Here is a 144,179-nt window from a genome sequence, read left to right on the forward strand (position 1 = left end):
AATAAAAATGTTCCATGTTCACCCTCACCACTTTTATTCAACATAGTATTGGAAGTCCTAGCCAGAGCAATTTAAGCAAGAAAGAGAAATAAAAGGCATCCAAATCAGAAAGGAAGAAATAAAACTGTCACTACTTGCAGATGACATAATACTATATATAGGAAACCCTAAAAACTTCACCAAAACAAAAACAAAACAAAAAAGCCCCCCAAAAACCCACCACCACCACCAACAAAAACTGTTAGAACTAATAACAAATGCAGTAAAGTTGCAGGATACAAAATCAATACACAAAAATATGTTGCATTTCTATACACTAATAACAAACTATCAGAAAGAGAAATTAAGAAAAATAATCCCATTTATAATTATAGCAAAGAGAATAAAATACCTTAGGAATAAGTTTAATCAAGGAGGTGAAAGACCTGTACACTGAAGACTATAAGATGTTGAGGAAAGAAATTGAAGAAGACACAAATAAATGGAAAGATACTCCATGCTCATGGATTGGAAGAATTAATATTGTTAAAATGTCCATACTACCCAAAGCAGTCTACAGATTCAATGCAACCCCTATAAAAGTTCCAATGGTATTTTTCACAAAAAGAGAGCAAACAATCCTAAAATTTGTATGGAACCACAAAAGATGTTGAATAGCTAAAACAATCTTGAGAAAGAAGAACAAAGCTAGAGGCATCACATGCCTTGATTTCAAACTATATTACAAAGCTATAGTAATAAAGGTAGTATGGTATTGGTCCCGAGATAAACACAGGGAGAAAAATCAGCAAACCTACAGCTCTTGCAAACTGAAGACCAAGTTGGCCTGTTTACTCTGCAGAAGATAGTAACTAATACACAGCATCCAAGCCACATTTCTCAGGTGGATGCATCATGATGGAGCACAAACTCAATTTAATACAGTAATAATAAAATTCTGCATAGCCATTAATTTTTAGGATCTACAGCAGCATTTTCCAAAGTATGTTCTGTGGGATATTCATAAATGTTATGTGAAAAAAAAATTCTGTTGTGAAATACATTTTGGCACATCGGATTAAACAGGTTAAACAGCTTCTTTACTGCAGGATTCTCAGAGCCGTGCTAGTGTGTGACACGGATTCCAAGTGGGGAGGCTTGCAGAATACTCAGGCAAGTGGTTGCCAAATGGATCTGACCACACAACGCTTTTTCAGGATCATGTGAGGGACTGATGTTCCATAAACGCACTTTGGGGAAACTTTCATTTAGAGAAAAGTAATAAAATAGGAGATGGATTCACACCTGACCAGGGTGTCAGCAAACTATAGCCCTTGGGCCTAATCCATCAAACTGCTTGTTTTTTCAGAGAACTGAGAATGGTTTTTACATGTTCAAACGGTTACATTTTAAATAGTTATGTAAGTTCTTGCATAACATTCTGGTTTTGCCTCTTGGCTCCCAGAGCCCCAAATATTTACTATCTGACTCTTTAAGAAAAAGTTTGCCAACTCCTGTACTAGGCCGTGAAAATATTTGAAGACTGTTCCTTCTTCTTGACTCTTCACAGAAGCAATATTAATTATGATGTCCAGTTAGAAGTGCCTACTATGCGCTAGGCATGTATTATTTCCATTAATCGTCACAACAGCTCTGTGAGAAAGGTGTTATGGTCCCCATTTTATTTTATGGATGAGAACACTGAATATCAGAGAAGTAAGGTGCGTATCAGAGTCAGAACTCAAACCCAGGTCTAACCCCAAAGTCGGTCATGGTTCCTTTGTCAGTGGTTTACAAAGTAGGGTCCATGAATCCCAGGGGTGGGCAGATAAGACAAGCCATTGGAGCTCAGTGAAAAATTAGATCTTTTCATTACATGTATTTTTAGCTTATCCTTCACTTTAACTTTTGTATATGTATTTTATTATAATATATAATAATAATAATAAATCAGCTAAAATTAGCCTAAATCAGTAGCCAATAGACAGTTTTTTAGGAGCCTCATAAATTGCTCCCCTTTCACCTCACCTCAATTCCCAAGTAACTGAGAGAGACAGAGGGATCTGGGGACTGGAGAACGAAATGCCACCTTTATTCTTGAGACAGCCGTGGGAGAATCTGTCTTAGGTGAGGTGTGCGGCGGTTATGGGCTTCCTAAGCCTGAATTCCAGAAATAGTCATGTTCTTTGATCCAGTCACAGATGCCCCTGAAAAGCACAGGATGTCTTTTGTGGGGTCCTGTTTACCACTAAGCCTCCCACTGTCAGGGACAGAGGGGAAGGTGTGCTTCCTGAGGACATCTGTCGCCATACAAGAGAGAGGGAGGGGCTGAGCTATGCATGCCTGGCTCCTGCCCCCCTAAATATCAATCATCTAGATAATTCCCCCTTCTCCCCTAGGGAGAGGGAGGAAGGGCTGGAGCATTATGCTAATGGAGCTCTTCCTTCAGGTGGAAGGGAACCCCATGCATTGGGTGTGAGAATTTTCCACCTAACAATATTGTACATGATGTATCTATTTAGTCATATATGTATTTTATATAGTTATTACTGCATATATGCTAAGCATTTTTCTATCAATAAACCATCAGGTACACAATGAAAACCATCTGAAGACCACTATTCTATACTATACTGTACAAGTATGTGGCCAAGTTCCCTGTAGTTGAAAAAGAATAGGAGAACATAGTTTATTGTAGGATCTGGGCCTCCTGGGTCTTAAGAGGAGATGAACCTTGGCTTTACTAACTTGCATCTAAATGTTCTGAACACCACCACTAACTTACAGGCCTCTAAAGGAAAACTTGTTTTTGAGCCAGAAAACAAATTCCATTCCTGGCAGCTATTTTCTGAACAGTTTCCTACTTGAGTGGCGATCTTACTATGGAGAAATCCACTGAGAGAGCTCCAAGTTAGACCAATGGCAAATAGGAAAGCTTGAAGTTCACGTGTCCATTCAAAGAAGTATTTTGTATTCACCATGCTGTGAATGTTAGCATTGAAGCCTGGGCTGCAGTGAGGGGTGGAGTTACAGCTGGAATTAGGAGGAATCGGCTAAGGATTGTGGTTCAGAACTCAAGGTAGGGCTTCCCTGGTGGCGCAGTGGTTAAGAATCCGCCTGCCAATGCAGGGCACACGGGTTCGAGCCCTGGTCCGGCAAGATCCCACATGCCGTGGAGCAACTAAGCCCGTATGCCACAACTACTGAGCCTGGGCGCTAGAGCCCGTAAGCCACAACTACTGAGTCCATGCGCCACATCTACTGAAGCCCCTGCGCTCTAGAGCCCGTGCTCCGCAACAAGAGAAGCCACGACAATGAGAAGCCCACGCACCGCAACAAAGAGTAGCACCCACTCGCCGCAACTAGAGAAAGCCTGCGCGCAGCAACAAAGACCCAACACAGCCAAAAATAATAAATAAAAATAAATAAATTAAAAAAAAAAGAACTCAAGGTAAAGTTGAAATGTAAAATTCGACATTTTCCAGAATTTATGACATGAAATACTGCCCTTGCTAGATGCTCTGTGAATGGCTTCACAGTCAAGTACAGCTGAAGAACCCGATGTTGGTAACGCCCTTCTCAGATAATCACACTGAATGTTTTTATGCAAGGAGCTTCAAGAAGTTCTGCAAAAAACCCCCCAAAAACAAAAAACTGTTTAACTTAATTTTACCAAGCATTGCTCAAACGAATGTGTCCACAGAACACTTTCTTTTTAAAAAAAAAAAAAAATTAATTAATTAATTTTTTTGCTGCACTGGGTCTTCGTTGCTACGTGCAGGCTTTCTCTAGTTGCGGCAAGTGGGTGCTGCTCTTCATTGCGGTGTGCAGGCCTCTCATTGCGGTGGCTTCTCTTGTTGCAGAGCACGGGCTCTAGGCATGCAAACTTTGGTAGTTGTGGCTCACAGGTTCTAGAGCGCAGGCTCAGTAGTTGTGGCGCACGGGCTTAGTTGCTCCACGGCATGTGGGATCTTCCCGGACCAGGGCTCGAACCCGTGTCTTAACCACTTAACCATTGTGCCACCGGGGAAGTCCCCCACAGAACACTTATTTCAGACGTTATGTGTTGACATTTGTTCTGGAAAACACTAAAAAATGCTGAATGGAAAGATTATAGATTTGGGAACTGTGATGGTCTATTAAGGAGTTAGAGGTCCAAGGTCATCTTCATACTAGCTGTGACAACATGTAAACAATCTCTCAGACTATTAATTTCCTCATCCATAAAATGGGTATAACAATTCTTACCTAGAAGAATTGTAGTGAAGATTAAAGAGAGAATATCTATAAGGTAACCAGCCCATAGCATGTACTCAAAAAAATTAGAATTTTCCCCCTTAATTACAGCGTTAGGTTTTGGAAAGAGAAAGTAGCTCTTGAATATGATGAATCCAGGAAAGAATTACATCAGGATGAGATATGTGTCTTGATTAGCATTTGGGAGGAGGCATAGTATGGGTTAAAAAAGCCAGTTTTAGGACCAGACACGTCACACACTGGCCATGCGAGACCTTGGGCCAGTGTCTTCACCTTAGCAACTTCATAGGTAAAATGCAGATATCTACTTCAGGGAGCATTCTGAGGATGAAATAAAATTGTAGGTAAAGTGCCCCATAGGCCTGGAACACAGCAAATGCCCAGAAAAATAATGGTGCCATTGATCATAATAGCATGAAGCACCATTTTTGAACACATACTATGCCAGGTAAGGAAGGGGCTGAGTTTGGCCATCTCTTCAGAGTGGAGCATGCAGACCATTTCCTCACAATGTACTTTTTAAGGATGCAGATTCCTGCTGATTCTGTCTTTTGGGGGATGCAGCCCAGGAATGTGGACTTTGGCGAGCTCCCTGACTGAATCTTCTGGTCACTGAAATTTGAGAACCAATGATTGGGAGGCATGGGTTGCCAGATGGTGAAGAGGCACACCTGGACCAGATAGACATGAACTAGAGAAGGAGTGGACATTAAACGCTCTGGACTGGGAGAAGAGTGGCCCCTCAATATGAGTTTTGGACCCCCAAATTCACCATGACCCCTTAGAGAAGAGCGTTTGCAGGTGTGTGAGCGGGTACGTGCTTGGTGTGTCATTCCTGGAACAGGGTAGCAGTGGTGAGTGTGCCAGTTCCAAGTCAGAACTGAAGGAAGGTAGTGGGTAAGAGACCCCAGAGACACAAAGTCAAGTTGATTGCTGACCGTGGTCCAGTTTCATCCCATCCCATGAGGCTCAGGGGCCCCTGCATGCCTGCCCCGGGAAGCCCGTGCCATGGTCATTACCAGATGTATTCTTGAGACTAAGCACTCCTGGTTTAGGAGATTTGGGACAAAACGCTCCTGGAGTGTGTGGGGTACAGGTGGTGGTGTTAAACCACAGAATGGCTTTCCTTTCTTATGGGAACAGAGCTTAATATATGAAGGAAGATTATTCCTAAGTAAGGTGCACCAGAAGATCATTGCTTTAAACTGTTTCCTCTAAGGTGGGATGAATATTGTATCTAAATCCTCCCCTTTGAACTTCTGTGCTGGGACTCTGCTGGTAGTATTCTTCTCTTCCTAGGAAGGTGGGGTGGTGGTGTCCTTTTGGATTCACCTGGGACCAAGGAGGCTCCGCACCGGTGGTTGGTTTTGCCTTGGCGCTGCCTTTGGGAAAGTAATAAAACATCAGGCAATGCTCTCCACCTCCTGGGAGCAGGCGGCTTGGGCAGTCCCTGTGGCCCAAACGTGGCTGCACCCTCCTACTTCCCTGCCCATCAGGCAATGCCAGCGAGAGGTTCAAACTCCCTGGACATGTAAAGTTTTCCACCTTTCGGCACAGAGCCGAGATGTGGGAGATACCCAGTGAATACAAGGAAGATTTCTCTTGGTTTCTGGACATTGTAGTTAAAAGAATCAAAGTACACTACGGTCCAGAGGAGTCAGCCCTATTTCTGAGCAATGCCCAAACCTAGCTCACACAGGCTTCTGTTTTTTGATCCCCAAATCCAGGCCAAGATGCCAGGGCACAAAGCTACTCACCCTTTCTTCAGCCAAATAAAATCCATAGACACATCTTCACAATGAAGCTTGAAACCAGTCAAGCACTTTTTTTTATTAAAAAAAAAAAAAGTCTAATGGTAAAGTATATAGTCTATACATGCTACAGCTAATTCATTGTTCATCACCCCTCCCCCCTCACATTATATATCCTCATGTATTTTTCGTGTGTGTTAAAAGGAAACAAAGACACCACCAGAATGTGTCAGCTTGCCAAGGGTGTGAGGAGTGCTGAGATGTCCAGAGATCTCCAGCATCATCCTGTGAGCAGAGGCGAGGTGGTGGGGCAATGCTGTCAGAGCCCACTGCTCCTTGAGGGATGCAAGAAATGGCCTAGTTACTTGGTGGCTCCCTGAAGCAGGAAATGTGGGTTGCAGCCAAGGTGACCAGTTTGTTATCACCCCGTGAGTGGAAGGGGTGCTGCTACTAACAATTACATGGGCACAATGTCACAGACGGGCATACACTGGGGTAAAATATGGACACCTTAGTTGTGTTAGGATTGCTTATTGCCATCATAAGCCTGGCGGGTGCGCCTCCTCTTGTACGTTTATAGAAGACCTGAAAGTGAAGGCTACTGGCTGTGGCACTGGGTTTGGCCGCTTCAAGGACAACAGAAGTTGAGTCCCTTGTTCCTGATTGGAGCCAAGAAGGCCTATTTGGGAGCAGACGATAAAAACGGGAAAGGTGGAATGTTGAAACACAATGGGTGGCTTGAAAACTCCACAAGGTAGCACCAGAAAGCAGACGTTACCCCGTGGGGCTGGACGGTCAAGTCTGTGAGAAGGGTCCTCACCAGGTGGTCCGTGAGCAGACAAAGACTCTGGAGCCTCCTGGTTTTAACTCTGCAACTCCACAACTCTGTCTGTGACCTCCACAGTCTAAGGTCCATCTAGACGTTAGAAGCTTAGCCAAGTTAGAAGCAGTTCCTCCAGGCTAAGGGAGGGCTTGCCGCACCCTCAGGTCTCAATGCAAGCCAGTCTCCTACTCATTCAGGCCACACTGTTTGGCAATAGGGAATCTTCGACTATGGTCTGGTATGGTTGTTTGCAGCAGAAGCCCTGAAGGATGGGCCTGACAACCAAGGAGGGGACAAGACTGCCACATGTGACTCAGGCTGTTACATATACGTTGTCACAGCCCAAAGTGAAGGGCAAGACCTGACCCAACACTTAAAAACTCAGAAACAATGAAAGGATGGGAGCCAAGCCGAGGCATGAATGTTCTCGTTCTTGATCATGTTGAGTTGCCAGCTACCTGAGGCCAGGAGCGATTTCTACTTCATCCCACTCAGTGCCGTGTACTCGGTACAAACTAAATAAATACTAGACTGCCCATCCCTCAGCCTAAGAGTAGGGTCTTCCAACCTTGGGGAGATTTGGCATCTGTCCTTTAATGTGGCAAGTTTGTTTTCCTACATTCTACCTGGTAAGGAAATCCCCCATGGGCCCAGAAATGTTTTAAGGCCAAGAACTTTGTCTAAGAAATCAATCACGTGGACAGGCTTTGTGGAGGACGTGTAACATGACTACTGGAAGCCTGGTGAGGCTCTAGCAATTTCCCGGCAGGGCAGGGCATTAAAAATGGTTTGAGCTGCAGCCCAGCTCCCCAAGTCTCATCCTGGGACAAGGACATAAACCCACCAAATGGCAAAGAAATGCTGAGTAAAAAACTTGAGTAAAGGCCTATTTTATCAAGGGGTGGTCCTAAAACGCAGATTTTCCAAAGATTTGGCGTTATGACTACAAGCTGTAGTTTTGCCCTAGGGTGTAAGATAAAATAGCCATCCCAAGAAAGTATGCAGGGGTGAGGAAAGGAATAAAACCCATCCTTGCCTGCCTTTCTGGGCTGGCATTTGGCCTGTGACCTACGGACATGTGTGATCATGGGGTCAGGAGAGGAAAAACCTAAATTGAGAGGGAGGGTCACCTGCTTCCCTGGAAGCACCATGAACATGTCATTGTTGATGGCAGAGGAAACGTCATGGGCACTGGGGAGAAAAAACTGGATTCAAGTCTCAGCTTGGTCAATATTTGGATGACGCTGACTTCAACCTCTGAACCTCAGTGCTCTCATGACATATTGGGGCTGACCCTAGGCACCTCACAGGGTTGAAGTGAGGATGAGATTAAAGGAGGGAGCGTGCATAGGCACCGGTAACCTGCCCGGAGGCTGGCACAAAAGTTATTCCTATGGCCCTGGACATTTGCCACGGTGGTGACTCCAGGGGATTTTGCATCTGCTCTATCAAATGCCCATAGAATGGTGGCTACAGTCCTGGATGGTATCAACCTAAGCCCCCAGGTGAGGACAGCTAGGGAGTGCCATTGGCCATCAAGACCGTCCCTTGCAGCTGCCTGGGGAAGTGCCCTCACCGTGGTAGGAGGAGCTGGAGAGAGGAGTCCTCAGGCCACAGATGTGTCCTGAGGAAGGAACAGTGAACAGAGAGAAATGTGGCTTTAGTACCTTCAGTTCACGCCAGAATAATAACAATAAAAAGGCTGATTACTTTTTCATGTGCAGGGAAAATTTTCTATCCAGAAAAAGGCGGAATTAGTCCACTCCCACCCAGCTGACCCCTGGGAAGAGGAAATGAAGCCAAAGACAAACGCCTTCAGTGGAATCTGCACACAAAAATCAAAGCTCTTCACAGTCAGGCACGGAGCCACTCGCAGCCTGGTCTACACCCAGCGCCTAGCACATAGTAGGCACTCGCAAAATACTAGAAAAGGTCAATGAAAGCTGAGAGATAATCAGAAAAAGAAAATTTAGAGTTTTGTCTTTTGAAATGTAGTCAAATCCTGCATAACAGCTTCACGAATGGTGTTTAAACCAAAATGGGTCAAAAACTCAGGAAAACGTGCTGTGGGGCCTCCTCCCGAGTGAGGGGACCTTGGAGGGTGGATGGCCCTCTCCCATTCTCCCTTCTGCCCCTGGCTGCCATCTTCCCCCCAAGGTTCTGGGAACAGGGCTGGGGGCAAGTGGGCGCGGCAGGGTACCTCAGGGCCCTTTCCCAAGACTCTCGGGGTGTGGGATTTACAGACCTACTGAAGGAAGGAATAAAGATGCGACTGTGGATCAGGGAAGGATCCAGAGCCCACGCGGCAGTGAGGAGGCGTGGGGAGGGGAGGGCAGAGTGGAAGAGAGCTGTCTGCACATAAATTTCGGCACTGCAGGTAGACGGCGAGCATCCCTGGGAAAGCTGCTCTTGTGGTCCCCAAAGCATAGCCGCAGATGACTACGCTGCATCAGAGATCTCTGGGGGCAGGGCCAGAGGGCCACTTCCTCTTGTTCTGCAGAGTAGGGTGGGATGAGGAGGGGTGCTGCATTCTCACCCCCCAAGGCAGCCTGGACCCCAGGCAAGAGCTCTGGGCTGGAAGCCAGAAACCCTGGGTCCTGATTCTCGTTCTGCAGCGTAGCTGTGTCTCTACGTGACTCAGTGAACCACATCAGTCAAAACGGGTGCAAGGGCTGCCCTGGGTTCCTTCCTCTGAGACCACAGAGAGGGAGAGTGCATGGAAAGAGAAAAAGAGAAAACTACCCTTCGAGTGCCAGAGAGGAGCAGGAAGCAGCAGCAGAGACAGGAGGTTCTGCCTGGCCCTCGGGTCCCCGTCTCCTTATGGGACTGCTGCCTGCTCTGCCCAGTTTGCTGGAGACTCCGCTGCTGGCCCTTGAGCCACCAGGGTCCCTCAAGGCTGGCATGTGAGACCACCTTGGCTCCCTTTGCTCCATAAGTTCTATCCCCTGGGGTGGGCACCAGCAAAGGAGCAGGAAACAGGGCCCTGTGGCAGCACCGGGGCCGTGGGCAGCCTCTGTGTGGAGCAACCATATGGGGTCCAGGGCAGCCTTCAGTAGATGCTACAATGGGTTGGAGGGGTGTTGGGTGTGGGAGCAGCCACCCGGCCCCCACATGCACAGCCCAGGGCAGCCAGCTGGCGTCTCCCTCTCCCCGCCTGGTTTGCCTCTTACAGGGGAAGGGCACAGGCATGGAAGTCAGGCCAGCCTGGATGCAAATCCCCTTTGCTCCTCTTCCCAGCTAGTGTGCCCTTGGGCCCATTGAACCCGAGTTTCCTCATCTATAAAACAGGTGTAATAGTATCAGAGAGGGCTGCTGTGAGGGTTCAGCATGAATGTAAAGTGCCAAGTACAGCGTTTGGCACCTACTAGCTACTCAGCAAAGAGGAGCTCCCAAGGGGCGTGGCTTGTGAACGGTCCCCTTATTCAAACAAACCTTGAGATTCTTGCTCTAGGTAGGCAGAAGTGAAAGGCCCCCCCAAAAGCGGGCTGGGGGTTCTTGTTTAAAAGCCCTGGGTTGGACCCCAGCCTGCAGCAGGAAAAGTGGAGCATGCTTGGAGCTGGAAGCACTCCTTTAGAACTGATCAGGGTCCCAGCACAGAAGGGAGGCAGCGTGGCTGGGAGGACCTCCAGGCCCACTCCTGGGGCAGCTGCATCTGCTTGAACCTGAGAGGCCCGTGGACCTGAGGCCTCGGGGAAGACACCACCTCCCTGGAACTGGCAACGGAGCTGACTTCTATGGGATGAAGTTCTTTCTGGGACCAGGCATTTTGGAAACTGAGTGAATCAAGTTGCTTGACATGAATGAACTGGGTGGGGTGCTGGGTCGGCAGAGGGCTACCCATACTCTGCCTGATCCGATCAACAAGAGACCCTTTCTGTAGTTTCTCCAGATGATGGATTCCGGTCCTAGAGACGTCAGAGAGTCATGGTCCAGCTGTTGGGTGGGCAGGGAAGCTGGGTGGCAATGCCACTGGTCTTAAGGCAGGGATGCTGAGTAGAGAGAAAGGGGTGTGGCCTCTGAGCCTCCAGGGGATGCTGTGATGGGAGGGATCCCTCTCCACCCAGAGAAGGGAAGAAACCACAGTATTCCAGTCTTCCTTCCTTTGAAGCTGTGTGGAGGATGATAAATTAAGAGGCATATTAAATATATAGGTAAAGCCGGCAGGGTCGTGCAGGACTTCCAGGCAGGAAGGGAGCAGGCTAGGGCTTCTTTCTGAGATAGTTGGAAGGAATCCACCCCTCCCAGGAGGGGGCCCCGCTTTGCACCTGGCAGAACCACCAGCCGCTGCTGTTCTTTTCCCGGACCTCGAACACCGTCCCCTCCTGGAAGCTGCTGGTACCTTCGTCTCCTTCAAAGTTGGCCACGGCCACATACAAGTCCTTGGGGCCGTCTGCATTGGGGAAGGGGGCTGCAGCCACTTTCTCCTTGTTTTCTCCCATCTTGCCCATCATCCGTGGCCCCAGCCCACCTTTGCCTCGCATGTCATCCTGCCCCCCTGAGGAGTTGGAGAGAAAAGGTTTGGCTTTTGGGGGGACAAGCAGGGCCCGGCCTGGGACAGGAGCTGCCTTGCCTTCGGTGGGCTCCCGCTGCGGCCCTCTGACCTCTGGAAGGGGCCCTCTGACCTCTAGAAGGGGCCTGGACGACGAGGAGGTTTTCTTGGGGGGTGGTGGTCTCCGAGGAGGGACCACAGGTCTCTGCTGGGAAGCCTCTTGGAGAGGGACTGGCACATTCTTAGGCACAGGATCTGCGGTCTTGGCCGGCCTTGGAGGGGCTCTGCAGGACGTCTCCTTTGCGCTGAGCCCATCCTGTTTGCTCGTCCTGTCCTGGGCACGGCCAGGCCCCTCCCCTGGGAGGAAGCCACGGCTGATGGCCACATCCTGGCCTCCCCCAGCCTGGGGGTTGCTCTCTCCGTCCAACGAGGGTTTCTCTTGGGACTTGGCAGGCCTGAGCTTGCTCCTGAGGTTACAGATGTTCACTTGGTCTTCGCCCTGAGGTGGCTCTGTCCTGGGGGAAGGAGCTGGTTTTGGCCTAACCTGAGGTTTGGACTTTAAGAAGGGATTCTGGGGAACAGCTTCCGGCCTCTCCTCTGGTGGGTCAGCTTTGGATTTGGAGACAGGTCGGAGGTTGGGCTTCTTCACTTCCTTGGCCAATACTTTATGGCCACACTCCAGCCCCATCTCATTTTTCAGCTGGAACAACTTGCTTTTGTCAGGTTTGGACTCTGGTCTCCTGCTGTCCCGGGCTGGAGGCATGTGTTTGGTTGGGATCATTGGCAAGATCATGCCAGGAGGCTTGGGTGAAGAACCTCTGAGCTGCTCCATCCTCTGTCGCTCCTGCAGCTCCCCTTCCGACTTGATGATGGATTCTTTCCGGGGAGGGAGGCTGGGCTTCTCCTCCAGGTCGGGGTCCGAGATCTCCTCATAGCCTGCACACGAGGACGTGTCTGAAGATGCCTTCCTTGGGACCTCCTTACCACCCTTCCAGTCTTTGGACCATGGCATGGCGGAGTCCACAGCCCCATGTGGTGCATCGGGTAGGGGCCGGGACGGGCCGATTGCTTCACTGCCCGTGCAGTTCTCCATTGCTGCTGCATCTCCCAACCGGAGCTGCGTCACCTCATTGGGCAAGGGAGCCAGAAAGTTGGGTCTTGAGGCATTGCTGGTTTTCTTATACTTATCGATGAAAGTCGCTGGGGCCCACCCTTCCTTATCTTCAATCTGAATGTACCACCAGCCGCTCAAGTTCTTCTCGATCACCTGGAAGGGAGGCCAGAGGAAAGCACTGAGTAGGTATGGTGTCAGGGTCAGTGGGCCAGGATGGTCTGGGAGAACCCACATGCAGCTGGGGTTCTGGAATCAGGGATTTTACATTCGTCAGATTCCCAGACAACATCTATGGGGGACCATCTATGAGACTGCTGTGTATCAGAAACATCTTACATGGGGGTAGGTGCTCGTGTAATTTTGGATTTCCTCAGAATCAGTCCTTGAGATATGAACTTGGGTGTAGGTAGTTAATCTGAGAGATGATTCCAGGAAGCCCAAGTGAGGAACTGAGGAAAGGGAGAGCCAGTTAGGAGGAGGGCCAGTGGGGCTTAATTTAACAGGGATCCTCTGAGAGACTGTGCTGAATCAGACGTTGGGGGTGGGGACACTTATCTCCTGACCCCTAGTCCCTCCCCCTCCCCAAGACATTAACCCTCCCCCTTTCTGGGTGATGCCCTTAGGCGGGCATAGGAGGTAGGAAGCAGCTGCAGGGTTGGGATACGGGGCAGGCCACCAGCGGTGTCTGCTAAAATTCTGAAGAAGTTCAAGGCAAACCCCCGATACAGCCCAAACTAGCCTTGATCGCTGCTCCTTTGGTTGAGCACCAGACAAAGCAGCTGGCTGGTGTTTATATGCCATGCCGTATGAAAAATGTGCATCCTTAAATGTGAGGATCACACCTAGCCCACGTTTAGGTACAGGGGAACTGATGCTGATGGAGGTACAACAAACTCATCTCATCTCCCTCTCCCTCTGGGATACACACCCATTGACTGGAACGGTGGGTGGAATCACTCATGTTATTTAATATCTTATGTTTCCTGTCTACTTTTTGTTTAGTACCATGTGGCTAAATTCACACGGGTGAAAGGTGCACACGCTGCATGTTATGGGCTGAACTGAGTCCCCCCCAGATTATATGTTGAAGCCCTAACCTCTGTACCTTAGATTGTGACTGTGTTCGAAGACAGAGCCTTTTAAGAGGTAATTAGGTAAAAATGGGGTCATTAGGGTGGGCCCTAGTCCACTATGACTGTTGTCCTTATAAGAGGAGATGAGGACACACAGAACATCCAGAATGAGAGCCGACCATGGGTGAACACAGAGAGAAGGTGGCCAGCTGTGAGGCAAGGAGAGAGGCCTCAGGAAAAGCCAAACCTGCTGACACCTTGATCTTGGACATCCAGCCTACAGAACATGAGAAAATCCATCTCTGTTGTTTAAACCACCCAGTCCTCTGTGATGGCAGCCTGAGCAAACTAATAAACAGTGATACCACAGCAGGCTCTGTGCACAGGAGAGCTGGTTAATGATTACAACCACCTGCTGAGATGGGGATTGTCATCCCATTGTACAGATGCAGAACCAAGCCTCAGGAGAGCTGAGGAGCTTGCAGAGGGTCACGCAGAAAGTCAGTGGTCGAGGCGGGAGTCAAAGGCAGCCTGGTGGGCTCCAGAGCCTGAGGCTTTACTACCCAGCCCTGCCCTGGAAAGTGGACCTTGCTTGGCGGGGGAGCCGTGCCTGAGGTGAGAAAGCGCTAGGGGCCGAGGGCTGTGGGTATGGTTCTGCTGTTGCGCTCTGCCACCCAGATCAGAGAGAAAGGCAGCCACAGACCCAGTGCAGGAGCAGAGGCTGGCCTCTGGGGCTGCAGTCCTGGGTTCTGGTTCCGGCTGCCTCAACAGCCCTGGGTAGGCCACGGGCCTGAGATGCTACATCACAAAACAGAGAGGATGGTTAAGAACAGTAATGCCTACTTGTAGGGTTTCCATGATGACCACATAAGCTAATGCGTGCAATAGCACTTGGTAAAGGCTGAAAGGAAAATGTTACCTATTAGTATTAAATTACAGGGGAGAGCACTGAGAACGCAGCAGGCATGTGGCAGGCATATACTTAACACGTCCCATTGGAGTCTCTCCAGGAAAGGGTACTGATAAACGGAAGCCCTTTACGTGCTGGTGACCAGCATCTTATCAACACTTGGCAGCTCTGGTAATGACTGAAGGTGATTCTGGGCACACAAGTCATCGTCAGCACATCCGTGAATTCAACAACTGTAAGACTAAGTATGCACGTGAGCAAATGAAAATGGAACAATTAATCAAAATGAAATCTACCAATGAGGATTTGCTAAGCTTACACTCTACCATGCACTATGGCAGAAGCTCTCAACATTTGTGTCCTTAATTGCGATGTATGGGAGTTTTCATTTACTAGATAGAAGCTAAGAGCTATTACGAATACAGTCAGTCCTACCTAATTTAAAAAAAAATTGTTTTAAATTAATTAATTAATTAATTAATTTCTGGCTGCGTTGGGTCTTCGTTGCTGCGCGAGGGCTTTCTCTAGTTGCAGTGAGCGGGGGCTACCCTTCGTCACGGTGCACAGGCTTCTCATTGCAGTGGCTTCTCTCGTGGAGCACGGGCTCTAGGCACGTGGGCTTCAGTAGTTGTGGCACGCAGGCTCAGTAGTTGTGGCGCATGGGCTCAGTTGCTCCACGGCTCGTGGGATCTTCCCTGACCAGGGCTCGAACCTGTGTCCCCTGCATTGGCAGGTGGATTCTTAACCACTGCACCACGAGGGAAGTCCCCAGTCAAACCTCATTTTATTGCACTTCACTTCATTGCGCTTTGCAGATACTGCACTGTTTTTTTTTTTTTTGCTGTTGTTACAAATTTCTCATTTTCACAATATTTCAAACTTTTTCATTGTTATTATATGTGTAATGGTGACCTGTGGTCAGTGATCTTTGATGTTAGCACTGCAAAAAGATTATGACTTGCTGAAGGCTCAGATGATGGTTTGCATTTTTTAGCAATTAAGTTTTTTTTTTTTTTTTGCGGTACGCGGGCCTCTCACTGTTGTGGCCTCTCCCGTTGCGGAGCACAGGCTCCGGACGTGCAGGCTCAGTGGCCATGGCTCACGGGCCCAGCCGCTCCACGGCACGTGGGATCTTCCCGGACCGGGGCATGAACCCATGTCCCCTGCATCGGCAGGCGGACTCTCAACCACTGCGTCACCAGGGAAGCCCTGCAATTAAGTATTTTTTAATTAAGGTCTGCACTTTTTTTAAAAAATAAATTTATTTATTTTATTTGTTTATCTTTGGCTATGTTGGGTCTTCGTTGCTGTGCGCGGGCTTTCTCTAGTTGCGGCTTTCTCTAGTTTCTCTACTCTTCAGTGAGGTGCTCAGGCTTCTCATTGTGGTGGCTTCTCCTGTTGCTGAGCACAGGCTCCAGGTGCGCGAACTTCAGTAGTTGTGGCACACGGGCTGTGCCACAGGGAAGGCGGGTCTGCACATTTTTTTAGACATAATGCTATTGCACACTTAATAGATTATAATATAATGTAAACACACTTTTATATGCACTGGGAAACCAAAACATTCATGTGACTTGCTTTATTGTGATACTGGCTTTATAGGGGTGGTTTGGAACCGAACCTACAATATCTCCAAGGTTGGCCTGTAAAAGCAAATGCAAAGTCACAAGAATGGAGATGAAAGAATATAGCCTGGGCTTTAAAACCAGAGAGATCTGGGATCAAATCCCAGCTCTACCACTTACCAGCTATTTAACCTTGGACATTTACCTAACCTCTCTTTGTCTCAGATACATCTGTAAAATGGGCTGGGGACTTCCCTGGTGGTGCAGTGGTTAAGAATCTGCCTGCCAAGGCAGGGGATATGGGTTTGAGCCCTGGTCTGGGAAGATCCCATATGCCGCGGAGCCACAGATCCACTAAGCCCGTGCGCCACAACTACTGAGCCCGCGTGCCTAGAGCCCGTGCTCCACAACAAGAGAAGCCACCGCAATGAGAAGCCTGCGCACCACAAAGAAGAGGAGCCCCCGCTCACCGCAACTAAAGGCAGCCCATGGCAGCAACAAAGACCCTACACAGCCAAAAATAAATAAATTTTAAAAAATAAATAAATAAAAATAAAATGGGCTGAATGTATCGACCTCTTGGGACTTCTGTGAAGATCAGTTATGAAGGATGTAAGGTACTCGGCACAGATAAGTGTCTGTATCATCATTATCATCGTATCATCATTAGTAAAACATGTTTTGAAGATACATAGACCAAGCAAGGAATCTTGGTATTCCTTGTAGCTCCACTGCTAGAATACTGTGGTTCCATTAACGAATTCTGAACACTAAGATGATGTTGAATTGAACCAGGAAGCAAAACTGGAGGAGAAGAAAACAAAGGATACAGTGTTTATCATAAGAACTCTTGGTTAAACCAAAAACTGTAGGGTCAACTATTTCTCACTCAAGCCCTTCAAGTCATCACTAGCAGAACCTACGCTGACATCACAGAACAATAATAAAGCAGAGAAGTTTCAAGGATGGGTTACATTTGTGCTTCCTGGAAAAGAATGCTGGGTATGTGAGCTATTTATTGGCTCAGCTTTAGCAAAAACAGACAGAATAAAAGCCAGAAACGAGACAGGGGAATGGTTCTGGTTGAAGTGCGGGTGCAGCCTTGGAGGGAGACTCCCCAGCATCTCCAGAAGACCCCAGGGATCCATTTACTCCCTACTGCACACAGAGACAGCCCTCAGCTTCAGTGCATCGTCCGGAACACCTTGAGCTGCCCTAGGTGGATTTCGGAATGCTCTGAGCCAGGGAGTGCTGGTGCGTATTGGCAAATGCCCTGTTTGCCAGCATGCTCAAACAATGGTGTGTGTTTGTACAAAGTGCTGGAAACTCATTGTCTTAAAGGAGAAGGTTTTATCATGTTCTTCAGTGCTCTTGGGAAAAAACAAACAAACAAAAAAACTTTTATAATATGCAAGCCAGACTTCTGGTTTCAAGATGGGAGATGGAATGAACAGCAGTTTCCCCTTAATGCAATAAAGCCAGGAAACAAATGAATATCAGTAGAAAGCCAAGCGCAGAAAGAGGAAGGGGAGAAGTTAGTGGACTAGGAATTGTGAGGAATCACTGATGGGCAGAAGCTGCAAAGGGGGGCTGTGGCCCAGGACTGCTGCAGGGGGTTTTGTTGCAAAAGGTAGTAGCAGTGTGAGGCCTGCCAGACTTTGAGGGGGTAGAATCTGAGACTAGGAAGGCCCAGGGGCAAGTGACAGGGGATTAACTGGGATACCACGGCAGAAGCAACAAGGCTGGTTGACCCCTCTGTGCCCTTTGTTCCATTCCTGTAGGGTAGGTGGTATGAAGGAGGTGATTGCTCATGAGTGGAACAGTGAAAGAATGAGCTTGGGTCAGAGACAAGACACTGCTCAGTGGCTGGCTCAGAAGTCCCCGATCTGGCACTGAAGCCAGTGGAAGTCAACCAGCCCCTTGTGTACACTCCCCAACTGGGCTGTTTGACAGCTGCCTCTTCTTGTACTGCCCAAGACAAGTCCTAACACCATGAAAAGAACTGAAATAAATAATACCAACACCACTGCAAAGGATTTACAACCGAGGAGAGAGATCGTGAACAATAACATATTTAATATCCTTATACAGATATAGAAGGGCATCGACATCGTGAAAGAACAGGCTATTATGAAATGAGAACACGTAACTATGAAAAAGAATCAATAAGTGCTCTTGGAAATAAAAATGATAGTTGTTGAAATAAAATAAGAAACAGACTGAATTGTTAAAGAGCAAATTAATGGACTAAAAGATGAAGCAGAATGCTCTAGGAATGCAGTACAAAGGGATGAAGGTGGAAAATATGAAAGAAACGTTAAGAGACATGGAAAATAGGGGCAGAAGCTCCCATACTGTTTCATAACCATTCCAAAAGGAAAGAATAAAAAGAGTGACGAGAGTCATTATTTAAAGAAGTAAAAGTGATGGACTTCCCCAGAGGTCCAGTGGTTAAGACTCTGTGCTTCCACTGCAGGGGGCAAGGGTTTGATCCCTTATCAGGGAACTAAGATCCTGCATGCCATGTGGTGGGGCTCCCCTACCCCAAAAAAAAAAAAAAAAAAAAAAAAAAGAGAAGTAAAAGTGGGAAAATTTCTAGGAAGATCTCCTGAGTCCTTAGATTGAAAAGACCCACCACATGCTGAGCAGGATATAAAAATAAAGAAACATACCTAGACATGCTTTAGTGAAACGTCGGCATTTTAAAGACAGTGAGGAGCTCCTGAGAAAATCAGAGAAATGACAGCTAACGAAAAAGAGAACAAGGACCAGGTGGAGAGTAGCTGCTTCCTAGCAACACTAGATGCAGGAAAAGAATGGGACAATCTATTCAAAGTGCCAAGGGAAGATGACTGGAATTCAAAACTCAGTCACTGAATAATGAGGGGAGAATATTTTTCATAATGTCAAGAAAGCATTATGTACACAAATGAGGGCCTGTCCTTAGTTAAGGATTGAGATGTATGGTCCCATAGAAGCTAACGGAAGGGTAGAAAGGGACACCAGTGTGAACCTGGGGAGGCTTCCCGGAGGAGGCAGGGATTTGAAGAATGAGGTGGATTTTGATATGCCAAGTTCAGTTCTAAGAATGGCCTTGAGAGCCTTCTATAAGAAAACACGTAGTGGGCTAGGAGCTGGGTTAAAGGAAGGTTAAAGGCAGAGAGAGCAAGAGAGGTGGGGAAGGGCCAGCTGAACCAGTGGGGTTCAGAGGAAAGCAGTGAAAATAAGGCTGAATAGCAGTGGGAGGAAGAACAGCCCTTGATGTGGAAAGATGTTAAGAGACAGGCATATGTTTCATGTCAGAATAACATACATGTTTTAGACAGCAAAATGGGGGAACTGGGCACAGAATTATCTTGAAGCACAAGCAAGATGCCTTGTGAGTTCTCTCTGTGGATTTGAAATTAGAAAGAACAGATTGGGAGGAAAAAAAAAGGAACAGATAAAAAGCCTTTTAGAGCCTTGGAGGTATTTCCACCGTCCCCTCAGTTTCTCTGTGAGGATTGGGATTTGCATTTTAAAAAATTAGTTTGACAGGCTTCAACCCAGGTTCTTTAAACACCCCTGCAGACAGCCCTCCTGCTGTCTGCATGGATTAAAGGACACTTGGCTTGAGGAGAACTTTCTAGAGAGGTTTGGGCAGAATCAGTGGTGGTGAGACCCAGGATGCACCTTCGGGAAGTCACCTCCTCCCGGGCTCACTGGGCAGCTGCCCTGGGACTTGAGGGGGAGGGGGGGGTCAGGAGGTGTCAGAGCGGGAGGGAAAATGGTGGGTTCTTTGGAGGCCTAGAGAAGTGACTAAAGACCCTTAGGACACGTGCCACACTTATGCACTGGCTCAGTAATCATTTGTTCACTCTTTATTTCCTTCGTTCATTCAAACATTCATTCATAAAGGAATGGCTCTCTGAGCACCTACTGTGGACCAGCCCCAAGGCCAGGGTTAGGGACGAGAATGAAGAAGGAAACACTCCCTGGTTTTCTGGGTGTTAGCAGGAGGCTAGTGGGGAGATGGATTTTCATTGATTCAACAACATTTATTGCAAATCTATCACGTGCCAGGCACTGTGCTAGGTGTGGGGATACAGAAGTAAAAAACAGATATGGTCTCCATCCTCCTGAGATCCCCCAAATACTGGGCAGATAAACAGCAGGCTGTCAATAGCCCTGGTTCTAATCTGGAGACAGACATGGGTTCAAATCCTGACTCTGCCACCTTTTGGCTATGTGACCTTGGACAGCACCTTTTTTCTGAGCCACAGCTTCCTCCTCTGAAAAATGGGAATTGTAATAGTCCTGCCTCACAAGAGTAAATGACGATATGATTAGGCAAGATATGGCATGTGAGGTGCTTAGTGCAGTGTCCGGCACCTAACTGCTATCCCATTACTTACGGGCTTTCCTGGAAACATGGGAAACACCTTGAAGCTCTAACCCCATGAGAAAGAAAAGAGAAATGGGAGGGGAGAAAGGATTTATGATGGCCTTTACGCAGGGAACGGAGTAGACAAGCAAAGAAGTGGGAAGTAAAGGGGAGAGGAGAGGCAATCAAGGAAGGAGGAGGTGATAAAAAGAGGCAAATCTATAGACACAGGAAATAGATCAGTGGTTGCCTAGGGCTGGGGCAGGGGCACTAAGAGGGATTGAGGGGACGTGGGGAGGGACTGCTAATGTGTACAGGGTTTCTTATTTGGGTGATGAAATGTTCTAACGTTGATGGTGGTGATGGTTGCACAACTCTGTAATTAAACTAAAAACCACTGAATTTTATACCTTAAATCACTGAATCGTATGATATGTGAATTATATCTCAATAAAGCCGCTACTAAAAAAAAAAGAACACAGGAATAGGAGATGGTGCCTAGAATCAAAAATCACAAGTAGTACAAGCTTTTGTACAGCAAAGGAAACCACAAACAAAACAAAAAGACAACCCATGGACTGAAAAAAGTTATTTGCAAATGATACGACCGACATGGGTTTAATTTCCAAAATATACAAACAGCTCATATAACTCAACAACAAAAAACCAAACAACACAATTGAAAAATGGGCAGAAGATGTAAACAGACATTTCTCCAAAGAGGACATACAGATGGCCAACAGGCACAAGAAAAGATGTTCAACATCGCTAATTATTAGAGAAATGCAAGTCAAAATTACAATGAGGTGTCACCTCACATGGGTCAGAATGGTCATCATTAAAAAATCTACAAATAAATGCTGGAGAGGGTGTGGAGAAAAGGGAACCCTCCTACACTGTTGGTAGGAATGTGAGTTGGTGCAGCCACTATGGAGCACAGTGTGGAGGTTCCTCAAAAAACTAAAAATAGATCTGCCATATGAGAATGGCATATATCTGGACAGAACTCTAATTCAAAAAGACGCATGCACCCCAATGTTCACTGCAGCACTATTTACAATAGCCAAGACATGGAAACAACCTAAGTGTCCACTGACAGATGAATGGATAAAAGTGTGGTGTGTGTATACACACACACACACACACACACACACACATACAATGGAATACTAGTCAGCCAGAAAAAAGAATGAAATAATGCCATTTGCATCAACATGAATGGACCCAGAGATTATCATACTAAGTGAAGTAAGTCGGAAGGAGAAAGACAAATACCACATGATATCACTTACACGTGGAATCTAAAATATGACACAAATGAACTTACCTATGAAACAGAAACAGACTCATAGATAGACAGAATAGACTTGTGGTTGCCAAGGGGGAGGTAGGTGGGGAGGGACAGACTGGGAATTTGGGATTAGCAGATGCAAACTATTATATATAAGATGGATAAACAACAACGTCCTACTGTATAGTACAGGCAACGATATTCAATATCCTGGGATAAACCATGATGGAAAAGAATATGAAAAAGCATGCGTACATATGTATAACTGAAGAACTTTGCTGTACAGCGGAAATTAACACAACACTGTAAGTCACCTATACTTCAAAAAAATAAATTAAAAAAAAAAAAAAAAGGAATCACAGGTAGACAAAGTGAGACCACGTCCACTCACCTCGACCTTCAGGCCCGCCTGGAAGCTGATGCCATCAGGGATGGTGGTCTGGAATTCAGCAATGGTGTAATATTCTTCCTCCACTTGGGGTGGGATGGGAGGCTTGGGCAGACCTCGAGGCTGGCACAATTAAACACAGTGTTAAAACCGCTGTAAGTTCACTCCCATGGCGCTGAATGGGAGGCGCTAAGGGATTGGGGCACACAATCGCCCTCAAGGGGGCTCTGGCGGACCCATTTGGATTCTAGGACAAAACAAAGGGGACCACTCAGATCATCGTCTTCTAGATAGGTCACTGGACTTTCAGCTTTAGGGCAATGAGAAAAAACATGGGACATTTGCCTATAATCATGAAAATTTGGGGCAAGACAATATTCTCTGAACTTAAGAGGCAACAAGTGTTGTGAAATGAACACAGGTTTGCAAGGTAGACCCATTGGTGTGACTTTGGGCAAATCCCTTCCCCTCCTGGAGGCCTGAGTTTTATCTCCTGTAGAATGTGGGTAATAACAGGATCTACCTGGTGGGGTCACGGACAGCATTCAATGAGTTCATGTAGTGAAACACCGGCATGCTGCCTGGCACCCAAAAGGTGCTCGATAAATGGCAGACATTAAAAAAAGAAAGCCCATTTTCAAAGTACTGCTTACAGAGTTAAAAATGGAGTATGAAAGTAAAAGATCAGAATGGCACCACAAGCGAAACGTGTGCCTTATCTCATTTTGGTTTCAAGTTACGTTATTCAAGGAGACTTATCTAAGATAAAGCGGAGTCGGCTCAGGAAGCAGAAAGTACATCCTGAGACCTAACTGTCACAAAGCCATGGGCGAACTGTTTGATCTCCCTGGACCTCAGTCTTTCCACCTGTCCGTGGGATTAGCTTCACAAGGCTGCTGTGTGGGCAGGAAAGAGTGCATCCTTGGAGAAGGCGAGGTGAGTGTCGGGGGGCTAATCTCAGGTCAGGGTCTGGCTCTCCAGTTGCAAGGGTCCACTTACTATGGTCATATCCCGGCGAGGAGGGGGTCTCTGTCTCATCTTGGGTGATCCTATAAAGAGACGACAGATAAAATTCCTGAGGTGGACACCACGAGAGAGCTATTCTCTCCTGCAGGAGAGAGCACAGGCATCAGCAAGCGACTGCGACGCTTCCTATGGGAGAGCTCAACTAGAAAGGGGACACTCAGACTGGGTTCAGGACTCTCCATCAACAAGGGGATGGTGCCCAGTCCTGGAGCAATGGAAAGCTTTCCAGCAAAGGCAACAAGTGCAGGCTTCAGAGTAACGCAGAGGTGGGAGGCTACAAGTTATGTGACTTTGAGCTGCATGATCCTCTTCTGGAGAGGGGGTGATAATGCCTGCCTCCTGGAAGCAGTGGTGGAGATGAAAGTCAACAATACAGGTGAGGCTCTTGGCATGTGGCAAGCACGCATTAATGGTACTGCCCCTGGCTTTGTGCTCTGGAACAAACCCAAATTAAACAATGCATAAACAGAGCCAAACAAACTTGGACTGAGGACTTCAGGGGTTTTTATTCTGGAGTTGGGCTGCCCCTGCTCTGGGTCTCAGGATCAAGAAGAGGACGACTCTGCAGTGGTCCAAGGCTCCTGGCTAAGGGCAGAACATTGAGGAAGGCACCCCATATGCTGTCAGAGCTGGTTTAGCATGGGTCTACACAGAGGTGTAGTTTGGTAGTTGGCGTGTAGAGGAGACTGCAAAACTCTTAAATACCCATTTTTCCTGTCTTCTATTAGAAAAAAATCACAACAGAGTTTTAGCCAGACACTTGACTGCCTACGTAAAGACTACATTTCCCAGACTCCCTTGCAGCTAGGTACTGCCATGTGACTAAGTTCTGGCCGATGGGATGTGAAAGAGTAACAAGTCTGTAGTTTCTGAGTCCAGTCTTCCACTTCTCCCTGCCTCATTTTCCTTGGCCGGACTGGTGGTGAGCCCTCCTGGACCAGGAGGATGAGGGCAACACAAGATAGATACAGCATAACAAGACTCGTGACTGGATAGAGTTGCCACAGCAGCTCTGGACATATACCTGACTGCTCGGTGAGAAAGAAATAAACATCTAAATTACTTGAGCCATTGTTATTGGGTGTATGTGTGTGATAGTAGTGGGGAGGCTTTGCTTGAGCATCTGAACCTATATATCTTAACAGAGACACGGGCTTTCAGATTTTCACTCGCTCCTCTAGTGTTAATGGGAACCCTCCTACGCTCTTGGCCATGCAGGACAGGATCCTGCCATGGCATGTCAGTGTTTTCTCAGAGTGGCTGAGAACAACTGAGAGACTCAAGAAGTTCACTGACCATAAGAGCCACTTTAAACAGCTGGAGAAGCCCAGCGAGGGGCAAGTGACTGCATCCTTGTGGCTAGTTTTTAGTCCTTTCCCAACAGACAGACTCCTTCTGCCCTGTACAGGGTCACATGCTTGAGGCTGGCATCCCGGGTATGCAGCTGACAACAATAATGAACCTACTCTCAGGTGTGCTGGGAACATTAAATGGTAAAATAGCTTTGAAAAGCAAGATGAGTAAAGAACTATCTTCGGAATAAACCCAACACAGGGTACACTTTTTCTTCCCCTGGCTCAGAAATGAGGCCCTGCAGACAGACCACTGGCACTTGAGTCAGAGGGACCTGGGTTCAAGTCCTGGCTCCACTGTTCACTAGCTGGGTAGCCTTGGACAAACCCTTTCATCTCTGTTTCCTAACCTGTAAAATAAAAGGAGTAGGTCCTTCAAAGGTTGTTACAAGGAGTCAGTGAGACTGATTATAAGATTCCTGGCACCTAGTAGGGGCTTGAGAAACAGGAGCTCTGGTGATATGAGACGGTGCAAGAAACATGGCTTGAGTAGGAAAGCCACGTCTCTCCACTCAGGTTCTGCAACTTGCTGGCTGAATGAACTGGAACGAGTGACCTGGGGTTTGTGAGCCTGTTTTCTCATCTACAGGATGGTGGGCAGCAGGGCTGCCGTGAGGATGAGGGACAACATGTGAGGACCTCTGGGCACAGAGCCTGGCACGTAGTAGGTGTCCAGCTGCCGGGAGCTCGGGTGGGTGGCACTTACTCTGCTTGACGTCACTGTCGGGCACCGGGCGGCCTTCAAGCCGGCCATCCCTCTGGTTGTTGAGCAGCTCCTTCTCCCGGCCCACCGAGTTCTGCTGCCGGGAGATGCCGTCCAGCTCGAGGACGCCCGCGTGGGCGGGTGAGCCGGGGCCCAACTTTGGGGGTACAGGCTCCCCGCTGCTCTTCTTTAGGTAGGAGGCTGGGGCCCAGCCCTCTTTGCCCTGGTACCTGGGAGGAGGGGGAAGGATGCCCGTCAGGCCGCTCTGCCAGGCCCATGGGAAGAAGTTGCGCTCCTACTGTGAATCCCACTTCGGGTCCCAGATGGCAGGAACGGTGGACCACGACCTGCCCAGGGCCAGGGGCTGGTACACTGCTTGCTGCCTCCTGATGAAGCCTAAGCCCTCAGCTGGGCCTCCCCAATCTGGCCTCTCCTTACCTCCCCAGCCTTGGCTCTCACGGTAACCCTCATGTCCTGCCCACCCCACACAGCTTGCGCTCTCCCAAAAGTTCCACCATCTCTCACCCCCCTGCCCCTGCTCTTAGAGACCCTCTGCCTGGAAAGCCCATTCTCTCTCTCTTTTTTTTTTTTTCTGTCGTGGCCTCTCCCGCTGTGGAGCACAGGCTCCGGACGCGCAGGCTCAGCGGCCATGGCTCACGGGCCCAGCTGCTCCGCGGCATGTGGGTTCTTCCCAGACCGGGGCACGAACCCACGTCCCCTGCATCGGCAGACGGACTCTCAACCACTGCGCCACCAGGGAAGCCCAAGTCCATTCTCTTTTGTGCTCCTCTTTCCCAGCTCTGCTTAATACCGTGCCCCCTCTCAAGCCTTTCCCGAGCCTCCCTCCACGGTGCCCCCCACTGTCTCCTGCACACCCCACAATCCCAGCACCTATAACACACAGTGACACTTGGCTGTGACGGTCCTGTCTCCCCACTTAGAACTCGAGCTCCTGGGGGCGAGGATCATGGATGATTCATCTGTGTGTGTGAGGGCCCTCGCTCCCAGTGAGTTGAGTGAAGAAGAAAGGGGACAAGTGGACAAAGTGCCAGTGGGCCTGGCAAGGGTGAGCAGCCACAAAGCTCTGCTACAGTCACTGTCCCCGTACAGTCGTCACTACTGGGACCATGATGATAACGGTAAGTGACACTTAGTGAGCACCTACTCCATGTCCTTCCTGTTCCAAGCACTTGATAGCTATTGCTATAGTTCATCCATCCAACCTGGGGGTTGGCAGAAATGGATCCAGACCTAGAAAGCCGACACCAGAGTCTGTGCTGCTTTGCTGCCTCTTCCCAGAAGCCCCAGCTCCCGGCACAAAGCCTGGCATAGGCAGGGTGGGCCTCCAGTCATATTGCTTAACAAGGAGATTAAACACGTGTTCAGATGAGAACGAAGCAGGTCGGGGGTTGGTTCCAGGGTTACCACAGGTCACTGAGCTTCGGAGTGACTGAGACCCTGACAGACCAGCTCACTGAATTCCAAAGGGAACTGAACGAATGTAACAATCATTTAATTCTCTGCACTATGGAACTCGGTTGAATAGCATGACCAGAGGGGTTGATTGGGACCAGAGGTGTGCTGGAGTCAGCTCACAGCACTTGTGAGAGCCAGCTGTTCATATCTCTTCCCAACTCGGCATTTAGTGCCATCACACTGGGAGCTTAAAATCTGCCACGGTGGGAGTATTTACACCACGGAAATTGGCAAGCACCGCAACTCAAGAGCATTTTCCCCTGGAGAGCTTGCTGTTAAAATTGCCAGCATCCCACTGGTCTGAACCACAAAACAGGTGCCCACACCTTTGGGGACGACATCTAACAGACTGGAGATAATATATGGCAGGGTCACATCTCTCGTCAAGAATCACCTTAAGAACTAAATAGCACTGCGTTTCAATTTTTAAAAAAAGTCCTTTATAACTAGAAGCAAACTTCAAAGGAGGCAGAAATCTGCAGTTTGGTGTCTATCAATCTTAAAATATCCCCTGAGAAGGACTAAATCTTGTGCTTATTGGAAAACTTCAGACTACACACAATCCGGGCATCACTATGAGACAGTTCATCACTTGGGGGCACAAAGCCATAAACAGAGAGGCAACACATGCAATGCTGAGTGGGCTTTGGGGTCAGAAAGGTATGGGTTCAAAACCTGGCTCGGTCACTTTCTAGCTTCAGTCAAAGCTTCTGATGACCGTGGCAACATCCACTGCAACCTCATGAGGGACCCTGAGCCCAGTCGAGCCACCTGAATTCCAGAGTCACTAAGTTTTGGGATAATTTGTTATACAGCAAGGTAACACATATAATCCAGATATGTGAGTTATTGTTGTCATTACTCCAGCTTCAAACCTCAGTTTTGAGGAAGTCTTCCTGACTCCCGGGCTGAGGAGCCCTCTTCTGTGCTCCAAAGTCCCCTGTGCAGCCCTCCTACACCCCCACTCGCCTCCCTGCCCTGTACTTGTGTTTGAGTCTGCCTTCTATGCCTGTGGGTCTGAACTACAGTCTCTTTCTCACTGTTGACTCACCAGCTTTCAGTAGACAGCTTGGCCCAAAATAGATTTTGGTGTAGGTTTGCTGAATGAATGAAGGGTCACACACTCAGCCCCATGTGAGTGGTCCCAATGTCCTGCCTCATGTCCGGCCTCACATCACGGCACAGACACCAGGTGGCAGGGACCTCAGGCTTCTTCTCTTGCCCTAATTTCCCGAGGCTGCACCCTGCCCGCCCGGGTAACCAAAGAGGGAGTTCCCCGGACTTTCATTACTAAAACTGGGAAAGTCCCAAGTAGAGCAAGATGAGTTGGCCACCTTTACCTATGAGCTTTCAATTCCATCACATGGGTGAAAGAGCTGTGACAAACTGTTTGGAAAGCCGGTCTCCACTGGACTCTGAGAGATGACGGCAAATGATCAGCTTTAGGACGGGCTACTGTCCATGTGGCGTTTAGCATCCTGTTGCTCTCAGAGCGGGGCTGGAGTGGGAAATCACTCACGCAGGGCAGCTTCAGCCTCCACTTACTCATTAGGAGACACATCTGGAGGTGGAGGCCAGTCTTGCTCAATTGGGTTACTGCTATCGGTGGTTCAGTGTGTTTAGACACGGTTTTGCTTATTATGCATTTTTAGAGAAGGATATGGGTAGGGAAGGAAGCCAAACAGCACAGAGGAGAAGCGTCCTTTTATAGCTCAGGCTGAAACCTCACCTCCTCTGCAACTGCTTACAGATAGATATCTGTGCAGCTGGAGCCTACATGACCTGAAACCCACCCAGCTGCAGAGGGTACCTGATCTTCCACCAGCCTTCCAGGTTTTTCTGGATGACCTCCACCACAGCTCCTCTCTCCAGGTTCATTTCATCTTGGTCACGAGCTGTGTATGGGTAGATGACTGTGTACTTCTCCTCTGTGGGGACAAACAGATGTTGGGGTAAGTCAAAGACACTATATAAGCCCTGGGACGTTGATGGCCAAGGCTGTGATCTGAGAGATGCCCTCGTAAGGAGGGATTTCCTCCAAAGACTTCTGTGCACCATCTCTGTTCCCACCCCCCCACCCCCGCCCCTGGCCCCCAATAAGCGACCCTCACTTAGCCCTGGATGACCCTGTGCAAGCAGCAACAGGACACAGGACAAACGGCAGGTCAGTTCCTCTGAAATCCCTCAGCATCATACATTTGCACTCACCTTCCTCAAATCTGTGCCTCAAGGTCACCTTCCTTGACCTTGCCTTATGCAATACCCAGACCCATGGCACCCTCATCCCCCTTACCCGGGTTTATTTTCCCCCCCTTACCAGGAATTACCTTCTAACATACCAGATAATTTACTTATATTATGTTCCATGTCTGTTTCCCCCGCTAGAGTAAGAGCTCCAGGAAGGCAGGGGTTTGAGACTGTCTTGCTCATTCCTCTATCTCTAGCACTGGGCACGGTACTGGGAATACTTAGGATCTATTTAGTAAAATAGTCAATGTTTAGTAAATGAACAAGTCCCGAAGGCCTGGTGGGAGGCACCTCGCTCACGCTGCAGCAGGGGCGGGGTTCATGTTAAACCCTCTGTGGCTCCCCTGCAGTTCTTAGTGGTGGAGGGTCAGGGACAAGCTAGATCTGGCAGCATATATACGGTTTGGGGTGGAATCACTACCAGGGAGGAGACAGCTAGCAATGCTCATTACCTAGCTGGTAGCTGATCTCCATTTTTCATTGTTTTCAAGCCCCTGGATCCAACCACGCCTGAAGCTTCAATTTTATTTTTTTAAATTTATTTTTTTAATTGAGATATAATCGACTTCTGGGGTGTACAACGTAATGATTTGAGATATATATCATGAAATGACTGCCTGCTTCTGTTTTCATTAACACCACTGGGGTGCCTTCCATCCCACTCTCAGTGGTTTCCTGCTCCTACCCCCAAAGCCAAGAGAGCTGCCTCGGGCTGTGTCCCTCCCACAGCAGGACCTCACCCCCGACCCCCTGCAGGGCCCCGCTGGCAGGGTCATTCATTGTCACACTCGGGCAGGGCCCTCCAGAGAGCAAGAGAATAGCTCCCATCCCCAACACTGTCAGCAGTGACTGCTGAGACGGATAACAGATGAGTGTCCCAGGGGAGCCAGTGAGGCTAGGAGCCGGCTTTCCTGTTTTGGTTACATTGCAGCCCGCAGGGAGGGACTGAGCCAGCTGTGGGCTGACGTTGATAGTGTGTCCGGGCTGCCCCTCTCTCTCCCTCGCTGGGAAAACACCACAGGCTGTCTGTGGCCTTCCCAGCTGGTGCAGAGGGAGGCAGAAAACACACAGGGCGTTTATTTATCTATTGATCTAGCCCCCTGACCTGCTCTGTGGGGGCTGAGCTGACTCAAGCTGCACACATTCTGTATACAGCGCAGTCAGCTGTTCCCTCACTCACAGATGCAGGCTGGGCTGTGGGTGCTGTGAAGGGTGCTGGGCGCAACTCAACCCCGTGGATGCACAGAAGTTTTGTCTGGCCAGGTGAGAAGGGGCACTGCCTGGGTCCCGGACTACGTACTGTTGGTACTACAGGCCCTGGACTCCTGGGGATTCTCTAGCAACCAGAGACCCTCTCTGGGCCCCGTAGGATGCTCAGGGTTCCCTAACAAAGGGAAGTGGGAGAACTTGTAGACTGCGTGATGGGTAACACTGCCTGCTTGCCATTCATCTGCCCTTCCTCTGGTGGCACTGCCAGCCTCCAGCCACATGTTTGGGTGAGGGTGACCTCGCCACCACCCAGAGGGATGGGGAGGGTGCATAACACTGGCCTGGCCAAAGTGACTGGCCACCGTGATGAGTTCAGGGATGGCACATGACCCAGTTGGGTCAGTTGGAACCAACTGATCGTGCTGAAGGAGAAGCATTTTCTTTGGTGGGTGCCCCTGAAGGAAGCCTGGAACTACTGTCACCATGAGACAGTGGTTCCAGCAAGGTAGAGAATGGGAGCTGAAGGTGGCGAGAATAAGCCTCAGGTGCCGAGGACAGGTAGAAAGGGAATGTTGCCTGCCATGCCAGTAAACAAAGAATGTTGCCTGCCATCAAGCCATGAGCCACTGCAGTCACTCCCAACAGTGCACCCTGAGGGGCATTTGGGATGGATAAAAACAGGAAGCATTCTGTGCTCTGGATACTGGCCTTAGATAGTTAAGACGCATATCTAAGGAATCATTTCAATGAGACCAGATTCTTGCATCTTTCCATTCATAGAAAAGCACTAAAATCATTAACTTAAGATATCTGGGGCTTCCCTGGTGGCGCAGTGGTTAAGAATCCGCCTGCCAATGCAGGGGACACGGGTTCAAGCCCTGGTCCGGGAAGATCCCACATGCCATGGAGCAACTAAGCCCGTGCGCCACAACTACTGAGCCTGTGCTCTAGAGCCCACGAGCCACAACTACTGAAGCCCGCATGCCTAGAGCCTGTGCTCTGCAACAAAGAGAAGCCACTGCAATGAGAAGCCCACGCACCGCAACGAACAGTAGCCCCCGCTCGCTGCAACTAGAGAAAGCCCGTGAGCAGCAACGAAGGCCCAAAGCAGCCAAAAATAAAAGCAAATAAAATAAATAAATTTATCAGAAAAAAAAAGATATCTGCTTTTTGTGATTAGCAGTAATCTTTTGATGTTAGACTACATGTTTTGTTTTGTTTTGTTTTTCCAGCCAAAAACTCCTATGTATCCTGGTTCCTCCCTTACCTCTTTGGAGCAGTTCCTCAGAGCTATCTGAGAGGCTGCCTCCCAGGCTAGAGTCCTCAGTAAGGTGCCTGTATAAAACTTAACTCACAACTTCTAGGCTGGGCATTTTTCTTCAGTTGGCAGGCATTTTCAAGCTCCTGGATCCAGCCATGCTAGAAGCTGACCCTACCCTAGGGTTTTCAATGACATGAGTCAATACACTTCCCTTTTGCTTAAGCTGGTTTAACGTGGGTTTCTTTTCCCTGGCCACTCAAATGCACCTGATGAAGGGAACAGGTCACTGGTTCAGCATTACAGGGGCCCCCAGGCATCATTTTTTACCCTGGGAAATTTTAGGGCCCCAGGCTGACAAACACCCTAAGCTCCCTCCTCCCAAACCTACATGCCAACACACACGGTACAGACCAGATCACCGTTTCTCACATGCAACAGGCACGGGCAGTCCCAGAGCATGCAGATGCAGGGACCCAGTTCCGAATACCGAGCGGGGAGGAAAACTCTGAGGTAGGCACCTTGACGCCAGCTGATGGCATACAGGTCCCCCAGAGTCCGGCGGCGGCCCATGGGCTGGGGCAGAGACCAGCATCTCCATGAGACTGGATGGGCAGCATGTGGAGGCGAAGGGCAGAAGGCAGAGGTAAGAAGAAAGCAGTTCCAGTGTCTTGAGGCAAAGGCCACACCAAGCCTGTGCTCCCACTTAGGAGCAATTATTTCTGCGTCTATGCCACGCCCCAGGTGTCTCAGAAGGACCACATACCTGAGTACTAACCTTGAACTTGAGTGAAGAGCCACCCAATAGACACAATGCTATTCCTAGCATGATTATAAAGAGGCACTAAGAGAAGCCCTCATGGCAGGGGGAAGAAATGTACAAACCCTTAGGAAAATGTGGTCTCTCTCCCATCTTCTAGCTGTGTGACCCCGGGCAAGTGTCTCTACTTTCTGAGCTTCTTTTCTCATCTGTAAAATGGGGACAGTAATCAGTCCCTTACAGAGACACGCCCCGTGGTAGGAATCATTAACTGTCTAAGGGAGCTATAGTTTCCACACAGCACATGACTACCCCTTAACCTGAGTTGATTTTTGCACTTTCTTCTCATTAGCGCCGCCCCTAGAGCCTGGTGGGCCCCACAAACGCAGAGCAAAACAAAAGGCATTTTACTCTGCGGGTGCTGGCTGCAATAAAACTAAATGCAAACCACATATGCATTTTTTTTTTTTTTTTTTTTGCTAACCTTTGAGCATAGAAATATCCCTTCTCCTTACCCTCTTTTCTGTTAAATACATACTCAAGTGGCTTTGTGTTTTCTAAACAGTCAACTAAAAGCCCCAAATATTCAACCCTAGGTAAGGCATAGCTCTATGATAATAACTGTTCCTAGTTATTCATTGTTTTAGGTTCTTTGCCAAGTGCTTTGCATGTGGGATCTCATTTAATTAAAAAAAAAAAAAATCCCATGACGTAGATACCATCGTTTCCATTTTCAGAGGAAGTGGCTGAAGCATAGAAAGGTTAAGTTGCTGGCCCAAGACCACTCAGCCAGTAAGTGGTACAAATTCAAATTCGGTGGTGAGAGTCAAATTCAGGTCTGATTCCAAAACCCTCCCGTTTATTAGCTAAAGTGAACTCATACTCTAGATTGAGGAATGCTCCTGGGGGGAAAGGGGAGTTGGCTGAGCCTTAAGATTTCTGACACAGCGGGAACCACTCTTTAGGAGGGTCAGCTCTGATCCTGACACCCAGTCAGGGCCGTTAAACCAACACAGAAAGCAGACAAAGCAGAGATCTTCACGGATGGCTTCAGATGTCTTGTAAATGAGCTTGGAGCAGCCCCAGCACCTTGGCCATCAGGATAATTCAAGGGAGGAAGAGTGAGGTGTTGACAGCGATCTGGCTGGGTGCCATTGAGGTCCCATGGAGGTATCAGGGCCCCAGCTCCAGCCAGGCTCACCTGGGTTGGCTCCCCAAGGCCCCTAAGAAAGGGCGGGCTTGCTCTGCCCCAACCCCAGGGCCTGGCTTCATGTCCAGAGGCTCTAGTCTAGGAGGCTGGGAGGCAGAGGCTGAAGGGAAGGGATTGGGTGCCGCCGGCCCTCACGGTCTCCCCAGTGAGCCCGAGGCCCCGGCTGCTTCCTACCTTCTTCAGGCTGTAGGGAAAACTCATCCTGCACACCATCCTGTCCTTCGAGGCAGGTTGCGGGGACCCAGCCTTGCTCTTCAGCGGTGCTGACGAACCACCAACCTGGGAAAATGAGAGTGCAGACTGATATTAGTTGGGTCAGGTGTGAGGGCCGGGCGTCAGAATATAATATTAGATTCAGCCGCTACAGGAGCCAACGCTCAGCGTAGGGCTCAAAAGTCTCCATTTTATTAGTAGAACACAACTACCCATGTGAGCTGACTGCTAACTGCTAGAGACAGGCTAACAGGAAACCTGCTCTTGAGCCTGGGACGGGGCTGTGGAGGGGAGTCGGGGATGGGGGTGGGGAGAAAGGTTGTCCTAAAGGATGAGAGTAAAGAACGTAGCTCCCTTCGCTAAGGTGTGCAAGGCACTAATCATTTTACTTGCATTATCTTATATCATCTTCACATTATCATCCCTACTGCACAGACGACGAAACTGAGGCTCCAAGAGGCAAGGCTCGTGCAAGTTCACACGGCTTACGGCCGAGCTGCGACTTGCACCCAGGGCTCTCTGATACGGAAACCACTGCCCTAATAACTCATCTGAGACACTGATTTTGCGTCTGTTCATGTCAAGGTAAATCTGGCCGCAGATATAACAGTTTGAGAGGCCGTTCACTGAGACTCAGGCCCTCCCATTTTAGAGAAAGGGCTCTCATGGAGCCTGTGGTAGGCAGAATAACAATGCACATGGCAAAGGGCTTGAATTAAGGTCGCAGATGGGGTTAAGCTTGCTAGTCAGCTGAGCTCCCAAATAGGAGGTTATCCTGGCTTATCTGGGTGGGCACAGTTTAATCACAAGGCAGGCAGAAGGAGGGTCGGGGGGAGATGTGGCTGAGGAAGGAAGGTACAGAGAGGGGCAACACTGCTGGTTCTGAAGGTGGAGGAAGGGGTCGCGAGCCACGGGATGTGGCTGGCCTCTAGCGAATGGAAAAGGCGAAGGAGCAGATACTACCCAGGCCTGCAGAAGGGAACACAGCCCCAGCACTGCCTTTTCTTTCGTCCACTGGGGCCCATTTTGGGCTTCTAACCTCTAGAACCATATGATGATAAATTTGTGTTGGCGTGAGTCACTGAATTTGTGGTAATTCGTTATAGCAGCCACAGGAAGTTAATACAGGGCCCAGCTGGCTCTGCACTGCATAAATGGAAAAATAGGATCTGCTCCCCAAGATCACAAACCTCCAGGTCCCAGAGACCCCAAAGGAGAAGAGAAGGAAGGGGCAGACTCTGGACTAGCTTCCCGGTCTTACAGGGAGGCCTTTGCTTTTGAGCTCCCTGAGGTAGAAGCCACCTTCTGCTTTACTTGACTGGGGGCACCTCTTAAAATACACGTTTTGGTGGCTGGGGTGTGCGTGTGTGTGTGCGTGCGTGTGCGTGCGCGCACGCGTGTGTCTGTGTGTGTGCGCGCGTGTGTCTGTGTGAATGAATGGGGTTGATAAACCTGCAGAAAACCAGAAATCAGAAATATGCCATATATGCCTTCCTAAGGACTCCTATTTGTAGGTATCCGTGCGGGATTAAGGAACGTGTCACAACAGCAATGACAGCAAAGATGCGCCAGACTGTCTCAGTGCTTCGCATCTACTACTGACGGGCTGAGTCCTCACAGCAGCCTGTGAGCTGCATTCTGTTACTGCCCCATTTTACAGATGGAGAAGCCAAGCTCAGAGAGGGGCAGTGACTTGACCAAGGTCACAAAGAAAGTGGCAGAGCCGGGATTCGACCCAGGCCATCTGGCTTCACAGCCTCAGCTCTTAACTACTGGCACAAATGCCTCATGCATTGCTGGAAGGAGAGTAAATTGGTATGGCCACAGTTTGGAAGCAGGTCATTTGGCTGTATCTTAACATTTAAAGTATGCGTATCTTATGGTCCAGCAGTCTTCTGCGTATCTAACCTAAAGAAACAGTCACCAATGTGCACACAGATATACTGTTCATACTAAAGGAAGATATGGCTTATTGTATGCCATATTTTCACATAGTATGCAGATGTTAAAAGAATAAGAGCTAAATGTTGACTTAAGAAAAAGCATGTTGCAGGTCAAAATGTATAGAATGATACACCACTGGGCTTAGAAAACCTACAAAATTATATATAGACGCATGAAATACGATGTGTATGTATGTGTGTACATACAGTTATATAAATGTACACATGTGCACATATATGTATACACACATGTGTACAAATGTGTACACTGTGTACATACATATATACCTGTATAGAGTTTTTTAAAAAATAAATAAATTTCTTTATTTCTTTATGGACACGCTGGGTCTTCGTTGCTGCACACGGGCTTTCTCTAGTTGCGACGAGCGGGGTCTACTCTTTGTTGCAGTACGCGGGCTTCTCATTGCGGTGGCTTCTCTTGTTGCAGAGCACGGGCTCTAGGTGTGCAGGCTTCAGTAGTTGCAGCACGCGGGCTCAGTAGTTGTGGTGCAAAGGCTTAGTTGCTCCGTGGCATGTGGGATCTTCCTGGACCAGGGCTCGAACCCGTGTACCCTGCATTGGCAGGCGGATTCTTAACCACTGCTCCACCAGGGAAGTCCTATCCCTGTACACATATTTATACACATGTGTGTATACAGTTATCAAGAAGCATTCACCCCAAACTGATAGAAGGGCAGTCTGGGTTTGGAAAGGGGAATAGGCCTGAAGCTAGCGGAAAAAAATAGATTTTAACTTTTATCATTAATGTTTCAAGAAGAACATATCCATATATTACTTGGGTAAGTAAAAGGTAATTGAAAACAAATGTTGAGTTTGTTGGCCACTTGAAGATCTGGACGTATGCCTTTTCCCTGCTGTCCTCTGGACACACCAGGCTTGGCCCCCACCCCATCCTGCCTCCTCCCCTTCTCCCAGCAACGTGTTCTTCCTGACGTCGCTCAAGCTGGCAAAGCAAAGCGGGGTGGGGGTGGGTGGGTGCTCCCTTCTTCCATCCCCACGGAGCATCCCAGTCATATCCACAGACTGCCTGTACTCATTTCTAGGAATTGGAACGTCACATGGCCTCGGGGCCAGCTGGAATTGGTTAGGAACTCCAGCTCGGCAACCTGTCACAAGATCTGGGCTGAGTGACTGAGTCACTTGGAGTCTTGGTGTCTTCAGCTGTGAAGCAGGGATAACAACTGCTGTACTGTGTAATCAAGAAGTTTTGGTTGGCTAATGCTCATCTCCTGACTAACGGGAACATGCTCCAGAGGCTGCCGGAGACGGTCTTTCCCTGTTTGTTGGACCTTAACTAGCCACTGGGGTATCACAGAGATTGGCCCACTAATATTGCTAGTCAATGTCACATTTTAGCTACAACAAAGCCAGTGGGGGTTTAATGCCACTTTTTCCTGGAGAGGATCCACTCATCCCCTGCTCCTTGCTCTCTGTCTTCAATGGTACCAATGCCCTATTGCGGCTAAAGAAGGCAAAAGGGAAGGAAACACATTTTTGAGTACCTATGTGCCAAACACAGGCTTAGGCACTCTCTATGCACTGCCTCATTTAATCCTTGAAGCAGCCTCCTCAACGAAGTGACCTGGATGGCTGTGAAATGCGGAGTTCAGGTGGAAACCCAGGCTAAGTGTCTCCGTCACATCACATTCTGTCCCGGCCAGTGTACAGGCAGACCTCGTTTTACTGTGCTTTGCTTTATTGCACTTCACGGATAATGTGTTTTTTACAGATTGGAGGTTTGCGGTAACCCTGCATCAAGCAAGTCTATTGGTGTCATTTTTCCTATAGCATTTGCTCACTTCGTGTCTCTGTGTCACATTTCAGTAATTCTCCCGATTTCAAACTTCTTCATTCTCATTCTATTTGTTATGTGATCTGTGATCAGTGATCTTTGATGTTACTATTGCAAAAAGATTACGACTTGCTGGAGGCTCAGATGACGGTTAGCATTTTTTAGCAATAAAGTATTTTTAAATTAAGGTATGTATATTGTTTTTTTGACATAAGACTACTGCACACTGAATAGGCTACAGTATAGTATAAATGTAACTTTTTTTTGCACTGGGAAACCAAAAAATTCACGTGACTCGCTTTATTGCAGCGGTCTGGAACCAAACCCACAATATCTCTGAGGTCTGCCTGTATGTGACCAGCGGTCCCTCTGAGGGCAGGTGGGCTGAGGCAGTGTGTCCATCCCACCAGAGCCCACAGCTGACAGAACCTTCATGAGGACTCCCATGGTAGCCAAAGGCAAATCAACAGAGCAAATCTCCAGTGGAATGCTGGACTCCGTGTCTCCAAGTACTCTGAAACCAGAAGGAATGTTCCTAAAATGTGAGCCTCAGGGCAAGTCGATAACACCTGACCCAACAGGATGCTGGTGAGCTGTGACCAAGTGGAGTACTCAAGCACTGTGATCAAACAAGGCCAGCTTTCTAGGAGGCCATCAACCAGATCCGTGGAAACGGAGCAGCCTGGATTGGCCATTGCAGCTTTTGCACTCCCAAGCGTTTCCTGTCCCAGAGGCTTGGTGAGAGTGTAGGGTGGAAGGGAGGTGGTCTAGGTCTCCTACCTGACTCGTTCTTCTCGATGATGTCTACCACTTGCCCCACGCTGAGGCTGATCTCCGAGCTCTCCTGCTTCTGGTAGTCTGCCACCACTACGTACTGCTCCAGGACCATGGGGTCCACCGAGGTCAGGTCACCCCCTGGGGATAAAAAATGCCATCACACAACCCATGTGTGAAGGAACAGGAGCCAGGGGGTGGGGTGGGTCAGGAGGACATTCCAAACAGAGAAAGAAGCTGTGACAGGACTTGTCTCAGGGTCACCTCATCCATTTATTCTTTCATTCATTTGCTCACTCAACCACCAAAATTTACCAAGTGCCTGTCCTTGTGCAGGCACTGTGCTAGGCACTAAGGATTCAGAGCTGATAAGGATTCAGAGCTGATGTGGTGCTTGCCCTGAAGAAGCTGACAGCGTAGTGGGAAAGTTCATCCGTTCCTATCTATCCATCCATTCATCCATCTGCCATTATTCACCCATCATCGTCCACCCAACTAAACATCCATTCATCATTCATCCAACCAAACATCCATCTGTCTAGCTATCCATTGCCATCCATCCATCCCAAATCACTCATCTATTAATTCACGAAGTCACCAGTGATGTTCCAAACACTCTATTAGATGCTGGGCATACTAAAGTGAATGAAACAGACATGACTCCTAGCCTCAAGTAGCTCAGTCTAGCTGGGGAGAGAGACACGTACACAAGTATATATGATCGCTGAGTATATAGGATAATACTAGTTTTTGATTGACGCATTGCTGGAAACAACCAGGATGCCAGACAAAGAATGAGTGGGAAAAGGATGCTACATTAAATGGAGTGGTCAGCAAGACCCCTCTAGGGAGGTGACATAAAGCAAAGACCTCTGAGGCAAGGAGGCATGAGGAGAATGGGGACAGAGTGGTGCAGGCAGACTGTGGGATGGGAAAGGGCCTGGAGCCTTCTAGGAACTGGCTGAAGTCCAGGAGTGAGCAGAGGGTGGTCCTGTATGAGATCACCCTGGCAGGCATGGGTCAGAGCAGGCAGGACATACTGGGCCAAGGCAAGAAGTTCGGATTTTTTGAAACCCTGAAGTAGAAAGCCACTGAAGGGCTTTAAGAAGGGAATGACAAGATTTACATCTTTAAAAAGACAGTTCTGGCTGCCACATGGAGACTGGATTACAGCCTGGCAAGAAAAAAAGCAGGAGACCAGATGGAGGACATGGTGTTTGCAGACAAGAGATGATGGTAGCTTTGGACCAGGGCAGGGGCAGCTGGGGAGAGGAGCCCCTGGGGAGGCCATTTCCACAGGATGTAGCGCTGTGTGGCCCTGGTTAAATACTAAGACATATCTGATCAGTAAATGAAAAGATATCACAGAATATGGATGATGTAAAGGGACATCTGAGTTCAGACACTCCAGAGAGAGGGGGCAGCACTTTCAGAGCAGCACGCTGAATGTGATGGGAAGGCAGTCTGGCTTTTGCGGCCACTGGGCCCTGGTTTTCTGAAAGTCCTGATTCAAAGGATTCCCTTCTGTTGTTTCCGTAAACCACTGAAATATCCATTTATACATTTCTGTGTCCAAATACACCCATAATGAGCCAATTTTGTGCATCTGTTCCCAACTCTGTTGGGTAGTATCTTATTGAAATTGGCCATGGTGGGAGTATTTACACCATGGAAAATGGCAAATGCCACAAAGCAGGGCTTCCCATCAGAGAGCTGGTCGTGAAGTATTTACCAGCACGCCGTTGCACCCCAGCCTCTGGCATCTAGAAGCGGCACAAAAGCCCTCTGTTAGAACCACGCATTCTCTATTTCTGATGTGGAAAATCAGAGCAGGGCGTTGCAGCCGGGTGAAGAAGGGTCACCGCTTCTTGGCTCTGTGACCATGTTCTAGCCATTCACCCTCCCAGGCTGAGGGTAACGGAGGGAAATGGGAGGGCCCCAGGGCAACTCTGCCCCTTGCACCCTGAGTGGAGAAAGCATGAGAAGAGAGAAAGAGAGGAGAAAAAAGAGACGGAAGATGTGGGATGAAGGTTCAGAAGTAGATTGGGAGGGAAGTAGCCCCACATGAATGCCTATCACAGGCTATACACTGTACATAAACTACCTCGACACAACTGCCCTGGAAGGTGGGTATTACTACCCCCATTTTATAGACAAGAAAACAGAGGCTCAGACATATCAGGTGACTTGCCTTAGATCTCACCGCTACCTGGTGACAAGGCCAGATCTGAACCAGGTCCACCTGGTGGCAGTAGGTGAGGAAAGAAAAGATGATAGGAAGGAAGGCTAGTCTGAGATCTTGCTCTCCTACCCCACAGGTCCCCATGACCGCCCCCCAAGTCTTATGTCTTTGCCGCTCTCAGGGTTATCTTCACTACTGCCAGCCTTCTCCTTCTCTGTCACCTCCCACCCAGGTCAGGCCGCAGAGCTGATCTCCTTCCAGCCTCAAGCATGACAGACCGCCCAAGACAGCCCGGCTACTTCAGCGGTTACATCTTTTAGTGGCCCCAGAGCAGGCTGGTCACTGCCCCCTTTCTGCTGTCCCTCTAGACAATGATCTCTTGACTGTCTCCTTAACCCCCCCGGCACTGTGCTTCTAAGAGGTACTCTTATGTGAATGAGTGCAGGCAGACGCTGGCTTGCTGGAGGCTCCTGGTTACTTGTCCTGGTCATTGTGAGCTTGGGACACATTCCCCAGTGAATGCAATACGTAGAGACTGGGGTCCACAGTTTTTATCCCAGAATATAATCTGCCTCAGGGCTCAGAACCCCAGGAATGCATCTGCCCTTCTGTTTTAACCTCACGTGGGCTGCATCCAGGTAGCCATGCTTCCCTGTGCCTCAACTGGAGACAAAGAACTGGAGAGTGGAGAGAAGCACCCACTTCACAGTCAGGCTGGAAGCTGAGCCTGCTGCCCGGGTTAGTGGCCAGAGACAGCCCAGGTCTCCCAGGCAGGCGGGCAGTGGGCTCGAGGGGCCAGGAGGTGTCTGCGTTCACGTGTGGGGAATCTCTGCTGCCCCTTGTGGCAGCCGTCAGGATTCCCTCCCGCAGAGCCATGGGTCTGATGTGGGAGGACCTTCTTGCTAGCACTCCATCGCCTCGCTTCACCCACATCCTCACTACGCCACATCCTTTTCACCAGGGTCTGAGAAAGGCTTCTTGTGGCCAGGGGTGTGCAGGCGGGACACCCCGTGATTGGTCTCCATCCTGCCCCTCCAGTCCGTCCATCATACTGCAGCCAGAGAGCTTGCTCAGAAGTCACAAAAATGCTCCATTTTTGTGCAAGGGGAGCTAAGAATGTGTTTTTATACTTTTAAAGATTTGTGAAGAATAAGAAGGAGAATGAAAGGAAGAGGAAACAAAAAATTATTATTAGTGACGGAGTCTGCATGGGGCTTGCAAAGCCTAAAATATTTACTATCTGGACCTTTAGAGAAAAAACATTTGCCAACCCCTGGACTAGAACTTGAATGGCATCTACAAAGCCTCAATAAATATCTGAATGAAAGAATGAACATTTTAAAACAGCTTTAAATGACTTCCAACCTCAGGGAGACATTCAAATGCCTTCTCTCACAGCACTTACAACATTTAATTTTGTTTACGTATCTGTCTTTTCTACCAGACTGTGAGGTTACTTCCCACGTGGTGTTCCCGTGGTGGGAACACCTTTTGCATTTCCCGGGGACCTAGAACACTGTCAGGCACACAGTAGGTGCTTAATAAGCATTGAATGAATAACTGTGTCTGTCTTGTTCACTCAGCACAGAGGCTCAATGAACATTTGTGGCGTGAATGAACAAAGGATGAATGGAGGCATCTAGAAACCCTTCCTGCCCTACACTGCTCAGGCCTCCTCCTGAGAACACACAGTGCTGAGTTACTGGCAGGCACCTGTCTATCTTACAAGCAACCAAAGACTACTTCTTGCCTGTAAGAAGGGACAGAGACTTTGGATAAGTCAAGGTCCACTTAAGCCAGGTTACTCTGTCCAAAAAGTTCAATTGTTGCTACCCGGTTTTAACAACTGATGGTGGCCCAGTTGTACCACATACAATTCCCAGGATTCTGATCAATGGGCTGATCTATTCATTTCTGCACCAGCTCTCCTAACCAAGCTGCCAACTGACTTGGGTTAACTATGAGCAGGGAAAGGAACTGGGGGACTCACCGCGAACAAGGCATGAAGCCAGGAAATGAGGAGGGCAGGGAACAGGGTTGAGGACTCTAGGCTGGCACGAGCACATAAGGTGCTGGCACAGGGCTCAGGGCTGGCACTTCTTCCAAGACTTGCTCAGGGGCCAGGTCTGAGCCTTACATATCCTTCCTGTTCTTCTATGACAGTAGCTTTTATTTCTATTTATTTACTTTTTATAAGAATGTGTTAGCACTGTTTATTTTTTAAAAAATATATTTATTTATTTTGTTGAGCCAGGTCTTAGTTGTGGCAGGCGGCCTCCTTAGTTGTGGCTCGCGGGCTCCTTAGTTGCAGCTTGCTGGCTCCGTAGTTGTGGCATGCAAACTCTTAGTTGCGGCATGCATGTGGGATCTAGTTCCCTGACCAGGGATGGAACCCAGGCCACCTGCATTGGGAGGGCGGACTCTTAACCACTGAGCCACCAGGGAAGTCCAACAGTAGCTTTTAGACTAGTTTCCTGCCATTAAGTGGCTCAGAAAAGAGTGCACGGAGTTGCCTTTTCAGGACCAGTTCTTCCAGGGCAGGTTGCCTTCATTTTATCCAGAGCACTCAACTTATCAAAACACCATTCATTTGATCTACTAGGAGTCTCAAACTAGGCTACATAGACCATTTAGGTGTTAGGTGGAGACATCTACTGGTGGAGTGTGATACTGCAACCAGGCTCTATAATGCATAGTAATTGCAGTAGCTAAAAGTTGATGCAGATAGAACTAAGTTCTAGGAGCTACAAGTGTGAAATCAAAGTATTCCTAGATGAGAAATGTCATTCTTGTGGTCCAGCAGGGAATAAGAGGGAAGGAAAAGTCCAGGAGAAAGGAGGAGCTTTGACAGTGTAAGGGTGATTTTATCATTAAGGAAGTGCTATGAAATATTCATGGGACTTCCCTGGTGGTCCAGTGGTTAAAACTCCGCACTTCCACTGCCGGGGTCTCAGGTTCGATCACTGGTCGGGGAAGTAAGATCCCGCATTCCAGGCAGTGTGGCCAAAAAACAAAAAAACCCCAAACAAACATAAAATATTCCCCGAAGGTAAAGTTCCTCATCTACCACAGAATTTTTAAAATGATGAGTAATGATAAAATAGGCCTTTCTTCCTAGAAATTCACTATACTGCCAGTCTTGCTGAAAGAGCCAGTAAACAAGAGAATATTTCAATAAGCAAAGGGTAGAAAAATCAGGAAGAAAAGGTGCTCCTTAAATAATCACACGATCTGTGAAATTTTGGTGGGAAGATTTTTTTCCTGCAGAATGAGCAGGATTTGAGACCACATTAGCCAAAGTCTGCAGGAACCAGCCAGGCAGTCAGCCACAACAGGGAAATTCTGGAGCGAGATAAGCCTTCGTCAACTCAGAATTCTCACACAGAAATTTCAGGGCTTGGGCTGTCAACCTTAAATCCTTTTTCAATTTAATCAAGGAGGCTTGTTCTAACATAAAGGAAGTGTTCAAAGGTCAGATAAAAAAAATAAGGCAAGTCCCAGCATGGGTTCTTAGTCTGAATGAAGAAAGATGCTATTTTCCACCCAGTCGAACTATAAATAAATCCATCCCCCATCATTGCAGGTGAATGATGTAACAGTGGTCACCACAAATTAGAGCTGCTTCTCTCTTTTCCAGACCAGTCCCCTCATCAAGCCTGTCCTGACTGAATACTTTTGTTTTCACAAACCAGAGCTGTCTGTTTCCTCTCTCCCTCCCACCCGTCCCCTCCGGGAAAGTCTCCGCACACTCAAAGCCAGAAACTCTGTGACCAGACGAAGACTGTCTGCTTCTCTTCTCCTCTCTGCTCTTTTCTAAGAAACATATCATTATCCCCAGGGCTCAAGGGCTATTTGTAGCTTTAGCAGGATGCCACGGCTCCAGCCAGTGCCTATTAAGCTAGAAAGCAGAGCTGTAAACAGACTGGTTGGGAAAAGACCAGAGTTCACTCCAGATGCCATACCTTGAGGCGAAGAAATCCAATTCCTCTCCACTCTTCCTTGCAGGAGTGGCCTTGGGGCCCATAAAGCTGACCACAGGCCTTGTACCCAGGGAGCAGTAGAGGGACCAGAGTTGTTGAATTTGGAATTGTTGCTGATGCTGGACAAGAACACCTGTGTGTTCTGAATTAATAGCAGTAGCATAAAAACAGCACAAACACGTGTCTCTTACAACATGCCAGGCACTGTTCTAAGTGCTTTATACATATTATTATGAATCCTATAATACTCCTACAAGGTAGATTACTATCCTTATGCCCACTTTACAGACGATGAAACTGAGGCCCACGAGAGAAGGCATCCTTTTCCACTTTTGGAATCTCTGCTTGGCCTCCTCTCCACCCATCCTTATCAACCTCCTCAAACTTCCTGGAGTTCTAGATAAAGAATTTAGAATTCCAGAAAGCTCTGAAGACCACATTGGCTCCAGATGTGGTATGGGCTAGGGCCTTTGCAGATGTGCAGGATGTTCTTGGGTTGCAGGAGGACAAAGCTGGGCGATTGTGAATCTAAGCTTATCAACCCCAGGCCTGTGAGAACTCAAATCTTTCCTCTGTGCATATTCAAATTCTCACCTTCTCTTTTTTGACATAAGGGTCCTGCTGTCCAGGGAATGGAAGGAAGAGAATTGACTGTGGGGAGAGTGAAGTGAGTATGGGAGCTGCCTGCAAGAGCAGTTGTCACCGCCCAGATCAGCGGCTGATGGAAGGAAGCACAGAGCCAGGCCTGGTGCCGAGGCTGGCAAATGGATCAGGCCCAAATCGACTGTACGCTTGCACCTCCCAGCCTGCACGCCGTCCCCTCAGCCCCGAATGTCTTTCAGAATCCATCCATCCATCCATCCATCCATCCATATCACTGTATCCCCCACGTAGTGCCCAGGGCCTGGACATCGCTCAGTAGGGGTATGCTAAACATCAAATGAGTAGGAGAAAATGGAAAATATTCTTACCAGATTTCTTTTTCCCAACATGTTCCCTGTACAGGAAAGAAAAGGGGTGGGAAAGAGTAATGAGTCAATATCTTTTCTGTATTGCTATGAGTTATTCCGTTAGAAAACTGAGATTTTCCATCCCACAACATCTCCAGTGAATGAGTGTAAAATCCAAGCCAGTCCCAGGGACCTAGACTCTTTAAAATAAAAAAAAAGAATTCCTTTTAATTTTCTCCCTTTGCCTGATAAGTGCTCTGGTGCCCTGGGGACCAGCATCTCCACTCTATTTGTAGAGTAGGGGGCTCTGGGGAGGAGCTGATAGGCAGGGGGTAGAGGTGGGTATGCAGTCTGAAAACAGAGGTTAGGACCTCACACTGCACTGAGCCTGACGCCCACCTCATCAGGCACGGTGGAGGCCTTGCTGCACTTACGAGCAGTGCCCTGAGCTGTACAATTGGAGCAGGAAGCGCTCGGTGGTGAGTGGAATACACTAAAACCAGGGAGACATCTGGCTAGCAGTGAACCCTGCACATCTCCCTCACGGTGACACAGAGGACACTATTATGGGCTAGAATCCATACAGAATGAGTAATCGCTCCCATACACTTGTCAACCACGTCAGAGTTTATACACACAATTGCATTATGAACAAAATGTTACAAATCAGGTTTTACAACATACTTTTAAGTAAATTATCCCGTTAATAAAAAGCTTTCCGATGTTATAAAAAGTAAAGGGAGGTGATAGGGAGGTGATAGGATGGTTGGGTTGAGATAGATATTGTGGCAGCAGTAACATTAGCTAATACTACAAAATTCCTAATAAATGTTATTACCCTGTGCTAGGACCCTGCTAGGCACTTTTAGTTCACTCATTTAATACTCATAATAACCACAGGAAATAAGTACTCTCTTGGTGCCCATTTTACAGATGAGGAAAATGAGGCACAGAGAAGTTAAGTAACTTGCCGGAGGTCACACAGCTTGCAAGAAGCACAGCCAGGGTCTGAACCCAGGCCTACCTCCATTTCAAAAAATTGAAATATAATTCACATACCATAAATTTCATCCTTTTAAAGTGTAGAATTAACTGTTTTTTAGTATATTCAAAAAGTTGTGCAACTACCGCCATCAGCAAATTCCAGAAAATTTTCATCACTCTCAAAAGAAACCCTGTACCCCTTAGCAGTTCCTCTCCATTTCCATTCCTTCCAGCCCTGGACAACTATTAATATGCTTGCTATCTCTAAGGATTTGTCTATTCTGGACATTTAATATGAATGGAGCCATATAATAGGTGGCTTCTTGTGACTGGTTTCTTTCATGTGACATGTTTTCAAGGGTCGTCCAGGTTGTAGCACATATCAGTGTTCATTCCATTTTATGGCTGAATAATATCCCACTGTGTGGATAAACCACGCTTTATCTGTTCATCAACCAATGGGCATTTGGGTTGTTTCCACTTTTTGGCTATTATGAATAATGCTTTTATGAACTTTGTACACACGTTTTTGTATGGACATATATTTTTATTTCTCTTGATTACAGATGTAGGAATGGAATTGTTAGGTAATATGGTAACTCTAGGCTTAACTTTTTTTTTTAAGATTTTTTTTTTTTTGGATGTGGACCATTTTAAAAGTCTTTATTGAATTTGTTACAATATTGCTTCTGCTTTAATGTTTTGGCTTCTTGGCCCCGAGGCACGTGGGATCTTAGCTCCCCGACCGGGGATCGAACCTGCATCCCCTGCATTGGAAGGTCAAGTCCTAACCACTGGACTGCCAGGGGAGTCCCTAGGCTTAACTTCTTGAGGAATTGCCAGGCTGTCTTCCACAGTGGCTGCACCATTGTAGACTCCCACCAGCAACACAGGAAGGTTCCAGTTCCTGCACATCCTCAACGCGTGTTGCTATCTGTCTTTTTGATTCTACCATGCTAGTGGGTATGAAGTGGTATCTCACTGTGGTTGGAACTTGCATTTCCTGATGGCTAAGGACGCTACACTGAGCATCTTTTCATATGCTTCTTGGCCATTTTTGTATTTTCTTTGAAGAAATGTCTATTCAGTGTCTGATTTTAGAGTCTGGGTTTTTAACCACCATGTAATAATGCTTTCAGTGTAACCTCGAAAGTGGGGGAGCAGGGAGCTAAGCCAAGCCCTGGAGCTTGGGGCTGCCCTCCTGTGTGTCTGGAAGGAGGGGCTGGGCTGGGCCAGCCATTACCCAGTGACACTCAGTGTCATTCTCCTGTGCAGGGGAGGGGGAGGGTGACAGTGGAATATCCCAGCTCACATTTCCTGCCACTCATTGTGGACAGCGTCCTGGTCAGAATGCTACCTGGACTGGCCCGCAGAACCCTCACATCAACCCTTAAGGGTCACTCCATTTCGCACGTGGAGACACTGAGGGCCAGAGAGGTGAGGCATCTCTCCCAGGATTGGAACCTGGGAAGCCTGGCTGGAGCCCACTCTCCTGACCACACCCTGGACTGTCCTGTGGGGCAAGTTGCCTCTTAGCTGCTGGCTCCAGGACACACCAGCAAAGGTCTCTTAAGTCTACTTGCATGTAAAGCCCTCTTCCCTCGTTGCCATCCAGGCTGCGGCCTGAGCCATGGTCTGGGATGCCTGAAATCCCAGCTCCCACACTACCGCGTAGCCCTGCTAGTTGTCTCGCTGTCCTAGCTGGAGCAGGGGGTGAGGGGCGGCAGGCGGCTCTCGGTTCCAAGCAGCAGCTTGTGTGAGCTCAAACAGGCACGTTATTTTCTGTGCGACATGCTTAGGGTGATCTCAAGTCTACCCAGGAATGGGAGCGAAATGGTGCTCCTCTAAGAGCACCATTCATTTCTTCCCTTAGAAACTGCTGGGAAAGATTCCCAGTCTCCATCACAAGCCCTAACTCAGGTCTGAGCATCAGAATCCTGACCAAGGGACCAACCTCACTGAGCACCTGCCCTCACCATTCATTACTGCCTAAACAACCGAGGCCCAGCTGAAGCTGCCTGCTGTGGCCCCAAAGCCACCCTTGGGGTTCTCAGCACCCTCCTTCCCTCCTTCCTCCCTCCCTCCCCTCCCCCTTCCTTCCTTCCTCCCTCCCTCCTTCCCTCCCTCCCTCTCTCCTTCCTTCCCTCCTCCCTCCCTCCCCGCTTCCTTCCTTCCCTCCTTCCCTCCCTCCCTTTTCCTTCAAAGGCCGGCTTAAGGACAGGAAGGCATCACTAGGTAAGCACCTGCCATGTGCCTGACACTGTCACTACCCTTTATGAGCAGGATATTGCCTAACCAAGATGAGAGCAAGGTTAGCCATGCCCACTTTACTGATGAGGAAAGAGAAGCTCAGAGAAGTCAAGTCATTTGTCCAAGGTCACACAGAGGGGAACACACGAAGAGATTGAAAACTTCCCTTTCCTTCCAGGAAGCCTCTTGGAACTAAATACATCTATTTCAGCAGGATGCTGGTTAGCTTATCTCAGCTGTTACTTTGTGCTTTCTTGGGGTACAGCCTAGGCTGTGTTTTGTATTTTTAGTGGATGTTCTATTTGTGCATGTGTTTGTGTGCGCACAGGCCACACGTATCCACATGCTCACATGGCCTTTCCCACCAGTATAGAAGCCCCTCTGAGGGCAGGTGCTGTTTTTCTCTTGTATTATTCCTGAAGGAAGAAAGGGAAGCGATCATTAAACACTACAGATTGTGGTCTTTTTTTGTTTTTAAATAAATGGAGCAATAAGATTTCTTCTAGCCGGTCAAAAGGTTCTAACCAGAGGAAAAAACTTTAGATTTTCACCACATGCCAAATGTTGAAATGAATTCTAATTGATTTAATGAGTAAATATTAAAAGAAAACCCAAAGCATAAATCAACTAGAAAAAAATTAAGGGAACTATCTTCTGTCTGAATGGTGACTGTCCTTCTTAGACTGAAAGCAAATGAAAGAAATCACAACTAAAAAATTGGTCACTGGATTTGACTTCACAAAAATATAAAACTTATGTACATCATAAAATCCAGGAACAAGATATAAATGCACAATAAAAGGGACAAATATTTACCACAAATACGGAAAAGGCTAATTCCTTACTATATAAACAGCCTGTACAAATCAATAATAAAAATAGCTCAGGGCTTCCCTGGTGGCGCAGTGGTTGAGAGTCCGCCTGCCGATGCAGGGGACGCGGGTTCATGCCCCGGTCCGGGAGGATCCCACATGCCGCGGGGTGGCTGGGCCCGTGAGCCATGGCCGCTGAGCCTGCACGTCCGGAGCCTGTGCTCCGCAACGGGAGAGGCCACAACAGTGAGAGGCCCACGTACTGGAAAAAAAAAAAAAAAAAAAAAAAAAAAAAAGCTCAAAAAATGTCCACTGGCCCCTAAGGCCCCAAAGGCAGGAACTAGGCTTGTTTTTCTGGACTTTCAGTGTGGGTGGCAATTGTGGGAAATGTTTGGCGAGTTAACACACTTGAATGGTTGACCCTGTCTTTGCTGGTTTTCGCCCAGAGATGTGGGGGAAGGGAGAGCCATCTGGAAGGCCTGAGATGAAAGATTCTGGTCCTCCCATATGAGGACAAGCATCTCCACATGGTACCCACTTCTTCCAGTGATGTACAACAATCAAACGGACCAATTAGCTTCTCTCTTACCATCTCATAAAAGATCGCAGAACCCAAGCATCTTGGCCCTGGCAGCCAAGGAGATGTGAAAACTGTGTACCTACTATGTGCCAGGCACTGTGCGCAGCACTTCACACACACAGGTTCAAGCCTCACAGTGACTGTGGGTCCCACGTCCATGGATTCAACCAACCTCGGATTGAAGATGTTCAGGAAAAAAATTCCAGAAAGTTCCAAAAAACACAACTTAAATTTGCTGTGTGCCTGGCAACTATAGAGCATTTATATTGTATCAGGTATTATAAGTAACGTAGAGATGATTTTAAGTATATGGGAGGATGTGCGTAGGTTATGTGCAAACACTATGCCATTTTATGTAAGGGACTTGAGCATCCGTGGCTTTTGGTATCCATGGGGGGTCCTGGAACCAACCCCCCTGCCGGTAATGAGGGATGGCTGTACTATTATTCCCATTGAAGAAGTGAGGAAACGGATTTACCTTAAAAGTAGAAGAACAAAACTCTAACTCCAGGAAACTGGGGAACAGGTCTATCTTTTGAATTATCAAGCGTAATACCCAGGGGGGCTCACCACGATTTCAGCCCCCAAACTCCAGAAAACTAGCTGCTGAGCATGTCCTAATTTTCCCACCATTATTTCATTTCAGTCTCCCAATAACCCCATAATGTGGGTGGGGCAGGTGACGTGGTCTCATTTCACAGATGAAGTAAGCGAGGCAGGAGGGGAGGGGAAGGGATTGTTCTGCCCGGGTGGAACAGCTGGCTGTCTGGCCAGCAGACTGGAAGCTCCCTGTGGGCACAGACTGCATCTGCCATGTCATCTCTTTGTCCCCCCGTGCCCAGCCCGTGGGCTTGGCATTCAGCAGGTCCTCGATACCTATTTCCTGAATGGATGAACAATGCTGGTGCTCCGGACCGGGAACAGCGCCAGGTCTAGAATTCCCAGTCCTATGTTCCTTCTAGAAGCCCAAGCCAGCCAGCAAGTAGGGAACGTGGGGCTGTGGCCACCAGAGAGCATGACAAAGCCCCCAAACAGCCTCCCTGACATGCCGGCTCCTCTAGAGGGCTGGCTCCCACCCTATGTTCCCCAGTGTCCTTCCTTCCTGCACGAAGGTGCCTGGACTCTTCTCAAGCACAGCGGGCTGCCCCTGGCCTGGCTCTCTCCCATCTCTGTCGATAAGTTGGGCTGATGCCTGCTCGGAGCTGGGGACCCACTCACCACCCTCGCCAGGCAGGAGGCCAAAGACATCTGAGCATTAACATTCAGAAGGGCGCCTGGGCGGCGATTCTTAACCTCAAGTCCCTGAATGGGATTTGGCACAATTGAGGACCTCCTGAAACAGGGGGCATTTTTCTCGGGAGAAGAAAGAAAGCTTTTATTGGATTCTCCAAATGGTCCACGATCCTCCCCAAAGTTAAGATCTCTGGGAGGCTGAGACGAGGTAGAAGAAAATCTAGATGTCACCACGAGACAGGAGACAGGCGCAGGGGTGGGGAACAGGCTGCCCAGAACCACTCGGCTTAAAAGTGGCCAAGCAACCTTCCTTGTGAAAGTCCATCAACTGGACGTCTTGAACAACTCTGGGAGTAAAAACACCTACAGTTGGGTATCCAGAGAGGGAAAAATACCATGGGCCACCACTTTTTGAGCGCTTGGCAGGTGCCTGGAATTTTTACTTGTGGCAGCCATTCCATCATCACTGTAATCGTGAGGCTCACTGCTGTTCCCATTTCACAAGGGGTGAAATCGAGGCCCAAGACTACATAGCCCATGAGTGGTAGAGGCGAGATTTGAACCTGGATGTACCCAAATGCAAAACCAAACTCACCCAGACTCTTAAGCCCAGTTGTCCCTTCTGTGGGAGGCACACACACAGAGCTTACGTGAAGACTCAGGCAGACCTGGGGAAGGTCCACCTCGCCTCTTCCAACCCGTGTGACCCTGGGCAAGTCTCTTTCCTTATTCTGAACCTCAACTTCCTCATCTGTAAAATGGGAACGACAGCTCCTACCTGGCAGTTTTGTGATAGAATGAAGTAGAAACTGAATATGTTAAGCTCCATATTCTTTGATTCACTTCACCTAGAAATTAGAATCAAAGCCAGGGGCTACCAGCCTGAGTTAGCAGTTTAACCCTGACTGCCTGGGAGCACTGTAGACAAAGGTCCCTTGAGAATATATCGCCATGTCTTATTATGTCCATAAAAGCTGGGGACTGTTTACCAGGCACAAATGCTAAAGACACCAAGAACAGAAATATTAGCCAGGATGGGCTGCAGGCCCATTAGCAGATTTACACTTATTCTGTATCTTTTCAAAAAAAATTCATGTGTTGGCAAGACGTTCCCTTGCGATGTTTTGATTCAAAAGATTTACTGTGGTCCCTTACGGAATGTCATTCCCATGCTTCTGTGTGCTGGCTCTGAGAAGCTGTATTCACTTACTCCGTGCTTGTCACAGGAAATGGTATTTATTGCAATATGTTGACTGTAGAAAGTTTCATCTGTGCGGTAGTTAAGCCATTAGTCCTGAGCGATCAGCTCACCCTCTGTGATCTCCGAACTTGATTCTGCATGTAGCCGAGTGTATATATATAAATGGCCTGATTTCATGTGTTAAAGCTCTTTGCTGCTTTCCTTACAGGTCTATTTAAAAAGTAAGCTTTGTGAGTTCACCAGATTCACTTCTAGAAAGCAACATGAGTTTTTCTAGCTCAACCTACATAAAGTGCTTAGCACGTGAATGCTGAACCGACGTAAGCCTGGGTCATTACAGCTGTCCTGGGCAGCGAGTTACACTCAGAACTAAGAGGACCAGTTCACACTTCTCCCATACGGGGCCCCAGTGGACCCCTAACCCTGCCAGCTCTTGCTCCTGTGACTCAGGACAGCCCAGCACCTGTGGTCTGTGTCCTCCTCCCCCACTGCGATTTCTCCATTAGACAGATCCTTTCTTTCTGCAGACGTATATGATGCCTTTCCCCGAAAAGGGCTTTTAAAAAAGCATCATGCATCAGTCAGTGTTTCATGCTGGCACAGCTGTTGGTGCCATCAACTCTTGGTGTGTAAAGGCCAGCAGGCGGGTGGTATTGAGATTCTGTGCGATGTGCACTGCGGGGCTGGGGAGATGCACTGCCTGGCATCTGGGAGCGCAGCCTGTCCACTGCGGCGAGAAGTGAGATCAAACCCTGGCCCCGTCATTCACTAGCGATGGGACCTTGAGCAGGTCTCAGTCAGTCACTCACTCAAATCCCTGATGGTCCTGGGCACATCTACCTTTGAGGACAAGGCACCCAGTCTCTGCCTCAAGGGCTCACCGTCTCCCCTGTTCAGGTACGGTGGGTAAACACAGGGCATTAGGGAATTCAGTACTGCACTCAGCCAGCTTCCTTCACCTGTAAACTCAGCTATGGCTACCTGCAGCCACTACGAAGGCTACATGAAGTGAGGCCCGGCAGGGGCTCCACTGATGTAATCTAGTTTAATTTTTACTTAGCTTTCCTCCCATTCCTCCTGGGGCTGGCCGGCCCGGCAGGAAGGAGGGCTGTGAGAGTATGCTCTAAGGAGATCCACAAACCAACTTACTCTTTGGGGGGATTCAGGTCCTCAGGTCTCGTTTCAAAGAACTGCAGCACCTCATCACACTGAGAAATGTAGGGGGGCAGCTGGATCAGGGCCTGGAGAAGAGACACACAGGTGAGCCCAAAGGAAGGGAAGGGGTGTCAGGAATGCCATTAAGTCAGGAGTCCTCAGACTTGGGCAGGCATCAGGATCACCTGGGGGGCTGGGCCCTACTCCCAGAGTTTCAGATTCAGTAGGTCTGGCGTGGGGCCTAAGAATGTGCATTTCTAGCAAGTTCCCTGGTGATGTTGCCACTGCTGGTTTGGGGATCACACACACACACACACACACACACACACACACACACACAGTATATATACACACATATATATTACAGGCATATTTGGACAAATAATATGCACATATTTAGACAAAGCAATAAATTGTGAACAAGGTTCTACTGTACAGCACAGGGAACGATATTCAATATCTTGTAATAAACCATAATGGAAAAGAATATGAAAAAGAATAGATATGTGTATAACTGAATCACTTTGCTGTACACCAGAAACTAATATAACATTGTAAATCAACTACACTTCAATAAAAATAAAAATTGTGAACTTCATGCCATGTCATTATTCTTCTACATCACCATTTCTACTGGATACTGGTGTCTATCAGATAGATATCTCATGTTTTATTCAACTAGCTGCTTACCGGTGAACATTTAGGTTATTTCCAACATGTCTGCATGTCCCAACTCATGGATCTGAAGTGTTAAAGTGAAGGGACTATTTTATGATTTGGGTAGAAGTTACAAGTTTCCAGATTAACAAAAGGTTGAAACACCCGGGACGTCCCAATGCCCAAGTCCATGTTAATCTGCCCCCTCGGCTCATCAGTTACAGGAGCCTCATCTGTCCCTGCCAATGGGCTGGAGGAGGTGGTGAGGGGCACGAAGTGGGCCCAGGCATTTATTATGCTGGTTTCTCTACTAACAGGTATTCATTCAGTGATTCAATAGACATTTTCTTTATGCCCAGCACTGCACCGATTTCTGTGGACACAGGAAGGGTTGTTTCTGGGCGCAGTAGGGTTGTTTCGTGCACACTATTATAAACTGTGCAGGGAGAGGGCTGGTGCAGAGGCATGAACTTAAACAACACAGGCGTGCTGTGGAGTGAGGCGGGACCCTGCTCTCTCCGCAGATAGGGCTCAGTTCCCTGGTGCCCCTCGTATGCCTTCTTGCCATGCTGAGTGTTGAGTCTGGAGTGGAAGAGACATGTCTTGTATCTTCTGTAGAAGAAGCCTCTAAAAGCTACCCCCCTCACAAAGTGATTTTCCAACCCTAGCATTGGGTTACGATGGACTAATGGAAAGATAGATGGGGGTCTCCAATGTGGTACCTTCTACAACACTTTCAGAGGTATTTTGACCTGTATGATCTATTTTTCCAAGTTTTAAAAAGTTTTAATTTTTAAATTAAATTTTACCATAAATTTTATTGTGGTAAAATACACATAGATCATTACTGTCTTCACCTTTTCAAAAAAATATTTATTTATTTATTTTTGGCTGCGTTGGGTCTTCATTGCTGCGCACGGGCTTTCTCTAGTTGCGGTGAGTGGGGGCTACTCTTTGTTGCAGTGCACAGGCTTCTCGCTGTGGTGGCTTCTCTTGTTGTGAAGCATGCGCTCTAGGCACACGGGCTTCAGTAGTTGTGGTTCACGGGCTCTAGAGTGTAGGCTCAGTAGTTGTGGTGCACGGGCTTAGCTGCTCCGCGGCATGTGGGATCTTCCCGGACCAGGGCTTGAACCCGTGTTCCCTGCATTGGCAGGTGGATTCTTAACCACTGCGCCACCAGGGAAGCCCCCGGTCTTCACCATTTTTAAGTGTACAATTCAGTGGCATTAAGTATGTTCACACTGTTGTGGAACCATCACCACTACCCATCCATCCAAGAACTCTTCTCACCTTGTAAGACTAAAACCCTGTACCCATCAAACAACAACTTTGCACTAGCCCTCCCCAGCCCCTGGCAACCACCATTCCACTTTCTGTGTGTATGAATTTGCCTACTCCAGGTACCTCATGTAAGTGCAATCATACAGTATTTACCCTCTAAGTGACTGGTTGATTCACTTAGCATTATGTCCTCAAGGTTCATCCACATTGTAGCATGTGTCAGAAGGTCTTTCCTTTTCAAGGCTGAATAGCATTCCATCCCATGAATACAACACATTTTGTTTATTCATTCACCCCTTGGTAGTCACTTGGGTTGCTGACCTGACATGACCTTAGAGTCAGGCTCTGACTTTAAGCCACTTCCCCTCTCCTGATGTATGACCTGGCCCAGAACTAAAGTGGGGAAATCTGTAAGGTAAGTGGACATGTTTTAGTAGGGTGCCTTCCCTGGTCACTGTCTACTTTCTATGCTGGATAAAGATAGGATGAAGGATGCTGACCTAAGGGCCTGGTATTTGTGGCTCACTGATTTTTTTTTATTAGCCTTGAAGTATCTCCTGCTCTGTAGCAAATCCCCAGGGACCAGCCTTTTCCAGGCCAGAGGCAGAGAGCCCAAGAGGGAGAGAGTGGATACATCCCACTTCCCATTTCTGACCCCCTTCTCTTTCTGGTTTGGAGCAGCGAGTATTCATTTTCCTGCTGTCTTGGGGTTCCCTGTGGGTCGCTCTTTCCTCTGAAATCCTGCAGCTCTTGCAGTTGGAACCACATAATGAAGGGGCTGATTATGTGCTGGACCGTGGTGTGTCCTGGCTGCTTCGTGGGCAGAAATCTTGCGGTTCCCCCCAGACTGCAAACACGACATTCCCTTATGTTGGCTCAGCACTTGATGGCTCCCAAAATGTGTTCGTCTGCATCATGTCATGTCACCCTGAAAGGGCTGGCCCACTTTAGAGACGGTGAAACAGAGGTTCTGGGGAAGTGACTAGGACTTGAGCCCCCCAGCGACTCCAGCTCCTCTACCCCAAATCCAGAGGATTTCCTCCTGCACCTTCCCACATGCCTTGACAGTGCTGGGAGGACCCTGATGCCTGGTTGAAAGTATCTGCTGGATAAATGATGTGAGGAAGAGGCCTGGCCGTGGCCACGTGGCCCTGGGTAAGCCCTGAGGTGGCCATGGTTTCTGCCTACAGGGGGCCTCTCTGCTGAAATGGGCAGAAACCCCGAATGGACCAGTGCGGAAGGGACAATGAGGCCCATGGAAACCTCCCGACAGTGCCAAGTTCTCTTTAGGTTTTGAGCAAATCCTAGGAGGTAAAAGCCAAACCAAACACCCAAAGCATAATACAAAGCCAAGCTACTCATAAAAGGCAGCACCAAATGCTTTGATATTTGCCCCTTTCATTTTGGAACGACAGGCTAACAGCAAAAACATGACCTGGGGCACAGCAATAGTTCTGCTTCTGAAATACCCCAGAATTGTCTCATGTTTGGTCAGTATGACAAAGAACCGCAGTTCCAAGAAAACTCTGGTTCTGTTCCACATGGAATCCTGGCCCTTTGAACAGATTTGGCTGCTCGATGCAGAGGTAAGAGGAGAGGTGAGGAGGGCAAGTCCTGCTTGCCTGTGTAATAATGAAAGGTCAGACAGATCCAGCTCCTGGTTCTGGCTCTAGCCATGTCCTATCACCTCTGAGCCTCAGTCTGCTCATCTGTAAAATGGAAATAACTAACACCCATCCTGGAGGGTTGTGCTACAGAACAAGTGAGCAAGTGGCTGTAAGGTTTCCATCATATACTAGCTGCTTGATAAACATTCAGTTAACCCCCTGGCTCTCTGAACTGTACCAAGTACAATAGTGTGCTGTGGGACTTCCCTGGTGGCACAGTGGTTAAGAATCCACCTGCCAATGCAGGGGACACAGGTTCGAGCCCTGGTCTGGGAAGATCCCAAATGCCACGGAGCAACTAAGCCCGTGTGCCACAACTACTGAGCCTGCGCTCTACAGCCCGCGAGCCACAACTGCTGAGCCCGCGCGCCTAGAGCCTGTGCTCTGCAACAAAAGAAGACACCGCAGTGAGAAGCCCGCGCGCTGCAAGAAAGTAGCCCCCACTCACCGCAACTAGAGAAAGCCCACGCGCAACAACAAAGACTCAGCACAGCAGAGAGTTTGTGTCTTCAACAGAATTTTAAGTGCATAGCGCAGTACTGTTGGCCATTGTACAGCAGACCTCTAGAGCTGATTCCTTCTTGCTTGACTGAAACTTCATGCCTGTTGATTAGAAACTCCTCATTTTCCCCTCCCCCCAGCCCCTGGCAACCACCATTTCACTCTCTGATTCTATGAATTTGACGATTTTAGGTAACTCGTGTCAGTGGAAGCATACAGTATTTGATCTTTCTGTGACTAGCATAACGTCCTTAAGGTTTATCCACGTTGTTGCGTATTGCCGAACTTCTTCTTTTTAAAGGCTGAATAGTATGCTATTGTATGTACAGGCCACATTTAGGTTGATTCTACATCTTGGCTATTGTAAATAGTGCTGCAATGAACATGGGAGTGCTAATATCTCTTCCAAATCCTGATTGCAATTCCTTTGGACAAATATCCAGAAATAGGATTGCTTGACTATATGGTAGTTCTATTTTTAATTTTTTGAGGAACCTGCATACTGTTTTTCATAGTGGCTGCATTTTGCATTCCCATAGTGTGGAAGACTTCCAGTTTCTCTATATCCTCACCAACACTTGTTGTCTTTTGGTTTTTTTTTTTACATCTTTATTGGAGTATAATTGCTTTACAACATTGTATTAGTTTCTGCTGTATAACAAAGTGAATCAGTTATATGTATACATATATCCCCATATCCCCTCCCTCTTGCGTCTCCCTCCCACCTTCCCTATCCCACCCCTCTAGGTGGTCACAAAGCACCGAGCTGATCTCCCTGTGCTATGCGGCTGCTTCCCACTAGCTATCTATTTTACATCTGGTAGTGTGTATATGTCCATGCCACTCTCTCACTTCGTCCCAGCTTACCCTTCCCCCTCCCCGTGTCCTCAAGTCCATTCTCTACGTCTGAGTCTTTATGCCTGTCCTGCCCCTAGGTCCATCAGAACCACTTTTTTTTAGATTCCATATATATGTGTTAGCATACAGTATTTGTTTCTCTCTTTCTGACTTACTTCATGTTATTGTTTTTGATACTAGCCATGCTGACAGATGTGAGGTGATATCATATTGTGGTTTTGGTTTGCGTTTCCTTGATGATTCGCGACACTGAGCAACTTTTCATATACCTGTTGGTTATTTGTGTATCTTCTCTGGAGAAATGTCTATTCAAGCCTTTGGCCCATTTAAAAATTGGGGTATTAGCTCTTTTTGCTATTGAGATGCATAAGTTCCTTACATATTGATATTTTGGGGATTAACCCCTTATCAGATATGTGATTTGCAAATATTTGCTCCCATTTTGTAGTTTGCCTTTTCACTCTATAGATTATTTATTTTGCTGTGCAGAAGCTTTTTAGTTTGATGTATTCCCACTTCTTTATTTTTGTTTTTGTTGCCTGTGATTTTCGTGTCATATCCATGAGATCATTGCCAAGAGCCCTGAAATAAATCCACGCATATGGTTAACTGATCCTCAACAAAGGTGCCAAGAATACACGGCGGGGAGAGGACAGCTTCTTCAACAAATGGTGCTGGGAAAACTGGATATCCATATGCAAAAGAATGAAATTGGGCCCTTATCTTATACCATACACAAAAATCAACTCAAAATGGATTAAAGCCTTAAACATAAGACCTGAAACTATAAAATTCCTAGAAGAAAGAGCTTCCCCAACTTGCTTCCCGCGAGCGTGACCAGGCTCTGCAGAGTTTCCTCTGGTAGTAAGCAACAGAAGCTGGCTAGATTTAAAAACAGTTTTTGTTGCTGTTGCATCACCGTTTTTATTTTTACTTTTAGGGTATGTGATACCAGTTTCACATTATGGTTGTGATATAAAATTTTCTCTAAAATATATATTTTTAAAGAGGTTAAAAAAGTGAATTAATATAAAGAAAAATATTAATAATAATATAGGTAGTAGAATATGGTAAAAATCTTCAGGGGAGGTCTCAAGGGACTGGAGTATGGTAAACACTACTGTTATACTGCCTATAGAGTTTACTTTAAAACATTAGGGTTGGCCAAAATGTTTGTTTGGTAAGATGTTACGGAAAAACCCAAATGAACTTTTTGGTCAACCCAATACTACAGCACAGCAGAGGGGGTGGGGGAGGAAAGTATTGGGAGTTTGGGATTAGCAGATGCAAGCTATTATATACAGGATGGATAAACAACAAGGTCCTACTGTATAGCACAGGGAACTATATGCAATACCCTATGATAAACCATAATGGAAAAGAATATGAAAAAAAAATATATATATATATAACTGAGTCACTTTGCTGTACAGCAGAAATTAACACAACATTGTAAATCAACTATACTTCAATAAAATAAAAAAATAAAATACTACAGCATGGGCATACACACTCACATGTTCATAGGTGTGTGTGTGTGTGTGTGTGTGTGTGTGTGTGTATGTGTGTGTGTGTGTTAGATTTAACCTGCACTCTAATAATGGTGAGTTAATATCTGAAGTACCCTCATCGGGAATGAACACTTCAGCAAGTAGGAGACTCTAATCACAAGTTCTCATTTGAGAAAAGGCTACTTTGGGGCTTCAGCTATCTTCACCTCTGACCAACGCTATAGCCTCTATTTACTAGCATAACAGTTGTTAGAAACAATTTTCTTCACTGGTGAAATGAGGGGTGGCCCTTGCATGAACAGAACACGGCGAGCCCAGCATTATACATCCTTCTTCATGGTACCCTGGTTCTAGGATTCTGAACCCTCTGTGTTCTACCTCTTCTTGAAGATTTTACTGTCAGACCATGGTTAGGATTAGCTGATCCTGCCACTAGGATACCATTGCATCTGTCTTAAGGAAACTTTCATGCAAAGTGGTGTCAGACAAGACAGCTGGTATTTCACTGAGTTTATAGAACAACTTGAGAGTCTGTTTAGGGAGCTGCTTGATAACAAATGCTTGTATGTGTGGCAGGATTTGGCTGAGTCTCGTTTTCTTTTTTTCTTTTTTTTTTTTTTTTGCGGTACGCGGGCCTCTCACTGTTGTGGCCTCTCCCGTTGTGGAGCACAGGCTCCGGACGCGCAGGCTCAGTGGCCGTGGCTCACGGGCCCAGCCGCATGTGGGATCCTCCCGGACCGGGGCACGAACCCGCGTCCCCTGCATCGGCAGGCGGACTCTCAACCACTTTGCCACCAGGGAAGCCCGAGTCTCGTTTTCATTGTGTCTTTTGATGAACAGAAGTCCTTAAATTTACTGTAGTCAAATAAATCAATCTTTTTATGCTTGGTACTTTTTGTGTCTTTAGAAGTCCCTCTATACCTAGAGATTATGAAGATATTTTCCTATTTTTATCTTCTAAAACCTTTTATAATTACCTCTTACATTTAGGTCTTCAATGTACTTGGAAAGGATTCCATGTGTGTGCAAGGCAGGGGTTAGTTATCTTTTTTGTTTTTTCCAATACGGATACCCATTTACCGAGGAATCCTACCTTTCCTCAATGATCTACAAAGCTGCTTTTGTTAGTATCAAAGTGTCCAAATACACACAGGTCTGTTTCTCTATTTTGTTCCAATAGTTGCCTGTCGTTGTGCCAACACCATACTATGTTAAATACTGTAACTTTATGACAGGTCTGGTAGAGCAGAGAGTTTCTTCCTAGCTGGTAGCTAGGTTTGGGGACATCTACAGCCTTCCTCTATCTTTACCTATTGGAAACTACCAATTTCTACCAAGATAAGGCTGACAGCGATAGATCAAATCGGCTTAAGTCAGCTCACAACAATGTCAATAACAGAGACCAAATGTTGCATAAAGGTCTATGCAGTCTCTAAAAGACTTCACAGGCCTTGTAACAAAAGGGATGGTTTCATCTCCTTCCAGGAGGGCAGCACCCTTGAAGCTAAGCCCAGGGAATTTGGCCAACTAAAACCCCCAAATAACTGCTCTGCTTCTTATGATGCATTAACAGCAGGGGTGGTAACTTCCATGCGGCTCATGTAACATAAGGTAACATAAGCAGTTTCCTCCCTGTGGTTAATCCAGGTCAGTTCACGATCTCTGGACCATTCCAGGCATAGCCAGATACAGGCAGCTGCTGCTGTCCCTTATCCCTCCAAGACTCTAGATCTCCTTTTCCAAATCAAATGTCCAGGGGTTCGGGAAGCCCTGGGTGAGAGGAAGGTGTGACTGGAGAGAAGTTGGGTGGGCTGGGGAAGAAGCAGGAGAGCACACTCGGGCTGAGGTTTCTGGGAAGGTACCAGGTGGAACTTGCCAGCCGGCTAAGGTGACCGCAAGGGTTCAAAGTTCTTGCCAGCAGGGCCTGGACAAAGGAATTTTAGGCTCCAGAGGTTTGGAAAAGGACAAAGATCTGAACTTTCCTCTGAGATCTGGGAGGCAGCAGTGGTGTCTTTGTGCCTGAGTGACGAGCCCCGCCCCTCATCGCCATCCTTTTTTTTTTTTTTTTTTTTGCGGTATGCGGGCCTCTCACTGTTGTGGCCTCTCCTGTTGCGGAGCACAGGCTCCGGACGCGCAGGCTCAGCGGCCGTGGCTCACGGGCCTAGCCGCTCCGCAGCATGTGGGATCCTCCCGGACCGGGGCACGAACCCGTGTCCCCAGCATCGGCAGGCAGACTCTCAACCACTGCGCCACCAGGGAAGCCCGCCATCCCTTTTTTAAGGGTATCCTTAGGAGAGAGAAGAGCCTGAGTCTAACTGCTTCTAGGAAACACATGCTTAACTATTTTGGCCTCTTGAATTTGTACTTTCTTAGAGAGGCCATAAGTGGTATGCGAGTGCCAAGTCCTAAAAGGGCTGGGTTCATCTCTCAAAGTCTCGAATACTGTTATTGTGAGTAACTTTGTTGGGCCTCCATTTCCTCATCAACACAAAGGGAAAAAGAACACGTACTCCATGTTATCGGAGGGATGAAATGTGGTCATGTCTGGTAAAGAGAAGATGCTCAATCAGGAGTGATTTTCTGCCCTTCCATGACATTTCCTGCCAAGAGAGGGGCGTCTATCCCCACACTTTCCCCCTTCAAACTTTTTCTACAGACTTACTGAAGTATAATTTATGCACCATAAAATCCACCCATTAGAAGTACACAATTCAATGATTCAAATTCAAATTATAGAGTTGGGCAACCATCACCACATTCTAGTTTTAGAACTTTTCCATCACCTCAAAAATGTCCCTAACCTCATTTGCAGTCCATCTCCATTTCCACTGCCCCAAGGCCCAGGAAACCACTGACCTGCTTTCTCTAGATTTGCCTTTTCTGCACATTTCATGTAAATGGAATCATACAACATATAGTCTTTTGCATCTGGCTTCTTTTGCGTAGCATCATGTTTCTGAGATTCATTCATCTTGCAGCCTTAATCAGTATTTCACTGTCGAACAATATTCTATTGTATGCCTATTCCACATTTTCTTTATCTATTCTCCAGATGATAGACATATGGATTGCTTCCAATTTGGGGCTATTACGAATTAATGCTGCTATGAACAATTGCATCCAATTCTTTGTGTGGACAGTTTTCACTTCTTGTGAGTATGTACCTGAGAGTAATCGTATGATACATTTCACTTTTGAAGAAACTACCAAACTGTTTTCCCAAAGTGGTTTCCATCATATGTCTCCAGCAGAATGAAGAGCTCCGCTTTCTCTCACATCCTCACCCCTTGTGTGTCTTGTTGATTACAGCCATTCTGGAGGCTGTGTAGGCATCTCATCATGGTTTTATCTTTCATTGCCCTGATGATTAATGATGTTGAACAACTTTTTGTGTGCTTATTAAGCATTGTATGTCTTCATAGGTGAAGTTTCTATTCAATCTTTTGTCTATTTTTATTTTTTTAATTATTATTATTTTTTGCGGTACGTGGGTCTCTCACCGCTGTGGCCTCTCCCGTTGCGGAGCACAGGCTCCGGACGCGCAGGCTCAGCGGCCACGGCTCACGTGCCCAGCCGCTCCGCAGCACATGGGATCTTCCCGGACCGGGGCATGAACCCGTGTCCCCTGCATCGGCAGGCGGACTCTCAACCACTGCGCCACCAGGGAAGCCCTCTTTTGTCTATTTTTAAACTGGGGTTGTCTTTCTATTCTTGAGTTGTAAGAGTTGTTTATATAGTCTCAACACAAGTCCTTTCTCAGGTATATGACTTACAAATATTTTCTCCTAATCTGTGGCATGTCTTCATTTTCTTCATGACATCTTTTGAAGCACAGAAATGTGTAAGCTTAATGAAGTCGAACATATCGATTTTTCTCTTTTGGTGTTATATCTAAGACTCTTTGCCTAAACCAAGGTCATGAAGATTCTCTTCTATGTTTTCTTCTAGAAGTTTTATAGTTTTAGCTTTTCTATTTAGGTCTATGATCCATTTTGAGTTGAGCTGATTTTTTATGCATGGTGTGAGGTCACAGTCCAATTTTAAAAATTTATTTTTTATTTTTTTGCATATGGATACCCCATAATCCCATCATTTTTTAAAAAGACTACCCTTTCCCACTGAATTTCTTGGTACCTTTGTTGAAAATCAGTTGAGCATAAATCTGAAGAGTTTACTTCTAGACTCCCAGTTCTCTTCCAGTGGTCCATCTGCCTATCCTTACACCAGTAACGCAGTCTTTCCTTTCTCCCCCCAATAAATAAATAAATAATTTACTTATTTATTTTTGGCTGTGTTGGGTCTTCATTGCTGTGTACAGGCTTTCTCTAGTGGCAGTGAGGGGGGCTACTCTTTGTTGCGGTGCCCAGGCTTCTCATTGCAGTGGCTTCTCTTGTGCGGAGCATGGGCTCTAGGTGCGCAGGCTTCAGTAGTTGTGGCACGTGGGCTCAGTAGTTGTGGCTCGCAGGCTCAGTAGTTGTGGCATATGCATTTAGTTGCTCCGCGGCATGTGGGATCTCCCCGACCAGGGATCTAACCCATGTCCCCTGCATTGGCAGGTGGATTCTTTTTTTTTTTTTTAAAGAAGATGTTGGGGGTAGGAGTTTATTAATTAATTAATTTATTTTTGCTGTGTTGGGTCTTCGTTTCTGTGCAAGGGCTTTCTCTAGTTGTGGCAAGCGGGGGCCACTCTTCATCGCGGTGCACGGGCCTCTCACTATCGCGGCCTCCCTTGTTGTGGAGCACAGGCTCCAGACTCTCAGGCTCAGTAGTTGTGGCTCATGGGCCTAGTTGCTCTGCGACATGTGGGATCTTCCCAGACCAGGGCTCAAACCCGTGTCCCCTGCATTAGCAGGCAGATTCTCAACCACTGCGCCACCAGGGAAGCCCCTGGCAGGTGGATTTTTTTTTGTTTTTGCGGTACGCGGACCTCTCACTCTTGTGGCCTCTCCCGTTGCGGAGCACAGGCTCCGGATGCGCAGGCTCAGCGGCGATGGCTCACGGGCTCAGCCGCTCCGCGGCATGTGGGATCTTCCCGGACCGGGGCACGAACCCGTGTCCCCTGCGTCGGCAGGTGGACTCTCAACCACTGCGCCACCAGGGAAGCCCTACAATTGATTTTTTAATATTTGTCTTGAATCCTGTAATCTCACTAAGCTCATTTATAAGTCTTTTTGTGGACTCCTTATGGTTTTCTACAGTAGAATCATGTCATCTGTGAATCAAGGCAGTCCCTTCTAATCTTATGCCTTTTATTCCTTTTTCTTCCCTGCTTACACCAGCTAGAATCTCCAGTAAAATGTAGATTAGATCAGAGGTGGAGAGAGCAAATATACTTTGCTTTTGCTCCTGATCTTAGGGGGAGAAAGCATTCACTGCTCCATTTTTAAGGCATTTTTTCTTTTCCTACCCTTCTCCGATCAAACTGCTAGTGATTTTAAGTTAGAGGAATAAATACTAAAGATTAGGGAAGCTAAACAAAAGAAAAATATGCTTCTTTCTTGACCTCAGCCTCAAATCAAACAAAACATAACCAAAAGGCAGGGAGGCCCCTTGTGGTTGAGAACGTTTAAGGGACTGGAAGCCAGCTGCACTGTCCGACAGGGGTTGGCTGAATAACTTCTAGAACATTCATGCACAATGGAATACTATGCAACCATTAAAAGCAGGTTCAAGAAGATTTTTTTTTAATAGCATGGGGAAATTCTTTTAATATGAGAGAAAAGAGAAAGAGCAACAAAAATAACACATATGGGATGATCTCAATACCATAAAGAAATGCATGCAGAGAGAAAGGAGAGAAAGGAAATACGTAAAAACCTTCATGATTGTTGCCTCTGAGTTGAAGGATCATGGGTGATTGGTTTTTCTAATTTCTTTATAGTTTTTTCACCCGTACAGATCTTTCACAATGGGCGTCCTGTAGTCAGAAAAGGAAAAGAAAAAACAAACAAAAAAACCCCAAAACTACCCACAGGGAAGACACGAGACACAGGAAGTGCTGGCATTTCTCAGACTTACCTTACAGTATTCATCGATTGGTATCAGGCGCTTGACGGCCACGTCCCGAATGTGGCTCCGTCGGAAGAGAATTTTGCCTGCGGGAGACGAGAGTGCATACAGCGTTGTAAGGGAGCAGTGCCAAGCTCTCAGCAACCTGGGAGGATGAGGATGTGGTCGCCTCTGGTAGGTAGGCCTGAGTGGTACCTAAATTCCTGGCTGCCGGACATCCACAGGGCCTGGATGACCCCGTGCCTGGTCCCCCAAAGCCCTGTTCACAGCTCTAGCGCAAGGGCTTGAGGGAGTGGGGCTCAGTGGATAAGTTTTGGTGAGATAAGGGAGGCTGAAATCAAACTAAGGAAGGAAGACCTGATGATCGGAGGTCCCCTGTCCAACTATAAGATTCTCAGATGCGGTGAGCAGTTCAGCGAACACTCAGATATGCCCTCACCCAACAGCTCAGTCCCCCTCCCTCCTCTTTCTTTGTATACCTTCTGCTCTAGTCTGATGTTTTCCCAATACTCCACGCTTTCTCATAATTCTGTGCCTTTCCCTCTGCCTGGAATACCTTCCCCACCCACCACCCCTGCTGGGAAACTCTTACACACTTCAAATGGGTTAAGAGTTCCTATCTCTTTCAGAACAGACTTGCGGTTGCCAAGGGTGGGGGGGGACGGTAAATATTGGGAGTTTAGGATTAGCAGAGGCAAACTAGTATATATAGGATGGATAAACAATAGGGTCCTATTATATAGCACAGGGAACTACATTCGATATCCTGTGATAAACCATAATGGAAAAGAATATGAAAAAGAATATATATGTGTATAACTGAATCACTTTGCTGTACAGCAGAAATTAACACAACATTGTAAATCAACTACACTTCAATAAAATTAAAAAAAAAAAAAAAGAGTTCCTGTCTCTGATTGTACACATCACATTGTCGATTTACATGTCTTCTTCCTTCCTACTAGTCACGGGGCTCCGCCCAAATAGGGATTGACTCGGCTTTAGTCAACTTTTTGCCCCTGCCACATGGCACTCACGTCTGATCAATGCATGAAGGTGGATTCCACCTGCCAGGATGACAAATCCCTTCAATTCCTTCGCCAGTAAGTGTTTGTAACAGAGGGCTCCAAGCCCTCCTACCACACCGAATCCTAACAGTCCATTCACTACTTGCTGGGTGACATCTGAGCCCTGGGGTGTGGTACCAGAATCTCCAGTGTGACGTATGGGCAGAGGACATGGGTCACAGGCAAAGACAAGTATATAAATGATGCCACTGAGGGTCTCAGGAAATATCCAAGATGCTGAAACATTATGGGTGAGGTTTGTTTCAAGCAAATCAGCGGGTTCCCGAGAGTCTTAAAGGAGGTCCTCTCATGGGGAGATGGTGGCCAAGCTCATGCACTGAGGATCCAGACAGCATGGCCACACCATTCTGGATTTGTCACAGAGGCAGGGGCTGGAAAATCAGAAATAAGACATCAAGGAGCGACAAAGAGGTGGGGGATGGAGACAAGCCCCCCTGCCACGCTCATGCGGGGCGACCAGGAGGTCTCTAGGGGTCAAAAAGGAATGCACAGGGAGACCACAGCTCTCCAGACTGCAGAGCATGGAGACCTACTAAGAACTTCACCTACTTCTGGTCCAAGGAGGTAGGTCCTGGAGAAGAATTTGGGTTACGAGGCTGGCAGGGTGAGGAGGGGTTAACCACTCATCTGAGATGGTGCTGGTGAGACTGCTGTCTCCATGGGTCAACCTTGGGTGAGCAGGGACAAGACGCTAGGAAAGGCCCATAAAGAGTTTTCATCATAGGACAGAATCGAAAGGGATGATGGGAAACAGCCTATTGACTTTTAAAGATTTGCAATGCAAGGTGGTCAGGGAGATTTGTACCCAAAAAGACCATATGGTTAAGATCACATTTAAAATAATCTGACAACGTGCTCTTGGGCAAAAAGGCACAATCAGGAAATGAAGTAGATACGGTCAACCTAATAGAAATCCTTTTTTTGTTCATTTCCATTTATTAAAAAAGAACCCACAATGAGATGAAATACATACTCCTTATATTCCTTAATAACAAGGATCTCCTTTCTTTATAATGGTGATGGGTTTAATTCTGATGAGTGAGTCAAATTTCTGATACACCACACTTGTTAGAAGAGAAAAGAAATCTAGAAGAAAATGCTTCCCAGGGTTCATAGTGCTTGTCTCCGAGGGTAGAAGACAAAGCCTTTTTGTGTTCTTCTTTATACTTTCTGCAAAGCGCCTACTATAAATATTGATTGCTTTGGGAATCAGAAAATGTTCATGTCATTTAAAACGAAAAAAGCAAACTGTGCAGCAAAGTGGGAAGGAGTTTACAACCTGGCCTCCCTAGAGCCGATGATATTCCCTCATTCACTCCCTAGGTGCAGGCTCTGTGTGAGCCCTCTGTGCACGGGCACCGGGGGCCTGCCTTCCTGGCACTAGTGCTTTCCAACAGGGAGGGCCCCTGCTGACATTCTGGGTGGGGCAGTCCTTCCCTGGGTGGGAGTAATAATCACCACCCTCATGGGTGGGACCACTTGAAGATCAGAATTCCTAGGAGAATCCTGAACCTTCAGGGAAAATAAGAAGTGTGTGCCTGTGAAGAGAAATCCTACATAGCAAACGCTTCCTGTCCTCTAATCTATTTCTCAAAATGGGAGAAGGGGTGCCTACCAACAACATTTTGGTCCCAGTTTGGTATAATTTCCCCTTCTATAAAATCAGAGGAAGGGTGGAGAGAGGGGTGTACAGGTCTCTTACTGAGAAGGCTGTGACCTGACTCGAAAAATTTACAAAGGGCGTGGTGTTAGCACCGCCCGGGCACAGGGCCACCTCAGAGCCACCACCCAAGAGAATTTGCCCGAGGCCCGGCCTGCAGGGGCTGGGGGAGGACCAAGAACTCAGGCATGGGAATAAAGACACAGACCTACTAGAGAACGGACTTGAGGATATGGGGAGGGGGAAGGGTAAGCTGGGACAAAGCGAGAGAGTGGCATGGACATATATACACTACCAAACGTAAAACAGATAGCTAGTGGGAAGCAGCCACATAGCACAGGGAGATCAGCTCGGCGGTTTGTGACCACCTAGAGGGGTGGGATAGGGAGGGTGGGAGGGAGGGAGACGCAAGAGGGAAGAGATATGGGGACATATGTATATGTATAACTGATTCACTTTGTTATAAAGCAGAAACTAACACACCACTGTAAAGCAATTATACTCCAATAAACATGTTAAAAAAACAAAAAAAAGAACTCAGGCGCCTTCAACGTCTCCTGGGGGTGTGGCACAATAATGTCACTCCTCTTCCTGTGTGGCCTCAGTGAGTCTCTGGGCACATGTCAGGTGCCCTGCCAGCAGTGGGGACAGGAAGTCCCCTCGGCAGGAGTAGCATGTGCCGGGGAGGCCACAGGCTCCACAGGGTCAGTGAGGCCCCAAGCCAATCCCAAGGGCGTCTATTCCTTCCTGTGCTGCCTTGGGAAATGCATTTACCTGGCAGAGCCTCAGTCTCCTCATCTGTAAAATGGGAGAGCAGCCCCTATCTCTTAGTAGTCATCTCCGTGATACACCAGTACAGGGCTTGGCCCTCCCTAGGTGCTTAAAAAAGGGTAATTACTTTGTTTAAAAAATAGGTTACATGATACTGCCTTATATTCTACAAGGAAGAGCACCTCTCCTGTCCTCAACCCCTAACTTGGTTTCTTAAGACCTGCCTCTGACAGGCTAATTCATCATTTATCCACAGCGGAGTGGAGTTACCGCTCAGGCCCTGGGCTGTGGGGCAGAACAGAGTGGCCAGCGTCCCCCTGGCCGGTGCCTCCAGGTGAAATGTGGATCTGCTGCTTCCTGTGAAGCTTCTGTGTGAGTCACGGAGAAGGAGGGCTAGCGAGCCCGCACCCAGCCCTCCCCTCAGGCCAGCCTTCCTGGAATGGGAAGGGTGATCAGAGGAGAGAACAGCCTTTGGTGGGAACGAGCAGGCTTTTGTTTTCCATAGTGGAGGAAGGCCAAACTGTAATTCTTATTTTTCAAGCCGCATCCTCTGCCAAGTTGGCTTCCCCAGCTCTTGCTGGGATGGAAAATTGCACAGGGCTGCTCTCCCCGCACCCGCCCCCCTCCCGGCCTTTGTGCTAACATGAAACTCGCTTTTGTTCTGCTGACGTGGCAGTCTTGGCAGAAAACTGACCCCTAGGAGAGGGGACGTTTCTCCCACCCATCCCTGCCCTTGGTCTCGGCCTCAAGGAAAAGTTAAGAGGTGGGCTGGGAAGGGATGCTCCAGGGGTCTTAGGGCCCAACGGGGCCTCTCCAAGCTACAAGTGGGTGTCCTGAGCAGGGACAACGGAGCCAAGTCCCTGAGAACAGCATTTTCATGAATTCGTGGGTGGAAAAGGATTACGTAACCACGAAAGCTTTCAGGGGCTGGGGAGAGGGTCGGCTCAAGTTCTTCCCTGTCCTGGGAAGTTTTTTCCACAGCTGGTTTTGCCTTTCACCAGCAAAGAGTTATAACTCACTGCTTTCCTTTTTTTCCTTGAAGAAAAATATACATTTAGAGCCCATTTCAACTTAAATCTCCAGATTGATCATTTAAGTAGGACTCCAAGACATGAAAGGCCCCAAAATTCCAAAGGAATGTCCCAGGACCCTGTTTCTGCCTTTACTGAGAACCTTCCATGTGCCAGGGAGAGAAGCTTGTGAAGCAGAGGTCACTGTCCCATTTTACACATGAGAAACTGAGGCTCAAAGGTGGGGGGGGAGATGTCGTATGCTTGAGGTCACAGGACTGGGCCTGTTGAACTCCAAAGCACATGCTTCGGGTGCTGAGATGTGGCTACTGCAGCTGGCATACCGGCTTTCCTCCAATAAGGAAAAAAATTCCAGTGTTCTCTCCCCGTGGAAGAACTAAAAACATTAGGTTTTTTTAGGCCAATGATCTCCCAGTAAATGGGGGCCTGGCAAATACATCTACCCTGTCTCTAAACTCACTCAACGATGACACTATCCAGAAGAACGCACGGATGTGCTGACTGCAGAATCCTGCAGTGGGGGAGGGGAGAATGGGCCCCTGGGTGATCCATCTCAGTGCCTGCCCCCTTGTCTGCATTATGAAAAAGATTTAAAGGGCTGGCCAGCTCTAAATATTTGTGATTTAGGGTGATTGTCAATTTGCGAATTACCTGTACATAAAGATACTAGTAAGTGCTTAATTGCTGCTAATTACATACCAGGCACTTACCTAATCCTCCTAACAACTCTATCATTTAAGTACCACTATGATCTCCAATGTGCAAACGTAGAAATGAAACTCCATGTGCTTAAGTAATTTACCCAAGGGAACAGAGTAGATGATTAGGGGCACTGGGATTTGAACCTGGGCTGTCTGACTCTGGGCATGAATTCTGAGCCTGCCATACCTGTGACTGAATCCCAGCTCTGCCATTTATGCAAGCGATTATCATTTCTTGGAGCCTCAATTTCCTCATCTGTGAAATGGGCATAGTAATGGCTGCCCTGCAGGATTGTTCTAAGGATTCAACAAGCTAATGAATGTAAAGCACTTAGCCCAGTGACTGGCCCACAACAGAGATCTAATAAATGGTAGCTATTATTAGTTGAAGCTATAACATTGGTTTGGGTAACCCAGTTTTTTGAGTTGAAGCCTTGATGTTATTCCTTTGGTAAGAATTTTTCTGGGGGGTAAGGGGACACTGAATGTCTTGAGAGCAGGGACCAGCCATGGTTGCATTAACTCCTCCACAGCGCCTGACACTCAGAAGGTGCTTGGTGGCAGCACCACAGTGCCTGACACTCAGAAGGTGCTTGGCCCACTCAGGCGGGTATGCAGGCAGGCAGAATTTCTTAAATGGCCCCCCAAAGATGTCCCACCTTAATCTCAGAGCCTGTGAATACAATGGAATCTCACTCCATGTTATATGATATGCCTCAGTTCATTTCAAGAGGGGGAGATTATCCTGGATTAGCCAAGTGGGTACAAGGTAATCACATGAGCCTTTAAAAGCAGACAGCTTTCTCCAGCTGGTGGCAGGAGGGGAAGTCAGAGATTCCAAGAACGGGAGAGAGATTCAGTGCCCTGTTGCCAGATTGAAGATGGATGAGGAATACAGGTAGCCTCTGGAAGCTGAGGGGGTCCCCAACAGACAGCCAGGAAGGAAACAGGTATCTGGGTTCTAGAGCTGCAAGGAGCTGAATTCTCTCAACAGCCTGAATGAGGTTGGAAGTAGACTCTTCCCCAGAACCTCCAGGTAAGTGCCCAGTCCAGCCAAGATCTTGACTTTGGTCTTTTAAGACCCTAAACAGAGAACCCAGCTGAGCCTGCCTGGACTTCCGACCAACAGAGCTGTGAGATAATAAATGGGTATCGTTTTAAGCTGCTAACTGGGTGGTAATTTGTTACGCACAACAGAAAACAAATACAGGGGGTGGGGGGTGGCTGGGATGAATTGGGAGATTGGGATTGACCTATATACACTAATATGTATAAAATAGATAACTAATAACCTGCTGTATAGCACAGGGAACTCCACTTTGTTGTACGGTAGAAACTAACACAACATTGTAAAACAACTATACCCCAATTTAAAAAAAAGAAAGAAAGAAAACAAATACAGTAGCCATTATAATAGATGCCACTCACCACACAAACTGTATGACCTTGAATTATTCTCATTTTAGAGATGGGAGAAACCGAGGATCCCAGAAGTGAAGTGTCTTGCCTAAGGTCAAGCAGCTGGTAAATAGCAAAGCATCTAACTCCAAAGCCCATATCCTTAGGCACTGATTTCAACAAATGACTAAGGTCTGGTCACTGGGACAATGCCTCAAGGAGGACGAGGGGAGAGATCTGAGAGCTGTGTTGGGAGCCCAGAGGCCCCATCTGAGAGCCTGTGTCTCACTTACCTGGAAGAAAGGGAATGATCCGCTGTTTGGGGTCCTTCTGTCCTCCTTCCATGGGAAATTTGTCCAACATCTGCATCTAAATGGGGAGAATAACAAAAAAACCTGATAAATGCATCTCTGACGTTTTAAAGGAATTATGTGAACTGTGTGATTTGATATATAAAAGTTCACTTTGTTCAGCTTTCCAAACTAATGGGGAAGGCACTGTCAACTGGACCTAGGATATCCATGCAAACAATCCTCTAGGTCCCAGCTGCCAGACTAGTGAAGGCTCAGAGCTGGGAGAGACCATTCTCAGTTCCCCCGGGCGCTCCAGCCACGCTTCCAGGACCTGAAGCGTGAACAACGCCCCCAGAATTCCACAGACGGCAGGTCATCCTGTTTCCTAAGAACTGCCAGGCTGTGTTCAGGAACAAACTATGGAGACTCAATTAATCATTACCTGCGAGATCATGACACGCCCCTGCCCCACTAAGAATTCCCCAGGCTGGCTCAGCTCCATGCCTGGCTCTGTGTCAGGCACATGGGGTGCAGCGATGAAAAGATTCAGTGTCTAGAGAGAGACTGAAAAGTAGAATGGTCATTGCAGAGTGGTATAGGAGGCATCTAGAGAGGTTGGTGCAGGCTTGCTGTGGGGCTAGAGGAAGCACAGGGATGGGGCACCCAAAACGAAAACCTTTCATGTTTTCTGATAACATTAAATGCCTCTCTGACATTTTAAGGAATAAATGTGAAGTATCTGACTGGATATACGAAGTCACCAGGACCTGCTACTTGCGGTCGGGGGAAGTGACATACCTCGGGCCTCATCCTTAGTTGGTCATAATGATACCAACTGCCAACATGGCTTTACAGATTAAAGCTGGGCTGTGTGGTCATAAATGCTGTCACCAGATTTCTGGTTCTTCTCCTGAGCGCTTGGTAGATTTGTACGTCCCCACCCCCTTGAAGTGGGATGTGGCCAATTAACTGTGAGCAGGAGAGACATGGCTCACTTTGGGGTGGAAGACTTAGGACTGGTGCTTGATTCACCACTCTTCATTTCCATCTGCCACGTGATGGCCATGCTCCAGAGTGTGGCTTCTCTGCCAGCAAGGGTCCAGAGCCCCCAACAACCTCTGATGGACATGTAGCCCTAGTGAGAAATAAACCCTGTGTACAGTGAGGCTAGTTGTCATAGCAGCATATCGTAACCCATCCTGATTAGTATATGGGCCCAGGATTCAAGCAGAAGAAAAGGGAGTCCTGCGCCTCCTGAAGTGATGGCTGAATGTGAGAGGCCTGCCCATCATTTTACCTCAAGGAGAAAGTCACTCTGGCACTCAAGATGTGTCCCTCTGGATGTGGAGAAAAGGGAACCCTTGTGCACTGTTGGTGGGAACGTAAATTGATGCAGCCACCATGGAAAACAGTATGGAGGTTCCTCAAGAATCTAAAAATAGAACTACCATGTGATCCAGCAATCCCACTCCTGGGAATATATTGAAAAAGATACATGCACCCCAACGTTCATAGCAGCACTATTTACAATAGTGAAGACATGGAAGCAATCCAAATGCCCATCAATACACAACAGGATTAAGAAGCAATAAAAATAAAAACGAATTCACGAGAGGAAAAAAAAAAAGATGTGGTGTGTGTGTGTGTGTGTGTATACACATATACGTATACACACACACACACACACATACATACATACAATGGAATATTAGCCATAAAGAATGAAATTCTGCCATCTGCAGCAACACGGATGCACCTAGAGAATATTATGCTTAGTGAAATAAGTCATAGAAAGACAAATACTATACGATATCGCTTATATGTGGAATCTAAAAAATAATACAAATGAATGTTTATGCAAAACAGAAACAGACTCACAGATATAGAAAACAAACTTGTAGCTACCAAAGGCGAAAGGGAAGGCAGGAGGGATGAATTAGGGGTATAGGATTAACAGATAGTAACTACTATGTATAAAATAGATAAGTAACAAGGATATATTGTACAGCACAGGGAATTATAGCCATTACCTTGTAATAAACTATAGTGGAGTACAATCTACAAAAATACTGAATCACTATGTTATACACCTAAAACTAACATAACATTGTAAATCAGCTATACTTCAATTAAAAAAAGAAAAACATGTATCCCTCTGATAGCATAAAAGCAGCTTCGAATAGCCTGGAGAAGTAAGCACAGCTATAGTGTAGGGGGAGGGAGGAGAGACCTGAAGTGGGAGAGAAGAGAAACAAGTTTACATGCCAAGCACAGGTTAGATTCTTTAGACATATCCTCTCACGAAATCTGCAGAATACCCCATTCAAGGTGGACATTATTATCCAGGGAACTGAAGTCCAGAGGAGTGAAGAAATCTGCCATGGGCCTGCAGCCAGCAAGGGGCAGGGCCAGAGACAGAAGCCCACAGCTTCTCTGCCATTGCATCACCCACCTCTGAGATGCTACTAAGGCAATTAAAAAGGATTGCTCCCCAGCGCTCAGGAAACAGGGCCATTTATCCAGGCTGGAGCTCCCTGCCTCCTTAGCACTGTTTTATGTGACACCCCTGCGTAGGAGGGTCAGACTCAGCTTGGCTGGCAACCCTAAAGGGCTGCCCATGAGGCTGTGGTTTTATTTGTGATTTCCAACTGGCCCCTATTCTGTGCTGTGCGGTGATGGGGAAATGCTTGGTTCACCATCATTCAGCAGCTGGTGAGGCCACAGTGGGCCTTGCTGGAAAGGGAGGCTTCCCTTTTTGAATCCAGGAGCTTTTCAATGCTGGCACATAGAAGGCACTCAGTAAAAATTGGCTAGACCAATGAATGCATCTGAGTGAAATGTGGGAGTGGGGGCAGCTTCAGATGTTTGCTGAGTACCTCCGATTAATAATATTCACATTACTAATATTAAATAATAATTAGTAACCACTACTAACTGGTTTGACTGTTTACAGTTCATCCTTTTCAGACATATGATTTTATCTGTCCTTCATAATAATCCTGTGAAAGCAATGAACAACCCCCATGTCACAGATGGAGAAGCTGGGGAGCAGGACACAATGAACTGTTTGAGGTCACACAGCTAAGTGGTGGTCCAGCCAGTTCAAGTATCTTAATCTAAATCCCATTCTTTTCCCCCAAGACCACTCTCTTAGGCAGCTTCGGAGTGTCACATGAACATGAAAAGTCAGCCTGAGACCAGGTACGTTTCGTATTCCATGCACAGGCAAACAGCATGCTTCTTTTTTAAAGGCAAGGTGATTAACCAATCTTAGCGGCAGCATCTTTTGAGAGATTTATAGGTTTGACCTAACACTATCTTTTTTTTTTCCTTCTCAATTTTATTTGTGAAGACAATGTTGGAACACCATTCAGGGGAACAATTTTTTTTAAAGGTACACCCCAGTAATCTGTCCACTGTACCCCACTTATATGCGCTCTCCCGAGTTCCTGCTGAGCCCCTATGTGAATGTGCACGCACCGGCTAAAGAAGCCCTGCCCAGCACTGTATTTCCCTGTGGTCTTCACAGCTCTGTCTTAGAGAGTTACTCTCTCACCCTGTGTCCTCAGTTGCTTCTACCCAAATAAGTGGAGCTCAAAGAGCTGAAGTGTCTCCCCAAGTGTTATTGATTTGAGGCAGCGGACCTGGGTTTAATGTTGCAAACTCTAACCACAGACATTATCCCTGGGGACCAGAGAGCCCTGGGGTTTAATCCTAATGATTCCTCGTGCCAGCTGTGTGTACTTGCAGGGGGGTTGTGTAAATGAATGTTGTATGTGAACTGTTAAGTGGGGATGCACTGGGTGCTCAACAAGAAATGCCCCCTCCTTGCACTCTGCCCACAATGAATGTTATTCTGAGAATTATTTGGGAAAAATTTTCATTATTTACTGAGACTGTGTGTGTGTGTTTGTGTTGAGTATACATAACATAAACCATTTTAAGTGTATAATTTAGCGGCATTAAGTACACTGTTGTGCGACCGTCACCAGCCTCCATCTCCAGAACCTCTACATCATCCCACACGGAAACTCTATATCCATTAAACACTAACTCCCCATTCCTCTCCTCCAGCCCTTGGCAACCACCATCCTACTTTCTATCTCTATAAATCTGACTATGCTTGGCACTGCATATAAGCATTTGTCCTTCGTGTATGGCTTCTTTCACTTAGAAGAATGTCTTCAAGGTTCATCCGTTTCATAAGATGTGCTGGAATTTCCTTCCTTTTTAAGGCTGAATAATATTCCACAACGAGGCTGCGTTTTAAGGTTGGTAAAATTCCTCCGACTACCCAGGTCTCCTCAGTGGCCAGAGCTGGGCTTTCCAACAGAACTTTCTACGATGATGGAGATGTTCTACATCTCTGCTGTCCCTTATGGCAGCCACCAGCCCTTGGATGGCTAGCTACCGAGCACTTGAAATGTGGCTCCTGCGACTGAGAAGCTGAAGTTTTAATTTTATTTAATTTTAATTAACTTAAATTTACATTGAAATAGCCTCACGTGACTAGTGGCACAGGGTTGGACTCATTCTCCTCTTTTAGCCATATCTTGCTTTATTTCATTTTATCCTCCCGTCAGTGGTAACTGCAATCTGTTTGACTGCTATTCGCGAGGACAGGTGATCAGAGGCCTGCGAGCTGTTTTGTTTTTGGTCTTAGTGTGTCTGGGTTCACAGGCCACAGGCTGCTTCTATCCAGGGAACTGTCACACTTGGCGCTCACAGGCTTTGAAACAGACATGGGTGGCATTCCAGACCCTCTGTAGGGACCCCCAGACCTGGGATGTCTGCAGCGGCAGGACCAGAGGCATGCCGGGCAAAGTCCAACTGCAGACGGTATCCTTGGAAACTGGAAAGTCCACACCCCTCCCCCCAGAGAATAAAAGGAAGTCGGCCTGAGGGTGCAGGGGACTGAAAATTGAGGAGGAAAGTGAGTCAGTCTTGGGGGGTAGGAAGGGAGGGGGAGCCACGTCAAGCTGCCACATCACAAGGGGAACGAGAGAACACTCCATCAGCAGTTTTTAAGACACAGCTTGTGGTGGAGGGAGAGGAGACAGGCTGTCCAAGGAAAATACCGTGGAGGCTGGCGTGGAGGTCCACACGTGGTTTGTGTTAGCGGCAGACTGGACTTGGGAGGGGTTTACTCCCTCACTATGACAAAGGCCTCGCGTCCCAGAAGAGCAAGAGCAGGCAGTGCAGAAGGGCCGGGGTGACCATCGTGGGCAGCTGCAGGCTGGCGGGGAGTCGCGTGGTTCTCAGAGCAGGACACGACAACATAGCTGGGCCTGCTCTACAGCACGTGGTTGGCTGTCTTTGGGGACTCTGTCCCCTCGACGAGCTGCTTTGTCTAAATGTCGCCATGCCCCCCCTGGACATACCCCTTGGAGCCTGCCGCCCCTCCCTGTCTGTCCACTTCTTTCCTCCTTGCTGTCCCTCCCAGTCAGGGCAGCATGTTCTCAGCCCGACCCCCTTACTGGGTTGCCCTGTGGCCTGCCCCGCCCCCCTCACTGGCACGTGGTAGGCACTTGGGATATATTCACGCAAAGAGTGAATGAATCAGTGGATGAACAAATGAATGAAAAAGTGGTTAACTGGTTTGGTCAGCCATTGTCTAGGAGAGGAGAAATTATGTTCCAGGTGGCGGCAACAGGACCTGCGTTGGGCCTTAGACGCAACTGACCAACACACCTGGCCTCTTTCTGTTTTCCAAATTAAGAATTGCAGTTGGCCCCTCCATATCCTTGGGTTCCATATCTGCAGATTCAACCAATGGCAGATCGAAAATATTCGGGGGGGGGGGAAACTTCCAGAAAGTTCCAAAAAAGCAAAACTTGATTCTGCCATGGCTGGCAACAATTTACATAGCATTTACCTTGTATTTACATAGCATTTACATCGTATTAGGTATTATAAGTAATCTAGAGAGGATTTAAAGTATACAGGAGGATGACATAAGCAAATGCTACGCCATTTAACATGAGGGACTTGAGCATCATCAGATTTTGGTATCTGTTGGGCGGGGGGCATGAAGGGAGTGGTGCTGGAACCAATTCCCCCAGGGATACCAAGGGATGACTGTGCTGTGTGAAAAAAAGGCAGCTACCGTATTTTCTCAGCTCTATACCATCAATATGGCAACGGCTTTTCAGATGGAAGGGAACAAATATTCCGTTAAGCATATAAAACATGTGGGAGGCACACCCCAATTTCAGAAGACAATGTCTGGGGAAAGAGTGTGTCTCAGGGTTCAGCAAAGGCAGTATTTGGGTATAGATGGTTGGTGGAATCCTAGGCCAGGTGTTGACTAGGAGCTCGCTGGGATGTCTTCCCAGCCGGGCAAGGCCCGCCTAGGGAGCGAGAACCTCAGCCCTGCCCCTCCTACACCTGCTCCCAGAAAAGATGGGAGAAGAACACTCCCTTCCCCTTGGCTTCTGCGGTGGAGCCTGGGGGCTTCTGGACAGTCAGTCCCCAAAGCTCATTAAGTGCATCTGGGGCTACAAAACTCTCAGAAGGGGGACAGGCCAGTTCTATCTCAACAGAAACTGGAAACAAACGATGTTTGCTGTGTGACCTGGGACAGCCTCTCCTGTCTCCGGTTCCCTTCTCTGGGGAAAAACAAAGTCACAGATCAAGATGCCGCCTCCGGCTTGCCTTCAGCTCTGTGATGTGCTGCATTTGGGAAACGGATCCCCCGGAAAGCCCCCGTGCCTGGAAGCAGTCCCCTAAGCATGGAGTGTTCCTGCTTACAGGACACATGTCATTGGTGCTTCTCTCGAGAACTCCCTGCCGGGCAGGGTGAGCCAGCTGGCTCTGTGCATCCCCCTGGCGCCACCCCCGCTGTCGGAATTCTGCAAGATGCCCAGCTCACAGTCCTGCTCTCTCACACTTCTGCACCTTTGCACACATGGTTTCCTCTGTGTGGGACGCCCTCCCCCATCCTGTCAGTGGGGCAACTCCTTACTCATTATCAAGACCCTGCTCAGATGTCACCTCCTCCAGGAAGCAGGCCCTGCCTGAGTTCCCTGGCTGGCACAGAGGACACTCTTTGAACACTTGCAAACATTTCACTGTGCCCTCTGTGAGGGAAGCCCTGGCTCCAGGGATGACCATGACCCTCGGCCTGGGGGATGCAATGAACTAGTGGGAAAACTCAGAGGGCAAAGGTCACATGGCACAGGGTAAAGTGTACCCGTCACACATCCGAGGCGTGTCTGTGCAGGGCTCGTGCTCTGCTCAGAGCAGTCCTCTGCAGGATAGACTATGCCTGCATCTCACAGGGAGGTACCGAATGGGCCTTCAGAGGTCAGCTGTCTTCAGAGGACAGAACTCTAAGAGCAGACAGATTCGAAGGCAATCCTGGACCTTCGGGAGGCAGGAGCACAGGCTTCAGACTCAACCACACCTGGGCCTGAGTCCAGCCATGCTCCTTTTTAGGCACGTGACTCTGCCTCTCTGAGCTTCCCTTCCCCCATCTGTGACGTGGACACAACACTGACTTCATGCCTCTAAGTGAGGACTAAATGAGATGGCGTATATATGGACACTTAGTGCACTTTAGTAAACAGTCGCCAATATATTGTTATGATGTCACTCAACCAACCGCATTTCCGCTAGGCGCTGCCCTCAGCTCTCCAGGCATTCCTGTCCCCACCCAGTGCCCTGTTCGGAGGCCAGCTCCCTCTGTTACACTCTGATAGACTCTCCAGAGTGTGCCCAGATGAGGGCAGAAAGAGAGGTTCAGAGAGGCTGAGGGCCCTGCCCAAGGCCACACAGCCAGTCAGACAGAGGGCTGGGACCTGACACCAGGTCTTCCCACTCCAAGCCCAGGGCTCTACCGCCTGCGCCCTCACGTGAGTGAGACACGTTGCCAGATGTTAACCAGTAGTGGTAGGCATGACTATCAGAGTCCAGCTTTCCTAAGACAAGGAAGTTGGGAAATCATATCAGAAGGTGATCTCTCAGAAAGGGGACTTTCTTGCTGGTGACTGTGAGTTTCTTTTCCCATGAAGGAGCCTGAGTCATGCTCCTTCCTTCTACCCCAGCGGCCTCTCTGCAGACTGTTTCCTCTGCCTGAGTGTCCTGCCCCCACCAGAGAGGACATTTACTTCTTTGTCATCTACAGGTTATCTTCCCTTCTTTGGCAGCACGCCTCTGATTTCCCCTGGGGAATCTTCTACTCCTCTATCAGTCAGCATGGATGTGATGCTGATTCTACTCCAGTTCCTGGGCTGGCCCTGACTGGCCTGGCCATTACCCAAGATGAACCAATGAGACTTGTGCTGAAACCGTTGGGGTGTTCTCTTTTTCCCTGAAGTCACTGAGCTGACCGCTGGATACAGCTGGGAGCTGTGGCTGCCACCATACCAGACAACACCCTGCCTGGACACAGAGGAGACCAAGAAGTGGAGAAAGGCAGGTCCTGGTTCACCCCGTGGCACCTAGATCCAGCCATACCTGAAGCCAAGTACCCTTAGTCCTCTCAGTTCCATTTAGCTAATCAATGTAATTTTTGAATAATCCATATGGACTGGGTTTCTGTCATCTGCAACTAAAACACTTCTGACTAAAACAAGGTCTCATGGCCAGGAAGTGGCAGCATTTGGATAAAAGCCCAGGGTCTTAACCACTCTATTAAACTGGCATCACCGCCTGCTCTAATCTTCATGCCAATTCCTAGCAGCAACCCACGCCTATCAATAATCCCAACAGCTGACATTAGCTCAGGGCTCGACAGCCCAGAAACTACTCTCACACACATCATCACTTTTTTACAAAAAGAAATTGAGATATACTTCACATACCATAAAATGCACCCTTCTAAAGTGTTCAATGCAGTGGGTTTTAGAATATTCCCAAGGTTGTGCAACCATGACCACTATCTAATTCCAGAACATTTTCATCACCCTAAAAAGACACCCAGTTCCCATTAACAGTCTCTCCTCCTTTCTCCCTCCCCCCAGCTCCCGGCAACCACTAATCTGCTTTCTGTCTCTATGGATTTGCCTCTTCCGGACACACATCATCACTTTTAACTCCAAAGGAGCCTTGTGAAGTAGCCACTGGTAAGAGCAGAGTGACCAAGACCGTGGACCCTGGTATTGCCTGCCCAGCTTCAAAGCCGAGTTCCAATGCTCATCGGCTGTGTGACCTTGGGCAAATGACTTAACCTTTCTGAGCCTGGGTTTCTTCATCTGTATCATTTGATAAGCTTGACATGAGGATTAAATGAGTCACTACATCCTGATGCTGAGCAGGCAGTACCTCAGGAATGCCAGCTGTTTCCCTATCATCAGCCCCATGCTACCGATGAAGAAATCACTATCAGGCACAGAGGGGTTAAGGGGTGTGCCCATGGCCACACAGAACAGGTGGCTGGGCCCCAAGTCTCCTGACTGAGTCGCCTGCTGTTTCCATTACGCCACACTGGCCGAGCTGTTCCTCCACGAAAGCTTGACCCTCCCCATACTCTCAGCCAAGTTACTGCTGCAAAAGCCAAGGCTACTCGCCAGACAGGGAGGGAGGGGAGGGGGGAATCATGAAATCATCCAACTTCAGGGTGTCGAAGCCCCGCGCGGGCCGGCCTCCTTGCCTGGTCCTTGGGATCAGCCCCTTCTTCCAGCTTCCCTCTCCCAGGTGTGGGGCTGGGGGGCAGGGCAGGCCATTTCCAGGACAGCAGGACCCTCTGGAATTCCAGGACTCTCCCACTCCAGTTGCCCATCTGGGACTCTTTAAAGCTGGCTTAAGCCCTGTCTTTAGAAGACTTTGTTACAGGAGGGGAGTCTATGTTGCAGCAAACCTCCAATTCTTACTAATTATGCTGGGGTTGGAGGGAAGGAAACCTCACTTTTAAGTTCTGGTAGAAATAAGAAAGTTGAGTTAGAACAGGAGAGTGGAGGGAATGCAGGCTTCAGACCAGGTTGCCTTGTGATCCAACCCTGGCTCGAAAACGTTCCCAAACAATGTCACCTTGGGCAAATCCCATGTGAGCAGAGCGACAGCAGATGACAGATAACGCTTAACCGAGCAAAGCACAACTGACTGAACTGTCACGACAAATGTGAGCAAAGTGCTTTCATTCTTAATACAGTATGTGGATGGGGAAACTGAGGCTCAGAAACATACAGCGGTGACACTGAGCTGAGACCTGAAAAGGCAAAGCTGAGATGTGAATGAACCCAGGTTTGCCTAACCCCAGAAGTCAAGGTCTGAAGCCCTGGGCGAGGCTGGAATAGGGAACCCGGTAACACAGTCAAGTTCCCCACACACTGCCTGGCCCATAGGCTGCCAAAGGGCAGCAGTGAGCATTTCTGTCCGCGCCACCAGGGCCTCTTCCCCACCCTCTTCTCACTGAATCTCCTCCTCTAGATGATGCTGTCCCACCCGCCCCACCCCTCTGGCCACAGCTAGCAGGCTCGGGGGGTGGACTCTGACCCAGGAGGCTGACAATCAGATGCTCTCTCCCAGAGACTGGAGCCGAACCCACCAACTCCAGTGCCTTGACACAGGGAAGGGCACGTCAACTTGGGGACTGAAGGTGCTTGTTTGGCGGAAGAAGCTGGTCCAGAGGGGCTGGCGGGAAAGGGAGCAGGTTCGATGGGAGAGCTTGTGGCCACGTGACACACGGCCCGGGAGCTGCCAGGCTTCCAGTGGGTCATTCTGTTGCTGGTTCCGGGCCCCTGTGAGGCCGGCTGTACTCCCGGCTCTGGTTTCCATGGGGGCACACTGGCCTCCTCTCATCAGTCCACCCCCACTTCTCTCTGCCTAAGCTAGCTGAGTGGGTGTCTGCTCTGTGGATGCCAATAATCCCTAGGCTAGCAATCACCCATGTCACTCATCTCTGCCCCCTCTGTTCCTTCTTGGAAGCATCAGGCAGGCAAGAGGCCTCTGAAAGCAAAAATATAGGTAGCACCGCTGCCCCTGTAACATGGACCCTCGGTGCACGAAAAATCAGTCTAGCAACCTGCAAAATATTTACCCGACACCCATGCTCTAAAGACCTGCCGAAATGGATCTACATAGATCACTCTTGCGTCTGAGCAGGGGGTATGGATCTCTGTCTTTCTCACGCAGGACCACGCTCGGAGGTGTTGGGCATTACTGCTATCATCTTTCCTGCCTTTCCTCCAGGGTCAGCCCTTCCCCCGCCCATGCCCTTGTCTGCTCCTGCCAAGTCCCTTTTAGATGGTATCTTAACATCTTTAACATAGAGCCTCTTTGGGTATTGACATTTGGTACATGTTTGCTGCGGACCAGAAGAAAAATATCATTTGTATATGATACTGTTTGGTTTGTTGCATAGTGAACACAAAACATCACTTATGAGTTCATTACATATTAAGTAATTAGGTAACTGGTGTCAATTGCTGTCCAGTATGCAATGACTTGGCAATTTATAATGTAGATTGTTTGGTGATACTGGGGAAACAGGTTAGGGGCATATTATTATCTCCCCTCCCCCTTTTAAAATATTGGAGCACAGGCTCTGAAAATTCTCTATTTGACATTTTTAGGAACAGATTAGGTCTGTTCAACCAAGGATGACGGTGGTTAATATCACCTCCAGAGAGAACATGGAAGGCAGAAAGACAGGCTGGTGTGTGGAGGACCCAGGCTGTCTCCTGATGTCCCCACAATACCTTCTCTACATCGGATCACAGCTGTTCTCTCCAGGTCTCAGTCCCCACCTCCCTGACTGAGAGGCAGAGCAGGGACCGGATAAGCCCACTGGCCATCACATTCCTCAACCATACCGACTGGCTTCGAGATGAGCCTATGAAACACAACACTGTGTTTGCTGGGACTTCTGCAAAGTGACCTTTCACTCTTTCCTGCTAAGTGTGAGCCCAGAGCATTGTGCAACCATGTGGGATCTGAGGATAAAGCAACATCAGGAAACTGGGAATTCAGAACAAGAGGAAGAAGCTGGGTGAGAGGACACAGAGGAGAACCCTGTATCAAGCTTCACCTGAAGCCTGCCAGTTTCCTTCTCCCAGGACATTCTGTCACACCAGCCCCCTAAATCCCCCCATCTACTTAGGCCAGTTTGAGTTGGGTTTCTGTCCCTTGCAACCAAAGGATCCTAACTGGTACACAGAGGGAAAGAAGACAGTCATCTCGATGAGGCCTTACGTTGGCCTGTGAGCTATGTGAGCCCCTCACCAAGTGGCAGGGAACACTCGTGGATTCAGGAAGCCGGGCAAGTTCCCATCTCCTCCTGAGGTCTGTGTTTTCTAAAGAACTTTGTTACATCATATCAGGCACTGTGACTTTTCATGACACACTTGCTTTGAGTTGCTGGCCTTTGGTGACGTCAGGATAATGCTGCTGACCCATGGATTAGAGATCTTTTACCCTCCTGGGGAGGGGCTTACACAGAGCTGTCCACATAGGCTTCCTGTGAGACTGGTGGTGCTCATGGGGGTTATAGTTCATTCCTTCGTTTGTTCGTTTGTTCATTCATTCATTCACCAAACATTCACTGGATACATACAGTGTCCTTGAATAAAACATGAAGGAAAGAGAGGATAATGAAGATGTGGTTCCTGCCCATGAGAGTCCTAGTTTAGAGGGCGACAGGCAGACAACTTCAATACAGAGTCAGGACAGAGGGATGCAGAGCTGTGGGGTGCAGAGGAGGTGGCCTTCGCTGGCCAGGGAATGAAGTCAGACCAGGCTTCCCAGAGGATGAGACAACGAGGGGGCTGGAGGGTGCAGGAGGTGTTCCAGGTGAGGAAGAGCTAATGCAAAGGCCTCAGAGGAGTGGAGAAGGCGAGCACGGTGCCCTGAGAACACGGCAGGCATTTTAGGAGCCGAGCAAGGAGGCTGATGGGGAGAGGAGGCCAAGGTGAGGCAACAGACGTGGGTCTGTCTTGAGAGCAGAACAGGTCCACGAGGTCTGAACGCACTCAACACGACTACACCAGTTCAAGATGTGCACTTCAAGGCCAACAGAAACGATCTCCAGATCAGCCTCCGTTCTAGAGCAGTCAACAGGAGCCTTTCTTTTACTTGGAAAATATTGAATATCAAAGCATAAGGCAATACAGCCCATTGCTTATGTCCCCAGAGTGATGGACCCTTTTTTGAAAAATATAGAACGCTCCTCAAATCTGCGTGTCGCCCCTGCACAGGGGCCAGGCTAATCTTCTCTACATCATTCCAATCTTAGTATATGTGCCGCTGAGGTGAGCGCATAGACATCATTTTAAACAAGAACACTGTGGCTCTGAGGTCAAAGTGGAAAGTAAGTCCAAATAAACTCTTTTCCACCTTGTAGCTCACCGGAGACCCCAAATCCTTACCTGGAGATCAAAGAATTTGCTGTAGCGCCGGTAAATGGCCTCCGTGGAGCCGCTGGACCACGTGACACGGATGATGTAGACCTGCAGAGAGGGATGGAGACAGGTGTGAACACCAAGGGGGTCTTTCCATCTCCAGGACTCAAGACCAAAGCAGTTCAGAGTCAGAAAGACCTGGGTTTGAATCTCAGCTCTGCCCCTGACCAGCGGTATGACTTGGACGGGTTACTTGCTCTCTCTGAGCCCCAGCTTCCTCTTCAATAAAATAGGTCTAAATACCCCCACCTCTGAGAGTTGTAAAAAGGATTACATGAAATCAGGTGTAGGAAAGCATAAGCGCCCTGCTCATCTCAGGAGATGCTGTTACTGTCATGATTTCTTACTCCCCGCTCAATTCAGAGAGCCACAGGGCTGGCTGCTTTGTCAGTATCATTCTTAACACTTTGACTTGTCGGAAGGCACAGCCACCTGCGGCTCTTAGCTCTCTTGTATTTCTCATAAGCTAAGCCATCGCGCCACTTTCTCCAGTTGGGGCCTGGGCTGACTCATCCTTTCCCTCTGCATGACAGTTTCTCCCTCTGTAAACTGGGTTAACAGCACCTGTTTCCGCTGCCTCCCGGGATAGTGTGAGGACTCGATTAAGACGGAGGACGGAGAGAGCCACTTTATAAACCACAGGGCCATGTTTTCAACCTCTGTCACAAGTCACAGCACACACAGAAAATAATGCATTGACAACAAATGCGGGCAAACCAAGGTGGCCGCAGGAGGTCACAGCATCTGGCTGGGGGCTCTGGTGGCCCTGGACACCACCTGGATACTCAAGGGATAAGGGATCAGCACATCCATTCCTGGCTTGCACAAATTATCTGTGGTTACAGGGTAATTTTGACACTTAAAACATACATATGTGAAAGCTATCTGGAAACAGAGAAATGCTGTATAAACACGAGAGGCTAGGTGTTGTTAAAGAGGCCATGGGGGTACACAGGCAGGGCCCCTGCCTCCGTGAGTGGAGGGTGAGCTGCGGAGACAGCACGTGCATAAGCGAAGATAAGTAACATGCGCGCAGGGGACGTCTGTTATTTTTTGCCCGGTACTGATTAACCTTTCCTTCAACCAGAGTGCCTTGACTTTCCTCCTGGGAGCCTCCTTCCCTACCTCAACACAGTCCCTTAGACACCAAGGTGGGTACCACTGTCCACAGTGATTGGTTGAGGAGTGAGCACATGACCCACGCCGGGCCAATCACAGCCAGTAAGGATCAGCCCTGGGACTTCTGCTCTGACCCCTGAGAAAGATAAGCTCTCTTCCTTTGAGGTTGCTAGGCTGTTAGGATGCAACGTGGAGATGCCAGGGGGCCATCTCATCATCGCTTGGGAGGAGCCTGCCTGCGAATGAGGCCAGTATCAGTGGAATCCTGATGACACAGTCTGACCCTTAGGTCCAGCTTTGCCTGTAGCTCTATCTACTCCTTGTCTGTTCAGTTTCCTGAGCCAGTAAATCCTGGGCAACACCCACACTCTGGGATTATTTCTGAAGCCAGTTTAAGCTGGGTTTCTGACACATGTAATTTAGTCCTGACGGATGCAGGAAGGGGAGCGGGAGAGATCTCTGAAGCTTGAAGTCATCATGGTGCACCTTGAAGGACATGTAGATCTAGATAGCAGGAGAGGAAAGAAGAGACCGTCGGTGGTAAGGGATGATGGTGGAGCAAAGACGAGCTCAGGGAGTACGGGGGACCACGCCTAGCAGTGGTTTCCAAAGCGGTTTTAGACAAAGTCTCTTCCCAAATGAGTTCTTGCTAGGATACCTTCATTCGAAACAGGAAAAGGAGGAGCTATGGGGGGCCAGAGCCAGAGCCCATTGTGAACACCAGGGACTTATGGGAGAAGATTTTCCAGGTGAGAAGAGATGAAAAATGTAAAGACAAATCAAGACAAGATGGGAGGTGCCCTTGAATGCCCAGCTAAGGGGTTCACCAGGAACAACCACTCTAAATCCAACATCTATTTCATTTCAGCGAAGCAAGGCAGGAAGGAAGGCATTTGGACTCTAGACTCACGCAATTTCCTAACCCCCAGGGCCTCAGTTTCCATCTGTAAAACGGGGTCATCGAGCCCATCTTACATAGAATTGTGATGATTATCAGAGGTAAAGCTCTGAGCTCCTTGCAGAGAGGAAAAGTTCAAGAAATCTTAGTACCCTTCACTCTGAGTCCCCAGTGTCTACCGGCCCCAGTTCAGAAAGACAGACTATTTCAACACCAGGGATTCAGGTATCCCACCTCCCTCCGCCTTGTTTGTGTCCACTAGTCCTGGGTACCGCATAGAGCCAAAAGACAGGGCAGGGCATCCTTTGGGAGGCAGAGACACCCTGGAAAAGTGATTTTACGACAAAAAGAGCTGTCTCCAAAGCCACCTGAATAGTCATTAGTCTTATTAAAAAGAAAGCAGGGGAATCCCTGGTGGTGCAGTGGTTAAAAATCCACCTGCCAATGCAGGGGACATGGGTTCAAGCCCTCGTCCAAGAAGATCCCACATGCCGTGGAGCAACTAAGCCCGTGCACCACAACTACTGAGCCCCCGTGCGACAACTACTGAAGCCCACGCGCCTAGATCCCGTGCTCTGCAACAAGAGAAGCCACCGCAACGAGAAGCCCGCGCACTGCAACGAAGAGCAGCCTCCACTAGCCGCAACTAGAGAAAAGCCCATGCGCAGCAACGATGGCTCCCATTCACTCATTCACTCTACAACATTTATTAAACACCTCTTGTGTACCAGGCCCTCTGCCAGGTGCTGGGTTACAATGAGCAGCAGGACCGCCTCAGACCCTGCCCTTGGACAGTGGGAAGATGGGCAATAAACCATCAGATGAGGAAATCCGTATGTAATTTAAGTTACAGTAAGTGCTAGGAAGGACCCCAAAGCCTGCTGTGGTAGCACAGGATGGGGATGGTGGCGGTGGGTGTTCTTGGAAGGGAAGGTCCCTCTGAGGGAGCAGCCTTTGAACTGAGACCTGAAGGTTGAGGAACTGGCTTGGGGAAGAGCTGAGGAAAGTGTACTCCAGACAGAATGCAAAGTACAAACGAAGACACGCAGGCTGGAAAACGCTTGGAACGTTTGAGGAACCAGAAGACCATTATGGCAGGACAGAGCTGTCAGGGAAGGGGACGTGGCCAGGAGGGGCAGCAGCTGTATCACAAGGGTCTTATAGGGCTTATAGGCCACGGTGAGGGATTTTTATTCTATTGAAGTTTTGAGGGGTGCAGGGGGCTGGGGAGGAAGCGTTTGACATAATTTAATGTATGTTTTAAAAAAAATATCCATCTATATATGCCTCTGGCTGCTGTGCAGAAAATGGTTTTGAAAAGGGGCAGGGAAACTAGCAAGGGGGCTTTACCATACCTGAAAGGGACCATGGAACTCAGCCAACCCAATGGCCCCACCTTCCAGATGGGTAAATGGAGTCCCAGAAAATACCCTACCAAAGGTCCCCATCCTGGGGGATGTATAAACAAAGTCTGTATGACTATCTGTGAAGGATAATGCCAATGTGGATTAAAAACAAGAAAAAAAAAATAAAAGATCATCAAAGATTTTAAAACCAACTCAAAGCATACACCCATAAACAGGAAAAAAAAATTCTGCTTACGTAATTCATTCTTCATCTCTTGTTTACAATTTTTTAAAAATTTATTTATTTAGTTAGTTAGTTATGTTTATTTATTTATTTATTTAGTTGTGTCACTCTATTTAGGTGTTTTTTCATTTCTGTCAGTAATATTTTCTAGTTTTCTTTTAATTTTTATAAAATTTTATTTATACAGCATTTTAGAATTTTATTTATTTTTTTATACAGCAGGTTCTTATTAGCTATCCATTTTATACATATTAGTATATACATGTCAATCCCAATCTCCCAATATTTATTTATTTATTTATTTTGGGCTGAGTTGGGTCTTTGTTGCTGCATGTGGGCTTTCTCTAGTTGCAGCAAGCGGGGGTTACTCTTTGTTGTGGTGCGTGGGCTTCTTGTTGCAGTGGCTTCTCTTGTTGTGGAGCACGGGCTCTAGGCGTGCTTCAGTAGTTGTGGCACACGTGCTCAGTAGCTGTGGCTCGCGGGCTCTAGAGCACAGGCTCAGTAGTTGTGGTGCATGGGCTTAGTTGCTCTGTGGCATGTGGGATCTTCCTGGACCAGGGCTCGACCCCATGTCCCCTGCATTGGCAGGCGGATTCTTAACCACTGTGCCACCAAGGAAGCCCTTGTTTACTTTTTTTTTTTTTTTTTTGCAGTACGCGGGCCTCTCACTGTTGTGGCCTCTCCCGTTGTGGAACACAGGCTCCGGACGCGCAGGCTCAGCGGCCACGGCTCACGGGCCTAGCCGCTCTGCAGCATGCGGGATCTTCCCGGACCGGGGCACGAACCCGTGTCCCGTGCATCGGCAGGTGGACTCTCAACCACTGCGCCACCAGGGAAGCCCTGTTTACAATTTTTAAAGTTCTGTCCCTATGGTACAAGAACTCTGTAGCAGATCTAACTGGTTTATTGGAATCAACCTCTGAGCACAATGTCTGCATTTTTAGGCACAGATCTAACTTTTTGATAAGAATTGTCCCAATGTAGGGCTTTGGCCTTGCCCACGGTTTGGGGGCTGGTGAAAGAGCCCATGCACTGGGTTCTAATACCAGCCCTGCTGTTGGGTGAAACTCACAAGGTACCAATCTCTCTGGCCACAGTGTCCTTCTCTCTAAAATGAGGACAGCAATCTCCCCTGAGGACTCACTGCAATAACTAAGGTACATATAGGGCTTTGCCAATGCCCGGTACACATGAGCTGTGCAGTTCGCTTTTCCCTCATGGCAGGTATCCGGTATTCCTCCTTATCTGGTACCTCCTCTCTCCTTTTGGTAATAGACCCTGATTTCCCTTGGAGGGTCACCTTTCTCCCTCCCCTAGTCTTTGTGATAGGGAGTATCGTGTGTCCCAAGCCTGGCCAACCAGAATCTACCAGTCCCTGATCCCAACAATGGTTCAGGGATGGGCACGTCACCCAAGCCAGGCTGATGAGACTCAATTCTGGGACTTCTGATGGCATGATCAGGAAAGAGACCCTTTTCCCCACTGCAGTGGCGAGCTGGGAGAACTCTACACCGTGATTTAAGATGTAGAAAGCACAGAAGCAAGCAGAGCTCAGAGGGAGAGAAAAGTGGCATATGTCCCGTGACACTGCTTGAACCCCTGGACCCGGCATCCCGGACATTCCACACACACAAGCCCAAACCTTTTTTCTTATTTAAAGTCAGTATGAGTTAGTTTTTGTTACTTGCAACCAAAGTATTCCTAACACATCTGACCTTGGCTTTTGGATTATATCCCAAACCCAGTTAATACTCAGTGGCCTGGTGTTAAGGAATTAAAAGCAGACTTTTTCGTAGCAGCATTAGTCACAATAACAGCCAAAAGGTAGAAACAACCCAAGCGTCCACTGAGAGATGAATGGATAAGCAAAATGTGTAATATTATTCAGCCTTAAAAAAGGAAATTCTGACATATGCTATAACATGGATGAACCTTGAGGACATTATGCTAAATGAAAAAGACCAGTCACAAAAAGACATATACTGTGTGATTCCACTTATACTAGGTAGTTAGAGTAGTCAAATTCATAGAGACAGAAAGTAGAATGGTGGTTGCCAGAGGCTGGGGAAAGGGGAATGGGGAGTTAGTGCTTAATGGGTTGGGGAAGATGAAGAGTCGTGGAGGTGGATGGTGGTGATGGCTGCCACAACAATGTGAATGTACTTAACGCTACTGAACTGTACACTTAAAAATGGTTGAGATGGTAACATTTATGTTATGTATATTTTATCACAATTTAAATAAATAAGTAAATAAGTAAATAAGCAGATTTCCTTCAGAGATTTACATAGTACATGTCATGCTCCCTGGAAGTGACACTTATAACTTTCTCCTTGGTGTAGCCCTCAAAACACGTGCTGCCTATCTGAAGAAGAACTTATATCCAGAATATATTTTAAAAAAACAAACAAAAAAACACAACTCAACAGTAAGAAAACAACCAACCCAAGTACATGATAAACAAAAGATCGGAATAGACACTTCATCAAAGAGGATACATGAGGACCTCCCCGGTGGTGCAGTGGTTAAGGATCCGCCTGCCAATGCAGGGGACACGGGTTCAAGCCCTGGTCCGGGAAGATCCCACGTGCCGCGGAGCAACTAAGCCTGTGTGCCACAACTACTGAGCCTGCGAGCCACAACTACTGAAGCCTGAGAACCTAGAGCCCGTACACTGCAACAAAGAGTAGCCCCCACTTGCCACAACTAGAGAAACGCCACGTGCAGCAATGAAGACCCAACGCAGTCAAAAATAAAATAAATAAATTTATTAAAAAAAAAAAAAAAAGAGAGGGCTTCCCTGGTGGCGCAGTGCTTGGGAGTCCGCCTGCCAAGGCAGGGGACGCGGGTTCGTGCCTTGGTCCGGGAGGATCCCACATGCCACGGAGCGGCTGGGCCCGTGAGCCATGGCCACTGGGCCTGCACGTCCGGAGCCTGTGCTCCGCAACGGGAGAGGCCACGGCAGTGAGAGGCCCGCTTACCGCAAAAAAAAAAAAAAAAAAGAGGATATATGGATGGCAAGTAAGTGCATGAGAAGATATTCAACATCATTAGCCATTAGAGAAAGGCAAATTAAAACCATGATGAAGGATCACCATGCATCCATTAGAATGGCTAAGATTAAAAAAAATACTGACAAAAACAAGTGCTGACAAAAATGTGGGACCACCTGAACTCTCAGACATTGCTGGGGGGAAAACAAGATGGCACAGCCACTCTGGAAAGATCCTTGATGGATGCTGAACCATGGGATGAAAGGTTGTTGGAGAAAAGGAGAGTCATACAGGGTGAAGATATCACCCCAGGGATTAGTCTCGCAGCAAAGGGAAAAATGTCCCTTTTCAATGGAGCGATCTGGCGACCACAACTGTAATAGGTGATCAAACCTAGCGTGACCAATAAGAGGGATAATTAGACCCTGAGGTGATGCAATAGGAAGTATACAAAACCTTCTGTCAAGTACTGTCACCAAAATATTTAACCTGAATCTCAAGTCTCTTGACCTAAGTTCCACTTCATAGGAAGTACAGGAGGGACAGGAGCAAGCTAAATGACATGAAAGGAAACAATCAGATAATCCAGAATGTGGGATGGTCTACAAGTCTACTCTTAGGGCACAGCTCAAGTGCTACCTCCTCCAGAAAGCCCTCCCTGACTGCTCCCGCCCCACCAATATTAGGTTGGGCCTCCCTGGTGCATGTCCCCTTGGCACCTACTGTCCCATCACAAAGTCGACTACACTTTACAGCAACTGCTGGCAGCAGGAACCATGCTTGTCTTGTACATACACTGAATGCTGTATGCCCAGCTCTGAGCACAATGCAAAGTCTGTACTTTGTGGGAAAAAAATGAAGAAGACACGAAGATGCCAGGAAGTCAAGCCCTCTCTGGCCCCTGTCCTGCTTCACCACAACCCCTCCCTCTGGGAATGAGCAAGCACAGAGACCACACTGGTGTCCGAGGGCCACGGAGGAGGCCTTAAACCGGAATTAGCCACCAGCAAAATCCCTTGTTACACAACCTCAGCATCAGGGCCTGCGTGATTTGCAAATTCTAGACTCCCCAGGTCCGGGTTTCTCACAGGGCCTCTGTGTCACCAGGGCCAGAAGTCCTGGGTTTCTAAACTTCCTCTAACTCAGCCACGCCAGGGTGCTTGGGGTCTAGGTGGGCAGATGACTGGGTCTTGGTCTCCCCCAAATCCTCGCGAGCTTGCAGGCCAGGCCAATACCTCCCACGTTGTCCTAGAGAGGGATGGAGGCTCAGAAGTGCAGTGACTTGCCTGAGGTCACAGGCTACCCAGTGCAGAGCAAGGTCTCTGACCCAGGTTACCTCTAACCCTGACGGCCTTGCTGCACCAGGGAATCACGCCCCCACCCAGTAGCTGGGCCACAGTTGGACCAAGGAGATGGCTGCTCATTTTTCTACCTCTCCCTCAGAACCTGCTGGGAGGCTTTTGAGTTCAGGGCTTAGGAGGGCCTGGATTCAGCCTCTGCCTCCATCTCAACTAGCTGCATCGTCTTGGGAAAGCAGCTTTACCTCTCTGCGACACAGCTTCCTGCTCCGTGAAGAACGGGGATCGTAACAGCGTGATGATTAAATGAGAAAATGCATGGCGAGTGCTGGGCTTGGGGCCTGGCACACGGTAAATGTTCCATAAAGAGAAGAAGCTATCATCCTCCTCCTCACTGTGAGCTAAACACAGGGACATAAAGCGGAGGGGACCTCGCCCCTGCTCGTGGTCTCTACAGGTGAGCCCCTCCTGCAGCCCACCCTCCAGTCCCCATCTGTCCCCATCTCCCCCGGGGCGCTGCCTCTTCCACTGTCTTCTCCAGGCCCCAGGGGGGTGCAGAGGGACTGCCCCTCCAGGGCCTGGGAACATAGGTCCAGCTCACCTGAGCCTGGGGCACGGGTCTCCCAGCTGCTGGGTGAGTCAGGGCCCTGATCCCTCCCCGTTGGTGTCTCGGGGGGAAGACCCTGCCACCTCCCACCCCAACCCTTGGACCTCAGCCTGAGTGCAGGGGAGCAAATGTTGGGCCACCACACATGTGAGCCTGCTTGGTGCCGGGGCTTTAGCAGCCCTGGCCTTCCCTCCTCTACCTGGGGGTGAGGACCATCCCAGGGAGTCCCAGGTCAGTCTGACTTGCCAGGAGCTGCCATAAAGAGGGTGAGAAATCCCACCTGTTCATAGATGGAATTAGGTGTCATGTAGCCTGGGCCACAGTGACCCCTGTCCTCTGAGGACCACCCTGTCCCAGGGCCTCCAGAGGCCACTTTTCTTCAACTTAGACTGCTTTTGGAAGACAGAAAAGAAAAAAGCCCCCTGGCAGGTGCCAAGAGTTCATCTGTGGACCCCCACCTCCATGAGAAGTACCACTTGTTCCATCTCACAGCCACAGCTGACTGGTCCAGGCATGGTCAGTTTCTCAGGAACCTGAAATCAGACCTGAATATATCAGCTCCATCCGAGAGGATGCTCCTGCAGCCTGAGCCACCTCCAGTTTGTGACAGACATTTGGTCTGCAGAGAGGGACGAACGAAGGAGAGGCAGAGAAAGGAGAGGCAGGGAGAGCCCTGCTTGGCTCCCGTCCGCACTCTAGCTCCTGCTTCTAGGGCCCACCTGCCCACCCAGGGCCGCTATGACGCAGGGGACTGGCCTTCTAGTTAATTTCCCTCTTAGCATGAAGAAGGTTTGTGTGCCACTAAAAGAATTCTGTGATACAGGGGAAAGTTCAGGCATTATCTTAGGTAAAAGAACAGTCTGAAACAACAATCTAATCTCAAAAAAATTATGTATACAGTATATAAGTGTATGTGTGTGCTTGTGTATATTTCATTTGTGTATTATGGTGAAGGCCGGCTTAGTGAACACAGAACCAGGGGAAACGAGGGTTGGGGTCCTGTGAGCCTCTGATCACAACATTTTCATCCAATGATCAATACACAGCCTTGCCATACGTTTCTGTTTAATGACACCTTATTTAATGTATATTGTTGATTCATTAAGCTTGAACTCATGGCCAGTGGCACTGTAACTCATGCCTGAACGAAGCTTACCTAACACCTCCAAAAGACACATCACACTTAGGAACACTGGACAGCCCTCTAGCACTAGGTTTGAGGCCATGTTAAACAGCGAAATGACCAAAAAAAGCACGAGATGCATACAATGTGGCAATAAAGAGACCATGAAAGACACTTGTTCAGAGTATAAGAGCTGGAACAAGAAGGCAGAGGTTGCCTCGTTCAACCCCAGCTGGGAACATGCACCTCAGGCCACACAGTTTTTGCTGCCACACACATGCCCACATCTGCAAGTGACCGGGAAAACACTACAAGTACTGATGCTGGATTAGAAATAAATTTTAGCAAGTAGGCAAATTCCCAAATATGGAACCGGCAAATAATGTGGATGGACTATATTGTATATACAGTGTGTGTGTATGTCTATAAACACTGATATATACATATATATATATATATATATATATATAAAAACATGTATATATATGGCTTGCTCTGGGTTGGTAGGAATATGTTAAGACTTTAAAAATTCTCTTCTTGAAGCTTTCTTGTATTCTCCAGATTTTCTACTGTGTATTTTCTTTTATAATCAGAACGAAAATGTCACTTTCCTAGGAGAACAGGAAGAAATGTGTCTGTGACACACTCCCTCGTCTGGAACACCAAGGTTGAACCCCATCTTCCCTCACTATCTCGGCTCAGTCCTAGGGCCGTTCCTCTGGAACATCCTTCCAGATCGCGGACCACCTCCTGGGTGCAGGTACAGCCGATGACAGAGGTGGGAGTGTGGGATGGGAGGAAGCTGGAAGTCGGCAGAGGGTGTCTTAGCCCTGACCTCACTAAGTTCGGGAAAGTCTTTTGCCCCTTTGAGCCTTTGTGTTCTCTGAAAAATGGGGATAAGGACACTCATCCTTCCTACCTCACCGGCAAAGATCGAATGAGATATTTTTTTACAGCTCCAGAAATGGAATCTGTGTTGGTTAGAATCTCCGCTTGTGGCTGGGATTTGAGGGAGAATGTTCCATAAATGCTTCCTAACTCCTCCACAGTCACCTCCTTTGGCAGGTCCAACCCAGCCCAATGGAGTGTGGGCTCCCAGTGCCTGGAGGGATCCCACTAGACACACAGAAATTTATGTTCCATTTCTAAGGTCAGGTCATCCATGAATAAAGATTTAAAACAGAACAAAGCTTAGAGGCCCTTGGACAACAGCTGGAGCCAGGACTGGGCATGGCTACGTAACAGAAACAGGCGAGCTCCAGGCAGCTCTGCTTAACTGACATGCCTTATCCCTGCAGACCCACTGGCCCACACCTCTGCCCATGGCCGCAACTCTTGGAAAGGTCCCAGAACTCCATCGATATGCCATCCCCAGGGCAGGATGATATGAAACAGCTGTTGCCCCACCTCGGGAGCACTGTGATCTCATATGCTTTCATCACGTGAACTAGAGAACATGAGAAGGTGTTTTTGCCCAGTGAATAAGATCCCTGAGGCACGGGGGAATGTCCTCCAATCTCATTTTGCTTTGCAAATCTCTATGGTGGGGTTTCTAGGGCTGGCAAAGAATCTGGTTGTAATTGCCCGCTGATATTAATTAGAAGGGGTGTGGCTTCTGCACTAGTCACATGACAAAGTGATTACATTTTGATCTGGGTTGCAGTGGCCAGAGGTTTAAATCTGGGGGAGGGTCTGGTCCAAGCGCTTTTCAAAGTGACGGTCCTTAGATCACTGTCTCAACGTATGCAGGAGCTCGGGCACACCAGCCGGTTTTAGGTGATTCAGGGCTCGGCACTAAACTGCAGGGAATCCCATAGTGAGAAAGTCAGTCTCTGCCATTCCCTTCCGGCCCTGACTGGCTCAGAAAGTTGGCAATAGCGGCTTTTCAACACCCCTTCCAACACTTGCTGGTCTCATTTCCTGAAGAAGGGACAGAAGACCTCACGGCAGGCAACACTTGCCAGGAAGAACTTTAACACACTGATTTTCTTCTTCCTTTCTATTTAGTTTCCTTCTATTTCTAGCGAGGGCTGCTGGTTTTCCATTTATGGTGGACAGCTAAAGTTTCCCTTTAAAAATAATTGAAGTAAAAAAGTGAGTCACTTTGAAGAATACTGAATTAAGAATATGTAGTACAGGGGGTTTGTGGCTATACCAAATGTGATGGTGCCGGTAGGATGATCAACAATGAGGGCGGTGCTGTTTTAGTGAACTCCTTGCCATTCTCACTCTGTCTGGGGCTCTGTTGTTTACAGGCCAACAAGCCCACATTTCTCAAGTTGGAAGCCCTCTCCTGGCTCTACAGTGCTGGTGGGGAACCTGGAATGACCTGGGAGACCAAAGAAAACATCTAAAGAGAGGTCACCAGTGGGACAGAGAGTTGGGGCTGTTTTCCTGCAAGGGCTGTGAGAAAGGAACATCAGCAAGACAGAGATCCGTGCTCCATTAGCAATGTCTGCCCTGGGCACCTGGGACTGGGAGGATGTGTACGGCACACATCCCTGATTCTAGAGCAACCCCTCCATTTAACAAAGGGACCGAGGGGGGCTTCCCTGGTGGCGCAGTGGTTGAGAATCTGCCTGCTAATGCAGGGGACACGGGTTCGAGCCCTGGTCTGGGAGGATCCCACGTGCCACGGAGCAACTAGGCCCGTGAGCCACAACTACTGAGCCTGCGCGTCCGGAGCCTGTGCTCCGCAACAAGAGAGGCCGCGATAGTGAGAGGCCCGCGCACCGCGATGAAGAGTGGCCCCTGCTTGCTGCAACTAGAGAAAGCCCTCGCACAGAAACGAAGACCCAACACAGCAAAAATAAATTAATTAATTAATAAACTCCTACCCCCAACATCTTCTTAAAATAAAAAAAAGCATCTCCCCTGTGAAGCCCTTCCTGACTCCTGATGCTTACTACACCTTGTCTCGTCCTGTTTAAAACAAACAAACAAACAAACAAAGGGGCTGAGGGGTGTAGCGACTTACTAAGGGTTCCACTCTTAGCTATGGACTCTTTCCGCTTCCACGGCAGTATCCAAATTTCCTTGCAAGCTCCTCATGCCCCTCTGGGCCTCCTGCACAACGACTCCCCCAGAGGACTTTAAATCTGGAGAGTTCTTAGGTGATTAGGCCAGCGGTCAAATTGTCCTGCAAGAAGCCCCAGGCTCCTGGTGAGGTGGGTCGGGCTCTGGGTTCTCCATCCTGGTTTCCACGAGGCACTCCCACTTTTAGCTCTTCTATATATGGAAGAGGGTGTAACCTGGCAGCCTGCAGGCCCAATCGCCGGACCTTGTGGGTCCGCGCTGCCACAAGGCAACCATCAGTGGAGACTTTAGACAGGGCCTGGGCTCCTCCATTGCCCACAGTCCTCCTTTGCCTGCTTCAAGCCGACAGCAGGGGGTTCCAAGACTTTAAGATATACAAAAACCCTGCTCTAGACCGTCCCTCATTTTATAGTTGGGGTTACGAGGTCAGAGAGGGGAAGGGACTTGCCAAGGCCACACAGCGTGCAAGGAGGAGAGTTGGAACCAGACCTAGGGCTCCTCTTGGGAGGTGCTGAGCATGTCGGAGTTCCACTCCAGAATGCTGTTTCTCAGACCTGAGAAACAGCAGAGCCCTTTTTAGCCAGAGGGAGGAAACACTGTGTCTCTCACGCAGCATACTGAGGGGCTATGGCTTCTGCTCACAGATCACACAGTTTCTGCAGCAAGTCCTTAGCCCAGGATAACTAAAGCTGTCCTGCACTGCAGCCAGAGCAACCTTCATTAAATACAAAAACACGTGCAGCCCTGAAATCAAGCAGCAGCGTTAGTTTCGAGATCTAGATGAACCCACTCCTTGCAGAGAGGGCTCCTGGGAATATGTCCGAGGGAGTCCAAGAGTCTATAAACCCTGGTTTAAGAATCCAGCTTTAAAAGGTAAGTGTGATCTCCCCGGCCACCCCAGTAAAGCTCCCACACTGGCTGGGTTTCTGGGAGCAGCTTGGTAATGACTGGCTGGGCTCCAGATCCACCTCCTTGGCTATCTGCTGCCCAGGCTTAAGGTGGAGGACACAGTCTGGGGCGGGGGTGGGTGGGGGTAGGAGGGAGGGAGGGAGAGAAAGAGAGAAGGGTGGAGGAGAGTGGGAGAGAGCAAGGAGAGGGGGGAGAGTGAGGAGAGGGCAGAGGCAGTTGGATGGGCTCCACCGGCTTAACTAATGGGAAACATGATTCTGCTGTCCCCGTGGAGACCACACGTTCCCTTTGGTTCCGATCTGTCAGCTCTCTCCAGCTGTCTGCCCAGCATCTGGCCTATGTAGGTCAGCACTCCCAACCTCTTTTTGGAATTCCAACACCCACAGTGTATTTGATTTCCTAACACCCAGAGCAGCATCGCCACCGGAAGTGCTGAGGAACGCATATTTATCTTTTTAAAGAAGGTACATTAAGTTTAATCCTGAGAAATGCCGCCTGGGTGTCATGTCAGAGTGAGGCAGGACCAAGATGAGTGGCGGGAGGGGGGGCGAGATAAAATCAGCAACCACGCTGAGGAACCTGCTGCTATGCGCTGGCCCTGTGCAAGGTGCTTTACCAACATCCTGTCAATCATCATGAAACACCTGGCAGGAAGGGGGGTCCGCCCTCAGGTTGGGGAGGTGGAAACCCAGGATGCCACCACGCCTGAGGTCACGCAGTTGGGAAGTAAGCGACTTCAGTTCCAAGCCCAGCTCCTTCAGCCTCTGAAGTCCCTTCTCCTCCTTCCAGACGCCCAAGGCCAGGCCTCGGCTCTCCTGGTCCCAGGCCAGAGCTTTCCTGTCCCAAGTCAGCATCAGGAATCACCAAGCTCAGGCGCCACAGCAAGTGACACTCTGGGGGTGGCTGACTGCCAATTTTTCTCTTTCCAATTAAGTGATTGCTTGGAATAGGGCCCAAAGACAAGTGCTTGTGGTGTGAGTGGCAGAGAAGATGCTTTTTGTCCCCAGCCCACTCAGGTGGGTGGTGGAGCTGAGGTCTCAGACTGTACCTGGGGGCAGAGGGGTGCCAGGCCAGGAGGTGGGAGACAGGGTCGGTCTCTCTAAAGCACAAATTGAATCGTGTCTCTCCTCTGCTTCAAACACCTCAGTTCGTTCATTCGTTCATTCAGCAAATACAGACAAGGGCACCTACTGTGTACCAGGCTCCCTTCCGAGGGCTGGGGATATGGCCGTGAACGAGGAAGACAGAAGTCCCTGTCCACCTGGAGCTTTCAGCCTAGTGCAGGAAGACAACAAAGGCATGTCGGGGCACCTGGCCAGGTGCTCCCTTGCCTCTGGTCCTTGCACCTGCCACTGCCTCTGGAGGGAGGATCTTCTCTCCCTTCACCTTTGTAGCAACTCTTCACTTCCTAGGTGTCAGCTTAGAGGCTGCCTCCTCTTGGAAGCCTTACTGGAGAACCCCAGTCTGGGTCTGGCCTCCTTTCTCTGGGTTCCCACAGCCACTAGGGCTGCCGTCGCTCAGCACACATTCCTCTGGGTGTGCTGTTCTGTTCACGTGACTGTCACCCCACTCCCCTGGGAGCCCTCAAGGGGCAGGGGCCAGGTCTGTCTCATTCAGCACAATCTTTCCAGTGCCTGGTGACACTGGGCTCTCAGGAACTGCCTGGTGGGAGACCAACAGGCGGACAGACAGACAAAAAGCCAAGACAGGGCCACACGGTCATAAATCAAGGTGACCTCACTCCAGGCTCTCTGAGTCTGGGGTGACAATGCTCTTGGAATGGCTGAGTGAACAGCTCAACTGCCAAGGGTGCTGGAAACAGAACCAGCTTTGTTACAGAGAAGAATGCAGGCACAGGGCCCAGCCCTGGGAGAGAAGTCCACGTTTCACCCCAAGACCTCTCTGGACAGGCGATGGAGAAAAAGAGAACAGCGCAGGAGCAATTCCAACTGCAGGTGGAGGCAGCATCCCATACCATTTGAGAGTCAGGGCAGCCCGAGGGAATTCTTAGGAGGTGATGGAATTATGCTGCATCCTGTTTCGGGTGGTGGTTACGAGAACCTACGCATGTGTAAAAGCTCATGGAATGCTATACCAAAAAAGGGAATTTTCCTGCACACATGTAAGTCAAAAATTAAAAATAAAAATCACTCCTTAGTGTCATTAAAAAAAAAAAAAAAAGATAGGTACTGGCTTTAGGGTACCCAGGTATGATTCTCGGCTCTACAGCTTAAAGCTGCTGTGGGACTTTACAAGTCATCTCATGGCTCCGAGCCTCTATTTTCTCATCTGTAAAATGGAGAGAATCATCGTACCTACTTTATAGGGTTGGCTAAGGATTCAACAGGCTAATGCAGGACAGGAGCTTGGCACATGGCCTGACTTACAGGAAGCTTTGAGTGCAATCACTGATAACCCCATTACAGAGGTGAGGCACTGGTGGCTCAGGCCGGCCAACTCAAATCTTTTGAGGTGAACTAAGTGAAAGGGAAAAGTCACGAATGTCACTCTGTGAAATCCAGTCAACAGCCTCTCCCTGAAGCCCATCCTTCCATGACTGCCAGAGTCTCATCCAGATGGCAAGCAGCATGACCCACTTGCAGGGCCGACTGGGTGCAGCACCTCCATTCTTCTAGATGGAGACACAGAGCTGGTGGAAACACTTGCTGGACTGGGTGTGCAGCGCCAGCCCAGGCCTCTGGCTGCCAACTCACAGCCTTGCACACATCTGGCCCGAAGCGGCACGGGGAGCTTTCCAATGGCAAGCAGAGGTGCTGGCAGCTGGAGCCAGGCTCGGCCGAAACCAACCTGAAGGCTAGCTTTCTAGGAAAGCCTCCAAGGCAGGCACTGAGGCCTCGTGGAGATCTCCGAGGCTGCCAGGCCTCAGAGGAGCCCGGGGCGATGCAGGAAATGGAGCCGAGAGAGGGCCTCTCCTGTGTTAGCAGGGTTGCCTAGGGGGAGAACTGGGCAGCCAACGGGAGCACCCACTAGGTGCAGGGCACACAGGCAGTAGGGGTAAAGCTGTCTGAGTAATGAAAAAGAATCAAAATGAGCCACGTTTATTGGGCTGATTGGGCACTACGCTAAGTCCTTCATTTATGTTACGTCACGGGATGTGGTGACACTGGCTCAGACGAGGTCACACAGCCAGCACGTGACAGAGCTAAGATCTAAACCAGGGCCATGGGGGACTTCCCTGGTGGTCCAGTGGTTAAGACTCTGCGCTTCCACCGCAGGGGGGACGGTTTGATCCCTGGTCGGGGAACCAAGATACCGCATGCCACGTGGCGTGGCCAAAAAATAAAATAAAATAAGCCAGGGCTGTGGGACGTGGTGAAAAAAGCCTGACATATGTGGTCAGATGGGTCTTGGTTCACACCTAAAGGGCCCAGCACAGTGCCTGGCACACAGTAGGTACTCAACAGAAAAGACGGTAGTAGAGTCTTCTCATAGGCCACAGGCCCTCGAAGAAGCGCTTTACAGCTGCTGTTGGAGCACAGAGGGGATGAGGGCTAATTCTGTTGGTGGCACCTGGAGAGGCTTTCCAGATGAAAAAACAACTGCTCTGGATCTTGAGGGATGCATAGGAGTTCTCCAGCTGAGGACCAACACTAATGAGCACTTGTGAAATCCCCAGCACTCTGCTCTCAGGAACCCTATGGAGTGGAGCTTACTATCCATCCCATTTCACACCATAGTAAACTGATGTTCAAAGGGGTCAGAGGGCTGGTCCAAAGCCACACAGCTGTTTATAGAGGATGCCAGAATTTGAACCCAGGTTTGTTTGACTCCAGAATGCCCCTTCCAGTCCCCCAACCAAAGCCAAAGACACAGCAGAAGAAAACTGCAGAAGCTGACTGTCTAAACCAGAACAAGAAATGTGGGGTCCCACAGGCAGAGTCTCGGGGAGTTTCAGGCTACAGCTGCCAGCTCCTGGGCGAGGAGGCCCAAGAGAATGCTGTGAACTCTATAGCCACACCATGTGGAACAGGCAGCCCAGTCTCAAGACAGCAGCAATGCAAATAGCACAGACTTTCAGTTGGATTGACCTGGGTTCCAATCCTGGCTACACCACTTCCTTGAGCAAGCTACTTAGGAGCCTCAGTTTCCCCATTTGGTAAATGGGGATGCTAATACAGTCAGCCCTTGGCACCCAAGGATTCAACCAAGCTCAGATTAAAAAAAAAAAAAAATTCCAGAAAGTTCTAAAAAGCAAAACTTGAATTTGCTGTGACCCAGCAACTACTTACATAGCATTTATATTGTATTAGGCATTATAAGTAACCTAGAGATGATTTAAAGTATCGGAGAGGATGTGCAAAGGTTATATGCAAATACTACGCCATTATATACTAGGGACTTGAGCATCTGTGGATTTTGGTATCCATAAGAGGCCTTGGAACGAATCCCCCGTGGATACCAGGGGATGACTGGAATAGTATTACCTGTCTCTCAGGGCTGTCGTAAAGTGTAAATGGGATAATGTCTGTAAGACACCTGGTGCAGTGGTGGCCCTTTACCCCCTTCCATGCAAAAGTAAGTTCCTCAGGCCCAAATCAAACCCAGATCATTAGGCTGAACTAAGTGAAACTGCCACTTGTTAAGTCAAAAATTGACAATTTCATATGGTTCAACCTAGTAGCATCCCAAGGGGTTATAATATTATATCTGTACCCACTGGACTAGACTGAGAATTAGTTACTTTTCTCTTGAGTGTTTACTATGTGTTGGGAACTGGGATGACTCCTCCATTTACAGATGAAGATACTGAGGTTCTGAGAGCTTAAGTGACGCACCCTAAATAGCACTGGTAGAAAGTGACGAAGCCAGGATTTACACCCAGGTCTGGCTGCCTCCAAAGCCTGTGCCTTAACTACTGTGATACAATGCTCAGTCTGGTGTCAGCGGGGGGTCATCACAAGGAATCCAATTCTGAGTCAGCTGAAGGATATCATCAATGGCCATCATCCTAGAATCATGGGACCCAGGGACTGAGAGAGCCCAAGAAGTTATGGTTTCATTCAAGGAACACACTTGGCACCTGTCCTTAGACTATGAGGGATTCAGGGTCTGGTGGGAGAGGAGGAGACGAGTCAACAGAGTCATATCCAATGGATGAGCACCACGATGGGCTTGGTCCACTAGGAACCTCAGCATCAAAGCTGAGTGCCCTGGTTGGGTGACAGGCAGAAAGGGGTCAATTAGGATTTCTAGGATACTCCCTAAACAACTGCCCCCTCCATATAAATGCAGCTTCATCTTCCTGTCCCACTGGGCTTGGGGACATGAAGAAAGAGGAGAAAAGAACTAGATGAGAATGAAGAGGGACTGAGCTCTCAAACCCTGGGGACAGCCGTCTATTGGGGGTATCAGAAGGGGAGTAGGGATTCCTCCACCAGATAAAGTAGGGGGGCTGCAGAAGTGGGTTCCAAACTTTGTACAGCCAAGTAGCCCCTTCTCCCACACGAAATCGTACGTGGTCCTGATGGTCAGGTTCTGTGGGTTCCTTGGCCACCCCTGTACCCATGCCCTGCTGGGCTCCTCATCTGGCAGAGACTATTCCTCCCGGCCTTGATGTGAACCCCTACGTGGACTTTTCTGCCAGCTTCCTGCGCTTCATACACAAGTCTATGAGACAGGAAAAAAGGGAAAAGGGAAGCAGGGTGCCCTCTTTCTCCCTCTCTCCAGGAAGCTTTCCTGACTCTGCTGTCCTACACCGTCCTCTCCTCTCTAGAGAAACCTGGGATAATACATAAACATATAATACAATGTAAAACAATGTAACGGCTCACAACCACCAATGGTCTTGATGTGTTTCCTGTAAAGCTACACTGTATTACTGTCTCCACCCAGCAGTGGTGGAAAGTAAGACCCAGCATGTGAAGTAACCTGTTCCACAGAGTTGGTAATAAAGTCTGATGGCAGAGGCTGAGGTCTTAACAAGCATCCACATTTCTACCACCAGAGACGAAGCTTTGGTTATACTTCTTCCCAGACCCTTTTTCTATATGCTGAAGTAGTTTATGAAATTAAGATCACATTGTATATACATGATCTTTCTCACCTGTGTTATATGGTGAGCATTTCCCCATTTCATTAAAAATTCTTTCAGCAAAAATTTTAAAGTATCCTTAGTAGTCCATTTATTTAATCATGCCTCCAATGATAAACATTTTCAGTATTATTTTAATTACCACACTGCTAAATATCCAAATATACAAATCTTTGCGGAAGACTGCTTTTAAATCTTAGGGGGGTGCATCCTGGACTAGTCCATTTAGAGTATGTTTCTCAAGGTGTGGTCATTTCAGATGACCTGTGTCACATCATTCGAGGCTGCTTATTTAAAAAGTGCATCACTAGTCAGGGAATGGTAAAGTTGATGATGGTAAAGATAATATAACACTAACAGGTAACTATTCATTCAGCACTTTTATGTGTCAGGCACTGCTTTAAACCCTTTACATAAAATAACCCACAGTAGGTACTATTCTTACCCTCAATTTACAGATGAAGAAACTGAGGCACAGAGAAGTTAAGTCACTTACTAAGGTCACACAGTCTGCTGGTCGCCGGCAGAGGCAGGTCAAATCCATGCTTAACTTCCAAGTCCAAACTCTTAAACTTCTACCCAGAAGTTTTTCACCTTTTTTTGTGTGCCACGGAACCCTTTGGCAATCTGATGAAATCTACGGTCCGCTTCTCAAAATGATTTAAAAATGACTAAATTAAAGCACATAGCATTCCAAATGAAATACTGAATTGTAATAAAAATGTTTCAAAAAATAAAATTATGAACATATGTACACTTTTATTAATGCAATAAATAACAAAATCCAGCAGTGGGTCGAATAACATCACAGTTCTGAAGCAGTGATGAGGATAAATGCAACAACTGTAAAGTGACGTGAAAATATCTGTGAATTTCTACTGGTGACAAAGTCACAGGTAGTAGTAATATCACTGAGGGTCGCTGCCTTCATTCATAATGGAAGACAATGCTAAATTGCTATTGGAGGTTAGTGAGAATAAAGATGCACTCTTCCCCCTTCCAAGTTCAAGGACCCTCCGAATTCCACCCATATTAAAAACTCTGCCAGTTGGCTTTCCCTGTTCCAGAGCACCCACCTCCTCTTGACCCCAGCTCAGAGCGCCACCTCTCTGGTCCAGCAGGGAATGGGGAATGGGCAGTCCAGGCCTCAGACCCCTGCCCTGTCCCCAGAGCCCTACTGCAGGCCCCACCACAGCCCTTATGCCGTGGTGACGTGTTCCAAACAGATGGTGACCCCTATAAGGACAAAGGCTGCCTGGTCATCTCAGCCTCTCTTCGGCTTGGGGCCAGGCCTGGCCCAGGGCAGACAACAAACCCACATCTGTGCAATTGACTGGCAGCCAATGGTGGCCCGAAGCCACAGGCTGCTGATTCACACCTTGGCTGGGGAGGAGGAAATGCTGACGCCACTGAGTGGGTTTCTGGCTTTCTTTGCCAGTGCAGTAGACAGGGGGTCCATGCAATTCCGCTTAATTAAGCAGAGTAGAAAATACTATTGTTATGTGTTTTAAGGCAACGTTTCCCTTCAAATCTAGGGGGTGAGTTGACTATACCCTTCTTTATATTCAATGATAGGCAGCAGAGCTGAGTGTCATCCTGGGCAAAGTACTTTATCTTTCTAAGTCTCAGTTTCCACATTTGTGAAATGGGCTAATAACAGTACCTATGTAGCAGACATCTGTTGTTTCCACCTGTCCAGGCTCCATGCCCCCTTCTTCCAGCAACAGTGCTCTGAATCTCCTACAACTATTGGCAATTTCAGTGGGACTGTGGATCACAGTAACCTGCCCTTGCCTGACCAAAGGATGGTCAGGTGATTTGGCTGGGCCAATCAGATTCTCTCCTCCTAGAACTGGACTCTTGAGTGGCCAAAGGGACTGAGGGATGGAGCAGGTGCCTGCTTCTGGTGATGCTCTGATGCCCACAAGCAGTTTCAACTCCTTGTCCTTTCTGTGACCGGGGGCTGAGCCAAGTTCTGCCAGAGCCATCTTTCCAATACATTTCCTATGGCTTAAGTTCGTTAGGTTCATTTCTGTCACTTGCAGCCCAAGAATCCTAATACTCCTTACCTCACAGAACTGCTGCTCAGATCCAGCGACATAAAGCATGAAAAGCCTGGAGCGTACAGTAAGCACTCAAATAAACGATAGCTATTCAATAATAATAACAACAATAAATGATTGTTAAGTCTTGAGAACAAAACGAATTTGGAGTTATTTAATCCTTCCCAAATTTCAGAATTCCTACTGGCTATCATAGACCTCTTTAATATTTCCCTTCCCTCCCTCCCTCTCTAACTTTATCTTCACTGTCTGCACAGTCCTCCTGTTGACAGGTGCTCTCTCCCTCCCGGGTCTGTCTGTGTCTGCCCCCTCCACTCTCCTGTGAAAGGTGCTCCCCCAGCCCATCAAGCCGGGGGAGTGCCCCTGAGTCCCAGCTCCTCCCAACCACTTCCACCTTGGATACCTCTGATCCTGAGCCCTGGCCACCCAGCCACGTGTGTGTGCGTGTGTGGGGGGAAGGCGTGGCCTTCTTGAGAATACAGTCTATGCTTTCTTATGTATGTATGTATGTATGTATATGTATTTATTTATGCCACGCCACGCGGCTTGTGGGATTGTAGGTCCCCCACCAGGCTTGGCCCAGTCAGAAGCCCCCAGATCCTTGGGGCCCCCAGCCACCTGTCAAGCTCCATCTCTATTACTCAAATCTCTCCTGCTTTTTTCAAACACGCCACATGCCAGGGTTTCAGCTTCCTTTCCCTCCCGTTCTGTCTGCCTAAAATTCCTTTACCCTTCTCTACTTGACAGCATCCCTCCCATGCTTTGTGATCAGCCCTGGGTCACCTGCACTGCGTTGCCTTCTCCAAGTCCAATTTCCCCAAAACCCTAAGACACAGGCCCCTGCTCATTCCCAAGTTCCAGGCTAGCCCTGAAAGGCCATCTACCTGTCTCTCAGGACACTGACCTCCTTGAGGTCTGAATCCCCACTTTGCATATCTGTGTATCATCCCTGTGCTCAAAAGTGCCTGGCCCCTAAAGGGACTTACCTTCGTTCAGTGGATTCTCAAGAAACATTATCAGTATTACAAAGTACGAAGGTTTCTTGGTTGTTGTTTTATTGAAAGTGGGAGTCTCGGCAGCATTGCCAGATAAAGCGCAGGATGCCCCAGGAAATTTGAATTTCAAATAAACAATGAGTCATTTTTTAGTATAAGTAGGTCCCAAATATTACATGTTTATCTGAAATTCGGACATCACTGGACATCCTGTATTTTCATTTGGTAAATCTAGCAGCCCTAAGTTTTGGGATGGCTGGGGAGACGCCTGCAAAAGCAGGTGGGAGAGCTCTGCGTGCGCGCGTCGCACACACACACACACACACACACACACACACACGCATGCACGACAGATGCACCTCTGGTCCCTTCTCCCTTCACCGTTTAAAGAAGGCCCCGGGTTTGGGCTCATCGCCCGCCTGCAGGCCTGCACCTGGGCCAGCACGTATGAGGAGAGAATGCCCTGTAGTTTGGATAATGGGGCAGAAGAAGGATGGCTTGCGGCAAGGCTCGGGCTTGCGGGCTCCTGGCAGAGTCCCTGAGGAGTGAGCCACACCAGCCCCTGCCCACTGGCCCCCAGGCAGGAGACACCAGGCCTCCCAAGTCTATCACGTCAGCTTGCCCCCATGTCCCGGCAGGGGGCGGGGATGCCAGCTCTGGCACCCAGGATCTGGATGACCCCACTGGCAAGGGCTCTGTGAAAGGGACCACAGGGCCCCAGTTTCTGGGCAGTATCCCGGGCCAGGAAGCTGCAAGGACGGCTGCCCCAGCGGCATCCTCTCAGGCATTCCGCACAAAAGGTCATTTAATTTCCCCACCAAAGCTGCCCACTTCCCAGAGGAGAAGGCTCAGGGCCAACAGCGAGTGGATGACAGTAGGTCCCAAATATTACATGTTTCTCTGAAATTCAAACTTCAGACCAGAGCCCAGCTGCTGGGCGCAGAAGCCATGCTCACAACCCTCTGGCCACGCGGCCTACTGAAGAAGCCTCATCTTCTCTCCTTGGGCCAAGGGTGTTCACGCCTCATCACTTGCGCCCACAGGATGCTCATCTAGTGGCTCCCTTTCCTGCAGCTGCAGTGACCTGCAGCTGGTCTTGGCCTCCCAGGGGAAGGAGAAAACTGAGTCACACCAACCAAGACCGTTCACCCCATCAGAGCTCTTTATCCAAGGAAAAAAGCACGCATGATTTGCAACAGGATATGAGTGTCCTAGATGAGAAGTAGTACCATGCATGGAGTGGTCCCCTAGGCCTTTTTTGGCAATGTGGTAACTCTGCTGCTTGCTGACGCCCGTGCGCCTCCGGGTGGGTGACAAGCGGTTGGATGATCTGCCCAGGGGAGTGGGGCACAACTCTAACCTGAATGACCTCAGGGTGCAGACTGCTGAACTCCGGCCTGCAAGTCTTTCCAACCTATTCAGATATAAGCACTACAGGAGGGAGGGCCAGGCCACTGAACAAGGAGCATTTCAACCAGAAAAGCATCTGCTCAGGCCTTCCTCCCCTTGTGGTATTTTAAACTCATCTCTTGCCACTTCTTGGGCTGGAGGACTGGAAAGCCACATCCAGAGCCCTGGTTCCGTGGCAGGAGTTGGGGGAGAGTCTCGGAGGCCAGCATCTATCTGGGGAGGACAGGCTCTTGGAGGAGCTGGAGAATTCTGCTGCTTCAGGACAGGATGAGGTGGTGGGGATGTGGGAACCTGGCTGGAGCCGCCACGGTGTGGCACTGCTTCTCTTTCAAAATGAGCATTCACTGTTTTTTTAGTTTTACTAAAAACAGGAATACGTGTTCCCCACAGAACATTTGGAAAATAGAGAAATGCAATGCACAGATGAGCAAAAAAAAAAAAAAAAAAAGTGACATATATTTTATCAGCTATGTTTCTGTGCTTTCACAGATGCCTTCACTTGTAACCAGGTGCGAGTCAGCCTGAGCACATTGTTTTGCCAACAGCTTTTACTATTTCATATTCCCATGACAGAAGATGGAATTTTTGCCAGCTCGATGGTATTCTAGCTCGTGGATATAGTACGTTCCATTTATCTTGTTCTCTACAGATGGGTGTTTAAGTGGCCCCCAACTTCTACTATCATAAATGATACTATGTTTGTACACTCCTAATATGGCTCATAGTTACTGAGCCCTTACTCTATGCCAGGCCCATTTAATCCTCACATCAGCCCTATGAGATTGGAACTATCATTATTCCCATTTTACAGGTGAGGTACAGAAAGGGTAAGTAATTTGTCTGAGGTCACACTGTTGGTAGGTGGCAGGGCAGGGATCTGAACGCATGCTGTTTGGTGTACTTTCCTTGCTTACCAGAAGCAAGGAATGGCACAGATTCCAAGTCTGAACTAAAGGGACATTTAAGTAACTCTTAAGATATGACAGCCCCACCCACTTTGAGCTTGAGACAACTGCAAGAGCCTAGAGTGTAAGAGCCCAGGCTGACGCAAGGCACAGGGATATTAGCTCGGTGCTTTGTGACAGCCTGGAGGGGTGGGATAGGGAGAGTGGGAGGGAGGGAGACGCAAGAGGGAAGACATATGGAACCATATGTATATGTATAACTGATTCACTTTGTTATAAAGCAGAAACTAACACACCATTGTAAAGCAATTATACCCCAATAAAGATGTTTAAAAAAAAAAAAAAAAGAGCCCAGGCTGAGGATGACCCGGCAGGTGAGGTGAGAGGCCTGGCTTCTTGCAACCATGGACCAGAGGGAACAGGATGGCACAGCGCAGGTGACAAGGTCCATCATTTTACAGTCCGAAGAAAGCAAGAGCCATTAAAAAAAAACCTACCCGAGGGGGCTCAACGCCTACTGAAGGTACTACCTCTGTGTGACGCAGACAGGGTGCAGGACAAGAACCACCTGTAGAGGAGGTAGGCGGGCTCTGCGTTGCTCACGGGCCTGTCCCAGGGCAGCAGGGTGTCCCGCCTGGGGGCCCGGCACCCCAGAAATGCCTCATGAGTGAAAAAGCATGGAAAACAAATAGCAGGCCCCTAGGGCAGGAGGCAGGAGACAGGCAGAGATGTGGAGCATGGCTATCACTATCGTTAATGCTAGTTTTCATGACTACCACTGATTGAGTGCCCTTTATACAGAAGGCATCAGCAGTGTGTGAGAAGTGCCCTATACCTGTAGGTAAGCGCTATCACTGGCCCCATTTTACAGACCCTTGGGGAGCTTGTCTGCAAGGTCACCCAGCCCAGGAGCTCAGGAAGAGAACTCAAATCCAGGTCCTTTCTTCATGCAGTAATGGTGCGTCCATAAGGAATGTGCTAGGAGCTGGCATTTATCCCTCGGCAGGAGGGATGGAGAATAGGTTGAATGCATACATTATCTAAACAAGCACACAATCATCTTAGAAGGGTGACACTGTCCTCATTTTCCAGATACAGAAACTAAGGCTGGGGGTTGAGTCAGTCACCCAAGACCATGCAGAACTTGAATGTTTGTCTCTGAAACCCAAGTTCTTTCCACTCAAGTTTGTTGGCCTGCCATGCCATGTTTCTGCAAAACAGGCTGCCAGGATGGCTGGGATGCTGGGGGCAGCAGGGGATGGGGCAGGCTGGGAAACAGAATGCAGCTAATTTGGGCAGCACGTTCAGTTTGTTCCAGACCACTGAGCCTGCCAGCCAGAGGTCTCCCACAGACTGAAACAAGAATGTTGATAATAATGCCTAATAAGGGCGTGACCCATCCTGCAAAAGTCAGCTGCTCAGAGAGACCCGTTGCTCTCAGAGTCTGGCAGGTGGAGAGGGAGGTTTCAAGGCCAGCAGCACAGGGCCTGCCAACCCATCACTCCAGGGGCACCATCAACCCAGAGCTTCCCTGGGGTGAGAATGACTAAGGGTTGGTGGCAGCTTGTGCTTCATAAGTCCAGGCTGAGCGAATGAACAGTGAGACGAGGGAAGGGCCAGGATGGAGAAACTGGGGCCTGGAGGCTTAAATGATCCACCCAAGGTCACTTGGCTCAGGGGTGGGATCACAGGGCTGCCGCATACACGTACGCCAATCCCCACGCTGCCACTCTTTGCTGTGTGACCTCAGGCATGTGCCTGTACTTCTCTGAGCCTCCGGTCTCAAGGGGAAAACGACAACACTAGCATAACTATCTGAAGTACCAGGATCTTGAATGTATAAATAAATCCTACAAACGAACAGAAAACCAATAACTCAATATACCAAAAAAGGGGGCAAAAGACAAAATGGACAATCAATTCACAGAAGAGGAAACTCAAAAGGCTGACAAAGGTGTGAAAAGATACGTAACTTCACTAGCAAGCAGAAATGCAAACAAGCATTGCCATGAGATACTATTCCGTACCCACTAAAAAGTCTGACAACTCGGAGTGTTAGCGAGGAGCCAGAGCAAAGAGACCCACAGACACTGCTCCCAGGGACGTTAAATGCACAGGTGAAAATGCACAAACCCCAAGAGCCAGCAATCCCGCCTCAGCTGTACGTGCAAGGAAGCAGCTACAAGAAAGTATCCTAAAAATCTCCTACAGGAGCTCGCATAAACAGGGGTATATTCATAAATGGAATATGAAACAGCAGTTAAAATGAACTGAAGCTACACGTACCAACATAGATCTCAAAAGTGGAATGTTCTGTAGTTTTAAAACTTTCCGTACAAGATCTTGGGGACTGCTGAAAAGGTACAAACATTAAAAGAAAGGTACACGAGGCCTAGCTGGGAAGGGGCCTGATTGCCACAGGGTACAAGGGATCTTTTTGGGGGTGATGGAAATGTTATAAAACTGGATTGTGATGATGGCTGCACAGCTCCACACATTTATCTAAAGAAATCAGCCAATTGTACACTTACAATGGGTGAATTTATGGTATGTAAATCATACGTCAGTAAAGCTACTGAATAAAAAAATCATATCTATTGGTCTATTTTTAAAATGTGCATGGGAATGACAAGCACCAAATGTAGGATACTGTTTTTATTTCGGGGGGGGTGATGGAGTGGGTGCACAGGGGGTTTTGCATGTGCAATATTTCATTTCTTAAAAAATAAAAATAAAAATGATTTGAAGTGAATAGGGCAAAAGGTAAAGATCTGACAGCTGGATGGTAGACTGACAGACATTTAACTTATTCTATGTATCTGTATATTTGAAATCGTGTATCGGAAAAGTACCTATTTTAAAGGGCTGTTGTGATGACTAAATACACATAGAGAGCTTAATCCAGTGCCTAGCCCACAACAATGGATTAAATTTCAGCTGTTAAGGTTACTGCTTCTATAACTACTTCTAGCATCTTGCTCTTCTTAACATCTAAAGATCTTAAGACAGAGCAAGCCAGTATTTCCTGGCCCCTGCTAAGGGAGACTTTTTTCTAACCCCAAGGCTTCTCTCTACCTCCCTCTCCAGTGCTGGAAATGGGGCGATCCAAAAAAACCCTGCAAAACCTACAGGGAGCACTTCCTCCTCCCCTCAAGCTGGAAGATAACCTAGCTGGGGAGGGTGTCCCAGGGTGTCCCACTTGAAAGCCCCCTTTCCATTCATTTAGAAAGCCCTAGGCTCCACGGCAGGAAGATGCAGGCAGAGAAAGGCCAACAGACAGAGTGCAGTGGCTCCAGGGGAGCTTTCTCCAGATGATAATACTGTTGATATTACTGTCAACAATGATCCCTACCCACCCATGGGGATCTCGGAGGCCCTGGGAGCTTCTGCCCCTGCATTCTCCAGATGTGGCCTATGGCTCTGCCCTTGGGCCCACTGATGATGTCTCTGCCCACAGGTGGAGGAGGCTGGGGCCAGGCGTGATGAAGATGCCGCCCTGATCATGGAGAAGACGCCACTTAAGGTGGAACAAGTGGCCCAGCCTTGATGGGCAGCCCTGAGCTCCTGGTGAAGCTCTCCAACGAGAACTACAGCACCTGTGACCTGTTCGCTCCCAGGCAACTGAGTGATGAGACAGGTGGAGGCTGAAGTAGCTGTAAATAGGGAGCAGATGGTGGGAAGCCTCAGTAACTAAATTGTATGTTCTCATGCAGTGGTTGGGGCAGGGCGGTTAGAAGTCAGGGTGTGTGTGATTTCGCCCTCCTGGGGGACATGTGTGGAGACATTTTTGATTGTCACAGTTAGGGAGGGGGATGCTACTGGCACCTAGGGGGTAGAAACCAGAGATGCTGCTGAACATTCTACCACGCACAGGACAGCCCCTCACACCAAAGAACGATCTGGCCCAAAATATCAACACTGTTGAGGCTGAGAAATTCTGCCCTAGAGGGACGCAGCACTATTTACAATTTGCAGATTATAGAAGCAGTTTAGAGAGGTAAATTGACCAGCTCAAGGTCACACAGCAGGAAGTGGCGGAGCCCAGGGCTGTCCAACTCCTCTGCTCATGCCATCTCTCCAGAGTGGCTGGGCCAACTTCAGAGAGGAGGATATACCAAATGGGAAAAAAGTCCAGACCCATGCCAATAGCTACCTCCATGCCCATGCTTTCTAGAGTGGCAGGGGCAGGTACGGTTTGGGAACAGGAGCAGGCGTCACTGGCAGCTGCTCATGGGTTTCCTGCCATCACAGCACTTAACTTTCTCTGTTCCTGTGGATGACTCAGGCTTCAGTTCAACCCATTGCCCCTATTCATCCGATGAACCCAAAAGGCTGGCTAGAAGGGAGAGGGCTCCCTTGAATCACAGGAGTGTCTAAACCCACATGCAGAAAAATAAATTCTTGGTGAAATCCCTCCTCATGTGACTTTGGCATGTTCCCAGTCAGAGTAACATGGATACCACAGGGCAGGGAGGCAGGCATCTAACGGTTATGGAATGTCAACCCTGTCAGTCACAAGATCCCTTCTCCTAGGAAGTGGGCACCACTACCCCCATTTTACAGATGAGGAAACTGAGGGTCAGAGAGGCTACACAGCAAGCTGGACGCCAAGATTTAAACCCAAATCCATGTTAATATTTAGAGACCTGTCTGAAGGAGCCCCTAAAAAGTGGTTGAAGGCTTACAGAGATGCCCCTCAAAGCTGCCGCACCTCCAAAAAACTGGCAGGGAGGGATCTAAACAGAATGAAAAGCCTCAGAGTGATCCCAAATGATGGCAAAATTCCCAGTTTTTAAGAGGACTTTGCGTAGGGAAACTACGGGGTATGAAACCTGCAAAGTGGTGTGGCCTGGTGGAATAACACTTTTTGGGGTCGAACATACTTGGATTTACATTCCTGTTCTGGCCCTGACTGTGACCTCGGGCGTAGGACTCATCTTTCTGAGCCTTAGTTTCCTCATCTGTCAAATGGGCCTAAGAACCTGTGCCTGAGAGTCGTGTGATGAGAGAGGACAGGAGAGAGTGGATGATGATGCCCATTTCTTGGAGACTGTATGTATTCTGGTGTTCCCAGCTCACAGATCTGGTGGGAGGCAGCATGGGGAATTTCAGACTTCCTCCTGTCTGCCATGTTGGTAAAAACTGTCTTCATAGCAAAGAGGCAACTCAGTTATACACTCAACAGGCTCAAACAAGGAACCAAGATTTGGCAGCATTTGAAACAGTTAAAAAGAAAGGGGGTGCGGGGGAGACAACTTAGCCCAGCTCTGGAATCAAGGGAAACTTCACTCTATTTAAAGATGCCACAGGTCCAGGAAATAGCTTCCCACCGCCTGGCTAAGGCTTGAATAACTGGCTGCCCAGCCAATAACAATACAGGCTCACACAGCACACCCTTTCTCGTAGGGAGTGCAGAGTGGATTCCCCGCTATCTCCTTTCAGAATTGTATACACTATTCGTGTAAGGCATGTAGATCTGCTTTATAAGAACGAGCCTCATTAAGAAAAGAGATCCAAAGACGACTTGCAGGGAGGTCAAGGAGCTGAATTTAGCCAGCCAACGCCCCTTGCTCTTTATTGTTCTATACTTCTTTGTTAGGACTTTTTTTCCCTCCCTCTTGCTCTTTTTTCCTTCCTGGTTAACTTCTCTGCAGCTAGGCGCTGCCACTGCTCCCTTCTCACCACCAGAGACACCATAGCCCCCTTCCCTCCTGCAGAGAGGCCTCCCCAAGGCCTCACCTGGGCCCAACACCCCACAGCCCCATTATCCCTCTACCCAGAACCTCTGAGGTAGTCCAAGGGCCCCTTGAACCCACAGATTCAGCTCCTAGGCTGGTGTGGAACCCACTTCCCATCTGGCGGGTCACCATCTACCCCAGGTACACCTTCCAGAGGCAGGGAAAACCGAATGCAGCTCCTCCTTGTTCCAGAACCTGAAGCCTCCCTGCGCCTCAGCCCATCTGAGGGTCCCGTCTGCAAAATGAGGCTACTGGCCCATTTTTTCAAGTCCCCGCCAGCTCTAAACAAGATTCCCATTTTGCCAGGGAGATAACCAGGAGAAAACTTTCATACATTTTTAAACAGAAGTTATTGGAGAGAAGGGGCAGGGGTCTTTTTCTTTTTTAAAAAAACTTTTTAATGGTGCAGGCACTCAAAGGATCCATTCTCAGAGGTCTCTATCGCTCCGGCTGGCTCCCCCAAAAGGACGGAGCCAACTTGGCGATCCCTGCTGGGGCTACCTGTGGCTGGGCACTGCGGGTCTGAGCGCCTCCAGACAAGGAGGGACAGGACGGGCGGCCTGAGAACAGGCGCCTCTCTCTGTCTCTCTGTCCCCTACACCGGCCAGACTTTTCCACGGATGGGCAGGACGGGAGTTGCGGGGACAAGGAGCAGACGGAGAGGGGGAGAGGGGCGGCAAAGAGACGAGGGGGGGACGAGGCGGGAGGACACGGTGGAGGAGCGGAACAGGGCAAAAGAGAGGAGGGGGAGGGGGAGAGAGGGAGGAGCCGGGAGAGACCCGGGCCGCGCAGCAGCAGTGCCGAGAGGGGAGAGGAGGGGAGGTGGGGGAGAAAAAGCAGGAGGCAGAAGTTTTCAGAGCCGTGGGGGCTCTAGGTCGCCCCCGATGGGGCACGGGCTCAAGGGGGCGTGGGGGTCGCGCGGCACTCACATAATGCTTGTTGGGCACCCGCCGCTTCTGCACGTCCAGCACCTTCACCTCCACGATGCTGCGCCGCGGCGGCATGGCCTCTCCTCCGCGGGGCCGAGTGCGGGTGCGGGGAACGCGGTGTGTTGGGGCGCGCCACAGCGGGCCGGGAACAGCCGGCCGAGCGGGATCCGGGGGCCGAGCGGGATCCAGAGCCCGGTCCGAGCACGAGCCGCCGCCGCCGCCGCCCTTCGCTCCGCGCGCCCTCCGGCCCCGCCGCCGCCCGCCCCCGGCCCGCCCCCGGCCCGCCCCCTCGGCCCGCCCTCCGCGTCGTTGGCCCGCCCCACCCTTAAAGGGCCCGGCCCCCACGCCCGCCCCCGGAGCGCGGACCCGGCTGGCCCACGTCCGGCCTCGGCAGGGCCTTTGTCCCGGCGGCGAGCCCCCGCGGCTGGGGGAGGGACGGGCGCGCGTCCGCCGTGCGATCACTGATTGACCGGTGGATTCATTCCCGCATTCACTCCTTCTGATACCCGCAGTCTGGCGCCGGATGTGAGGGCCAGACTCCAGGGTTCAAACTCCGGCTCTGCTGCTAATCGATTCTGTGACCTTGGGCAAGTGGCTTAACCTCTCTGGGCTCTCTGAGTTTCTTCATCTGTAAAATGGCCCTAGTGCTACAGCCTACCAACCGGGGCTGTCCTCAAGATTAAGTGCATGTGACGTCGGTGGCACTATAAATGTTGGCAGTCGTAAACAGCCCCAAGCCATGGGGATTCAGGGAGGAGCAAGAAAAGCCGCCCCCTCTCCACCCCCCAACAAATGCAAGTATGATATAATGACAACAGTAGCAGCAAAACAGGGCAAGAGGGTGGTGACTGCGTGAGGGGCAGTGGATGCTTGTTAACAAGGCCACTGATTCCCAAATGTGGAGCCCTCACTCTGTACCAGCTGCAGCGCCTCCTGCTTTTCTTTGAAAATTTCTCTTTGAATTCTCAGGACAACTGTGGCGGTGGGGGGTCGGGGGAAGGTGGTTGACCCGTATTACAGAGGAGGTGACTGAGAGCAGCCTCCGGAGTCACAGAGCTGGTGGAGGGACCCCATCACTGGCTGGCTTGAGGCATATTTCACAAGTTAAAGTTAAGGGTGGCCGGAGCTGCTCCACATTTCTTTATCCAGTGCCTCCTATAGCCCTGGCTGGGCACTGAGTCATTTTCAGGTGGTGCTGGCTGAGCAAACATCTGAATGAGTGTACCCATAATGCATGGTTAGGAGGTTTAGGCCCCTGGCCAATGTTCTCACACTAGTAAGCAGTAAGCAGGGCTCTTTCCAACAAACCACACAGCTCCCCTCCAGGCCTGAAAGAGCCCAGTGCCCCTTACCACCCTGGGTCCAAGGTCAGTCTTTGAAAGAGGGTGGGAGTCATCCAGAGAGGATGCTTTTCAGCAGCCCTGGCCAGGCCACTGGAGAGTTTGGTGCTGATTCACTTTGGATCTGCCCCACCACTTGCCCCTCTGACTTTCTTGCCAGGTTTTACCTTGCTCTGGTTCTGGAGGCTGGCCGGTATGGATTTCACTGATGGGTTTCCTGTCCTCTGGCTTCCTGCTGGGCTTGGTTAGTGGGGGTCCTTGGCAGGAGACTGAGGGCAGGAGAAGAGAGAGGTCTGGGTATTCACTTCCCAAGCTTCCTTCCTGCTGGGTTGTCCCTGCCAAAGGTACCTTCCCCATACCGGCTCTCTCAGGGCTCCCTCTAAGGGTGGTAACTGTCCTGCCAATACTGCACCCTCCTTCTTTGGTTCCCCAAGCCCTGCCCACACCTTTATAAATGGACTCTTCAATAAACTTTCCTTTGTGACCCAGTTTGTGGGTGGCATTTCTTTCATGCTGGGACCCTCATTGATATAACTCCTGTAAGTCACCTTCTTCTGAATCATAATTGCAAGTCAAAGAGTGTGGAAAGGTCCAGTATGTTGAAGGCCTGGCTTTTCTGTGCCTATTGCCTCAATCCTCTGCATGAGCCAAGCCCTCCTAATAAGGCAGAACCACAGAGGGCAGATGCTAGAGGAAGTCTGTGAATCAGCCGGCTTCCTTGGTTTTCCCAGAAAGGCAAAGAGACCTGTCCCCAGTCGCACCCTGAGCAGCAGAGCCAGTCCCCAGCCCTCCCGAGTGTGTTCACCTCTTGCGCTGTGGCAGACCTGGCCAGGGGAGACAAACCTTCCCCCCACCTGCCCGTAGCAGAGATACAATACCTGCATCTTTCCACACCCTTCCTTTTTCTTTTCTTTTTTTCTATTGTAGTGAAATATACATGACATGAAATTTACCACTTTAACCATTTGTAAGTGTACAGTTCCCCGGCATTAAGTGCATTCACACCGTTGTGCAACCATTACCACCATCCATCTCCAGGACTTTTTTGATCTTCCCAGACTAAAATTCTGTACCCCTTAAACACTAACTCTCCATTCGCCCTCCCTAAGCCCCTGGCAACCACCACTTACCAAGTGTGAGACCTTGGACAAGTCGACCTGCCTGTACCTCCATCTCCGCATCTGTAAGATGGGATAAGAATAGCCACGGACCGCATAGGCTTGTTCTGAGCTCTAAATGAGATGACACAGGTAAAGCACGTGTATTTTTGTTACTTTGCTACCAGCCAATCTGTTACCCCTAAATATCTCCTTTTAACCTGCATCCAAATCCCAAAGCTAATTTTAATTCTGACTCTGCCTTGACCTACGTTCACTCTTCCCAGTCCGGACCCTCTTTATAGCCCCTGATTGCGTGTCCCACCTCACCTGCCACCAGTTGTCTCCATTTTCTCCCAACAATAGAAATGACTTGTCATCTCCAGAAGAAAACATATTCTGTTTTTTCCTACCAACATGCCTTGGCATAAGCTATTTATTTCCCCACCTTCTCTGCTGGTGACCTCTTATTCAGCCTTCAAAGCCCGGCCTGAATGTCACTTCTTCCAGGAACCTCTGCCTCCCAGATATCACTTCCTTTCCTCACTAACACTGTGTCTTGTTGCAGCCATCACACTGGGCTGTAACTGATGACTTTGCCAGACTCTGAGTTCCCAAGGAGCTGGAATGGGTCTTATTTGTCTCAAATCCCCCCAGCGTCGGCACAGACTAGCACAGAGAGGCCCTGAGGAAAATACTTGTAGGATGAATGAACCCATCTCCATCTCCTTAACTCGAAACTCAGTCCTCACCCGCCTGGTTAATCAGAACTCCAGGCTGGGCTTGTTTTGTCCCTACCCATGCCCCAGAGACGTCTTCACGCCAAGCTCCATTCTACCCACACTGCTTCTGGGAACACTGGCATTCTCCCTGATTGTAGTGTGGAGCAGACAGGGTAGAGAAGATGGTAAATCCGCTGCTTTAGCTGACTTTATCCTTCTAAATTCCTGTTTCAGAAGTGCACTTTGCAAGTCTGAGAGCTACAGACCATAGGAAATCAATGCTAGAGCCAGTGGACCACAGAATTCCACATGGCAGGTTTATTTGGGAGGAGGGCTGCACATTCGAGGAGCATTGAGTCCATCAGCATAAATTAAGTTCTGGTCTTTTTGTGATTTTTAGCGTCTGCCGGGCTGGCAGGCTGCACCTTTCCCAAATCCCAAGTTTCCAGGATGGGCAGCCAGGACCAGGAAGCTGAGGCCTGCTCCTTTTCTGCTTCTCTCCGTCAACCGCCTCTGAGAAGGCACCAGGATTCTTTGCAGGACAAAGCAGGAGCCTTGGAAAGAGACTCCTCCCCACCCCACCCCCAACTGCTGTCTGATTGGCTGGCACGGCAAGAGGCTCGTAATTAACACGGCCAGGCCTGCGAATACCCAGTGGCCAGGCACATGTGGTCCTGTGGAATAGGTCATAGGTTGTAAGGAAGCAGGCCTTAAAGCAAAATTCCAGGTGCCCAGGCGGCAGGGCAGAGCCTCCAGGAGTGGGGAAGAGGTTGAGTGAAGTTTCCTCAGCGGCAAGAAGGCAATCATGAGTTCCTTCCTCCCATCTCCCACCTTCTTCCTCTTTCTTGGAAGCCAAAATGATCTTGCTCTGAAAAGGAAGCTCTGTTCATGATGCTCCCCTGCTCAGAACCCCCCACTGCTCACAGATGTTCCTGTGCTTTAGGTTGGCATTCAAGGCCACCATGACCTGATCCTTTCAGTACTGCTTTCATCTAACCCTATCCCGTTGCGGAGCACAGGCTCCGGACGCGCAGGCTCAGCGGCCATGGCTCACGGGCCCAGCCGCTCCGCGGCATGTGGGATCTTCCCGGACCGGGGCACGAACCCGTGTCCCCCGCATCGGCATGCGGACTCTCAACCACTGCGCCACCAGGGAAGCCCTTTTTCCCTACTTTTTAAAGAGTTGTGTGTGTGGTAATGTAACTTTTATCCAGCACGTACGAAGTGCTATGTATAGCACCAAGCATTCCATATCCATTTCCCTAATTTGCCCCAAAAATCTGCAGTGTGAGAATTATTTTCCCCATTTTCATGTGAGAAAACCAAGCTTAGAGAAGGTGCCAAGAGTCATAGCATGGAAAGGTGGTGAAGCTGGGATGTGAACTCAGAATAACTGGGCTGCTTGACCTATGTTCTTTCCATTGAAGCCAGAGCCCCCTTGAGAAAGGGCTGGTGTCTTCTAAATGTTTGTATCCGCTCCCCTCCATTAATAGGTGTCTCTCTGCTATATACTGAATGTTTGTGTCCTCCCAAAATTCATGTTGAAATCAAATCCCTAATTTGATGGTATTTGGAGGTGGGAGGTCTCTTGGAGGTGATTAGGTCATGACAGTAGAGACCTCATGAATGGGATTAGTGCCCTTTAAAAGAGACCCTGGAATTAACATACACACACCTAGATATAAAACAGGTAAACAACAAAGACCTACTGTATAGCACAGGGAACTATACTCAATATCTCGTAATAACCTATAATGGAAAAGGAGCTGAAAAAGAATATATATATGTATAACTGAACCATTTTGCTGTACACTTGAAGCTAACACATTATAAATTAACTACACTTCAATTAAAAAAACGAAATTGTGTAAAATCAAAAAGTCATGAGATATATGCAAAAGGAAGCTTATGAATGAACATTTTTAGAAATGTAAATGTAAAGAAAACATCAGTTTGCATTTATTCATGAGCTCATTATTTACAGTAAATATACAATAGCAAAAACTTCAGAGACTGAAAATGAGGCCCAGTGAAAACAAAAATTTCAAGTCTGCAAAAATTAACAGTGAAACATTATGTTACTACATTGTATCTAGATGTATATGAGCTGTAAAGGGCTCCTAATTCTTTTATTATTAAATGTAATATTTCATAAATAAATAAATAAACAAGATTCCAGAGAGCTCCCTTGTCCCTTCTGCTATGTGAGGACACAGTGAAAAGACAGGCATTTATGAACAGGAAGTAGGCCCTGACCAGACTCTAAATTAGCACCTTGATCTTAGAATTCCCAGCCTCCTGAACTGTGAGAAGTAAATTTCTGTTTTTTTTTTTAAAAAATAAGCCAGCCAGTGTATAACGTTCTGCTACAGCTGCCCAAAAGGACAAAGACACCCTGTAAAGCCATCCTCTATCCCCAGCTAGATGGGTCTTTAGAAAAGGCCAGTTAGATAATATCTATAAAAGCCAAGTCCTCACCCCAGACCTCAAGGACCAGCAGGATCTGGCCTCTGCTGACCTCTTGCCCTCATCTCATGCCCCTCCCCTGGCACACTCCCTCCACCCAGTCTGGCCTTCTCTCCATTCCTAGAACACTCACCACTTTGCACATGCTGTTCCCTCCTCCTGGAATGCTTTTCCTTCAACTGGCCCATTCCTGTCTTTCAGGCTTTAGTTTAAATGTCATCTCTTTGGTGGCTCTTCCTTAAGTAGCCCCCCTCATATCTCTCCCACGTGTATTTCCTTCACAGCACTTATCACCATTGTCATCTGTATTAAGAAAAACTGCAGTTCTTCCCTCCTACAACTGTTTCTCTCCTGTGTGTCTCCTTTACTACTCACACAGAACACTTTACTTCTGGTCACCAAATATCTGGAGGTTTCCCCCCAAGCAATTCTCTGTGACACCAGCTGGGTGTCCTATAATTTAACTCAACTCTGACACTATCTACCTGGAGATAGTATCAGATCCCACAGGTTAAGGGCTCAGTCCCACAAGGTTGCTCCCATCCCACTTCAGACACCAATTGTAAGTAGTAGGTCCCCAGGCTACCCATGACCCGCTCCTCAGGTTCAATTAGTTTGCTAGAGTGGCTCACAGAACTCACAGAAATGCTTATTTATGTCTACCGGTTTATTAAAGGATATGATAAAGAGTACAGAGGAAGGGAGAGGAGAGAAATAGGGGAGGGAGATTAAGAAGCACAAACTTCCAGTTGCAAAATAAATGAGTCATGGGGGTGAAATGTGGGGGGAACATAGTTAATAATTATACAATACCCTTGTACGGTGACAGATCATAAGTAGACTTATCACGATGATCACTTTGAAGTGTACAGAAATATTGAATCACTATGCTGTGTAACAGGAACTAACACAGTGCTGTAATTTTTGTACTTCAAAAACAAACAAACTCATAGAAAAAGAGATCAGATTTGTGGTTATCAGGGTTGGGGGTGGGTAAAGAGAATTGGAGGAAGGTAGACAAGGTTGTAACCTTCCAGTTATGAGATAAGTAAACACTAAGGATGTAATAATGTGCAACATGATAAATACAATGAACAATGCTGTATGTTATGTATGAAAATTAAGAGAGTAAATCCTGAGTTCTCATCACAAGGAAAAATATTTTTTTCTATTTCTTAAATTCTGTATCTATATGAAATGATGGAGGCTCACTAAACTTATTGTCGTAGTCATTTCATGATGTATGTAAGTCAAATCATCGTGCTGTACACCTTAAACTTAGACGGTGCTGTATGTCAATTTTATCTCAATAAGACCAGGAAAAAAAAAATAATACAGATGAACAGCTAGATGAAGAGATACATAGGACAAAGTCTGGGAGGGTCCTGTGCAGAGGAGCTTCTGTCCCCATGCAGCTGGGCTGGATTGCCCCCCTGCTGTGGATGTGTTCACCAACTTGGAAGCTCAAAGAACCCCCTACAATCGTAATTTTATGGAGGCTTCCTCACGTACGCATGATAAGTTATTAACTCCATTTCCAGCCCCTCTCTCCTCTCTGGAAGATTGGAGTGGGGCTGAAAATTCTAAGCTTCTAATCATGATGGCTTGGTCTTTCTGGTGACCAGCCCCCAACCAGGAGCCATTCAGGAGACCATCCAGAGTAGCCTCATTAGAACAAAAGATGCTCGTAGTGTTCTTATCACTTAGGAATTTACAAGGGTTTTAGGAGCTCTGTGCCAGAAACTGTGGACAAAGACCTATATATATATATATATTTTATGATCTCACATCATCCTTTTATTTATCATCAACTAGAAGGTGGGCTCTACGAGGGCAGTTCAGTCTGTCTCATCAGTTATTATCCACCAACGCCAACATGGTGCCAGTTCTGAGTAAATAGTTGCTAATGAATGGCTGTCTTCTCCACAGGAAGGGCAGGACCTCTTCTTTCCCACAGTGTCTGACCCCTCCTAACCGTTCAGCAAATCTTTGTTGAATAAATGAATGAATGATGAATGGGTGGATGACTGGATGGATGAATGCATGAGTGTGTGAAAGATCATGTTGATCACAAAAAAGATTTGGGCTTAACGTTTCAGATCAGTGAGCACATACTCAAGAGGCCTCTGAGGGGACCAGGCCTGGTGACTCTCATCTTGTTCACAGAGCCTGGAGAAACTTGCAAAGACTAAGCGTGTTAAAAAAGGAGAGATCACCTGCAATTGGGCTGTTTCCCGAAGTCAGATTGGGTGCATTTCCTCATTTAGCCACAAGGTGGCAGCCTGTCATGGCCGCCAAGGCACCACTGCAGTCACACACCCCCCAACCCCGCCCTCCCCCCCCACCAAGCCCCCACCAACCCATAGCAGCAACAATGACTGTTTAATCATCCCCAGTGCTTCTCACACCCAACATTCCAAGGTGAATCTACATGCTTAGTTACCCTATAAGTTTGTTCCAATGGATATGAAGGTTATGATTCAGCCTTGACTACTCAGATGAAGTGTATCAGACCATGACCCCAAAGGGCAGGTAGCTCAGAGAGCCCAGTTATGTATTCACTAGTATTTATCTATCACTTGTATGCAAGTATTTATCACTTATACAAACAGATGTTTATTGAGTCCCTAATATGTGCTAGGCACGGTACGAGGTGCTTGGAAGATCCTTTTTCCTGTGGCGTTCATGTTCTAGCAAGGAAGGCAAACAAAAAGCAATAAACAGGGCTTCCCTGGTGGCGCAGTGGTTAAGAATCCACCTGCCAATGCAAGGGACACGGATTTGAGCCCTGGTCCGGGAAGATCCCACGTGCCGTGGAGCAACCAAGCCTGTGCGCCACAACTACTGAGCCTGCGCTCTAGAGCCCGTGCTCCTCAACAAGAGAAGCCACCGCAATGAGAAGCCTGTGCACCACAGCGAAGAGTAGCCCCCGCTGGCCACAGCTAGAGAAAGCCTGCGTGCAGCAACCAAGACCCAATGCAACCAAAAATAAATAAATAATTTAAAATTTTTAAAAAGCAATAAGCATAAGGAATAAGGCAATTGTACAGCACGTCAGAAGGTAAAGTGTGTTATGAACAACCGATCCCAGCGGCAGGGCTCAGGAGGCAATGGCCTCCACTTCCAGAACCCAGCAGGACACACACTGGGAGGGGAACTGAGCTAGAGCTACCTGAAAGCCCCCTGCCCCAGGACAAGGGACCTCTGAGGGCTCTGTGCCTGGTTACTCCCACCAGAAAGAGACTGAGGGGTGGGCCTTCAGAGCAGGGGTTCTGAAGGAGAGTCACAAAGAGACCAATGCCAGGGACTGGGCAGAAAAGGGTCTCAGTAGTAGTGGGAGCCTCGAAAGACCCTACAAAGCTTACCCTGAGAGACAGAGCTATAGGCGTTCCCGAGATACAGCCAGGACGATAGGGAGGGAGGCTGCAGTGGCTTTGAAGACAGCTGGGGGGATACAATCAGGTTGCTTCCTGCTTGTCTCCTAGGGTCCCTGAATCCCCATCTCCAGCAAAGTGCTTGCCTTGGCCTCAGGCTCTGTTTTCCCAGGATCCCAGGCTGGGAGAGAGGGGTCTGTTTGGAAGCTGCGAAGTGGCACCTCTTGCCACAGGGACCGAATTGTGGATCATGTGAAATGGCAGAGAGAAAAGAATCAGACAGACCTGTGGAGAGAAGCAGAAATGCGAGTTGAACACAGAGTCTGGGCTTCCTTTCAGGCCAGGGTCGGGCCCTTCCAGAAGCCCCACTGCATCTCTGTCCTGTATTTACTTAATACACACCAGTGTCCCTTTAATCCCTCTTTTTACTTGTAGTAGGTATGAAACTCAGGTCACAGATATAGGTGTCCGTGAACGACATCATTTCTTAATTTTCTTAAATCAGCTTAATTTTTGATCCTGCCTCCAAACTGCTCAGCCGCTCTTGGGGTAACCCCTCCCAAGGTTCTAACAGGATTTCACACTAAGTGGAGCCCCAGTAGCTTTCTTTCCATTCATCATGTCCAGCCATTCGTGCCGAGTCACCCTTGGCTCTGGCCCATATGGTCCCTTCATGTCCCCTGCATGGCAGGTCCACACCCTGCTATGGGCACGGGATCCCTGGGGAAGCTTGGGGTCCAGCGTCCCTGGTAATTCCAGCGTCCTCGTCAAGGTGCAGTCTGGGAGCAGGCACAGCTCCCTTCTGCTCTCAGATCTACAGACCCTCCTGCACCTCCCAAGCCTGGGGACGGCTCCTTTTGTCCTAGGGGAAATTCCTTGTTGATGCCCACTAGCCAAGCACCCCAGAACACACCTGTAGGGAGACACACCTGTGGGTGTGTTACCTGCCTCTTTAAGAGGGACACACACCATGGGGAGCTGGGGCATCTGTGGGAGAGAGCACGAAGAGGGGCTTGTCAGGGGGTTGGGGTCTGTGTTGGAGGGTGTAAGGGAGGGCTCGAAGAACCAGGGTTTGTTCTAGGTTGGGTGCTGTCAGGAAGCAGGGGTATTTGGATGATCGGGCAGTACTTTTCACCTAGGAGGCAGGAGAAATGGAGCAGCAGTCACTTGGGTCAGGCAGGAGGGGGATGTTTGCTCATGTGGAGGTGGCCTGAGGGTGGCTGTTTTCACCTCTGCTTGGGTGTGATGAAGGAGTGTTCACTTTTTGTTCTGCTCCATCACCGTCACAAGGCGTCCTCATCTGACACTGACGTTCTGGGAAATTGTGTATGTTCAGGACAGACTGGCACAGCCTGGCCGGGAGCAAGAGGCCAGCTGTTAGCTGTCGTCCAGCAGGCCTGCTTCTTCCTTTTTCACCCTCTTCTTCAAGCCCTGTTCTCCTCAGGGGGCTCAGGTTTGGAAGGGAAAAGCCCTGTTTTAAATCTCCCAGGAGGCAAGGAAGCCCGGAGCCTGCTACCTGCTTATGTCAGGGAAGAAGGGATGTCCACAGGGAGGAAACAGGAAGTCATTTGTAGGCACGTGTTTCTGGCCTTATGGGCTTGAAGGGGGGGGGGGTCTCTGCTGAGTCTAACCAGGGTCCCCATGGCAGGCATGGGGGTCCCCACTTTATAGAACCAAAGCTCAGAGAAGGGAAATGTATGCTCTAAGGTCACATAGCTGGCAAGCAGTAAACTTGGATTCCAGAGCTCGTTATTTAGTTGTTGAGAGTCATTTTATGTTGAGAAAGAGGTACAATTTGGATTAATGATATGAATCGTCAGCCTGGATGTGCTGGAAAACATTGCAGCAAAAAATAGATAAAGCAGAATAGAAAGAAAAAAAGAAAAAAGAAACCTAAGAGGAGATGGGCAGGTTTAAGCACCCATCTCTTTCTTTGGTAGGTCAAATAGGTAAAAACCACATACAGACACGGAGAATTGGTTCTTGACTTTTTGGAGAATCTAATGAGCTCGATGAACTCTTGCTCCAGAAAAATGCACATCTGGAGGTAGGTTAGTATTTTACATGTATCTGAGGGACTCATTCCACCAGCCAGGAGCTCCTTGAATCCCTGATACTGAAGACTTTAATCATAATTGAACCCAAATGTAGGAATCAGACTTAAATTTGAACCCCAGCTCCACGTCTCTGGTGATGTGACTTTACACAAGGTATCGAACCTCTCTAAGCCTTAGTTTCCTCATCGGTGAAATGAGGATCACAGAGACATTTCTCAGACAAATATTATATCATTTATATGTGGAATCGAAAAGATTGTACAAATGAACTTATTCAAAAAACAGAAACAGACATAGAAAACAAACTTATGGTCATCAAAGGGGAAAGGGGAGAGGGATAAATTGGGAGTTTGGGATTAACAGATACAGACTACTATGTATAAAATAGATAAAAAATACAAGGACCGGGGCTTCCCTGGTGGCGCAGCGGTTGGGAGTCTGCCTGCCGATGCAGGGGACACGGGTTCGTGCCCTGGCCCAGGAGGATCCCACATGCCGCGGAGCGGCTGGGCCCGTGAGCCATGGCCGCTGAGCCTGCGCATCCGGAGCCTGTGCTCCGCAACGGGGGAGGCCACGACAGTGAGAGGCCCGCGTACCGCAAAAAAAAAAAAAAAAAAAAAAATACAAGGACCTACTGTATAGCACAGGGAATTATATTCAATATCTTGTAATAAACTATAATGGAAAAGAATTGTAAAAAAATATATATATATATGTATAACCGAATCACTTTGCTGTACACTTGAAACTAACACATTATAAATCGACTATACTTCAATAAAAAAATTAAAAAGCAAAATAAATTATTTTTAAAAAACACACAAAAAGACCCCAAAACAAACAAAATAATAACAACAACAAAAAAAGAGACATTTCTTGCAGGATCCTGGGGGGATTAAATGAGAAAATTCTTGGAAAGGGCTCAGCACAGAGCCTGGCACACAGCAAGCTCTGAGTGGATGGTGGCTCATACTACTGTTACCATTATAATGATAGTGGAGTTCATGGACACACCAAATCTTGTCCTTTGCAAAAAATATACATTTTTTACTGTGCCCATGGACCAAGCACAGTAAGAACAGTTATTTTAAACACAAAAGGCAGAAAAGTGTATTGTCCATACCCTTTGCTCACAAAGCAATAAAATGAGATGTGAATAACACGTTTAAACTAAAGGAAAAAACCCAAACTACTTAGAAATGGAAAAAATAAAACAAAAAACCGTTCTCCTGAATAGATCTTGGACCCAGGGGGAAATCAATAAATGTGCTTTTACTGTGATGAAGAATCAGTTGGCATTTCTGCCTGTGTCCCAGGGGTTAGGGGTGCCCCGGTTTCCCTGCGTCTGACCGCCTCCAGGGCCATTTTCTTTTTTCAGCAGAGTTAAGGACAGGCAGTGGAGTTTTCTGTAGGCACGGAGAGGTGTGGGAGGACCTGGGGACAAAGGCCAGGGTAGAAGAGCCTCCTGGGAGTGGAGCCAGGACCACAGTGGCTTTGACTGTGGCCCTTATTGTGAACTTAATTAGTAAAAGGGAAATGGATTCCGGAAGATAGAGGCTTTCCAAATGGATGCATTCAGTGGCACTGGGGACAATCAGGAAGTACTAAACAGAAATGGAGATCAATATTGCTTGCTTTGAATCTGAACAGGCTGGGGAACCAGAGAATAGAATTGGGCCTAGAACATCACGATTCTGAATGGAAAGCAAGTAGAGATAATATGGAAAGTGGGGGAAAAGAATGACTATGTATGGAGTGAGAAAGGCAAAAGGAACAATTCAATTAGAGAAAGATTAATAATTGAGTTGTATTTAAAAGCCAGCTAGTGCAGGAAGGGGCTGGCGTAAACATAAGGGAGAGTTGAAAGATGGATGGCTGTGAGTTGAAAGATCATAAGTAATGAGAGCGGCAGGGCTTCCCTGGGCACTCCTTGGGTTTTTGCTCTGACAGAAGACAGACAATGGAAGAACATTTTTGTAAATGTCCTTCATGAATTAGTATCTTGAATGCAAATGGGAAGCAAGGTCATGAAGGCAATGATGACAGACAATTGAGATGCATTAGTGACTCAGGTCCGGGGAGGGGTCCTGGAGCCGGGGAGGGCTTGCTGCAGGAAAACTAAGAGATGATCATGGACAAAGATGAATGGAGTTTTTCAAGAATGCTGAGATGGTTGGAGGGAAGACCTTTTTACCCTTTAGAAAAGAACTGTAATATCACATTTGAAACAAATCTTTGCAGGGCGAGAGAAGCGCTGAACACATTACATATTGCAGAGAACTGTGGAAAACCCCCGTTTGATAATGAAGATTGTAAGAGGTGCTGAATTAAATATCGAGCATGCGGTAGCTATTGTATTCATTTATTAGCCAACACTAACCGTGTGTTCCCATGTGCCTGGCACTATGGTCACATGACAGTTAATATTTACCTAACACTTGCTGAGCTCTGGCGTAAGTTCTGTGCATATATTAGCTTATTTAATCCTCACAGCAACACTGAGAGGGAAGTGCTATTGTTATTCCCATTTTCCAGATGAAGAAACTAAGGCACAAAGGAATTAAATCTTTTCACAAGGCAGAGCTGGGACTAGGGTGAGCTGAGTGAGGCACTTGCCTCAGATGCATAGTTTAAAGGGGTGGGGGGCAAAAGACCCTCAGTAATCAAGATAAGTAATAAGTACTATGTAAATGCAATATCTAAAGAAACCAAAATTAATGCGGAAAAAAATCTATGATGAATAAAATACCAGAATTTTAAATAAAAATGGAATCAGCTAGGTCACACAGCTTGTAAGCGGCTGAGGCAGGATCCAAACTCAGGCAGCTGGCTGCAGAATCCATGCTATTAACCACTACCTCATACTGCACTCGAAATTGGCCAACGGGCTGCATCTGCCCTTTTTTCCTCTCTCTGCCCAGTGCCCATTCCAGGGCCTGGCACATAGTAGGTCCACAGTTCATGTTTGTTGAAAGAATACTGAACGAAGACATGGGCCTTGTCCTCAGGAGCTCTCATACCACCTACTATGTGCCTACAATTGTGCTATGGGCTTGCTGTGTGTCACAGATTGTACGTGTTTTATAGTTATCAAGATAAAGTCAAGCTAAGCCATGGGCAGTGGGAGTCCAGGGGTAGGAAGGACGCCTTCAGTCTTGCCATGCTGTGGCAGGCTTTTAGAGGGGGTGACATTTGAGCTGGGCCTTCAAGGGCTGATGAATTTCTTTGGGTAGGAAAGGGGGAATGCTCCGTAGTGACATGGCTGAATCCCCATGCATTGCTGAGTCAAGAAAACTTGTCTGCAGAGTGATGTTTGTTATGTGGTACCATCTACATAAAGAAACCTTCTCCAAGTATGCATATGGCTGCACACATGTGTGGGGAAAGATCTGGGAGGATGAACACCAAACTCTGGGGAGGGCTGCACGGGGGTGCGGGGACTGGAGGGGTCTTGAGAGAGCCTTCAGCTTTACATACAAGGTCCAGCTTTTAAAAAACCAGAAGACAGCCATTATTGCTTGTGTAATTAAACATTACTTTTTCAAATAGATTGAGGAGGATCTCTAGGAACTGATACAGAGTAGTTTCCAAGATACATTTTTTAATTGAGATATAATTGACATATAACATCATACTGGTTTCAGGTGCACAACAAAATGATTTGATATTTGTATGTATTGCGAAATGATCACCACAATAAGTCTAGTTAACATCCATCACCACACATAGTTACAATTTTTTTCTGGTGGTAAGAACTTTTAAGATCTACTCTCTTAGCAACTTTCAAGTATACAATACAGTATTATTAACTATAGTCACCATGCTCTGCATTATATCCCCATGATTTATTTATCTTATAACTTGAAATTATAAGATAATTTTGACCCCCTTCACCCATTTTTGCTCCCCCGCCAGAACCCTGCCTCTGGAAACCACCAATCTCTTCTCTGTATTTATGTTTTGTTCTTTGTTGTTTTTTGATTCCACATATAAGTGCGATCATACAGCATTTGTCTTTCTCTGACTTATTTCACATAGCATAATGCCCTCAAGGTCCATTCATGTTATGGCAAACAGCAAGATTTCTTTGTTTTCATGGCTGAATAATATTCCAGTGTATATCTATATACATGCATACACATACGTATACTACATTTTCTTTATCCATTTAACCATCAATGGACCCTTATGTTATTTTGTGTCTTGGCTATTGTAAATAATGATGCAATGAACATGCTGGTGCATTTATCTTTTTTAGTTAGTGTTTTCATTTCCTTCCAATAAATACCCAGAAGTAGAATTGCTGGATCGTATGGTAGTTCTATTTTTAATTTTTCTTTTAACTTTTTGTCTGGACCACAAGGCATGGAGGATCCTAGTTCCCCCGACCAGGGACTGAACCCTCACCCTGTGCCGTGGAAGCACAGAGTCCCAACCACTGGTTTGCTAGGGAAGTCCCTATTTTTAATTTTTTGAGGAAACTTCATTTTGTTTTCCAGGGGGGCTGCACCAAATTACATTCCTACCAACAGTGCACAAGGGTTCCCCTTTTTCCACATCCTCACCAGCACTTGGTATTTCTTGTCTTTTTTTTTTTTTTGCGGTACTCAGGGCTTTCACTGTTGTGGCCTCTCCCGCTGCGGAGCACAGGCTCCGGACGCGCAGGCTCAGCAGCCATGGCTCACGGCATGTGGGATCTTTCCGGACCGGGGCACGAACCCATGTCCCCTGCATCAGCAGGTGGACTCTCAACCACTGCACCACCAGGGAAGCCCGGTATTTCTTGTCTTTTTGATAACAGCCATTCTGGCAGGTGTGAGGTGGTATCTCATTGTGGTTTTGATTTGCGTTGCCCTGATGATTAGTGATGTTGAGCACCTTTTCATGTACCTGTTAGCCACCTGTATGTCTTCTTTGGAAAGACGTCTATTCAGAACTTCTCATTTTTTAACTGGGTTGTTTGTTTTTTTGATGTTGAGTTGTATGAGCTGTTTATAAATGTTGGATATTAATCCCTTGTGGTATACTGTTTTTATTACCATAGCTTTGTAATAGTAATAGTAATATATTTGAAATCCAGAAATGTGATGTCTCCAGCTTTGATCTTCTTTATCAAGATTGCTTTGTCTATTTGGGCAAGATTCATTTTTATGTGCAAAAAAGCAAAGGGCAAAAAAGTACTTATAGCATGTGATCTTTTTTGTGAGAAAGAGAAATAAGACTCTATGTATATATGTACATGTATCTATCTTTTTGTTTTGTAAAAATGGAACATGGGAAGAATAATGAAATCATGAGAATGATTACCAATGGGAGTAGGTATGAATGGAGCAGAAAAGATAGGAATGGAAGAAAGAGTCACTATCCTTTTATAGTTTTTAACTTTTGAGCCATGTAAATAGTTTACCTAATCAAAAAATAAGACGAAACAGAAATGATGGAAAAAGCAACCCTAAATTTGAATACAAATAGAAACATACGAAGCTGTCTGTCAAATTGATACCAATCACCCAGACAGTGGAAGTCGTTCCATGACTGTGACTACGTATTCTTCATCAGATATATATATATTTTTTTTAATTAATTTATTTTATTTACTTATTTTTGGCTGCGTTGGGTCTTCATTGCTGTGTGCGGGCTTTCTCTAGTTGCAGCGAGTGGGGGCTTCTCTTTGTTGTGGTGTGCAGGCTTCTCATTGCGGTGGCCTCTCTTGTTGCAGAGCACAGGCTCTAGGTGTGCGGGCTTCAGTAGTTGTGGCACGTGGGCGCAGTAGTTGTAGCTCGTGGGCTCTAGAGCGCAGGCTCAGTAGTTGTGGCGCACGGGCTTAGTTGCTCCACGGCATGTGGGATCTTCTGGAGCAGGGCTCGAACCCGTGTCCCCTGCATTTGCAGGCAGATTCTTAACCACTGCGTCACCAGGGAAGCCCCATTGGATACATTATAAGGATGAAAAGAACTTCAAATAAATCATGAACTTTACTTAGTAGAGTTTTTGTTGTTGCTAGTGATACTGGTGTAGTAGTTTGTGTGTACTGTGAAACAGAGTTATATACTGATGTTATTGTGAGCGAGTTCGCACTCTGGAAGAAGGAAGATGCAAATAAGAAAGGGGGAAAGTGCCAAAGAAACCTGTGGCGTTGGACTTGAATAGGGACAATCATCATAAACTAATAACTAAAACTAAAATAAAGCAGCAGTGAGCACATCTATCCCCTAGGTGTTGGTTTCTAAATACCATTTCTCACCAAAAGGAACTCTTTGACCAAATGGCAGATTCCTGGGTTGGGGCAAGGAGAGTACAAGGTAAGTCTGGAGCATAAAGACCAATGAGGACAAGATGAAAGGACAAAAAGGACACAGGAGTCTGCTTAAAGGGGCTCCCACTGGTCAATTCGGGCATGATTTAAATATCAAAAAGAAAAGCAATGGGAATAGATTATAATATATTGAATTTTTAAAATCCATGAATTTATAATGACATTGAAGAAGAGGAAAGAGAGTTCTCTTTTAGAGTATCAACTAATACATTTAGAAGGAATAAAAGAAGTATAAAATCACCATTTTGCAACCAATAATTGATTTCAGGCAAAGATCATGAGTGAAAGTTAAAACTCATGCATGAAATGTTGCTGAACAGAGCTGTCACATGATCTTGCAGAGCTGTCCTACACTTATCAATTACAAGAGGACTAGGGTACAATGAAGCAATCTGGCCGATATTATCTTCACCAAGGGTGACAGCCATCGAGTTTTCCCTGCTCAGACGGATGCGGTGAGCGCTCATCCGAAAGGCTGCACAGTAGAGCTGTTATATACACAGGCTGTGCCTCCAGACTGCCTGGGTTCAGAGCCCAGCTTAACCTCTGTGCAACCCTGGGTACGTATCCCCCCCGGGGCCTCATTTATAAACTGGAAATACGAATAGAACTTACTTCCCAGGGTTATTGTGAAGGTGAAATGACCTGGCTTGGGGAATGCCCCTAGAAAAGAACACACACTGGACACGTAGTAAGCACTTAGTTTAAGTGTTGGTGGCTCTTATCACCAGGGAGCCACACTGCCTAGGACACAGATGACGCTCAATAAATGTTATTTTCGGGGCTTCCCTGGTGGCGCAGTGGTTGAGAATCTGCCTGCCGATGCAGGGGACGCGGGTTCGTGCCCCAGTCCGGGAGGATCCCACATGCCGCGGAGCGGCTGGGCCCGTGAGCCATGGCTGCTGAGCCTGCGCATCCGGAGCCTGCGCTCCGCAACGGGAGAGGCCACAACAGTGAGAGGCCCGTGTACCGCCAAAAAAAAAATGTTATTTTCATCCATTTCCTCTCTCCTCCCCATCTGGCAAATAGCACCTGGGCTTTGGGGCTCTTTGGCCTGGGTTTGACCCTGGTTCTCCTACTGAGTAACTGAGTGACCCTGGCCAGAGCAGCAAACCTCTTTAAAAGCCTCAGTGTTCTGAATGGGCCCTTGAAGGATTATGGTGAGGATTAAATGAGAAGGCTCATGAAAAGAACCCAGCACATAGCAGGTGCTCATTAAAAGGTAGCTTTTACTGGCTGTCATGTCAGCTGGGGGCTGTTGGGGTTTTGGGCTCTTTAATCAAGAGTCCTGTCTTCCTGACTCCTGCCACACGGGGGCAGCCACTGCCTTCTTATTTCCTAAGTGCTCTGGCAGGACTTCTTCCAGCAGGTGGCTCACTCGCCACCAGAGGGCTTTGTCACCTCTCTTAAAAGCATCCTTGAGTGGACAGACAAGAGTCCTGGGTGACAGACAAACCCATCAGATTCTAATTTGTTTCTCAGTCGCTTGCTTCTTCATCTGAAATGGGTGGTCAGACAGCCCATCACTCCAAGCTCTCTCTGGCTGGGACTGCCACGCCCATTCCAGGCACCCTGCTGGGGACCCAATCTTCTAGAGAGACCATGCCCAGGTACACAGGTGAGCCCCCGCCTTATCCTCCGTGTGAAAGGGGAGTCGTCTGGTGGCAGTGCCGTGCTTGGAGATGCTAGAATTGCGCAGTCCAAGATGCGTACTCAGCCCATTCACCTGCCTTCTGCTCTGTGAGCCCTCACGGATGCGGAAGGTGCAGGGCATGATTCAACTCCAGGCTTAGTAAGTCGGTTTTCACTCATCCACAGTTTATGATGGTTTCACTCAGGGGGCTGGATTAATGCTTAATGTTCCTGGGCAAGGCTTGCTTGGGGATGGAGAGGAAACACTTCTCCAGTGAGTCCTACCTGCCCAACAATGTACTAAGGGCCCTGTCAGGGTCAGAGGGAGAGAGTGACTTGCCCAAGGTTACACAGCTAGGAGGGGGCAAGCTGGATCTGAACCCCAGCTGTTGGACATTAAGGAACCACGATGTGTCCCCCCATTCTCCATCCAGTACCAAACTGGCAGCCTTTGTGGAGGGTCAGCGCTGTGCCCAGGCCTGTCTGGGGGTCTCTGGGAGACTCGGGGAGAAGGGTCAGCTTTGTTGGCAAGATAGGACCCATTTATTGCTATTATTGTTTATTACTACCCTCTGAAACCCTGGAGGAAGAGCAAGAGAACGAGGCTTGAGGATAAAGGAGCAGGGTTTCTCCCCCTCCACCAGACTGATGATTGAAAGGAATGTTTTCCTTCTACTTATATTTCACCTTGGGCCTCTTAAAACTGTTCTTTTTCAGTTGTTTGACTAAACATATATTTCTGTGAACATCTGCACAGATTTTTTATTGTCTTGTCATTTTTTTCCTAGTGACTGGTGTTGTAGACAGAGTCTGGGTTCTGGAGTCACGCTGACCTGGTTTTGAATACTAGCTCTGTTGCCAAATGAGCTGTGTGACTTTGGACAAGTAAGTGAACTTCTCTGTGTTTCATCTTCATCTGTGAAATGGACATTAGAACATCTTTCTCATGAGGTTCTTTAGAGAGCTTTAAAACATACTTTCTATCAGGAAACATTTCAAGCACAAATAAAAACCATGGAAAATACAGTTTAAAGTCCCATGTGCTCACGTGCTCACCTGGTAGCTACAACAGTCTTCAAGTTCTAGACAGTCTTGTTTCATTAGTTCTTTCACCCATGTCATCCCCTTCCCACTGGATTATTTTGAAGCAAATCCCTATCATTATGGCATTTTATTTGTAAATATTGCAATATGTGTCTCTAAAAGATAAACACTCTCTTTTAAAACATAACTTTGGAGAGGCTTCACGGAGCTTATTCTCTGTGGCCAGGATTTTTTTTGTTGTTGTTGTTTTGTTTTGTTTTGCGGCACGCGGGCCTCTCACCGCCGTGTCCTCTCCCGCCGCGGAGCACAGGCTCCAGACGCGCAGGCCCAGCGGCCATGGCCCACGGGCCCAGCCGCTCCGCGGCATGTGGGATCCCCCCGGACCGGGGCACGAACCCGCGTCCCCTGCACCGGCAGGCGGACCCTCAACCACTGAGCCACCAGGGAAGCCCGTGGCCAGGAGTTTTAATAAAATTTACTGGATCTGATGAGAGCTCCCATTAGAACTTTTCAAGAATAGTTATAATAGAGCTTCCCTGGTGGCACCGTGGCTGAGAGTCCACCTGCCGATGCAGGGGACGCGGGTTCGTGCCCCGGTCCGGGAAGATCCCACAAGCCGTGGAATGGCTGGGCCCGTGAGCCATGGCCGTTGAGCCTGCGCGTCCGGAGCCTGTGCTCCGCAACGGGAGAGGCCACAACAGTGAGAGGCCCGCGTATGGCAAAAAAAAAAAAAAAAAAAAAAAAAGAATAGTTATAATAAACATTCCAAATGCTCTTATTGGTTGTTGGAACATCTGAATGCAAACACAAGCAGTAGTTGACCATAAGACTACTGTGTTGTAATCTGGTTACAGTTATATTCCTGACGATCATTTGTTGGGGGAGTGCTACCTACTGAACTATGTTTTTACAACTCTTTGAGGTGAGAATGACTATCTTCATCTGTAGTCAAGGAAGAAGAGACATGGAGAGGTTAAGGCTTTTCCCGGGTCAACAGCAGTAAGTGGTGGGGGTGGAATTTGAAACTAAGGCGTATTAGACTCCAGAGCCCATGCCCTTTCCTCTGTCTTGTGCTGTAATCTTTAGAATTTCGATCGGCTTCTCTGTTGAGATTGTAAATTCTTCAAGGTAAGGGCTCTACCTTATATGACTATTTCCACAGTTCCCAGAAGTTTGATGATTGGCTAACAGAAAGTCCAGAGTAATCTCTGCAAATTGGTACTTAAAAGCAAAGCTTGTCATCATCATCACCATCAGTTTGAACGAACAAGTGCTTGTTAAATATCTCTACATGGGACTGTACTCAGACCCTGTGGGGAGTAAAAGACACAGTCTCCATCCTCAAAGTTACTTATAGAATCTGCCAGATACTGATTCAGACATAACAGCAACAAGATGGGAAAATGGGTTGGGTATCTTACTGCCTATGAGGGTGATTTCTTATCTGCCTCAATGGCCTCATGTTCCCTATGAAGGCAAAGATGTGAGTATGAGCTGAAAAATATTTATCTGGGCCCACTTTGTGCCGCAAACAGTACTGGGATCTACCACTACTAGGGAGAGATAGTAGGAAACAGGATAATGGGGCAGACAGACAATAATACAGGCGGACAATATACAGCAAATGAAAAAACACACAAGATATTTCAAGTAGGGATAAGTGCTAGAGGGAGACAAGCAGGGTGATGTAATAGAGGGTAACAGGGAATGAGAAGACCTACTTTGGATGGGGTGGTCAGGAGGACACCTCTGAGAAGGTGACATCTGAGCCATGACCTGAAGGTTGAGCCATAGGCAGCCAAGTGAGAAGCCACAGAAGACTCATTCCAGGCCGGGAACTGCACATGCAAAGGCCCTGAGGCGGGAACAGGGTTGGCATGTTTGTGGGACAGTAGAGGGCCAGCGTAACTAGAGCATGCTGGGCAAGGAGGAGAGTGTGGTAAGGTGGGATCAGACACTGGTTGGCCAGGGCCAGAGCCCATGGGGGCTGTGAGGCCAGGGGAGGAATTTGGAGTTCACTCTCCATGTGATGAGAAAGCACAGGGTGATTTTAGAGCAGGCAGTAGTGTGATGTGATCTGACCTTGTCACTTTCTAGATCTAAGTCCCTCCTCCGAGCTCCGGGTGGTGAGGGCTCCTGCATCCAGCCAGCGGCCTTGGTGCAGCCCTGGCGCTCACCTCTCTGCAGGGAGCCACGCTTCTGGTCTGGACAGGTCCAAACACGAGGTAGAGCCAGCTCATCTGCTTTCCTCCTGCCTCACCACCTCTGGAGGGGTCTTTCTGAAAAGCGACATCACATCCCTCCCTGTGGCTCCCATCACCCTCTGGATAGAGTTCAGCCACTTTAGCTTAACTGGAAGGTGACCCCCTGACCCCATGACCTCGGGGCGTTTGTCATGCTCTTCCCACTGTCTAGAATGCTTTCTCCCACTGGTTAATCTAGTGACTTCCTAACCATTCATCGAGGCACTTCCTCTCAGAAGCCTGCCTGAGTTCCCAATGTTTGGCAAGGTGCCTGTTTCTATCGGTGTACTTTTTCAGTGGAACAAAACAGAATACTCAAAGAAAAGATGCTGAGGCAATGAGAAACATCATTTCATTTAACGAATAGTCTAGAGATAAGACGGTTCCAGAGTTGGTTAATTTAGGCACAACTAGGTTTTCCCTCTCTACCATCTCATTGATGGTGATGACTCTCCTCAGGGTTGCAAAATGGCTGCCACATCTCCAGACAAATCTGCATATGACATTTGGAGAAGCTGTGATAATTTCTTTCTTGTAGCAGGGGGCAAAAGCTTTCTCAAGAGTCCCTCAGGTTCCCTTGGCCTGGATTGGATCAACTGCATGTTCTGAAGCACTTCCAGATGAGGAATATGGAATTACCCGATACACTCAAATCAATCAGATTCTCTCTTTGAAGCTAAGGGAGGATCGTCTGATTGAAACTGGGGTTTTATTAGCAAGAGAGGAAGAAAGGTTATTACCTAGTGTGGCAGTCAGCCTCCAAGGTGGCCCCAATGATCTCACCTGCTGGCATTCATATCCTGTGTAGTGTCCTCTTCCATTGTGCTGGTTGGTCCGTGTGACCTATAGCACAGGGCAGAAGAGATGGCATGACACTTCTGAGATTAGGTTATAGAAAACTGTGGTTTCTCTCTTGGCTGCTCTGTGGATCACTCACGCACACTCATCTTCTCTTGGATCACTTGCGCTGGAAGCAGCTCTGTCATGAGCAGCCTTGAGGAGAGGCTCACACGACCAAGAGCTGAAGCCTCCAGCCAACAGCCACGTGCGTATGCTTGGAGCAGACACTCCAGTCCCTCCAGAGACTGTGGCCCTGCTGACAGCTTGACTGCAACCCCATGAGAGACCTAGAGCCAGGACCACCCAGCTCAGCTGCTCCTGGGTTCCTGACCCTTAGAAACTGTGGGAGATAATCAGTGTTTGTTGTTTTAGGCTGCTTAGTTTTGGGGTAATTTATTATGTGGCAGTAGATAACTAATACAGCTGGGACACAACAGCGGCTACCACGGTGCCCCCTACCCAAGGGGTTGTCCTCCTATGGCCTGTGAATCACAATCAGAGCATCACTTCATAATCTGTGTATGTCTATTCCCCTGCCCCCCACAAGCTTGGAATGCCTTGATTTTTCATTTGCTTGTGCTCAAGGTACTAGAGTGTGTATGTGCATGTCTCTCTCTCTGTGTGTGTGTGTGTGTGTGTGTGTGTGCGCGCACACGTGCGCAGTCAAGTCACCAATCTTCTCCTTCAAGGCTCCTTCCTAATGGGCTCTCTATGGACTCAGGAATGTCTTATTTCCTCTGTGTGCCCCGGGTCTGGCACAGGCCTTGGCACAAAGTAGCCTCAGAGAATACAGAGAGAATCAATGAAGTTAACAGGATGCTGGGGCAGGTGAGAACCCACTTGGCTGCCATGGCAACCACAACATGGAGAACTCAGAGCAGCCTGGGCGCTGCTAAGGAGCTGGGAGGTTTGGCAGTAATTTTTCTGTGAAATGGCTCAGGGAGGTGGCAGTTAGTCTCTATTCTCACCACCTTGGAAAGAGGGCACCCGGAAGCATGGGGGTGGGGTGGGGGAGGCAGCCAAGTGCCTTTGCCTGCTAGGTACACTCCCAGGTACAAAGCCCTCTCACTTCCATGTCCTTAGTGGTGCCTCATCATAACTCCTTCAGGCCTGCCTTTTGTTTACTGAAGACCTACTATGTGCCAGTCTCTTGGCTGAACACTTTATGCCCAGCTCTGGTCTATAAGCCTCACAAGGATCAGCCATGGGAAGAGTTAGGTAAAAGGAGGATAAGCAGAAGGGTGGGTAGGATGGAAAGAATATTCCAGACACAGGAAATAGCATGTGAAAAGGTCCTGGGGTGAGAAAGAGAATACAGTTGGAACTCATGTCTCCTTGGCTCCATAAATGACTTTTCCGTTATACACCCTGAGGTAAATCCTCTTATTACCAGCACCCTCAATATGAAAAGTTCTTCCCATCCCCTCCAAAGGGGTGGGATCACAGAGTTGTAGTGTCATGGTTTGGAAAACAGGCTGCCTGGGCCTGGCTCTGCCACTGAGAAGCTGTGCTTACCTGGGGTACTGACCTCAGTCTCCTCATGTGCCAGATGGGGATGACAGCAGAACCTACCTCATAGGGTCTTTGCAACACTAAATGAGCTTATGGATGAAAGGCACTTACAACACACAGGTGTTGTCTTGTGGGGAACAGAGATGTGCAGAGGCAGACCCCAACTGGGTCCCTCAGGAGGGCAGCCCTCGTTGGGGGCAGCTAGGAAAAGGGGAGGGTTGGCCATCGCCCTGCTGAAGTGGGGCATGCCGTTAAGTCCATTGTAGCCTCCCGCTTCTGCCTGAGCCCCCCACTCCTCTGCACTGATCAGAAAGGACTCTTGGTGTAAAGGATTGGTCCTTTGTCTGAAGCCTCCAGCTTCTGAGAGTTGGAGACAGTGTACCAGGGCCCATTTTCTCCATTTCCAGACAGTTCCAGACAAAACCAAGCGTGACTGCTTCGGAGGAGCATGGGGGTGAGACAAACGTACTATTTTAAGGCAGCTACAGGAGCTCCATGTGCGTTCTCTTGTCACAGGCTTGTCAGAGGAGCTGGAGCAAACCTGAGAGGTCGGTCAGGGGGGCCAGTGCAAGCCAGGGGCTGGGCGAGGGGAGGGCTGACTCACATACAGACCCCGGGAAAGCTATGGTTGAAGAGGAAACCAGGTGCCGCAGGCGGACCCCCCAGTGAGGGCATCCACAGGGGACAGAGAAAATGTTTCAAATCGCAAATGCCCACAGGGATCACGTAGGCTGATGCCTCCATTTTATAGATGAGGAAACTCAAGTTCAGAGTTACGTGTGGTGGCGGGAGAGGCATAGTTTTCTTTACTTTATAAATCGACACACATTTTTTGTTTTAAATAATCACTGTTAACTAGTTAATAATGTATGCCACCTCAACGCCTAGGTTCTTTGTGGTATTTTAAAAGAACAAAAAAGATGTGTGTGAACTGACTTAGATCTCTAACACTTAAGGAAAAAAAAAGCTGCAGAAGAATATGTACAGCATGTTACTAATTATTAAAAAATAAAGCCAAGCCAGGATGACACATTTCAATAGGTCCGTGTGTGTGTGTGTGTGTGTATGTGTGTGTGTGTGTGTATATATATATATATATATATATATATATATATATGAAGGCCTCAAGATCTGGAAGGGCGCTCATCAAGTCGTGTAGGATGGTCACTTTCCAGAGGGGACTGGATGGGGAGTGTAGGGCTGAGGGAACCTCAACTTCATCAGGAAGGTTTTAAGTTTTAAGAGAATCTTCTCATATATTACTTGTGTCATTCAAACATGGAATACAAAATATTTTTTAAAATTATTGTCAAAAGTTTGTTTGACCCCGGGGTTAGATTTGTCCAGAAAACATTTCTCTTCTGGGTATCAGACCTAGTAAAACCCTGACCTCTCCTCTCTGAAGCCTCACCCCTGCCACCCCCATCATGTTTTGGATTTTGTAAAATACAGAAAAATGATGAAAATGCTAATTAAAAGACACTCACCCAACTCCACTTGCCCAAAGGCCGTGAGAAGATGTGTTTTCTCAGGATGTCTCAGGCTTCCGGGAAATTCCCGAGCCCTGGGGGCCAGGCTGATGGGGGTGCTCGATCCCAGGCGTGATTAGAGGTGGGGAGAGGTGGGGCCTCTGGGCTTCCTCCTTCAGTTGAGTCTGTCCCCTCTCCCTTGTGTGTTTCTTCTACTCTTTGTCTTGAGACAAGTGGTCAGCACCCTGGATGCTTTTACCAGAAAAAGGCAGTTATCATGAGTTAACTATGTTCCCAGATTTGATCTTTTTTTCTAAATTAATTT

At 48.1% G+C, this 144,179-nt stretch overlaps 1 protein-coding gene and 1 non-coding gene across 4 annotated transcripts; both read right to left on the reverse strand.

The window, feature by feature from the left end:
- Positions 1-6,028: 6,028 nt before the first annotated feature.
- On the reverse strand, positions 6,029-117,972 carry SH3PXD2B (SH3 and PX domains 2B). Of its 3 annotated transcripts, XM_089909655.1 has the most exons (14): positions 117,743-117,972; positions 86,045-86,125; positions 72,741-72,816; positions 65,808-65,884; positions 53,309-53,400; positions 45,121-45,146; positions 37,994-38,128; positions 33,419-33,523; positions 31,796-31,879; positions 28,371-28,488; positions 25,088-25,314; positions 23,003-23,052; positions 22,007-22,126; positions 6,029-12,566 (listed from the first exon to the last, which is right to left on the reverse strand). In XM_089909655.1, the coding sequence occupies exons 1-14, from the start codon at positions 117,815-117,817 to the stop codon at positions 11,010-11,012; spliced, it is 2,823 nt and encodes a 940-aa protein (XP_089765781.1). In that variant the 5' UTR covers positions 117,818-117,972; the 3' UTR covers positions 6,029-11,009. The 3 variants fall into 3 exon arrangements, with proteins under 3 accessions (XP_089765781.1, XP_022450816.1, XP_022450817.1); XM_022595108.3 differs by lacking the exon at positions 31,796-31,879 and having other exon boundaries at positions 117,743-117,971; XM_022595109.3 differs by lacking the exons at positions 31,796-31,879; positions 117,743-117,972 and adding an exon at positions 85,115-85,239.
- On the reverse strand, positions 85,829-85,935 carry LOC115803304 (U6 spliceosomal RNA). Its single transcript, XR_004023988.1, has one exon. It is a non-coding gene; the product is annotated as a U6 spliceosomal RNA (small nuclear RNA).
- Positions 117,973-144,179: the final 26,207 nt, after the last annotated feature.

This window comes from Delphinapterus leucas, chromosome 3, assembly GCF_059928025.1.
Source record: "Delphinapterus leucas isolate spDelLeu-1000000601 "Yukka" chromosome 3, BTC_Dleu_Yukka2, whole genome shotgun sequence".
Classification (NCBI taxonomy): domain Eukaryota; kingdom Metazoa; phylum Chordata; class Mammalia; order Artiodactyla; family Monodontidae; genus Delphinapterus; species Delphinapterus leucas.

Coding starts and splice junctions, on each gene's coding strand:
- SH3PXD2B (XM_089909655.1), bottom strand. CDS start 117,817: ATGCCGCCGCGGCGCAGCATCGTGGAGGTGAAGGTGCTGGACGTGCAG. Junction 65,885..72,740: donor GATCATTCCCTTTCTTCCAG/GTAAGTGAGACA, acceptor CGTCTCCCGCAG/GCAAAATTCTCTTCCGACGG. Junction 53,401..65,807: donor CAATCGATGAATACTGTAAG/GTAAGTCTGAGA, acceptor TCTCTTCTCCAG/GCCCTGATCCAGCTGCCCCC.